Consider the following 120724-nt stretch of genomic DNA (forward strand, 5'->3'; position numbering starts at 1 on the left):
TAAAATCGATTGTCAAATCAAAAATATCGATACTTCAGTCATTTGAGGTAATGAGATTGGAAAGTGTGTAAACTATTGAGATTTGGCAACACAACAAAACTTGGGAAACACCTCAGATTAAACCACAACACAGAATACGAGGCATTTATGATGAGAAAGTTGACAGGGGAGGAGAGCACAGTGTCAGAACTAGGATGTAAGTTTTCATTTTATAGTAGTTCTTGATATTTAAACAATTTATTTTAATGTTTTATTATTTTACATATGGTTTTCCTTTTGTTGTATTTGCTCGGCTATATAGAAAATGAGGCGACTACATCAATATACTTCAGAGTTTAAGGGAAACAAATTACTCTGATGTCTTGTACTCTTTATGAAGTTATGATTTTTTTTTTTTTTTAATGTTTACTAGACGCATTAGGTATTGTATTTACGCAATACCAGCCTGAATTTTACTTGTACCAAAAGATGGTATTGAACATCACATACACAAAAGTGGAGCAAAAAGTGTGCATTCTGAGAATGAGCCCCGTTCTGTTAAGGCGTTTCAAGCTGCTTACTTGCATTACTATGAACGCTGACAAAGTCGACGAGTGATATCACCGAGCTCTGTTCGGGTGAACGTCTTGGCTCATGACGGTGGAGCACGGGTCGACACTGGATTCAGCCAGGGCACTTTCTGCCACGGGTCCGGGGACTTTCCCCTGGACGGATTGGGGAGAAACCAGGTTCTCTGTTGGTAGCCCAGAGTGCAAGCCTTCTGAATGCGCCGGATGTGCACAGGCGGAAGCGTAGAATAAGTAGGGGGTTACTTTATAGGGATTCAAGATCATGGTTTTCATACATACATACAACTAACAAACAAAAACATCGGCTTTGGTTCAGCAGTTTTACGTTAACACAATTTAACAGCGCAGCTTTACGAAGATCGTCTATGCCTCGCCTTGATTTAAAACGTTAAAGCCGCAAAGGATCATGGGAAGATTTAAACCCACGGCAGCTAATAAGCACGACCTGCAATACTCACATTTTATAAAAATTCTTGCTGTACCTCCAACAAATATTACGCCAGGAAGGACTACTTCAAGACAAAATGTTTATTAGAATTGCCCCTAGGCGACGATGTCAGGTTTTTCGACCTGGTTATCGCTAGCTTATATTTATTTATAAGACGATTACGAGGGAAGTAACGAGCGGTTTCTCTCTTTCGTGCAAATATTAATTTGATGCTTAATGCAATATTTGTATTATATTCGGTATATAGCAATGCGCTCCTTAAATAATAAAACTGATAGGTTTTCCACCTGTTTTCATTGGTTTATTTCCCAGCATGCCATGTTTCACTGAATAACCACAGCTCCCGCATCATTTGCAATGTTTTGCGTAGAATCTGGAGTAAAATGTGACATTTGTGGCGGTGAATTCTACCATATCGCACAATAAAGTAGCACAGCAACACACATTTTTTCTTCTGCAGCCTCAGTTTAAAGCAATACCTCGCACCGTAACAGAGTCGGCTCACCAGTCACAGCTGGGTTAAAACTGATCCGAGTCGCTAGTTTCCTCCCAGTGGGCGGAAGCTCATTGTAGAGGTCACATGCTGAGTGCTCGTCACTCCACCAATCACCTCGGGGAAGGTCTGAGACAAGAGCCAATCGTTACCCTCACAGGGTATCACCTGACAAGGGTGAGCGAGTGAACAGAGATGTTGGGCCAATGCGGGTTGTCGTCGCAGGAGAAACCGGAAGGAGCCGCTCTCAGCTCCCCCGGTGGATGTGGACCTCGCTGGCTTGGAATCACTCGCGGCTTGCGAATGAGTGCGATGTATGAGGTGGGGCACAGCTCCAGAACCCAATTCAGACTACTCTCCACCCACTTTTTGTCTTTTATAATAAGATTCAAGATGTATAGTAGTAATAATAATAATGGATTAAATTAAGCAGTAATTCTAAAGTTAGTGTAACCCCTTTAGAGTTCAGGAGGAGAATAGTGAGAACAGAAATTCCAATTAAGGTGGTTAATTTTACATAATTGCTCCATACTAATACCATTGTGGCAGAGAGACTTATTTGCCATTTAGATTTCCACCAAAATGAAATGTCGGTGCAATGGCTCAGAGCACGGTAGGAATACTAAATAGAAGCACTATAAACGGGCATATGGATATAAATTTGAAAACTTTGTATAAAAAAATAGAATCCACTTACTTACTTCCAATACGTGTATATTCTTTATTGTATTCTACTTTTCTTTTCCTTTTTTTTAAAATCTTATTATTTATCTTTTACACAGTCCACTCTTTATTCTTGTTACTTTTCTGCACTATGTGCGCTCTTGCAAACTGCAATTTCCCCACTGTGGACAAATAAACGTTTTCTATTCTATTCTATTCTTATAGCTGAACGACAAATTTGTTGTGGACCATCGACTGGTCGATGTCGTCACAGAAAGTAATGCTTTGCAGCAATGAAATCCAAGTTCTTAACCTGAATATACACTCACCGGCCACTTTATTAGGTACACCTTGCTATTTGAAGGTTGGACCCCCTTTTGCCTTCAGAACTGCCTTGATTCTTCGTGGCATGGTTTTTCCAATCGTCTATTGTCCAATTTTGGTGAGACTGTGTGAACTGTAGTCTCAGTTTCCTGTTCTTCGCTGACAGGAGTGGCACGTGGTTTGGTCTTCTGCTGCTGTAGCCCATCTTCTTCAAGGTTCAACGCGTTCAAAGATGGTATTCTTGGTTGTAACGAGTGGTTATTTGAGTCACTGTTGCCTTTCTATCATCTTCAACCATTTTCGTCCACACAACTGTCGCTCACTGGACATTTTCTCTGTTTCGGACCATTCTCTGTAAACCCTAGAGATGGTTGTGCATGAAAATCCCAGTAGATCAGCAGTTTCTGAAATAAGTTGTCTTGGTAACCTCTACATGCCTAAATGCTTAGGACTGCAGCCATGTGATTGGCTGATTAGCTATTTGGGTTAACAAGCAATTGAACAGGTGTACCTAATAAAGTGGCAAGTGAGTGTCTACAATATAGCGTCTCACACAAAGGAAGCTACAGGGGATTTTCTACAAGTTTACTAAAGCTCGAAAATGAATGAGTTGTAGTACTTTTGTTACAATTGCTGCCAGTATTGACTGCTTTATATTCTCATGGCCATTTCAGACTATGATGTATATTGTGTCATATTTTATTGCACATATCGAATAAATGCAGTTAAGTTAATGCGCAATAGTTTACTCACAAATTATTTCAAGGTTGGAGGCTAACAGAGACCATCTTTGTGAGAGCTAGTCAACAGCCTCTCGTATTTTATGAAATCAATTTTACACCGCATAACCAATTCTAATCTAATTTTCCTTCCTTCTCTGAAGTGCAGATGGAGGAGCATGCATGGCTGTTGCGATTTTATCCACAATTCACATCACTGTTTTACCCACCCCGTAGAAATCATTATTACTATCATTAATTTATTGCTTGCATGAGTAGATAGTGTGAAAATAAACACGCTGAACCAAGTGGAAAACAATGACAGGTGGTGCTGCAACCCACACTGTAGGAAGTGACTGTCAGCAGCAGCAGGGCTTACTGGATCAACATGCTGGAGTTAAAAATACATGATTTCATATTTAAGCTGGTGACACGTATGCATGCATCAATGGTGTATTTTTAGTGCAGACTTTTAAAAATAGAGTAACACCACTGGAAAAACTGGAGGAATGGTTCATATGTGAAATGAAAGGATGGGCTCCTCCAGTGTGTTACACTATTAATGAGTTAGCAATTAACGTTGTGGTTGAAGGGGCTGAGCTTTATTATCTGTGCCACTATATAGAACATTATATATGTCTATGAAAAAATGCCATTATCTACATATTGTTAAATATATTGGCTACTATATGAGCCAAAATGTTTTAGTTTAGTTTAGTTAGTTTTAGTGTTGATCTGCTCTGCGTTAATGCTGATTTAGCAAGTAAGCTACTGTTCCAGGATGTTATTTCAAACCTCATAACGTACTGATACTATCAACACGGGTCCTGGCTGAGCTGAATCATCAGCAAAATGAAAGTCACCAGACACAATCGAGAAAATGTTTATTTGATGTAAATGTACAATACTTTAGTAATCTCTGCACGTATATCCTCACTTTGCATAACTTTCCGTTTTCTCTTGGATTGCCGTCCTTATTATTTTTGGCTTTTCTATTTTCACTGCTCTACATTCTGCGTTGTTCTCTTGTTACTCTTCCCCTCTGGCTTTCTTCACACTTACCGTCACCTCGCATGTGTAATCTTATTTCACAGGCTGCCTCAATCTCCTCCGATGACTCCATTTAATCCCCCCCTCATTTTTTTTTTTTTTCCATTTAATCAATTTTATTGCCAGCGAAATTCTCTCTCTTGCCTGTCGTTTCAATTCTCTCCACACATCCCCGCTTCTGCCTGGACTCCATCCTACACTTCCTACACCTCTCTTTACTAATGCTGTTGTATAAATGAGGAGAGGAGGAACGATGCTGTTGCTTCGGGATGAATATTTTATCACTGCAGCGCCAGATTTAAATTCCCTGAAGTGCAGCTGAACATCAGAGCTGTTGGTTTAAACATGCTTCCCAAATATATACATATATATATATATGTATGCTAACACAAACAGGGGTGTCCACATACTTTTGGCCAGATACTGCACATGCATTATTAATACTACATGCTTTTCCCTCAAGGCTGCCCCTCACCGTTTCTACCTATATAGATGCTACACTGTTCACATACTTTTTTTTTTTTTTTTTCATTTCTCCTCTTCTCTCCTCTCACCCACTCTTCTTGCCCTGACAGTTTCTCACATTCTTCAGAGACCACCTCCTGTTTCCATCACCCTCCGGTATCCTTCCCCGCTTCACATTTCTTCTCATCATTTTTTTTTTCTTTTTCCCATTAAGCTACTCTTCACACCAAAACATCTCACATTTGCCTCTGCTAACCCCACGCTGCCTCTGCAAGACAAGAAAAAAATAGATTTATTTTACTGCTTCTTCGTTAACTGTGCCTTTCCCTCTGTTTTCAAGCGGCGTGTTAAGCTTGTTAAGCAGGGACGTAATTATAAAGTTCAGGGTTCGTCTCCATTGGTGACGAGGCCCTCCACTGCTGCAAGACTTGAAGCAGTCTTGCTCAGAGTGAAACGAAATCACAAAATCAGGACGGCTTATCACTTCTTCTGTTTTATTCAAATGTATGTGATGCTCTGCGGTTATTCGGTCTGCGAGCTGTAGCACTCCCCCGCTCGTGTTTGTGTCATCCGCTGCTGATGCGGCAGCACCGAATGCGCGGCCAGTGAAAGTAGGCAGCAGGGCCCATCTGATAAGACGGATCAAACGCCCTCTAACTCCAGAAATATATCCTGGGCCGTCAGCGATCCCTCCTCGATCGGCTGTCGCTAAACTGGCCGTGGAAGAAGCAAAAAAAGGGTTGCGCGCTGCATTCTCCTCTCTTTCTGTTACACTGCAGCTCGCCGCAAATCTGCAAAAAGAAATCAGACCCCGGGCTTTTCTGCTCGAGTTTCCTTTCGTTCGACGTCAATGCGCGCTGACAGTTGACCCTGATTTCCCTCCGCCGGTGCATTTTCGCCCCTTCGTGCACCACTTCTCCTTTCTGTTTTTCTCAAGCCTTTTTGTATTCCTTCTCCATTTTCTGTCACCTTAATTTTAATCAAGCGTAAATATAAGCGCCCACTTAACCTGTGTAGTGACACTGGTGCATTAACATAACAGACAGAAAGGGCTAATAGCAGGCAAACAGCTTCCATTAACAGGTAATTAATCTGCCTACACTTTAAATGTCAGCTCAGTCTGCTGCAGAAACATGCTACTCTTTGAAGTTGCACACAAATGCATTCGGCATTAATGTACCGCAGTACGTGGGGATTTTAAACCTGCCTTTTTAACTGCAGGGGAATCGGCTTCATGTTTGAAGCTCACACATAACAAAGTAGCTAAGGTTTTTGTTTTTTCTTTTTCATTTTGTAGCCCACATACTGTAGCTGGTGGCGCCGGCATCCCTGAAGAAGCCCCACTGTCACCAAGGAGAAAATAGCAGCAGGAAAGGATTATGGTTTGAGATCTGAAGTGCAAAAAAGAAATTTCTCTCCGCGAGAAGCTGCAGCTGTGAAAGGGCTCCTGCGTTCATCCCGTTCACTTCCTACAGTTTCTATCACAGAGGAACATTTCAGATTCTTGGCTGGATTTCTTTTTGGTGCGATAATAGATACCGTCTTCAAGCGTCTTAGGCTTTTTTTTGAATAATGTGAAACAATAACAGAAATACGGACTTCTGCTCATCACGCTGCTTTAGTGTGTGGCAGTGTATCAACACTCAACTCCTTTTCAGTGTCTGAATATCCACTTATCCATAATAAGAGCAGTGCACAACAATACAGCGTTGCTATCTTTGAAAGAAAATCCTCATGTGCGAGTTATATTGTGCAAAGCTTAAACATAAGAAGGATTTTCTTACAGGAAAAAGTATTAAAAAAGAAGAAGAAGAAAATCCACAACTTAATCAGCTTATTTGTGGTAGCTATGCTCTCTGGAATAAATCCAACATAACCCGCTGTATTATTATTAAAGCTGAAAATATATAGTGAATGTGAGTTGTCAGCTGCATCTGAGGGGGGCTGTTTGGGCTTAGACCTTCAAGGTTAGAGCTGCTTCGAGTTCTGTCTGTGGATCATAGCCTGTATATAAATATGGACACTGCATCTGCACTTCCTTGCATTAGCCAAAATTTTCTAGGGATGTGCATATCGATCCATGAATACTGATACTTCTGATCTAGATGTGTGTTTTTTAGAATCAATCTTCACATCTAAATATTGATACCAAGTCGGCTTTCATAAGAAATAATAATACTTTTATGATGCTGTAATAAATTCTAAAAAAAAAAGTAAAAAGACTGAGATGTCCAGGTATATAGTGAAAATTCATGACAGTGCCCATCACAGGCATGTACGTGTAGATCATGTCAATATGCTTTCGTTTCGTAATAAAAACATATAAATCGGAAATGATAGAGAATGTACAATGCTTGCTGTCAAAGGTTCAAGTTCTGCCGAGTCTAATATTGCACACCTTATTTAATTCATAATTACATTCACAAAAAAAGTCATAATTTTCATCTGTAGCAGACATCTAAAATGATCAATATCGGTATCAGGATATTAGCCTTGGTATTACTATTGGTATCGGATTGAAGGGAATAAGAGTGGTGTCGCACATCCCTACTATTTTCTCGGGGACGTTAACTTAATAAGTAACTAAAACTAAACTCACTGGCACTTGAACATTCATCAACATTATATTAAGTACGTGAAATGACAGAAATCATCCATGAAAAAAATGTATTTAACGCGTAGTTTGGCGTTTTAGTTTGGCCCCACCCACTAACATGGAGGGGGTGGAGCTTATGACCTATACTGCAGCCAGACACCAGGGGGAGCTCTACTCAGTCCCATGACATGGGCTTCAGAAGTTGCCTTTTGATGCTTTGAAAAAAGGTTCTAATTAACTGACTTCTAACTGAAAAAAAAGTGTTTACTCAAAAGTAATGAACGCCTCTTAATAAACTGCAGACAAGCAACGTTTCTTTCTCGTTATCAACATGTCAAACTTTAATTCATGCCGAAAAACAAACATAGCATCACGTAACAACTGTATATTTTACACTGAAAGAAATGAGAAATACTCAACCAAAGTGTGAACACATTCATTCTTCACATTATCCGAGCAAATCCAATAATGTACATTTACCACAATAATTATTCTACAACTTTTATCGACTACTGTACACCAGAGTCTCAATCACACGGAACAGATCCAGCTTGTACTCAAAATATAAACTTCTATTTGTGTGTGCTGCACCGTTAAACTCTCGATTAAACACTGCAAATGCAAAATAATGGCTTTTGAGTTATTTATTTATTTTTTTAAATTATATTTATATATATCTAACAGTACGAGGAAACTGCACAATTATTTGGTAAATTATTACCATTCACTAACATCTCACTGCTCCCCGGAGCAGCTCTCTGCTTTTTAATAGGAGCAGTTAACTCTACATTTTGAATAGACGATCTACGATAAATGTCCGTTCTTCACGATAAGGTCCACGTTTCATATTTTCTAAAGTGCAGGAGTGACACGGACGATAGAAGTATAGGTTGTAACTCTTCGTTAACTATCGAATGGCTGTCTAACCCGTCGGCAAGTTGGTAACAAAGCTTTGAAAGAGACAACAAAGCACAATACCACAGAGAGAACAAGAGGAAAGGTAAACCCTGTCACTATTTTCATCTGAGAGGAAGGATAAGTGATGGATAAACAGGTTTATTGTTACTTTGTGTTTTTCTGTTGTTGTGGAACATTATACCTACTCTAAGATGTAGCTCTAAGTGAAACAAACTAGCACTGAGAAATAAGAAATCATGCAAATGTGTTTTTTTTTTCTTTTTCTAAAATCATTTCCGGCGTTTCTGTTAAATCAGACACAAGAATCGTGCCCGTGAGTCAGTGAAATGAGCACAGATCTTGATCACACACAATAAAACACTGCATTACCTCAGTTCGTTCCATCCAAGGTTTAAGTTTGCTCCGCTGTTGACTGAGCTATCTGAACAGTCTTCTTCTTTTTTTTTTTTTTTTCTAAAACCCTGGAGCATAGCGTTGCAAAAAGCAATCCTGGTCATGCCACAAGGGGAAAAAAACAGTTAATATCAAAGAAACAAAATAGAAGAAGAAGCGATTACATGGTCGCCTCTCTCTTCTTGAAGGCAGCAACTTTGCCCTGTCAGTTGTTGTTCATAATCCACCAAGAGGCTGTAAAGAGAAAGAAAGAATTAAGCATCAGTGCTCCGTGGCCTCTACTTGAGCCAAACAAATGAGCTACTTCAACTAGAGGAGTCTAAAATTTATGATGCAATATGGCGTCCACAATCTCACACATAAAACTATTATTGTATTAAAAGGTGATTTGTCCTCGTGAGGGCAGAGGAAACGAGCTGCAACGCGTTAATGACCCGTCCTAATGTTTATACGGTTAGCATGTTAGCAGACAATTGCCTATTAGCACATCCAGCTGATATAAATCAACACTCACAAACATTTGGAGACACATTTTCCAATATTAACTCTCGCTCTGCAGCAGCGATGCGTGGTGAGGGTTTGTGGGCGGTGAGGCGCCGACTCGTTCAGAGTCAGATTCACAAATGTGAAGCCAGTGGAATAGTTTAAATTCCCCGTTTGATCGGCTGCTTCCAAACTGGTTTTTATTTCTATTGCTCTCTTTACACACATACAGGCCAGCTGCATAGCGGTTCAGAGAGAGAGCACACACATTACTGATTCAACACAAGTGAGTGTGCAAAAAACAGAGAAAAGAAAAAAAATGTATTTCAAGTTTTAACAAAGGAAGAATGAGACTACACAAATACAAATATTTGAATTTTAATGGATCTTGAGCTTAATCAGATATCTCTTTTAAAGCTGATGTTTTGGTCCATTTTTTTAATACAGGCTGTTTAACAAAACATTATCTACTTCCATTATTTTAAAACTTTCTGTTTTGACTTAAAGCTGCATATCTAAGCTTAAACAAATAGATTGTATTAGTCTGTATTACTGCTGCTCAGTGGACTTTTTGCTCCGTTTCGGTTTCCACCGACTACTTATTGAGATCTTTAGTCACTACTTAGTAACTTTGTCTACCACTGGGCTTTGAGCAGGCTGTGTGAAGTGGAGATCATTAGAGATTTTTTAGATGGAAAACAAAATCGCTAACGCATCTGCAAATTAAAATCACGAGAGCAGCAAGACAGTACAAGAATAACAAAATGAACAGCTGATTTTATTTATTTTTTTTGTTACAACTGTTCATATATCCAACTGTACACAGTTCACAGTGTGAACAAATAGATGGGTCAAACAGCAGGACATAATTTCCCCTCGGGGATCAATATAGTATATCAAAATCAAAATCAAATTCCGGGAATCGAACTGCTAACCACTCCACTTACTGAGCCACAGTCAACCCAATCGCCATCCACAAGCACCAAATCATCGTCACAGTCATGTTCTGCAGCTTTTCATGCATTTCATACAGAACATCAACCAACGCTGCAAATACATCTGTAATTATTTTAATGAATAACTAAAGAACACTTATTTTTACACTAACATAACCTAAATTATAAGTGTTACTCAAAAGAAAAAATGGATTTTTACACCTATTTTGAATTTTAACAAATACAAATACTGGATGCTTTGCACACCCCTAGTTGTGAGTCTAACTTTGTGACTCATTTTAAATACATGAAAAGGGTTTATAGCAGGATTTCTTTTAAAGGTAAAGATCAATTCAGAAAGAAGTTTTTTAATTCATTTAATCATTATTATTATCTAGCAAAAGATGAAAAAAACCATGTTAATAAAGTCACACTGCTGTTGTTTATTCTTACTATTTAACTGAGAATATTATTGCGTCTTAAAAACTAAATCAAACTAAAATGATTAAATATATGGTTCCTGAGTATTAAAGCGCTCAACGCGGTGAGCTCGTACCTGGGAGGAGCATGGTGGAGACCATTTCCGGCTCTTCCAGCGAGTCTATAATGCAGCGCTGGAAGGTCTTGCTGATGGACGACTGCAGGTAGCTGAGAGAGAAAGAGCAGGTCAGCGAGGCTTCGGAACGAGCTGGTGAGAGAATTTGGGTTTGGCAGCGAAACTCTCATGACATGTTTTCTATCTCAACACGCCACACAGAGCCCTCATGACCCCCACCTCATCCAGGAGAGACGGTCCTGCCAAAACTCGTACATGATGAAGCATGATCTATCTGGCAGGTTCTGGACTGAGACGCTAAAAATAAAGACAGAGAGAAAGACAGAGAGGCAGAGGGGAGGGGTGGGTTATCTCACATGTCAGGGAAAATTGAGGCAATATGAAGTGGCTGCATCAGATCCCAGAGAGCCTCTTGAGGCAAACAATGGCAGCGAGGGCGGATAAAGGGACGTACTGCAGGTTGTTGAGCTGGCTGGTGGTCGCATCTGTGTAGATCTTGAGAGCTTGTTGAAACGGCTCCACGTCTTTCTCCTTCACAGACATTTGTCTCTGGACCAGAAGTATGTTCTGGACAAAATGATAAAGTCAGAGTTACGTATGCATGAAGGGGATGTGCGCGCACAATTTTTCCATTCAACACACGGCGTGCTCACCGATTTGTAAGTCCCCGCCAGTGTGTCTTCGTTGAGAGGCTCAAGATGTGGACTCTGAAAATAGGGGCATAAATGCACCAGTCAGCCATGTGGAACAACAATTAGCGGCACAAGCGACTCGGTTGAGTACAGAGTTTACGGTCTGTCACAAAGAATCACATTAGGCCTCCAGCGAGTTACGCAAAATCTTGCCTACATGACCAAGTGCGTGAGCAGGGCTTCTGGATCATCAATATGAATACTTGAAATATCAGGCCTAACTGGCAGCGTTTTGCTAATTTTACTTATTTTAAATAATTCATAAGTGTACAGCACATTATGCATTGACAGGTGATGCCTTATCATTACATTTAGTGTGTGTGTACTACTGTTCTGCAAATAATCCTCTCTGGAAACATGCAGGACGTTTCATACCACCGGGCAAACTCTGTGTTATCTGCGGACACACAGCAGGGTTCATAAGGTTTGTTTGACATTTCTACCGGTAACAGCAGAGCACGGCGAACCCTGAATTCTCCCTTGTGTTAGAGACCTTCCGGCTCCAAATTACAGTCATCGGAGCAAATTTAACTTGAATATATTTGTAGGGTATAACCTCGCCAGAACAGGATGTGCAGTTCTTTGTGTCTCAGACTTTAATCATTGATGAGATTCCTGTTTTTTTTTTTTTTTCATTTTCTCTATTAAAAGAATAGATTTTAGAGAAATATTTGAGTTAGATGAAAGATTGATGTCTGTGGTTATATTTACATGGACGACATTTCTTCAGGCCGATTGAAATCATTCTTATAAGGCCTTCCAACGTTTTTCAGGCCAAGGACCCCAAAACTGATGGAGAGATTAAGTAGGGACCCCCTACCCATTATATGTGCTCTATATTAAACTCGACCTGGTGCTATTTATAAATATACATTATTATTATCATCATTTTGCATACAATATTAAGCTATCCCTTATCTCTTTACTGAAATATGTTGGATTCCTGTTGAAGACTTATGCTATAAGAGATTCAGTGTTAACTGATTACATGGATGCTAAGTAAAATTTTCTGAACAGATATATGCGTTTACACATACAGTATATCTAATCAGAACAGAATACTGACAACGCTGAAATCATCCTACAGAAAAAGATGACCCAATTCTTTTTTTATCCATTTATCTTTTCAAACATTTGTTATGTTGCTACCTGCACAGAGAGAGGCTATTTATTCCAATCAGAGAGACACGATAAGATCAAGCGTTTACATGGTTATCGGGTGCTAATAATTATCAAATATTTAACAACACTCCCCTCAATCCTTGTGGAAATTACATGCAAATATCCACTGTGCTTCTCACCTGCTGTTGTGTTAGAGAAGCCTCTTTTAAAAGCTCCTCTTATAAGAGTGAAAATGTACGGTCAGTGAGGAACGGCAAAGATACAAACTACTGCACAAACCTCATACTCCAGTTTGTCTATGAGATGCTCCAGCTGGTTGATCTGGGAGCCCCAGTGGTTGTCTGGCTCCACACTGACCCCTGACCCCAGAAACATAACATCAGCACAGCACAGGATGTCGGACCAGTTGACCGAAGAGATGCAGTCGCTGCTACGCGTCCTTCTAATCGTCAGCCTCGACCTCAGCGACTTAACGCTACTCAAACGTACCTGTGGTGAGCATGCCAGAGTAGGGGTCAGTCGGGGAGAGACACATGTTCTTCTGGATGCGTCGGCCGGGCCTTTTGGTCGCCCTCTGGATGGGCAGGTCCTCGGGCGTCTTCACTATCCTCTTCCCCGTGCAGCCATGGTCATAAACGGCCTCCATGGCACAGTCCAGTGACGACTGGAGGGACTGCAGCTGGGCGGAGGTTTCCCTCAGCAGGAAGCGAGTCACGAACTGGCCGAGCACCGATGAACCCTGATACTCCTGAACAAGGACGAGGGCGACAGGTAAAAATGAACAAGAATTAGCTGTGATGTTGAGAAATGTCTCTGTCTTCCAGAGATATCCAGTTCTTTGAACGGTTCAATCTTTCATTCAGTTTCTTCGTGAAAAATTGCTGGTTCTCAGACAATCAACCATCTTCTAAGTTTGTCCTTTAAGTGTTTTAAAATGATGCTAAAACCAAATCAGATCAGACCTTGTGTTAAAGTGATGCATTATTTCCCACCAACTAAAACCAAACAAGAACACAAGAATCAAGTGGCACCAACTCTGTGAATATTAATCTTCTGCAGTTTACACTGAATTAATGAATGCAAAGCACATAAGGTGCTACTGATTAAGCTCATGTAAGGAAAAGTGTTATTTTAGCATATAAATTGCTCAATGCCAGTTTCCCTTTGAGCACATGTATTTTACCTTTGTTCCTCCAGGTGGACACAACTTTTCCAGCTCAGTTTTTGTAAGAAAATGAACCCTGTCAACCTCACAACCTCCTGCGGTGCAAAAAAAATACACCTCTCTTTCTGTTTCATTACTGCAGAGCTTTCTGTTCCGTTCTGTTGTCTCGGCGGCACTACAGTACATGAGTAATGAAACTCCTGCAAATTCTGTTTTCAAGACAGACGAGCCGGAGCGCCACAGCGAATTTATTCTTTTTTATCTCACAGCGCAGCAACTAATAAGAAAAATACATTTCAGCGCGTTGATCTCATACTCAGAATTCTCTTTCCCTTCATTATAAAAGAATTAGAAACACGAGTAAATAATGGATGTTTTGCCTGAATTTAAACTCGGTGGAAAAACATGAACCAGTATGAGGTTGGTTATGTTTTTGCTGTAGCGATTTAATCACTAAAACTGGTCTCAGGTTGGCTAGAAATAAAAAAATGAAATAAGCCTCTTCTTAAGGAGGCAAAGGAAGCTTTTCGACCAGCTGATAGCAACATGAAAAATGCATGAGCACCAGGAAGGCATGTGTGATACGGACAAAGAGCGAAGGATAAAGATGGCTGCACGGAGAAAGAAGAGAATAGCAGGACAGGATTACAAAGGAATAAAAGGAACAAAAGCAGGAAAAAGGATTGTAGAGATTTCAGGAGTTGGTTACTATCATTCGCTACTACTCTACTGTTTCTGTGATCTCTATCTTAAAACCTGGGCAAACAAAGACTGATTGTAGCATCGGCTCAAGTTGATTATACTTTGGCCAAAAAGCTGCACTTGAACACACTGCAAACACTACAGCCAGTGGTAGACTAGTAATTATGCTTTGTGCCTATGAGAGAGGCAGTAACTCTCCACCACAGCAGGCGATTCAAAGACCAAAACTGGAAGGGCTGCAAAAACTAGGACGACCGGCACCCTTTTATGTCGGTTTGATGTGTCTGGGCCTTTGTAATCATGTTGCATGTGTTATATAAGTTGCTGCAATACACAGAAACTCCGTATTAACTCTAATCTATTCACAGAACACACCCGTCTCTCTTCCCCGGGAGAACAGGAAGTAATATCTACCAGTTGGCTTAACATGGAGAGCTAGATGAAATCAATGAAGACTGAGCTGAGCTATTGATTAAGTCTTAGTGGAAGTTCTCTGATGCTGATCTCTACTGGGTGAGGCTAAAATAACACGATTACAGCCCCACTTGTCAAGGGCAGTCACTTAAATCCCCTCTACATCTCCTGGAATATGAAGCATACGGTTCGGCTCATAACGAGATTTTATAAGGCTCTAATTAGGATGTTTCACCATCCAAGGCTGGTGATTTTTATCAAATACCGTCTCATTATCTGAAAATACAGATAAAAGAAAGTGTATCAAAGTTTCATGCTTTTCACCGGAGCACACACATACACACACGCAGTCCTCAGAAGATGAAAGATACAGCAGAGTTGACTGCAGTGAAGGCATGAGATGTGAAGTCTATATCACTCATGAAGGTGATTTACACTAAACTGAGAATATTGTACTGAGGGGTCTCTGCACATTAGAGAATCTGTGGTGGCTGAACAAACCCCAAACTAAATTGAACGCCATAAGCACAAGCAGAGAAGCTGTGAGGACACAACTGGACCGTGGTTGCTCTGCTACTACTTGCTGCTACTATGCATTTTTCATACAGTATTATATATTTATCTTATTTATCTTACATTTACACATCTCCCTATATACTGTATATATAATATATGCTTATATCTAATTTTGTATAATTTATACTGTATATAGACCTCTTCACGGTTTGTAAACAATGTGATGTTTTTTTTGAGGGGCGGGGCTTAACTGGATGCAAAACATCTCAGACACTATAGCCTGTAAACGGCGGTTAACATATTTCAATGGACTGTTATGGCAAGAATGGATGAGGAAAACACATATTTTAGAGAATATACTAATACACTCCCTCCCCAAGACCGTGAGTGTTATTTTAAAAAGTCGACTCTGACTGATGGGACTATATTCATCGACTACTACACTGTCACTGGATGGATGATGTGACCAAAAGGACACAGAGAGGACGAAGTCTGGTCTCTCTTTATCAAGTGAAGCCTCTCCAACCAAGATATTACAAGAACTAAGTGTAGAGGGTAACGTAGTAAATGCAACTTCTGCTGGGACATCCCTGAAACATACAACTAATGTTGCATTAGCTCGCAGTTAGCATTAGCATTAGCATTGACGTGTAACAAGAACTTAACAGCCTTTCAGTCACAATTTAATCTAACCCATAATGTTTTCCACGCTGAAACTAATGATGCATTACTTACTAATCTGACCTGATATGAAGTGTGCGTATTGTTGTTGATTTTCTCACTCCAATCCTTTCTTTTAATCGCCAAACCAAAGCTGTCAACAACTGGCAGTGGTTGGTATGTGATAAAACTTAAATTTTTGATTTCTTCATTTCTTTGATTTCAAAAAATACATAAAGAAAACATTTTCATGGTTGAAAGTGAAAGTGTTTCCCTCTGTTTTGCCTCCAGTTAACATTGTGACGTCACAGTGACATAGGCCATGAAGGGGTCTATACTTTTTATGCAATCTAACAGACTGTGATTCCTCCTGTCTTTGTCTACTCAGTTAATAACATAAAAACTTTATCCATAGTCAGAGAAACAATCCTGCTGACTTTGTGGTTTCTTGAATTTTTTTCACCTCACCTTTACATAATACATTCATGGTTCCCAAAGGGGAGATTTCGCCCCACTTTTACGGCTTTCCTCTAAAGGGAAGTTTACATATATAACTCTGCGTGAACTATCTTGACAACCATTAAGTGGATTGTCATGAGAACCGGCTCAGGCGTTCACGATACCTTTGGTGATGAATTCATTTTTGCATCTAACACCATATGTGGCACCGCTACGTCCCACGTTTCTGTCCAAATAAGTTCAAAGCTAACATTCCCGCCGTCATCCTTTCACTTCAGAGCTCATGTCGCGTGTTTCAGTCGTCTATGCCGAGAACATCTGACAGAACAGATACGTTTCTATTTTAATCAGCCTAGTTGCTCACACATACTGACTCAGTAATACTCCCAGACCTCCACTTCATGCTCATTATGGGATACAGTAATCAGGATTACTCACTTCATCTGAGTGCAGGCATAATGTTGAGGCTCATTACTGTAAATATGCTTAAATAGTATATACATATATATATGGTCCCATCCACTGCTTTATTCCATTTATTCCATCTTTACTGCTCCTGCTGATGTACAAACAGCTGCCATGTTTCCCCGTTTCCCACCTGCTGTCTTGATAGAGAAGCCATTTTTCAAAAGCAAGGCTCCATTTGTAAGGAGTCTTTGAGGTGATGTTTGAAAATGTATTGTCAGCGAGGAGAGGCAGGAGAGCAGACAGCAGGCAGAGTCTGACATGCCGGGCAGTTTTCTTTTTCTTCTGTAACGCCGCAACGGCAGACTGACCTCAAAGAGCCCTCTGACGAGGTTCCAAACTGACAGCCGAACAACTGACAGAAAAAGTCTGAATGCTTCGAGGTATGGCGGATGCTCACAGATCTTTTGAAGGCCTTTGCGCTCCGTTTATATTACGTTTTTCAGAGGTGAAAGCCATTAGCACCCACCTCTTTAGTTTTGTCCATGGCCTTCAAAATGGCCACGTTCAGCTTCTCCAGGGCAGACAGGACGTTGACGTATTCTCCCAGATGTGGAGAGAAGTGCTCTGGAGGAGGACAGGATCTGTTAGCCACTGGTCGCCAGGGGGCCATAAATCAAGGCTGACAGGGTTGACATTAATTGGAATTCAAGTAGTGAGTCACGGAGGAAAAAAATGCAACGCAATATCAGGAGAGGCAGTAAGAAAGACACATATTTACCTGAGAGTTTGTCTATGTCCATGTTGCTGTGAGGGAGAAAGAAGATGACAAATACAGACATCTTAATTAAAAAGATGTCAGTGGGAACTCTAACAGGACAACAAGTCTTGTGCATTTATCACTCACTGTATGGCTGTCTCTTAGTCAGTTCAACATGTCGGTCTGACCCACATACATACATATTCATCTGGAGCGCTTTTTGTATTTCTTATTTTGCTGAGGGTTTCCAGATGTGATGTGTGAGACTGTGGTTTTTAAATTCAGTTTGACTTATATTATCATATTATTACATTGCATTTAACACAAATGTATTGCTGATTGTGAATAAATAAACTCCCCAATAAGCCAGACTGACTTTCTCCTCTCAGAAAGTTTTTTTTTTTTCCGTTTTCTGGGGTTGCTCTGTTAGGAAATACATGTCATCATGAGCTTGATTGTTTGTAGGACTATCCAGCTCCACTCAGTATTAAAGCAACCTGTTGACAGTACACTGATGACAGAAGCTGCTTATTAAATCTGCTTTTAAGGCTGTTCATTTTGTAGGTTTGAACAGAACAGAAATAAGCTGAGCTCCATCTCTAAGAGCATAGTTAATGCTAAAACACCTCAAGACTCATTCTTCACTCTGATCCGTTTAATATTTCAGCGACGCCAACAGCACCCAGTGATATTTGATTTCTTTTTCATCACTATTGTTCCATCAGCCTGAAGCTCAGACAAATATATATTTCCATATTTCAGTCTTATCTGCGCTCATCAGTTTCCCGGCACACGGCCGCAAACTCCGGGGCTTTCGCACAGGCATTAAGGAATAATCTTAGCTGAAGAGAGGACTTGACATTTCTCTGCCAGGCAGCGGGACGGGGGGGCTGGAGATGGCAGCAGATTTGGAGGGCGTCCAAGAGCAAGATGAGCTTACTCTGTCTGCTTCCTGTCGATGGAGTGATACAGCTCCTGCATCTGCTCATCAGTGAGGATACCGTCGGTGAAGTACGACTGGAACTCCTCCAAGGACAGCTTCCCGTCGTCTGAAAGGAGAAAAAAAAAAAACGTGTGAATGTTGCACCACAGTCAAGCCTGAAATTTTTTATTACTTTAATACATTGTTTCTCCATAATTCAATGTAACTGCACAAGGCAGCTCTGGCTCCAAGGCGTTGGGATAACTCTAGCAATGAGCTCAGAGGTGCTGCAGAAAATAAAGTAATTCATAAATTCTGTCTTTATTTAGCTCCTAAAAGCCTAACTCCATTACTGCAATAAATAATCATCGATTTCGGCTCTCAGGAGGAACAATTGTCTAACCGAGCACCAGATTTGCTTTTTAAATGAGATCATTAGCCGATTCTAACTTTGAATTATTTCATCTTCTGCAGCAATTTATTTGATATTATAACAAATTTGAAACAAACACATTAACACGGTTTGCACAACAATCTGTCAAACACATCGTGCTGCATGTGCACTGTAAAGCGTAGGCCTTTAATAGGAGGTCCGCGACCCCTAGGGGGTCTGTGGGGGTATTGCAAAATCTTTGGTTGATTAACCATTTTTTATTTTTTCGAAACTTAACCTTCACGTAATCCATCGACTTGACTCCTTGAGAGTTTTGTCTGTGTTGTCATGGTTCATTTTACTCGAGTTTTAAGTTGAAAAATGCAGGAGGAGGAATGGTGATATGATATAAATGGGAAATGTAGAAGCTGTTGACATTTTTGCATTTTTTAAATTAGTATAGTAGTATAGTAATACTTTTAAATAATAATTTAAAAACTATTACTTTAAAATGCTGATACTTTTAAAACAAGGCTCTACAAAAGAGGATTACACCGCGATCTTACAACATCAGCGAAAAAATATATGGATGGGTGGATTTTAGAAGCTGTTTCCCAGCCAGGAATCTGATTTGGACGACCCATGGCCTCAATAAAATCCGAACTTTAAGGCAGCAGGTGGGCTCTTGTTAAATGCAGCAGAGCCTAAATTGGGAACAATGACTAGTTTGAGAAGAAACGTTAACTTTAGATGATAATAATGATGATAATGTGTCTGAAACCATTTAAGACCCATCCTTTATATCTCTGCAGAGTCCTGGCTGATAGGCCTGATCATCACATCATCTTACCAGCTCACACTCGGCGGCCGTGGACACGATTCATTTACAGGAGAGGAGCGTCAGCAAAAGAAATCTTTGCTAAAGATGACCGAGGTGTGACTAAGATAAAACTCCAGCAGGGTGATGGATCTATTCGAGGAATCATAACTCGCTCCTCAAACTAAACTGCAAAAACCTTGTCCCACATGATGTAGGAGTAAACACAATCTGTTGCACCTCATTGCTGACTCACTGTCCTCCGTCAGAGGGTGGTTTGGATTCACGGCCGACTTAGAGGCCCGGACGCAGCGCAGCTCGGATCAGATGGCACGTTATGCAAGTGTTTCTCATAGATCAAAGCTGCGCTGAGCTGCCGGCTACAGACAGTTTTTTATCCGACATGTACTTCATCTACAGCATTTTTACTTAGGTCACTTCTAAATGGCCGTGGCTGAAGCAAAAACCAGCATTTTAGTGGCTTAAAATTAACAAAATATTAAAGGAACTATGTCCAGAAATATGTTGTTGTTTAAGTGTAGGCTGATCATTAGTAATTGCAGTTTATCATACGAATAATTTAGCAAAAATTGTGAAGATTTGTTAATTCCATGTTCTGAAATGTGATGATTTGTTTCGTTTTTTAAACTTTTGGGGGGAAAAAAGTCTGGTCACTTGATATGCACGGATCCTGCACATCCATTACACAGTATTTTAGATAAAATAAAACTTATTTATTTATGCGTTAATATACATGGGTACAATTAATGCAAACTTGAAGTTGTACTCAGTGAATTTTGTTTATTATCTGCCATCTACTAATAGGTTTTTCTTTAGCAAAAACCTATTCATTCATCCTTTAACAATGGTTACAGTGTCATCATGACAAAATAATGGGTTGTGTTGCACTTATACTGTCATGCAATTGTCCTGATGCTCGTACAAAAACACTGAATTCAAGTATGGATGCAGCCGAAATCACTTTTAAGCTACACAGTGTGAAGGTAGTCAGCGGTAGCCACAAGTTAGCTGGTGGTTAATGAGGCCATTTTGGCTCCGAGTGGTGCAGCCGCTGCACAGGCATGGGACATTAAATATTTAAACGTTGTGCCTTAAGCCTGTTCCCGCCTGGAAGACATTCGGCTGCAGCTCAACCAACCTGCGACTCCAGCAAAACATGTCACCGAGCCAGAACGGCTCCTGCTACACGCTGGTACTACACAGAGTTCGTCTCTCATTAAACCGAAAGGGGCTCTGGGAATGTACAGGTCACAGACTATGAGGTCCGCGACGGTCTGCTCATCTGTGGACGGACCCCGGAAGAGACGCTAATTAAGGAGTTCACTGAAAAAAGCGAGATGCCGCGATGCTTCGGCATCAGATGTGGTTTCAGCTGTGGCTGCGCTTCAGAGGAGGACCGTATCAAAAGAGACAGAGACATGAAAACCGAACTTGTCATTAGGACGAAACCAGAAGTTTGGGAGTTTTTAAACTTTTCTGCACTGCATGCCCTTCATTACACGTCTAGGGGGTGGTACGCTGACATTCGTCTGGAGAATCTCAAACAATTCAAATATTCTATCAGATGTAGGTTTTTTCTTTTCTAATACACCACTACAGAAGTGGTGTGGATGCAATTTGGCCATCTGACATGAAAATAAAACTACATAGAGGTGTAAATGACAACAAAGTTTATTTATCTATCTAATTTAAAGAAGTATGCAGGTTACAACGCAGTTTATTCTCTAGACTTAGACTGTGCAGGGAAATTAAGAGCGTTGTTTAGATGTATAAACCAGCAGCTCGCCACAGAAGCGCGGCGGCTTACAGGGTTTAATTATCTCACTTCACGCTGAATAAAACTTCAGCCCTAACATGAAGACCTACCCCGCTGCTACCCCCCGCTCAACTGAGGCTTGTGTCATTTCCAGGAACGCTCTCCTTCCTCGAGAGCATCCCCAAGCTGGGAGGGCTCAAATGGAAACGGTGCTAATAATTCATAAACCGCGTCAGCACTGCCTCCCGAGAACGTGAGAGGTGAGACTGAGGAGGAGATAAAGACAATAAATAACTAGAGAAGCATGCTAACCCGAGAAGGAGCCTCCTGAACGTGACCCGAAAAAGGTGCACGTTTGAAAAATGTCTCGAGCTGCAACAAATAAAGCCAAATGTACTCTGGTTTGGAGCTCTCAAATGTAAACAGTGGCTGCTTTTCTTTGTCATGTATGAAAGTAATTTGAATATCTTTAGATTTGGACAAATCAGAAATGACTATTTTTTAACATTTTATAGATTAAAATGACTAATAGAGAAAGTAATCTGCAGATTAAGCGATTCATTATTAGCCCCAGCCATCGCTTGGAATAATTAATTGATTAATTTAACATATTACTCGACAGCTGAATGCATTTCGCACTGTAAAACCCCAGACTCCCATGTAGAGCAGCACCGCCTCTGTAAGTCATCGCGTCCTGTGAGAATTCTGCTCTCGCCATGAAAAACCTTTCACTGCTTCTGCACCGAATTCAGCATTAATTACAAAAACAGCAAGAGAATCAGTAAGTGCGACTGAAACTAATTATTACTGCCAAGAGAGGGAGACTAGATCCGTCTTTAGCACCTAGATATCACATCTGAAAAGCATGTTTTAGACCAGGTTAACAACTTGTGCTTTTGTAGGAACAATTCAACACTCTGAATGATGAAAATAGCACAATTATACGTCCATATTGGGAAAGTGAAGCAATCTGTGGCACCACACACCATTTTCCAGCTCTCTGCTTGTGGTACGAATAGAGTTTAGATGATTTAATTTGATTAGTTCTTTGATTTCAAAAGGAAATTGCAGATTTTTGTGTTCCTCATGCCTGTTATTGTTTGTTTCCCTGATGGCAATATCACACTTTCTACACCCTCTCTCCGCGTGCAGCAGCTCAAACGTGTCGGTGACGAGTCGACTCTCTGCACGGCTCTGTCGAGTGCAGGCTTTCAGTATCTGCTTCATAAGCATACAATAGTTTTGAGCCTTTTTTTTTTTTTTGTTAAATGCAATTCCTCATTACAATAGCACGGATGAGTGCAGAGAGTTGGTGGGCAGCCCTCATTACGTGCTAAATCCGCAGTTCTCAAGGCGTATCATAACAGCCCACTCAGAGCTGATTGGAAGAAGGCGCCTTCCTCTCGGGTGCGCGAGTTCAAGGAGACGAGGGCCGAGCGGAGACGGGCTGCAAATTAAAGATAACTGACACGGGCATGCGGGAAAAAAAGTTGCCTCTGCCATCGTCCTTCTGTCTACAAAGACTGAAAAATAAAAGCTTTGAGTGAGTGCTGGAGGTCGGGGCGGGGAGGGGGAGAGGAGGCTGGTGGTGGAAGAAAAAGCACAAGTGCGAGACTTAACGGAAAACGTACGAAAGACAAACACGATGCTCAGTGAAACCGAGTCAACCTTTACTTCTGCTAAAATGTCACACCTCTGCAGTGTTTGTTATTATACACTCGGTTTATTTCTACTAATTAACACGGTAATAACCTGAGAACTGGTCGGAAGAAAGAAAATTTGATTCTCTCTTGCACAGTTTCTTCATAACAGCCCCAGAGAAAGAAAGAAAAAATATATATAAAGAAAGCATATTTTTAAGGGCCTATTCATAATTCAGCTGAAGAATTTTCTCATTGTCTCCACGCGGGCCGCGGGGCACCCCAGACAACCCCAGCTCATGGCGGCGCATGTTGCACCATTAATCCCACCCTTACGTAACACCTTCACCCCCGAGGCGAGCCGCAGACACTCAACAGCATTAATCACTCGGCCCTGTTACATTTTACGTTCCATTAAATGGAGATGCAGCGCATGAATAAGAAATTAAGAGCAGCAACATTTCCCTATTTGTCAGCACTGTTGCTTTTTCAGATTTATTTTTTTTATCGAACTGAGCCGAATGCTCCGCGTTTTCCAGGGAGACATTTGGAGGGGAAACTTCCTTTGAAGCACAGAGGTAACTCTGTAGCACATTAATCACTTGAAACATTGACGGGTATGCAGAGGAAGGGATGCATTAAATTCACATTTAGTGCAAGCAAGCAAGCAGCAGCTGAGGCCTGTTTTATAGGAAGATTATTCATGCATCATAAGCGTGCATGCACACACTGCCATACAGTACGTGCTATATATAGTGTGCACTAAATAGTGTATATATTTCCTCGTCTATCACTGAGATGCTGCTGGCATTGCACTGAGATGGGCAGTGGCTGCAGGGTAAACACGAGGAGTTCATCCTGTCGAATTGTGTTACGAAACCGAAAGATGCAGCTGCACCTGACCTTGCTAATTCATGTCTCATCTGCCTCAAAGAAACGGAGAGATAAGTTCCACCAAGGTCACATGAATCCTCTCGGAGCCAATGAACCGTCAAAAACTTTTTGCACATGGAAATGTGTGCAAACCATCAAAGAGGTTTTAATTGAGTTTTAATTAGCCGTATACCATAATCCAATTAGCTGTGTGTTTAGCTCACTCACCATTTTTGTCTGCCCGGCGGAAAATCTGCAACGGAAGAGGGAGAACGTGGTTAGGTTTTTCAGGTGCAGAGTTCATTTATAAATAACAGATGAAGCACGGTATCTGCATGTGGGCAGTTGAGATGTTTTTATTCTCTTGGGGAAGCAGAGATCCGGGGAGGCAATCTAAAAACATTTGAGGCCCATTGCTCTCTTTTTATGCACAGACTAACGTTCAGCAGGAACTGTAATTTCCTCCTTTCAATAACAAAACCGACAGGAGGCACATCAGGAAATGAAATGAAGACGTCTGTGTGCACCAAAGAGCAGCTTTTGAAATGACAGCATTTTTTCCCCCCTCTCTCTCTCTGCAGGATTTAAGAACGATCACGCTGCGTTAGGATGTTTTGTGAAAAATCGGCACAAGCGGGACGAGGCTCTGTTTTCTTTGTTCGTTAATTTCTGCTGAGAGCACGGTGTAATAAAATCAGCCTCAACATCTTTGACCTCGTCGCCGCGTTGACGCACATCCTGTGGGATGTGGGACGAGGAGATCCGTTTGTGGAGCGTGAGGAGTGACATCAGAGTGGTGCATCTTTTTTTTTTTTTTTTTTAATTTTCCAGCTCCTCGACTGTTTCGGTGAGCCCGAGCGGATTAATAGTGTCCATTGGCTGGTTGAATGTCCGCGACCATCGGAGTGGAGCAGCGAAGTCACATCCAGATGCCACCATTTTTCAAGCTCATCGGAGTGTGAAGGCCTCAGCACCCTTCTCGCACCCTGTTCATTAACGGCGTCCCTCCACCATTCGATATGTTGAATCTGACCCTGTTCCATTACTAAGGAACTCGCTGGTGGACACAATTCAGTCCACACTCAAACCTACCGCAAATACAACAGTGTTGCCAAGACAATAAGTGATGGAGAACTGGTGTTTGAATTGTGTTGATTAAACTAGACAGATTCAAGAGCATCCGGTTCTTATTTCACTCCACAACATCACATCACCAAGTATCTCCAGCCTCCGCTGACTGACAGAAGCAGTCGACTGTCTTACCAGCTGCTGCACATGTACACCAATCAGACATAACATTATGACCACCTTCCTAATACCGTGTACGTCTCTTTTGTGACTCTTAAACCGTTGTGACTCGTCAGAGAACGGACATGGGTCTTCTGAGGGTTTCCTGAGGTGTCTGGAGACAGGATGTTGTTAGTGGGGGGGCCTTTGGGCCCTATGAGGTTGAGGGGAGGGGCCTCTGTGGATCATCCCGCAGATATTTACTCAGTTTGGGATCTAGTGAATTTGGAGGCCAGGTCAAAACCTTGTGCCGTTTTTCGTGTTTTTTTAGTCGTTCGTAAATCGTGTTTGTGCTGCATCTCGCTGGGGGAGTGTCATTGTTATGGGGTGGTGCCGTCTGGTCTGGTCTAGGTGGGCGGTACGTGTCTAAGCAACATCCACACAAATGCCAGATCCAAAAGTTTCCCAGAAGAACATTGAATTGTCACAAGATACCAATGTTATTTTCTTTTTCATAGTGTAATGCCTGATCAATGTGTGTGCAGTATATACATATCCCAGGTGTACATGCTCAAACGACAAACGTACACATCGTCTTAACATATCAAGGTTTATAGTGTGCTGGATTTTCTTAGCTTAGAGCTAAACTCTACATCACTGCAAACTCAGGCAGTGACTCTGAACTGCAATCTGTCACTAGAAATTAAATTAGCACCAGCCTCCCCTCAACCCATAACTATAAACAACTGTAAACCGTGGTTTGAAAAAAAAAAAAAAAATGGTTCAAAAGGAAAACACTTGATGAAAATTTAATGAACGTGTCACCAGTGACTAAACAATCTAAGTGTTAATTATTCATATTTACCTAGAACATTTCATTGTTGTCATTCTGAAGTAAGCTGCACAAAACCTTTAGAAGTTGTTTCTTTTTTTAGAAAAAAACAGAAACACCCAGACAGAGATTTATATTTGCTGCCACTGAAAGGTTGGCAAAAGGAGAAGCTGCAGTAAATCCGCATACAAATTCATGGTGAATGGACCGTTTAGAGGGGCGGCCCTTTAACGTCCGTGGACTGACAGCAGGCATGATGACATTTGCATGCAGAGGTCGTTCAGGACCACCACAGTCAGGCTGCCATAAACTGTGGAAGCGAGGTAAGCACATCTGAGAGGAAGCCAGCACAGAGGTGCTCCATAACAGCTGAGAGCAATAAGAGGCAGCTCTGGAGAAAGCACGGGATGAGATTTACTGCCCTTTATTCCTGCTTTATGCTCTTACGTGGGGTCGATGGCTGCGCTGTCATCCCGCCGAGCTGATAAAGATCTTCTGAAAGCAACGTTAGAAGCATGGACGCCGCCAGGCTGACATTTATGCATCTCACTCAGCCCCTGGGGCCTGTTTATATGTGACACCGGGTCCCAGGGAACACAATAAAACTACAGGAGGAGAAATGACACTCTCACAACATCGATGGCGTTTCATCCAGGCATGAAGGGCCCGAAGCAAATACCAAAAGGAGTGTGTTTAACTAAGCAAACAGTCGCGCAGCTTGTCCCGTTAAATACACAAACAGCCCCTTTTCACTTGCAGAGAGGGAGACAAAGAGACACTCTCGGAACGAAACCACAAGCAACTCAGCACCTGCATGATTTAGCTGTCAGAAACAAACAAAACTAAAAAAAATCAGCGGAAGAAAATGACAACATGATGTTTGGGATTCAGAAATGTTGCATGAGATGCCACTTAATCTATTAAAAAGAGAGAGAGAGAGAGCAACCATTAGCTTATCTAACAGCAGATAAATGTCCTGTTTGGAGGTTATGCAGTGTCGGCTCTAACTGCATTTGAAGCAAATGCGCACTCGCTGCAGTCTGATTTCCCTCTCGCTGGCCAGTAATCTGCCTTGGGGAAACTGAACTGAATTTACAGCCAGCTGTCAGGAAGTCTAATGCTGGGAAATGATGCTGCTAATACACTGTCCACTGCATTCTCTGCAAAACAGATTGGGAAAGGCCAAATACAAAGCATTATTTCGAAAATAGAGTGTGCATATTAGTGAACTGAATGAAGGCGTTTTTATTTTCATTATTTGGAAAAATAAAGGGAAAATAAAGATGCAGGTAGCAGAGTTGGAGGATGCAGTTAATCTGTAGTGGTGATGTCCTTAGTAAATAACTGAAAACATTTCTTTAATATTTGTTCGAGCTCTGTGAAGGAAACGCTCCTCATAAAAAAAAAAAAAAAACTCGTTTTATATTACATATACAGTAGATACATCGGTGGCAAATACAACCACTGACCATAATGAAATAAGTGTCTCTGCAGGTGAATTTCGTCAAATATGTATGTCAGCTCACTCTGTTGAAACATCTGGGTTTTTTTTTTCATCTTTTTGTTATTGATGCAATAATAGGCATGCACTCACCTTTCTTACATAACAGCGCAGCTGCACACCAGGCTTGCATGAAAGGTATATAGGCTGGCATGCATTACCTCAATATGGCCCATTCATAAAGAGGAGAATGAAGGACAGTAAAACGACTGAGCCTTGGTGTGGACGCATTTTCATAGTCATTCACAAGATGAAATGAAAATGATTCTAAAATTTGTAGACACTGATAAGAAACGACAGTAGGTTCGCTTTTTATGTATTTATCTTTCTTAATAATGCTGTAATAGGGTGTACTTACATCCTGGAAGAGAGAGACGCCTTGATTCTGGTTGTGGTCAAGCTCCTGCTGCTTTCTCAAGTGTTCGTGCTTGGCAGACTGAAGACACATGGTGATCATCTCTGTACAGGCCAGCATCTTGCTGCTTTCGATGCGATCTGGTGCCCTTTTATTTTAGAATACCAAATATATATATTTATATATATGGAAATATCTTAATGGTCCCGTCCTCTTGCGCGCGTCTGGAGAGGTCGTCCTTGTCCTTGCCCGTGTGTTGGACGGTGATGCTGCTGATCCGGTGAGGATGAGATGATGAGCCCAGCCTGCTGCCCTCTGCCTGCTACCCGCCGCCTGCACGTCGACATCAGCAAAAAAAGAAAAAAAGAAAAAAAAAAATACAAAAAAGAAAATACTGAACTCCGCCTCTACACGACCAGCAGCGATTCACAAAAAAAAAAGAAAAACCGAGAAATGCACCATCTGCTGGCGAGAACACACACAGTCAGTCACACAGTTAATTACAGGCTGCACGGCGAGGAGAGAGACTCACTCTGAACATGCGAACAAAGGATAGAAAACTAGAAGCTCACAAGCTGGCAGGCTGTATTTATATCCAAGGATACTAGGATAAAATAAAAAACTCAAAGTAAGACATTAAATGTGGTAAAAGTGAGTGGTACCATGTCATTCATGTATATTTATTAATTATAATATTCATATACAGGCTAATTATGCCAGTGATGCCACATGTCTTGTACATTAGTAATTACAAGTTTGTTTATCTCTTGCACCAGATAATACTGTTTCATCAGAATAAAAGTCCCAGTACCCTCTCTTTCAACATTTATCAGCAGTTATTTCCTGTCCCTAATAAGCTACAGTATGTCTTTGTGTAGTAATTATTGTCTTCATATTTATGAATATGATATTAATATACAGGCTAGTTATGTTGTTAAAAGTCCCAACGCCCTTTTTTTTCATACAGGGAAAACACAAGTTTGAAATGATTCAGACTTCTTAGCCTAAGGAGACAGATGGTTCCAAAGAAGAGTAAAGGAAGCAATTTATGTCAGGTAGGAACTCTAAACAGAGGAGGTGGACTGAGTTATCATCTGCCATCAATTTACAATACAGTAATAACCTCTGTCCACAAGAAGTTTCAACCCCATTCACACCTTGAGGCTGGAGTTTCTGACTGATAATGGGTGATGAGAGCATCATTCGTAGAGAAAGAGGACGGGGACAAACAACTAGCACCAACACCAGGGAGGTATCTAGTGTTTAATGAACAGTAACTGTGCCAGTTTCTGCTCACTAACAGAAATAAGTCAAGAAAGGTTCTGATGAGTTAGAAATGAAATGAAATTAAGTAGCTACACGCTTCAAAACGTCATGAACATACACAGCCACAACATTAAAACCACTGACAGGAGAAGTAAATAACATTCTCTGATGGGTCACAACTGTGAACAATGAAGGTGGTCATAATGCTATGCTTGATCGGTGTAAGTCATTCTAATAATCTAGTCTCATAATAAAATTCATGTTCAAACTATAAAATAAAGTGTTACTGTGTGACTATTATATTATATTATATGTTATATTATATATCTTAGGAATATTTTTATTTCCCACAGTATCTACAGATGGTGAAATGAAACAGTATAACACTCGTTTTACACCCCACAGTGAGTCACAACTGTCACGGAGCCCTATCAGCCTCTTTTGCCCCTCCCACTCACACAAAAAACTACTCCCTTGTGGCCCCCAAAAGACGACACCCACACGGGACCAGAGCTGATTACATAATACTCTACAGCATCTGGCCACTAAGTGTTGACACTCTCTGACGTTCTGCCCAGTCGCTGTTTTGAAGTTCGTCCTCAGTGCAGGTCAACAGGTGAGCATCCCGACTTCCTGGCTTTAATTCACTGATTCATTATTGACACGGTTTAGATATTATAGTGGTGCTATTCTGACATTTAGTCATAGTGGATGTATTTACCTATTTATTTATCCAGCTGTGTTTGTTGTTTTTTTTGCTAAGAGTCATGGAGAGGAAAGATACTTGACTTAATTTACTTACAGGCGCTAATAGATGCTTTTTGAGGATGGATTTGTGCACGTTTCAGTGTCATAAATTAAATGTAATATAATTTAATTGACAGTGATTAAGGCAACAGAAACACACGTATGAACCTACCAAGTGGTGTTTAAATGGCTCGTAATAAACCAACACAAAGATGACATCTAACCACAAGAAAAGCCCACAGATCCCAAGAACTGCCTTATCTGCTGACCGCAGTAGATAGCGACGCAAAATATGCATCTGCCCTATGTTGCTTAACAGATTCTCATAATTTTGTAGATCACGAAGTAGCAGAACACTGCGTCCCATGCTCTCTCTCTCTCTTTTTTTTCTCTGGGGCTGGAAAACTTTTAAGGGCATGAAATACCTATTAATCGAGAGAGTTGATGTGTTGCATCAGGGATTATTTGGCGGCTCGTGAAGTGATCGGCCTCAGCTGGTGGTGTCTTTCAGGGCCGCTCTCGAGTGCCTGCAGAGTGTAGATAAGCAGCAGCAACGTGCCGCACCCAGAAGGAGGCACCTAATGCTCTCTGGTGCCAAACTGAACCATTTCAAGTTGCGTCACCCGGCCTTCAGTTTACATTCTGCCCATCCGAAAATACGTGGTTTACTATTTTAGTTCCGACAAAGAACATCAAACAGTCTTTTCCCGTAGTCTGAATGCAAATAAATGTTAAGTTGAATGATTTCCCTGTGTTTGCTTTAGAGTAGAAACAGCTGTAGTACCATGGCGGCCTTCCTCCATCACTGCCCCTTCCTGAAGTCCGCTCCAAAGCCAGCTTTAAGGAGAACCGGAGCCTCCCTCCTGTCTCTGGCGGACCAGTGCCCCATCATCGCCCGGCAGATCGCTGTGGTCGGCCCGGGATCTCTGGAGGCCAAGCTGAGCCTCTCGCCCAGCAAACCCAAGAGTCCCCAACGTCTCCTGGTGGAACAGAGGAGGCTGTTCGCTCAAACCGCCGTTCAGGTGGCCGTGGCCGCATCGAAGGAATGCCCGTTCGTCACCTCGCAGATCGGGATGGTCCGAGCCAGCCCTGAAGTCCAGGAGGACGTTAAAGATGGTGGGAGGAATTAACCAGCTGTAGTTGGCACAAACACACAACACAGAAGTAACATAACTTTCAATGTATATCTCCCACAGGTTTGATGACGTCTCTGTTGAAGGGTTTAAAGGATTCAGTGTTGCCAACATCAGCTCAGTCCAACACTGTCACCCATCTCCTTAAAGACAACATGGGTACGATGAAAGCCAGTATTAGTCATTTAATATGCCATTTTGTGTAACATCTGCCGTGACTAAGTTCAGGAGTTCTGACTCAAAGCTTTCTTTTCACTGCAGTCGGACCCTGCTACGACTACGATCTCTTCTTCACTGAGAAGATTGCTGAGAAAAAGAAGGACCACACTTACAGGGTCTTCAAGACGGTGAACAGGAGAGCCAAGGAGTTCCCTTTCGCCGAGGATTACTCCGTCTCTGGGCGGGAGGGCTCCCAGGTGTCCGTCTGGTGCAGCAACGACTATCTGGGAATGAGCAGGCACCCACGGGTCCTCAGTGCCATAAGGTAAAATAAGACGGCGTAAAATAATTTAGGGAGAAAGAGGGTAAATAATGAAACACAGCAGTCAAGTAAAGCCAGTAGTTAGGTCATGGCCTTTAGAAATGGCCGTGTTTGTAGGTCGGTCCTCCGCCATGAACACTTACACACCACACTTATATATAACAACTACTCAGTCTTGCCTCAACATGCTGCACAGGCGGTTCCCAGAGGATGAAATTGGTGATTTAACGAATAATGAAAGTAAGGATAGACATCTTAAGGTTAGGTAGTTCAGTTAACAAGTGAAAGTTAACTGAGACCCTGCGTCCTCATATGGGGACATGAACTTCTTCATTCTGCAGCCAGTCATGGGACAAATGGGGACAAGCTACAAAACTTGAACAAATTCTATCAGCTGAAACTTGCTTATTTATGCTTATTTACTTTTCTAATATGACGTACAAACTTAACTAGTTCTGTCAATGGTAATGAGCCACACCATATTGCGATTTCATAATTTCTGTCCTTGCACAGCAATATTCAGTATTAAAATAAAGAGTTTTATATTTTATTACACATTGGTGACATTTTTGTAATATACAGTGAAATAATCCCTGTGTCCACATAAGAGGACATGATTTTTTTTTTCAAAAACTACTTCCTGTTAAAAAATGATGCTTAGTTTTTATACTTACTAATATCAAATACCTTGGAGAAATTAAAAATGCATCGCAAACAAAAGCTGGGGTCTCAGGAGGTTAATGAGATGATGGTATTACACCTGTGAGAAGATGAAGACCATTGATCTTGTTTTAACTTTAGTAAAATGTACTGTCTTAGGAAAAGACAAACCACGTGTAGCCATTATTTTGATCAAATTTTATTTCTTACTTTTTATATAAATACCAAACAGCCACAACATTATAACCACTGACAGGAGAAGTAAATAACATCAACCACCTTATGACAATTGAATGTTCTGCTGGGAAACTTTTGGACCTGGTATTAATGTGACAACTGTTTTGGAGGCACAAGGGATACCTACACAGTATTAGGCAATTGGCCATAATGTTATGGACGATCTGTATATACATTTCTGCTTTTCTGTGTGTCTTCAGTGAGACCCTGGAGAGGCACGGTGCAGGAGCAGGTGGGACCAGGAACATCTCAGGAACCAGTAATTTCCACGTGTCTCTGGAGAGGGAACTCGCCCAGCTGCACAGGAAAGATGCAGCTCTGGTTTTCTCCTCCTGCTTCGTGGCAAATGACTCCACCCTCTTCACTCTGGCTAAGATGCTACCAGGTAAATGCTGACCCCTGAGCCATGAGTCTCATCAACAGAGCCAGGTATTTCAGGGCTTTTAGATGGAAGTCATCTCACCTGTTCACTGTGACAAACAGGGTGCGAGTTCTACTCCGATGCCGGGAACCACGCATCCATGATTCAGGGCATCAGGAATAGCGGAGTCAAACGCTTCATCTTCCGCCACAATGACAGTCGCCACCTGGAGGAACTGCTCCAACGCTCGGACCCCAAGACACCAAAAATAGTGGCGTTTGAGACGGTGCACTCAATGGACGGTGAGGCATTATTACTTTGTGTACTACTGATGTTTGAACTTAATCAGAATGCACAGTGTGTCCACATACTCGTTCAAGGGTTTAGTGTAGAGCCAAGACAGATTTATACCTATGCAGTATGATAAAAAAAACAAGGGTTTATAATGTTTTATAATCCTTACTTTCAGTAGCTCAGATGACTGTAGACGCTAAGTAATGTTATTTTGTCATTGTGCTTTTGAACACAAAACTAACCACACACTAGACTATCCATTCACATTCCCTGTATTGCACAAATGCATAAACTAAATTCAGATTTGCACCAGGTTTAAGTCCATTCTTTCTTGGTCCAGTCTTTTGTCTTCTTCTTCTTTGCAAAATTTAATATGAATGTCTATTTAAATTGGTCTCTTAATAATGGCGAGGTGCCAATTTTAAATTAAAGCCCTTATAATGAGAAGGGCTTAAGTTTAAACGACTCTTAGTTGTGATTTTTTAGGCTTTTACTGTAAATCTAGTGAACATTTCCTAGAGGGAACTCGTTTTCGTTGGGCAGTTCTATCCATAACAATGTTGACTACAGCAGCTGAATAGATCACGCTACCTTGATACAATACAACAGACAGACACATTAAGAAAGCAAGAAATCCCAGCTGTCCATGTTTGTCTGTGTCAACTGAAAACCTTATGAAGCTGGTTGAGATACTGCAGCGTGTGCAAAGCTGTCACTGAGTCACACAGTGGCTGCCCCGAGGAATATAAAAAATAGGAATCTTATTTTTACCTTTGTTTACTCTCCTCACCACATATTCCTTTCGGTGTTATTTTATAGTTTTTGTGCACTGTTTTCCCATATAAATAAGACTGGCTTTTTAAAATAACTTATTGCTCAAAGCAAATCATTCATATTTCCTTCAACGCACCTGGAAGGCAAGTAAGATACATGGGGGAAATTATTTCTGTTCAATGTTATTTACAGAGTGTGATCCAATCATAATATCATTAGTCAATGCGTGTTTTCATTAATGTGAAATTATTGTCGTTGGGGACTGATCATTACATCGTCATTCATAGCTCATGAAGCGTGTTTATATTTTTTCTTATTCAGTCATTTATCACCCTCTCCTATTTTCTTTTTCTATGACATTACACCTGTGACTGCTCCATAAAGCACAGACTTAAGCAGACTGAATGGATGGCTGAGGCACTAACACCAAAAAGGCGTGACACACATATTTAGATCTTACGTAGCGATGACCTTTGCTGCTCCAATTCGCTGCCCTTCACCTATGCACTGTTCTAATTTTACCACCTTCTTCTCTGGGGGCTGTCAGGTGCCATATGTCCTCTGGAAGAGCTCTGTGATGTATCTCATCGTTACGGAGCCCTGACGTTTGTCGATGAAGTTCACGCTGTGGGCCTCTACGGAGCCCACGGAGCTGGAGTGGGCGAGAGAGACAACGTTATGCACAAGATCGACATTGTTTCCGGGACCTTAGGTGAGTTTGATTAGAAGAACATCAGTCATCCACTAACGAGTCCTTTCACCATAACACCGACAAGGGCATGTCAAACATCTTCAAACAGTCTCTGATTAATGGGCTCCCTCGTCTTAACTGACGTTGTCATATTGCCAGCATAACAGCAATGACTCTCAACAAGCGTAGATGTTGCTCTCCTGTTGGTTAAATGAGGACAGGAGAGGACTGAGTCCTCATCAGAGGAAGCAGAGGTTTTATCAGCTGGGTGTCGGCTCTACTCCCTCTCTGGCTGCCCTGATAAAACTGTCCTCAGGCAGTCTGTGTGTAACTTCATGACGATGGTAAAGTTTTAGGTAGAAATCCCTGGAAAACTAATCCAGGATTACAACCATGGAGTTTTCAGGGATGCAAGTGTTAATTTGGGACTTAATGAAAGGAGCTCAAATTCCATTAACAAATAAATAATGCTGTGTGGTCACACTAAATACAGCATTCATTTTAAGTATTTTGGCAAACGGTTTGCTTCCATAACATGTCTTCTTTAAAAGCAATGGAAAGACATCATCCCAAATTAATTTCCTACTGGAAGTTATGCAAATGAGCGTAATTATTATCTAATTTTCATCATAAAAATGGAAGTTTTTAATATTCTTAAAAACATAGCAAAGGCACTTCTTATTCTGATTTAATTCTGCCTCTCTATAAACCCTATATGTCAATACAATTTAACAAGAATTGTGAGCCTGGCTTTATCCTATGTTCAGATTGGTGGAAATGTTGATAATTAGCTTATGTTCAATCAGATAGGACTCGATTTCTGTGTGTAAACATGCGATTTTAGAAGACTTAATGTGAAAAATCCACTGGACAATCAATGATTTATCAATGATATGTTAAAGGCGTTTCTATCCTATTCACCCATCGTTTCTTGCTTTGATTATACTCTCTGAATTCAAAATATAACTCTATCTCATTACCTGGTGCTTGTGTAAGATAAACAGTAACAGTACATTGTGGGCAGAAATTCAGCTGGGCTCAGCTCACTTCATAGTAAAAACATGCAGTGAGTGAGAGTCTTACCTTGTATTGAAGAAATAACAAAACATTTTAATCAGGCACTAAAATCCAAGCATATATTCTGAATCATTTCAGTTTTAGAAAATGTTTCATTTTCAAGTCTCATTAATAATCTATTATCCAAGTATATAACTGGGGGGATTTCTACCTAAAACTATGTCTCTTCTAGTGTAAATTCACCATTTTAATCTCCTCAGCTCACATACAGTCTGTCATGATGCTCTTCCAGGTAAGGCCTTTGGGTGTGTGGGAGGCTACATTGCCAGCAGCGCCGCCCTGGTGGACACGGTGCGCTCCTACGCAGCCGGCTTCATCTTCACCACCGCCCTGCCCCCAATGGTCCTCGCCGGAGCCCTGGAGTCTGTCCGGGTCCTTAGGAGCCGCGAGGGGCAGGTGCTCCGCAGAAACCACCAGAGGAATGTCAAACAAATGAGGCAGCTGCTGATGGATAAAGGCCTGCCTGTTGTCAACTGCCCCAGCCACATCATCCCTATAAGGGTAAGAAGACTGAGCACCGCTACTGGGTCCTCCGCTATCTGATTACTGCTTGACAATTATAATTATAATTGTCAACATGTCAACCCTCAAAATTAAAGTCAATAATTAGAGTGTAGGAAATTTTGCCTGATTTCTTGACAGGTATTTCTCATGGAAAGAAATGTTTTCACATGTCACATCGAGACATAGTTATGAGTCAAAATGTCCGCACTCTCTGAGCTCTTAAAGCACTAATCAGACGGAATAATGATGGACGTTTATATTTACGCATTTCAGAAAACATTGAAATTTGCATTTAAATTGAGTAACATGTCAATCTCTTTCAGATACCATTTATTTTATGATTTCATTTGAAAAAGACTGATTAGTTTCTTTTTTTTTAATTCATCCTTTGCGTGGTAATTTAATTAAAAAGTTCCATTTAAATTTCACAAATAATTAATTGGTTAGGCATATTAAAGTGTACGTGGCCTGATTGTGCTAAATGAAATCATGCCCTTATGTTGTGGTCCGTTTTTGTTTAGGTGGGTAATGCTGAACTGAACAGCAAGGTGTGCGACATCCTGCTGGAGAGACACAACATCTACGTCCAGGCCATCAACTACCCCACGGTGCCTCGTGGTGAGGAGCTCCTGCGTCTGGCCCCGTCCCCTCACCACAACCCTGACATGATGGACTACTTTGCGGGTGAGTGTGGGTTTTCTTAGGATCAGAGTTGATCCAGCAGACTCCCACTCAAGTGAAGTGGGGACAGTGGCAGAGACAAATGATTTATGTTTATCTTTAGTGGAGCGTCTTTGCTTTGTAAGCGTTTCTGGGTGTCTGGGCATCCAGCTCATCCAGTAAAATGACATTTCTCCACAGGTTATCAGTCAAAAGCATTTGCTGACTAGGCACAAAAAAAAACAAAAAAAAAAACAGTTCTTTCTCACAAATGTCGTTTCTTATTCACAGAGAAACTGGTGGAGGTCTGGCAGGAAGTGGGTCTCCCGCTCAACAGCCCAGCCACGGCTTCCTGCACCTTCTGTGACCGTCCACTGCACTTTGACCTCATGAGTGAGTGGGAGAAATCCTACTTCGGCACTATGGAACCCCAATACATTACTGTGTCTGTGTAATAAGGAAGTACACGTTGCACAGACATGCATTAAGTGCGCATAAATTGATTGCTATATGACGCTACTTCAGGCGCACAGACAGGATTGAGAATGTACTGACATTAGGTTTTAATATTAATATATTAATATCACTATCATGAAGTAATTACAGTAAATTATTTAAGTTTTCCTGTAATCAAGCTTACTAAATTTGTGTTTGATACCCTGAATATGATTAAAGAAATGCTTTCTCTATTTTAAAAGCATCAAACCTGCACATTTGACACTTTTTGAAATCTCTTATCTAGGTGTGATGGTTTGAATTTAAATATGCAGTAAGATTTCATACAGCATAACATGTAATCATATCACAATAATAATTGATGTTATTGCCTTTTTCTCAATTTCTGCTGATGTTTGAGTCACAAATGTATGAATTATATATGCAAACATATCTGATTGTGGTGTTAAATATCTACTGCCCCCCTCATATTAAATATATTTAATGCTAACAAACATTGTTAGTCTTGTAGATGTAAAATGAACCTGGAAGACATGATATGAACTGTCCTATGAAACATGAAATAAAAGTTAGATGGTTCCTCTGGTAAAGGCACAGACATGGTTACACTTCATAAGCTCAGCTTGAAATCCTGAGTCCAGGTTGATTCTGTAAACATTAATGCTAGTTGACGTTACAAGGGCTGGCCACTTCTCGTTTGACCCTCGCCCTCAGCCTGCGCAGCTCCGTGTTCTCACTGTCCACGAGGAGGCCGCATTCAATCAGCGTCCAGGCTTTGCTCAGCTGCTGCTCCCCGTACTGCTGCAGCGCCCCCCGCAGGAAGCACTCACCTAGGCGCAGCCTCCCAAGTCCGGCCTCCGCGCACTGAATGGCGTGCTCCCTGTGGAGCTCCAGGGCCTGGGCGAAGTCCTCCAGGGCCGCTCCCTCCCTGGAACACAGCACCAGGCTGCGACCTCGCCGACACAGATCCTCCGCCCGGACGCGAGGGTCGTCGCAGCAGCTAGATTCGGGTCTGCCGTGTTTCTGGATCACTCTGTCCAGGTCAGCTACGGCCCGCTCGTGCAAGCCGAGCTGCCCCAGACAGGCTGCCCGCTGGCGCAGGTACTGCAGCCTGTGATTGCCCACAGCTTGTACTGCCACAGTCAGGAGATTGAGCGCCTGGTCCCACTGACCAGCTGACGACACACTGCTGGCCTCCTGTGCTGCTGCCTGCCACAGTGTAAATGCCAAACAATTAATACGCAGTTTACATGTACTCTTCATTCACAATAGGTGCTTCTACCTAATTGCTAGATCAATAAACAATGTTGTATTGTAGTGCTGTTTATCTGCCACCATTTCTTAGTCCTCTTCCTGAAATTACTGCTGATAAAACTAATTTGCAGATTGTGGTACAAAAAAAAAAAAAAATGCAGATTTAGTAATTTAGTACTGAATGTGGGATATCTGCACAGAGGCGTACCTGAGCCATGCATTTTCTCTGATTAAATGGGATCAGGGCCAGCAAGAAGTCCAGACCGGAGGAATCTTTCTCGGCCACTTTGCTGAGCCTGTGAGCTGCGCTGCGGTAGTTCTGCTGCCAGGCCTCCACCACACCCACCCTAGCCTGGGCCGCTGCATCCCTTGGCTCCTGGCCAAATATCTGGCACAGATGAGCGCCCGCTGCCTTAACGTCGCCTGCAGCAGATGGACCGTAACAGAAGGCGTCAGGGCCGCTGTAAACAAGGCTTGGCAGGCGCAATTCATTTTAATTAATGATGAAACACCACACAGACTAGACCACGACCTCCTAACCAGATCATGTCCACCGACAGCAATGATGCCAATTAAAAAACTAGCAGCAAAGTTTGGCAAAGTTACCCTCCCACCTTTAGCCAAGAGTATGTCCACATAGAGAAGATGCCATCTGGGGTCTCTACAGTCGGTCCTGATCAGAGCTCCACCAATTATAAAAGCCTCTCTGAGCTGCTCCTCGTGGCAGGGAACAGCACTGGCGACCACAGAGTCTGACAGGCTGGTACGACAGAACTGATGCAGCCAGTCACAGACCAGCTTCTGGGCCTTGTCCTTGAGTGACAGGATGTCTTTGATGACTATGTCTGTGTTTATCTGAAGTGCTGCGAGTATATCATGAGTGCATTTCTGCAGGAGAAAGAAAAAAACACAGATTAGATTTAAAGCGGGCATGACATTTAAATACCATGTATTTTTACTCAGAAAGAAAAATTAGATGACTGTCTCTGATAGGGAAAAATTATGTGGTTGTCAGCATTTTCTTTAAACTTCTGCTTGTCTTGTTGTCAACCACAACAGTTTCACAACATTTGGTGAAGCTTTTAATTTTCATGCACTGACCTACTATATGTTTCTTGTGCTGTTTTAGTGTTTTATTTAATTCTCCATTTTACCGCCTTCATTTAAACTCATATCATATCCAAACCACTTGGAATGCCCTGATCTAAACAAAAGGTGCTATACAGACTGAGCAGGCCAGTCAAAACAACAGAAATGCACCGAAGGATATGAAATAAGTGTTTTAGCTCAAGCGTACCTTCTGTTGATTCAGCGTGAGATACACGAAGCCTCTTCCACAGAGGGCCTGCACGTGCTTCGGCTGCTCCTTCAGGATGGCGCTGAAATCAAATATGGCTGTCTTTCGTTGGCCCAGCAGGGCATAGCACCTCGCTCTCTCCAGCAAGGAGTCAGCTGCCTCGCCAGCTTAAAAAAAAACAAAACACAAACATTCGATCGATTTAACTACACATGCACTATTATCAACTCTCATTTTTGTTCTTTGTTAAGTCTATATACAGAGGATACACTCACTTGCCAGTTCATTAGGGACAGGGCTGTTATATTAGGATGCATTTTTCACCAGTGTAACTAATGAAACTTCTACTGAGTGTAAATGTGTGTGGAAATAGCCGGCTGCTTTGTGTTAAAAGGCATACGTCTGCAAGGAAAACTATCATGAATAAAATCAAAAATATATATATATTTTTTTTAACTACCTTTCTCTTTATTCCTCTATTCTCTTTATTTCAGTCCTCTTGGATCAATGCATGACTCGGTATTTATGTGAACATATTGCAACAGATAAACAAATATCAATAACGGAGCAATCAGATTCTCACCAGAGGCCATGATAGCAATGGAGAGGTAGGCCACAGCCTCCCTGACGGCGCCCTCGTCCTTCGTGACGTCCAGGATGCGTTTTGCAGCTGAGTGGCAGTGTCTCTGTAGCAATGCTCGGTCCTTGTGTTGTGCCACTGCCAACAGGGGGCGCAAGCAGCTGGTGTCTCCACACAGAAGGAGCTTTTTGAGCAGCTGAAGGGAACATTTATTTCAGAATAAAAGCTGTATAATTAAGGAACAAAAATTAAAAAAAAAAAACAAAAGTGACCAACCCTAGATAATTCACAGGTAGTACACGGCCCTGTAGTTATTTTTGATTGATGCTGAACTTAAAAACAACATATGTCATTTGAGAAATAATCTTTATCTTGATTTTCAAATTCAGTATATTTTTATTTGTTAGGCTGCGGTTGGTGAAGTGAGGCAGGGTTAGATTTGCTGTATTGAATTGTGGTAGCACCAGATTTGACAACGGCTACATCAGCTCATCTATAAATTAAGAAATCTCATTAGCTGTGGTGAAAATGAGTCCCTGTGGTTCCTTATTTAATGAACAGACGTCCTTTGAAGCTGTGTCCAGAAAGCAGTTTAGGTGAATGAGAAGAGCATGGGGCCTTTTTCGCCCTAAGGCAACTGAACAAGCAGTTTGTTTTGTTTTTAATCAGTCCCCGTTCCATTTTTAATTAACATGTGACCGTATTAGCACAAGTTACTGAAAACAACTACACTGCAACTCTGCATTAAAACACGAAACCACTGCAAGAGGTGCTGCAAAACAGATCTATGCTGATGTAGCAGCTTTAACGACTGCTGCTATATGTGCAGAAATGACGAATAGAATCGTGAAATCCCAGATCAAGGCTTTTAGCTCATGTTGAGTAAATCGTGAACCATTTCAGATTTCCTAAATACACTTTGTTAAAACTTGTTGATGCCTCCTATCTATGTACCTGATTGGTGTCATATAAAAAGCCTCTGTGCAGCTGCAGGAGAGCAAGGCGGGCCAGGACAGGAGCCCGGGGATTTGTGGGCCCGATGGAGAGCAGTAAGCGGTAGGCCTCCTCCACCCGGCCGAGCTGGTACAAGGCGTCTGCTGCCAGCGTCTGAGGCCCATCAGCACTGGGCTGGAGCTCCATCAGCAACGCAGCCAGGGACTGGACACCAGCGGGAGTCCTAGTGTACAAAACAATCAAAGGTCCAGCACCAGGGAGGAAACAGAAATTAGAGCTGACAGTATAATCAGAGAAGTCACATTGGGGTATGTAGAATAATAAGTACAGAATTCAAGCAGAATGCTGGGTGGGTGGGGGACACCCCGCAGGTCTTTTCAATTTTAGTAAGAAGGAAAGCAAGGGTGTTATTTTCGACTGTATCAGTGGCTCAGAAACAGTAAGCTGTAACAGGATGGATCTCCATTAGCTGCTGCCTTGGCGACCACTAATGATCCTGGGATCCACAGTAATTATCGGGACCTCTTCTGTGAGACAAACATCATACCCTGATCTGTGGTTATCTCTCTTGGACGGGGCCTGTAGCTGGGTCTCCCGCTGGGGCTGTTGAGAGTCTTCACCAGTGCCAGCCTTGGATTCATGTTCTCCAGTCCCCTCCAGCATGACGCGCCCCTGTTCCAGCAGGACAGTAAACAGGAGCCCTCTGTAGTTCCATGGCACCAAGCAGCGAACAGTCAGCGCTGTCTCCTGAGGATGCAACCTGCTCGCTGTCACATAGTCCAGAGCTGTGAGATAGTTTAAACCACCCATCATGCGCAGGAGCCCCCTGCCGCAAAGCGCCCGCACACAGCTGGACGGGTGGGGGGTGTCGTGTTCAATGACAGCTTGGAAGTCTTCTAACGCCCCCTTGTGGTCATCGGAGAGGAGTCTTGCATATCCACGAAGGACCTGGACTGTGTTTTGATAGCTCTGCTGGCCTTGAGCAGCGACTAGCTGGCTGCAGATAGAGAGAGCCTCTTTGTGCTCCCCTCTGAGGAGGAGGCAGTCAGCCAGTCGGACCCGCAACTCTCTGCCTCCCCCGTCAGGCTCCAAATGGCACAGAGTCCGCAACTGAGTGATCACAGGGTCCAGAAGTTCAACTCCTTCAGTGGATCGCAGGTCTGCACGGACAAGGACCTTCTCTCTGTAAGCGGACAAGCCTCTCTCCGCCTGCTGGCGGAGGTGGTTACGAGCGGCCGCTCCATTACCGTGACCCGTGAAGAGCTTTTGGAAGTAAATCCTTGCAGTGGCGGGATGGACCTCAAATGCCTCTCCCAGATCTCTGCACTCCTCTGCTGTCCTTCCACCCGCCGAGAAGCAGGCCGCCGCTCGACTCGTTAAGAGTCTGGCCGTCCTCTCAGGGGTGCCTTGGAGTAATTTGTCCGTGGTGCTATCTGACAAGAGCGCAGAGTACACTTCTGCGCTGTCCCCGAACCTGCCTGTCATGAGCAAATACGCTGCTTGAAGCTCCTGTACCTCTCTATTAACTGGTGAGATAGCCAACAAAAACTCAATAGTTGTAGAAACCTCTACATCTAGCTCATCATTCTCTTTTGACGGTGCCCATTTGATGTCAAATGGCAGAGAGGGAAGCTTGTGTGTTATTTTGTCTGTAAAGGCCTTCACTATTTTGGGCATGTGCAAAGCTTGTCGGCTCTTCACCAGTGTGATAGTTTCACATTTGCTACTCTGGTAAGCTTTGAGGTAAAGTTTCAGTCCCTTGCATCTGTGCTGCTCTGAGAGCAAACAAGCCAGGGCCCGAGTGATTTCCAGCAAAACACGAGTCGAACCTTCTGGACGAGGGTTTCGTTTCCCCTCCAGCAGAGCGGTGCAGCGTGAGAAGATCTCCTCACAGCTTTGCCCTCCACTCTGAAGAAGTGACTCCATCTTGAAAATGGTCGCAGACAGATTGTTGGGGCTGAGCGTGGACAGGAACACCGCCGCGAGACCTTTGTTAAGGCCCTCAGCAGACTGGTTCTCCCCATGACTGTCAAGCCAGCTTTCCAGAGTAGAGATCACCCAGCCTAGCCTGGACTTCTCCAGTTTTCTCATGTGGGACACAGCGGAGGTGGCGTGAGTCCTGAAGGCGGACATGTAGAGGGAGGTGGCCCTCTCCACCTCGCCAGCCTCAAGGAACTTGTCTCCGTCCGAACATAGCTCTGAAACATTCACCACAGGTCGAACCAAAGCAGTCATGATCAGCAAGCCGTCTCTGATTCTCTCTCTGCAGCAAGAAAAACAAGAAAAAAATCTAATTTAAAAATTAAATACTTCTCATATTTCATTTATCAGTTCTTGTCATAGCTGACATTAATAACGCCCCACGAAGCTATGACAGTATGATGAGGAGTTAGCGTGCTTGAAATGGAAATTAAAGCAGCTGAATTAATCATTTGCATATTATTATTATTATGAATCATTATTTACATCTGAAAAAGGCCTACTGTGACATGTGAAATGGTTTTCAGTAGGAAAAAAAAACACTAAAAACACGTTGGCATTAAAATATCAGCTTCACTGACACGGGAAAAAATACTTTCCATTTGACTTATTATATAAACTTTCTGAGATATGGAGACATATTGAGACAAAAGATATTGAATTTTATAATATCTGGAATTGAGCTAAATCAAATTATCTGCCTCGAAACAAGGAATTGTGAAATTTTAAGAGGAGGCAAGTCAGAAACTTGTGAATGACGTGTAAAATATGACAGAATATTAGCATAAAGGAAACATTTAGCTCACAACTGGGAAACAACGTGAGCAAAACTTAAAGCTGCGTTCAGAGTTACTAAAACATAATGCCCCGTTGTGAATATGATGTTTTATTGCAAATCATTGGCTGCAGACGGAGACTTCTGCAGAAGTGATGGAGAGGAGGACGGTGAACACTATTATCAGTCATGGATAACCCTGACCACCCTCTCCACCATTCGATAGGCAGACAACGGTGCAAGGTTCAGGCAAGCAACGCTACAGGAAGTCTTTCCTGCCTCAAGTCATCTCCTCATCTGTGTGCATGAGAGACAGATGACACTCAGGTCTATTGTTTTTGCACATTTCCACGCTGTGACCTTCATAAAATAATGGCCTAAGTCATATTTTGACAAAATTATTGAATAATAATGAATGTCATATAATCTACGGTGGCCAGGAGGTGCAAACCTTGCAACACCTTGTAAATGGGTTATGGTAATGCAATTTTTGTTTTATAATATGTAAAAATATTTTCTAAAATGTAAATTTGGGCCGTTATTTTAAAAGTGTGTCGACGTGGTTGTTAGGTTAGGTTATTTCATTTCATTGCAATTTCATTTTTTTCTTATTCACGCTTTTTATAATTCTTGTGGATCTAGATTCTCTTTTTTCTGTTTTTTTTTTTAAATTTTTTATTTATTGTTTATTTTAGGTTATATATTATGTACGTTGTGGACTGCCTCTGTACATTGTACATTTTCACTTATTGTTTTTCCAGAGCAAGAGAACCAGACCAGTCCATCTACTGAATTAGGCCCTCTTGTGTGGCTTTCTCTAACCTACCTTTTAACTTTTTGCCGCCAACAAAATGATACAAAAATTAGTTTAGACTCGAGTCTGTTTGTTTGTTTCTTTTGTTGTTGTTGTTGTTTTCTCTTTTTTTTTATCTGAGCGTCCCGACAACACAGAAACCTGGGCCCCCATGTTTGCAATTCAATAGCGGTATGCTCAGAGTTGCCACGGCAACGCAAGCTGCAGCGGAGTTTCTTAGTGTGTGAGTAAGTGAGTAATAGACGGAAAGACACAAAGTGAAAAATACAATCAAAGATACTGACCGCGATATCGTTCATGTCTTAGTGAAATCCTCCCCACTCGCCACTCGTGTTGTCAAGTCGGCGCGGTTAGTCCACGGGAGACGTTGTTCTCGTGAACACGGGACCGGTTGCCAATGGAAACCAAGAAACCCCCCCGAGAAAGGGGGAGAACCGGGCAGTCTGGCCCATAACCACGTAAACGTACACGTTTGCGATAAAAATCTGTTCCTTTACGTTAAGACTGAGATTCTAGGAATATCGAAGGGGAGAAACGGGGTAAAAGTGAAAGCCGTCATTAAAAAGAAAGAAAAAAAAGAAAAGAAAATGATTGAACAAATTTTCCCAGAGACCTTTTACAAAGGAAAAAAAAAGACCGACTCAGTTTTATCTACACATTATCAGCTTAATCTGTAAATAAATGAATACTTTTGGGAAAGTCTGCAATTTCTGAAGTGTGTTCAAGGAAAAATACTTGAAATTGCCGACTGATTAAAAAGCATACGCAAATGCTGCGTTCACGTGCAGTTAAAAACAAAGAAACTTGGCAGCAGGTCAATATTTCTTTGCTCTGTGCAAATAAATGTATAATTACATCTTCTGATATCTTCATAAAATAAATATGTACAAACATATATATTAAAAAAAAAATACTACTTTTTAATTTTTCTATCCAGAGGACAGGGACAATGTAGGACAGCTGTTCTTCGTCCTGAAGCAGTATTTGCAATTCATGAGTTTGGTCTTATCCAAGTCAAGAATAAAAGGTCTTCAAACACCCCCTGCCTACGTTTTCTTTGAAAGGGCTGAATCTGCACACCAGCTGCCGCTACTGTTCAAACACTCAGTCACACTCCCACCTTGTGGCCAACCATTTTATTCATGACATAATGTATGATGACATTTTGACTTGGGCTTTTTACACGGCCACATTACCATATCGTGTATCACGGGTGACACCACGGAGGATTAAACAGTTTCAGTATGACACTTCACACATTGAACTTTGTAATAAAACAGACAAATATCCATGAGAAGTTTGAGAAAACAATAATAATTAAAAAAATAACAGCAATTAAAATATATACACAACAATGACCTCAATTCATATTAAAACATTCATTAATAAATTACTTTAATTGGAAAGTCCATGTCCTTTACTGTCGGGGAACTGAACTGACATATAAGCTCTCAAAGTGAGATACCAAAACACCACAAGAGAAAACCATCCGTTCGAATGGAATATGTGTGGTGAGGAAAAACCCAGACTACTACACACTGACACCATTAGGTTTCAGGAAACCGAAAATCTGACGTCCTTTGGGGATTTCGGTCTTCTTGCTTTCCGAAGGTGCCCAGTAAGAATCAGTGGCAGCGCTGTTATACCAGACTTTCATGTCAGACGAGATGAAGGACACGTCAGACACGCTGAGACGATCGGCAGCGGCGCTGCTCAGACATCATAGACGTACACATATAACCTTCACACAGTTCAAATACTCAAACTGCACTTTGACTTGCCAAGCGCTTGAAAAAAAAAAGAAAAAAAAAGAGAAATGTCCAGCACTGAGGTAAAACGATGTTGTACAGTTCTTAAAAGGAAGTGTAACTTCCTTGCCCTACTCTTTGAGCACATACAGAAATTAGTTACAGACATTGGCATTTTAGCATTGTGCTGTAAAACCACAGCCTCACTGTTTAAACACAACACAAGAATGCAGAGGTTAAGCGGTGTACTAAAAGGTGTTTTGATAGTAAACTACATTTACTGGAAGGGACTTTCCCTCGATTACCTTTTAATTTAATTCTCTGAACTAACTTTACATACTAGAGCATTGCAAGTACATTAAGAGGTGAAAATACCATTGCTTGATAAACACCCGATAATCCAAGCTCATCTCTGCAGCTCACCCATCAGTGCATAAAAACACATTTTCTTTGTATCTAGTTATAAAAAAAATGATAATAATAAGGTTCAACTCTTTACCAAGTCGAGCTTTATTCTATTTAATGTAGAAAAGACACTGTATTTGCGTTCCCGGAGTGTATTTGGTAATGTTAAACGATTCAAACTATTACCTGTTCTCCACAATGCCTTTGTTAGATTGTGATGTCAATTGGCATGACTTGGTGTGGGGTCACTTATGGCATTGCAGTTCTCTGTGGTTGGACCCTGTAGCAATTACAATTAGTAATATCCTTTCCAGGAACTTGAACTAGTTTCATGCACCAGTGTCTACGGTTGAACCGCAGATATCTCCGTCTCTATCTCTCAGCCTCAGGTGTCCTGCGCTGCCCCGTTCCAGCTGTGATCCGTGTGACTCCTGCAAGCGGTGAAACCTTGCTTCGGCCCGGGCCTCCACTGCATCTTCTCCAGGCTCTCCTGCAGCAGCTGGGCGCAACCGGATAAATCCATATAGTGTAAGGCCGAGAAGACGTCGTTCATGCTGGCGGAGGAGCGCTGGCTCCACAGCCTCAGCATCTGGTACTGCCGCTCTATGGAGCCCAGGCCCAAGCCGGCCTCCAGCTCCACTCGCTCCAGCTCCTGGTCGGCCACCGAGAGCAGGCGCAAGAACTCCTTCCACCTACGCAGGGGAACCTCCTTGATGATCGCGTAGAGGACGACGGCCGGCCAGCGGTCTGACTGCTCGTTCCGTGTGGCAACTGGAAAGAGAGGATCACCAACAATCAGAGGAAGACAAAGAAAAAACGAGGTCTGCCTTCTATACAGTGTGCTACTGTTTAACCACACTAAGATAAAGCTGAGTTGAGCTTTGGAAGGTGTCAGGTTTTTCCTTTGTGATTCAAAGTACTGCTGCAAAATGTCAAGATCAAGAACATCAGTGGGCTGCTTGAGTGCAGAATTTGTACTGTAAATCAGTCATAAGAGGATACTGAAGCCAGTGCAAAGGTAAAAATAGTAACAGTTGACTGGAATGCAAGGTTTGTTATGATGCATCAGCCTAATAAAAAGCCCCATCATAAAGGATACACTACAAGGGGGTTTTCAGCTCGGCTGTAGGTGTCACACACAATATCACGGCAGCATCATCAAGGACGTCCTAATGACATCAGACGTTTTCCACAACACAGAGCTGATGGAATTGCTTTTCAGTGTACGACTTCAACCCCTTTTCTGAAAGCTGCAGTGGAAGTGAAGCCGACCGGAGTCGCGCACTTTGAGGATTTCAAACCAGCCGCGGTGTGCAGCCATTGGCGATTATCAGACCCCGTGCTTTCACTATCTGATTTGCCATTTACCCTTAATGTCGAATTGCTGACTGATGCGAAAGAGTGAGGGCGTTTGTTTCCCAGTTTCCACCTCCACATGCATTGGCCCCGACGGGTGATAAATAGCACGTCGAACGAGCAGAGATGGAAAGGTGAAAATGCTGCAGCTCCAGATAGTAGACCACACCGCGCCAGTAATCAGATAACAATGCAGAGCTGACTGAATTGTTTCTTCGGTGTATGAAATTAATTGAGTGCTCTGCGGAAAGTGCTGCTGTGACAATTTGTTTAATTGAACTCAAATCAAATGATTTAATCAACTGATCAAATTCGTTTAGGATATATGGCACGCGTACGTACGAGTCATAGAAGTTAAAACCACTGAATCATTTCAACCGGCTAGAGCTCCCACTTCATTTTATTCCTCAGTGTAATTATGTAAAATATTGCCACGGGGTGAAGGAATTGTCTTTTTTGCATTAATAACGTGTGTTGTGTAGCTCATTCTGGACATATTAGTTAATTAGTTATTGATGATAAACGCATTTAGTTTCGCACACTTATCTTTTGTGAGAAGAAAAAAAATATATCATTTTAAGCATCCGCTCCTGAACTAAACCCTTCCGCAGGACTAATCTCTCCGCATCTGACTCGAGCCTCTCACATCCTGTAGCTGTTTTTGTTTCTTTGTGTATTTCGGTATTTATTGTCTGCGTTTATGAGCTGATGACAGCACTTCAGCTTCAGCTTCTCGAAAAAGCACTCCAGTTTTACGCTTCTCTGTTTTGATTCTTGTGTGGCCTTTTGTATTTATAGGTGAATGAAAATTTCTATGTAAAACTTCTTGCGTAACCGCAACACACATGTTCAAATAACCCTGGCCAAGCTGAAAACACGCTCACCTGCCCCTTGGATTATTTCACGCATTCATCATTTGCGTAGGGAAGGCTCTAGGCGGCAGTTAATTGAAAACAGCGTGTAAACACATCACGTATGATAACTTTTGACACACTTGACTTTTGGAGCAACATGGACGCCGCACTCAGTTGAAAAAGTGTCGTTCTGCTATGTTCCTCCAGGTATCAGACGAGGCACGTGTGTGCGCCTGATTCTACATTAATCGAGTTCTCCCTCAGGAATCCCCTGCGATGACTTGGCGCCCCGTTTTTCCAATTTCCCGTGATCTTCGTGGATCACTGGGTGAACTTAATCGCTAGTTTCTAATCTGACTAAACAGACTTGCTGACGTATTTGAGCTGTCACCCTTCCTGCTACTTGGCAAGTGGGCGTTTAAGGTAGACTGTCCTTTGCCTTTAACCCTTGGAACAGTTTCATAAATACTGCTAAATAATAATAATATTTAAAAAATGCACCTTTCCTTTTCTTTTTTCTTTTTTTCTTTTTTTAGAAGTTTCTCGCTTTCACGAGACAAGATGTCACTGAGCGCAGAAACGAGGGTGACGATTTCATGAAGGACACATAAGAGCAACGCAGTTTCCATGACTCTACTAATCTATGTTAGGCTTCATGAGAGGGACGTCTGATGAATGACACTAGCATGAACATTTTAAATTGTTAGTGAGCAATAAAAGGTCTCACTCACTGACTAACACTATATTTTTGTAGTACAAGCCTCTGCTGATGGGGCTAAAAGGAAGGTATGGTGTTGTTTGGGAGGTTAAAGGTGAGTTGCCATCTATTAGCAATCTAACATGTCACCAAACACCAAACTAATGGCAAAGTTGAGCACATTAAATTCTGAATCTTACCGCTGTGGTCACCGTTTCGCAGCAGAGGACTGATGTGGGTTGGACTTTCTTGCACAGCTTGATTCGAGCTGAGAGCCATCATGGGAGTTTCCTCTGCTATGTTGAGTGTCTTGAAAGAACACACGAGAAAGAAGAAGTAAAGATCTTTTTTCTCTTTATCAGCCAACCACCGAGGTGTCGGGGAGTGGCGGGAAATGTTCTCAAATACCAGGAATTTATAAAAGTTCAGCGGGGCTACCATATCTTAGCCTGTGCTCTTAGTGACATTTGAGGATTTGCTGTTTTACAAGACCCTCTGACTGTCCACCTACAGTACCTCTCTTCAGTCTAGATCACTATCGTAAAAAGTGCATGAAAGTGAGCACATACCAGCGTGGTCGGGCTGCCTTGATGATTTGGTTCTGTTAAGAGGAAAGCAGATAACATCAGTGAGTTTCCTGCTTGTTGGTTGAGAAGCAGACAGTCGAGAAAAGAAAAATCGTATCATTTCGTTGTGTGAAAAATAGTGCATGGGGGGGGGGGGGGGGGGGTGATTTTTTTTTGTTGTGCAACAAGGATGACTAATTTTGACAAAGGCAAAGCAACAACGTTACAAGGTAAATTTTCACAGGAGGGATCGTACAGGTGGAGAGTATAATTGAATATGTCAAAATATAGGTTATTAGAGCTTTCGGATGCACGTTCTGCTTAAAACTTGCAGCGCATTAACACATCAGCGGATACGTTTTTATGCTCCTCTCAGCTACGTTAAACCGGGGAGTTTAAAGGACTGGTGCCGTCACTCGGTCTGGAGAAGCAAACAATAGGCTCGGCACACGTCACACCGTCACATATCATCTAAAAGAAGGACGACCTTGTTTTAGATGTACCGGAACTAAAATCTGTGTCAGTTCAGGGTGTAGTTACAATATTGTCATATCTTGACCTTAAACAGCCTTTTGCAATGGGGGCTCAGTCTTATGTCAGTCTATGTTGTTTAGTGGAGTCTCTTCAAAGCTGCCAGACTCCATTGCTGTGTGACTTTGGTCAATAGCTGGGTTCAGGATGGACATGCATCAACAGCAAAGTCATACAGCAGAAGATAGACGGTTTGTGATCCATTGGTCCATTGGCCTTGAGGAGATTCAAGTTCGGCGACTGTAAAAGGCTTTTTAATATTCTAAATACAGCATTTTTTTTCTTCTTTTTTAAAGCTGTAGTTGCTTCTTCTTGACCTTTGCCTGCTTCTCCAAAATGGGTGTGCCATACGTCATACTGCCTCAGTTTAAAGAAACCAAGCAGTCCCCTTTAATATTATGCAAACTCATGCAGATTAGTCACACATCAGTACTCCAAATTTGCTCTTTAGCCCAGGTATTAACTCTACTGGTTACCGTTGAAGTTGGCTTCCCCGTCAGGCGACCCGATATCTTTGTTTGTATTCCAGCAGGGACTACAGTACAAATATCTGTGCAGGCTACCGAGGATCAGCAGGAACCAAAAGAGCATCAGAAGCGTAATCAGAACGACCATAATCCAGAACATCTGATGGTTATCTGCTGGAGACAGAGAAGAGACGGTTTCAAAACCCCACCAGTCATCGGCTCCGACTTGCAGCAGTTCAGTCTGAAGAAACAGGAATGATCTTACGCATAATTAAGGTTACAAAAAAGAATAACGCAGTGTTAAACTCAATAAAATGTCTTGACTGAGGTGAAAGTAGTGTCATAATATGAGTCATTAAACGAACACAGAAGCAAACGGTGAGTTATTCTATGAAGTTTCCCGTCAAAAAAACCAAAAAAAAAACACAAAACAAAACAAGAAAGAACTAACAGGTTATTGGAACTTTAACCGGAGTTGATGTGTTCCTTGAAGCCGTCGTTCTTGTAGGTGAAGTTGTGAGTGGATCTGGAGACAGAGCCGGGGTTGCAGCTGAAGATAAACATGATAAGAGAAAGAATATAGTTTTCATGCATTTCATGAACAAGTCTCTATGCTTTCAGTCATTTTGTACGCGAGCTGCCATGACATTTCTCCAACTTTGTTCCCACCTACACTGTTGCTACATTGATGCATTCAGTCTGAGCAAGAACAACACAGGGATTTATTCGCTATTAGCTAAAACACAAGATCCGAAGACATTCCAACATGTAATTATGCGCGGATACACATCTTCGCAGAGGATTCACTTACTTTCTGTTGCCTGTTTAGTTGTAGATGCAGATGTAGATGTGGATGGAAGTGGAGTTGTAGGGGATGCGCATTTGCTCCTGCACTTTGAGTCCCTCTTACAACTGAAGCAAATGAGACAACGGTTAAATCGAACAACATATCAACCCTTACACGGACAGATAATCAATGGTCATTATCCACCTTCCATACGGGCAAATGGACATCTTCATGTCTGATTTCTATTTAGGATAACATTCACTCTTTTCTTGACAGTATCTGAACTGAAACCAAGAATCGATCCTTTACTATGTGTTATTTTCTGCAGTTCTGTTTTTTTTTTTTTTTTAAATTTCTTTGAAAAGCCAAAAAAAAAAAAACGTCTGCACATTGAGATCTAGAACATCTGCAGCCACGCTGTTCCGCACAGGTAGCGCAGGGCCACAGTAAAACCACAGGAACTGAGTGTCTAAAAAAGATGTGAACAAAATATATCTGGATATTTGCAGCAGAACGTTCGCAGAGGACAGACGGCGGCGTGGCTTTTTGCATCAGCCGCGGATTCTCCGCATGCTGCATGTAAGTTTGGGAAAATGTCTTGTCCGTCCAAAAAAAGCAATGCAAAACACGCAGAGAGGAAGCGCACCGTGAGATTTGGGAAGTTCGGGAAGTTTTTCTCGATTTGATGACTGTTGCAATTGCTGCAAATTCCTTTTTCTCCCCCAGTGCTAGTTTGAATCTCACAGACACGTTGCACTCATTAGAGCAGGAACGCTACAAATCTAATTGTGTCTATTTATATATAACGTGCATGTAGTATTAAGTCAGTGTGTCACAAAATCAGTGGTTGATGTGTCACCTTCGACAGGACTGGCAGCTCCTGTTATCGTCGTCTGAAAAACACACAACAGCGAGAAAGTTTGAACGGCAGCGTTTTCATATTCACATACAAGTCATGAGGTGAATCGATATGACTGCGATGAAATCCAAGGTAGTGCTCATTTACCTCCTGCATTGTAGTATCCCTCTTTGCACTCACATTGCGTATTACTGGTTCTGTTGCAGGGCTTTATTCGTTTCTCATGGGCTGTGGAAAATAATAATAATAATAATAACATGAAGTGTTTTGGTACTAACCTACGGCATTCAACGTGTCCTGATGAAGCACTTTCACTTTCTTATCTCTGTTTATGTGCTGAGAGACCATTCGGGTCAGCACCGGCCTCTCAAACAACATCAGTGACAGTTAAAGAGTTAAAATGGAAATGCATTTGCATGAAGCAAAGCCTCTGATATCACTGTGCAGCAGCCTCGCACCATGACGTAAGCTGCGAGTACAGTCGATGGTATATGGGCAGGATACTTACAGCCGCATGATTCACACCTCTGACAGTGGTCTATGGTGCTCGGCACTGCGGTGTACGAGCCTTCTCCGCAGATTTCGCATTTCACAAGCTGACCAGTGCAGGTGCCAACCTTATAATGTCCTGCGCAAATGGGGACAAAAAAAGGGGAGGGGAGGGGGGCATGAGTTGGCGTGAGGGCTCCATGGCCACTGTTCACAAAGGAACAGCGTCCCAAGGTCGGTCAGCGACGCGTCTTCGTTTAAAGCTCACCTGCCGGGCATTTCTCGAAGCAGTGCTCGTTGGTTTCCCCAACGGTCTTTTCAACGGAAATGAGGGCAAGCATCAGCAGGAAAACCTGGAATAAGCGAGAAAAAAAACAAACAAAAAAAAAAAAAACAGAAAAAGTCTGGCATTCAGAGGAAGACATCAAAGGGACAGCTCTCTAAACTCCTCTTCAAATCACAACTTAGTGTCATTATCGGTGTGAGGCTGAGTGAGGCTTCAGTCAGTTTTTACACGTTGGTCAACGTGTGGGGCCTCGTGTGGGGTGATTGAGAAAACCAACTACAAAACGTGTCTATGATAATGCCACTTGATCTGAGGGCCGAAGTCCCTTTGCAGAAGAGGCAGGTTAGAGAAAGTGGTGGTTTACAATTTAAATATATTCTAAACAATCCAGAAAGACAACAGTGCTGTGCAAAAAAGGCAAGAGATCGCAGTGGTATCAGGCCGTAGGAGAGTTCATTCACCTCCTCCTGAACCCCAGCGTACCAGTTTATGAAAGTTGTCTGCCCAGTAATAAATTACATACATACACAGCAGGAAGCAGCACTCCAGGACTACCTTCCTGTTACTGTGAAACTACATTTTTTCCCCCACACACTTAAATTTGAGTCCATCGGTTCGAATAACCGATCAGTGGAATATTATTAATGAACATGACTAAGTATTATTTGGGTGAGACGTTCACTTTTAGCTGCTGCCATTCCACAGGTGAAGCGGCTTCGTCGAGACGTGACGGGTGGATTTCAGCCTTAAATAAATCAACTTTTAAATGTATTAAACTTTTAGATCGGAGCTACGAGACATGACAGAGCATCTATTAGTGCAGATCATCTCCACATACACGTCTCCTATCATCACACACACACACACACGTCAACACCACGGCCCTGATGTTTTCACTACAACACACAATGTGGCACAATCTGACCCTATTTTACAGACATGGAAACACGGGTGCTGTATGTCTGTTAGGTCGGTTTCACGGCAACAGAAATCCTGAGTAACAGTTCTACACCATGATTTGTGAAACCGTGAAATTCAATCAGAAAGGCAACGAAAGTCACGCTTCCTTAACACTAAAACACAACAATAAAACATGTGAATTGGATTACTTACCAAGACATAGTCCATGTTAGAAGAGGAGACAGGAATTTAAACTTTTGTTTTTTTTTTGTTTGTTTTTTTAAATCTATGATAGTTTCACTCAAGTGATATCTAACTGTCACCAGGAGCGCACCAACTACATTCAACAGGATGAGGCATTTCGACTACAGCTCATCTGTAGATTTCCCTTAAAGCTGACTCAAATACATTCTTCAAGGAAGGCTATATTTGTGTGAGCGTGCGTTCGCATTGCGCGTGTTTATGGGTCAGGGCTGTCAGTTCTTTGGAGTCTTCAGAGAAGTGGCAAGAGAAACAGGAAACGCGCTGAGATCACATAACCCTCCCCACACACGCACACAACACAACACAACACAACACAACACAACACAAACTCAGGGGACAACTGTTGGTGGCAGCGTCATAGCACGGGTTCCTGCGCCTGATTGCTTCGTCGGATTCCACTGAACCTCCGTGATTACACCACGCTTCGGCAGAAAAAGACGGGCGACATATATGGGAGTAGCTCATGATACGGAACACAACGGTTGGACTCGGGTTGTGGTGGGAGGGCCGGGACAATGAGGTTACGTTTCTCTTCAAAAACAGAGAACTTGAGAGAAGAAGACTGATTGAAACTGTGTTTCTGTGGCCGTGGTTTGCGTTGTGTTGTTATCCGCCCACAGTTCGGTTATTTTAACAACCCCATTTTGGCTCGAGTACCTTTTGGAAGCTGTTTTAATGTGAACTATAAATTTGGGGCAGTCATGAAGGGGGATTTGGTGCAGGACTGTTACAACACAACGCGTTTGTTTCCATTGGTGTACCTAATGAACTGGCAAGTGGGAGTATGTGCACTGTATGCTCAGTCCGCTTTTCAGGTCTGAAATGTTTGAATTTGATCTATTTTAATTGTTAAAAAAAAAAAAGTCAATGGGATCAACAACTTGATCAACAATATGAGAATTTAGGATTTAAGGTGAACGTCTGACGCAAAGCGACACAATCACATACGTTAACCGGTCTGATTAAATCTTTAGGATGTACTACTCAGAAGAGAACTACATTTTTAAGTGTGTTCCAGCACATTCTGTACTTTCCTAAGTATTTTAACTTAATTCTAACCATGTGCTGATCCTGACGGTAACACATTTAGTCAGGATTGAAGAAATTCGTCTTTATTGTCTTTGCATGCATGAGACAACGAAATTGAAAGATACTCATCACACTACTACATGCACTCACTAACCATGCTCTTGACAGTCAGTGGGAGACAACAATAAATATTGAATGTATTGCACGGGAATTTTAAAAAGTGTTTTTCACGCCGCTTGACAATTCTTAATCTTCGGCTAATAAATTACACTGTGCAGTGGAACGCAGAAATAGGAAAAGGCCCCCTTTTGTGACGCAACACGGCTAGTCAGTGTCCTCTTCCGTCTGAGACACTCGCGTCCAGTAAATCATCACGGAGGGGATAAGAATAACCTGAGCAGAAACACTTTTTTTGTGCTTGAAAATGAGACAATAAGCAGGACAAAATGCAAAGCATTCACTACTAACTACTTACTACTACTAACTTCACTTCCACAGCTGCTGTAACACATTCATAATCTCAACTGAAAGTGAAAATCACTTTCACGAACTGTTTTTTCTTTTTCACAGTGGCCGTTTGTGCACATTATATTATACCATCTATCAGTGTAAACTCACCTGCCATTTCATTAGGTACACATGTGAAACTGAATCTGTTCTGTCCTGCACTTAACCTTCAAAAACTTTCTGGAATCCAGCGTTCGTTTCAAATACCTGAGGGAGCTGTTGATTCAACTGTGCTTTCACTTTGGGGTCTGTGGTTTTGGAGCACTATTGAATTGTGCTGTGTTATATAAACACCTGCTCTATTATTTCAGTCAGCCGGCCAGGCTAAATAACAGAATCACTTTTAATTTAATTCGGTTTCACGGCACCACAAACCACATCCTCCAAAGTGATCATCCAGCTGAATCACCACCTTTCTGACGTTGTTTCGGTATGAACAATATGAAGGAGGATCTTACTAATACACATCTTGTTTTGGCAAGGGAATCTCTGACTACCTTATCCCTTTGTCTGCTTTACAGTGAGAAGATCCCATTGAAACGCGCCTTTCACCGAATAGTTTATCCCAATTGTGCAGTCGCATCGGGTTGAATAAGTTTGCTCTTCAGCCGCATCCTTGCTTTAATCCCTCAGACTTCGCCTTAGATCCACAAAGGAAATTGCTTGGTCACAGTGGCTTAGTTGCACAGAAAAAACACTGTTAAGAAAATTAAACAAATAAAAAAGAAAGATCAAATATAAGTAAAATCTAGAAAAATAAAATGTGTAATAAAAAGGTACAATTTTGGACCAGCTTGTTGTCCTTGTCCACACTGAGGAGTAGGTGGTTTGCGTGGAACCACTCCACAAAGTGTCCTATCACTGTCCTATACGCCACCTCCTGTCCGTCTCTAACACACCCAACTTCTGCAGAGTCATCAGAGAACTTCTGCAGGTGGCAGGACCCAGGGCTGTAATGGAAAACCAGAAGGGTTGCGAAGGAGTGAACAGAAATGGAGACAGGACAGTCCCCTGTGGTGACCCCACATTACTGACAGGGCGTCCCCAACCCCCCCAGAGGGGCACAAAGTAATCAACAATCCAGGAGACAGTGGAGAAGCTGAAGGGCTGAATGAAAACACTGCAGAAATAATAATAATTAAAAAAAACACAGGTTTTGGAGGAAACACTTTCTTTGCGAATGTGTTCTTTTGACTTTTAATTTCATCTTTCATTTCTTAAATGCACACTTAAAGCATTTAACATGCTTTATAATTGTATAATTTTGTTGTAATGTTTTTTTTATTATTATTATTATTGTTAATGAGGCTTTGTATCGTTTGATTAGGGTCTCAGTTTTGGGGACAATTTACTCCTTTTATTTCATAATTTTTTTTAAAAAAATATGGTCATCTACGCTCATAAAATGTGATGCACGCGGCAGATAAAAACACCAAAAAGCTCTTTGAATATATTTTTTTCGCTTAAAGTGAAATTTCGATCGCAGCACATGCTGTGTTTCAGCATCCGAGTGTTTCCTCCACCCCTGCCGATCTGCTGGCTAAATGCACCCAAACGGGAGCAGCAAATATCGGGATTCGCCAGAAAATGCGTTTTAAACGCGAATAAATCGTCGTGCACAAGCTCAAAGCGACATTAGCAGAACATTTCCCTCTGTCTGTATTGTACTGTACTGAGCCTGCAGCAGCACCCAGAAGTGAACAAAGCGACCCGGAAGCGGTGGTCCGACTGGAGGCAGAAAGAACATCAACCTTTTATATTATAGCTGTACTCGCAAGACAATATCTGCAATCGGGACACAAGGTATTTGTGCATGTCTTTTGGTCTTTTCTCTGCTGTGCATATCTCCGACGAGCGATAGCCTCCCGGCTGCGTGCATTGTGCACACAAAAAAAATGCTATTTCTGTCCTTAGATTCGTCCCAAAAGTTACAGAATGTGGAAAAAGCAGCCCTAAAAGTGAAATTTGCTCAAGATGGCACGGCGCCTTTCGGGAGGCGAGGCATTGTGCGCCGGTTGTATTTTGACCTCAACGCATCGCTTCGGTTATATTTTTTTAATCGGGTGTAGAGAGCCGAGCTTGTCCGTTTCCGTGCTGTGTTTTTTTTTTTTTTTTTTTTTTTTTTTTTTTTTTTTGCAGGGCATGGTTGTTGTAGGAAGTGTCAGTTTTTTTAAGAGGTGGGGAGGCCGGGCTATTCAAACCTGCATTTCGCCGTAAACAATCATTCATGCCTTTGACATGATAAACACTTTTGTGTGCGCCTCGTCCCCCGCTCCCTCGTCCCCGGCACCTTCCTCGCCACAAGATGTTCATTGCTCCTACAAAAAAAATTGGGGTCTGCAGAATATGGCGTCCCGCCTTATAAAAATAAGGCTGCCATTTTTGTTTCTCTTTTGTCTGGAAATGTTTTAAGAAAACTGTCTGAGAATGTCTGGGGCGCACCGAGAGGCTCGATCCGCGCAAATCCTCCCGTCCGTCCGAGTCCAGAGGTGCTCTCAGACAGCAGACATGTCCGAAAAGTCAAAGAAGGGGAAAGTTTTTTTTTTTTCTTTTCTCTCCCCCTTCTGCGCTCATGTGAACATTTAAAGCGACGTCCACTTATTTTCAGGAATTCAGACAAAAGGAGCAGGGGAGCTCAGTGCACAAGCTAAATGGCTAAGGCTCTGCTAGACTAGTGCGTTTGGATGCAATTTAAATGTGAACCTGTAGGCCTAATTCACACATACACACACACACTGAGTTATAACTATTTAATATAGCAAATTCTATGATCTTCAGTCTTCTTAAAATATAAATAACTTATTTTCCATCTTTCTCCTGGGTGGATTTTGCTTTTAACTTTGCATTTTGAGGAGCAAAGAAAGATAAACTCCAAACGCGAGGAACCTTGAAATTAAGATTATCTACAGTACACGGTGCAAGTGTTGCACACTTACAAATAAAGAAGCGACTTCTTGTTAAGGTGCAGTTTTCCGTCAGAATTAGTCAGGTCCTTTGATGTGATGACACATTTTAGAAGCTAATAAAAACCACAAGAAACTTCACATTTATCTCTAATCGACGTGTAGCACACACGTCTGCGGTGACAATGGCCCACTCTAAATGCACCCAACCTGTACCTATAGGCCCGAAGAAAATCAAAAGTAACGCGTAATAACTTTCTGATAAGCTGTGGTTGTGGTTTTTTGCCACACGGCGCAGATCACAGATCAGCTCGCAGGTTGGGAAAATGTAGCCAGTTGAAAGGTGACAGACGGGGCAGAAAATCTCCAGTGCACCCCTGTTTGAAAGGGGGTCGTGCAAGACCTGCTAAGTAAACGTCATTGCCATGCAATGCGCTGGATTTCCTTTTCCTTTCAGTGTGCGGGCGTCCTTTTGAAAAAGATTCCATAATTAATGGAGCAATAATAATTATCGGGCCTGAGACGGAGGTGTTTTCAAAACAGTAGCCCACGAAGCTTTTCACAATCAAAATCAATCTTACAGAGTTTGCACAAGTCGCAGCCACAGTCCTGGAGATAAGCAGTTAGTTCAGTCCAACTCTGCTTAAATTTGTATTTAGTTAAGTTAGTTGGTTTACTTATTCATTCTGCATTGTGCTGAGAGTAGCTGCGTATGTGCCACACTTGAATCAGGTCGTGGGTTGAAATTGTATGCACCGTGTGGGATGTGTTTTGCAGAAGATCTGGCGACCTCGGTAACATCAGACACCTATGGAAATGTGTATAACAGTTATTCGTGATGAAGGTTGCACGGGTTTTTTGGGGGAGCGTCGGAAGGTGGCTTTAAAATATTGTCATAAAAGTGTCGACAGGTACAACACAAAAACAGAGGTTTTATTCAGGTCATTCGGGATGAAACAGAGAAATATCCACCCAGTCGCGATTTTCATTGCTAACATTTCGGTCCACATAAATATTTTGTAAATATAATTTCAAATGCGAAATAGGCACGCTCCTCCCCGTCCAGATCCGATCCGTCCGGTTATTTACTGTTTACTGCAGTCTCAGACTAACTATACCAGTGCAGGGAGTTTTTTGTTGATTTAATCTGAGTGTTGAAATGGTGTGAAAATGCAGGAAATCAATTTAAAATTAAGCCGGACATCCTTATCTGCAGACACCCTAAATCTGTTTCGTGATGAAATCAGTCCATACTGGACAAGCTGGAGCACTTCTACACATTGTTGTGACCACTTTATCATGACACGATAAAGCGTAAAAGTTCACAAGTCATTTAAATGTGTACGCCGAGCTAAAAGAAATGCTACAGGACCTTTTCTACATGAAACCTGAAACTAGACACTAGAAACTAGTCTTTGACAGCGGTTATGGTGGCAGGTGCAGTTTTCATCTTCAGTCTAAGTGAGTCAGCCTGTCGGCATTACTTGTGTCTGCCTACTGGTTTTGTTCAGAACGCGGTAACACTTACACTTGTTTAGAATGTGTTAACATAAATGTCATTCGCTTCAGGATGGCAGAGCCTCGATTTAACAACCCGTATTTCTGGCCCCCGCCGCCCACCATGCCAGGCCAGGTAAGTCCACTTTTACCACATAACTACTGAGAAACTTTCTACTTTGTTTCCATGTGTGAATGTCTTTTCAGCCATTACACTCCAGTCTGAGAAATTGTTCATTCTCGCAGATTTAAAAACAATTTTACAATGATAAATTAAACCTGTATTACGTGTCTGGTCAATGTTTTCCCTCTGGCGACTTGTTTTTCGGGGGCGTGAACGACATTCACACACGGTGGCTGTTTTCTGTTGAGCATGACCCGTTAACCCTTTCAGCTGGATAACCTGGTCCTCATTAACAAGATCAAGGAGCAGCTGATGGCTGAGAAGATTCGACCCCTGCACCTGCCGCCTACCTCCGCCCCTTCTCAGCAGCCTTTACTGGTGCCCACCTCCACCCCGGACGGCAGCGCTCAGCACGGCATGTCGGTGCAGAAGCCTCAGCCCCAGCAGGTGCCGGGGCACCACCCGCAGCCACAGGGCTCCGGACAGCCGGACATTGCTCTGCACGCGCGTCCCGCCTCCAGCTCTGGACCAGGTAGACTAGATGGAGTTTTTCACGGACACAAGTGATTATAGACATTGCACAGATGCAGGAGAATTGAAAACCCACAATGGAGCATGAACACTGCTTGCATAAAGGTTTATTAAAACGGCGTAATCTCTGGTATAAGCAAAATCAATCCCAAAGCATGCCAAGCTTTACAGTCGTGTGTAGGCTGCTAAATCTCCAGGGCGAAGTTAATGAGCTACAGTCTGGCTGTTTTTCGTTCTTTAATTTAACAGCCTTAGCTCGATTCAGAAATACGTCCTGTTTCACGACAGTATGATGTACTGTTAACTAATTAAAACGCCATCACCTCGTTTTCCAGATGGAAACATGGACGACAAGTCGGCGGTCAAGGCCAAAGGATTATGGGAAGACTGGCACATGAGGCAGCTCGGTGAGCAAACTGGACGGGTCAACCATCGCTCAGGTACCGCAGTCACTCAGTCTGTTGGTATGGTAACAAGTCAGCAAAACATTAAAGCGAGGGAAGCTGGTAAATAAGGCGCTTACTGTACTGTAATGTACATGTAGTGTGCTGCTAAGTCACTTAAGGGGCCGGCGCGCTTCCACAAATGGGGAAAAACTCCTGTCAAACACTGACCGTAGTTGGGCCAAGTTTGCTGTGGTGAGAAAGCAAGCAGCGTTCCCTCTCTCTCTGCTCCCCATTTAATTCTCTCTGTCACTTTCATGTGCACCACTGTGAATGGCTTCCAGGAAAAATTTAACGACCATCATAGTCCCAAAGCCCCGTACTAAGACACCCGGATAGTTGAACTTAGACCAAGTTCCACAAGTCTAATTATAAAAGATGGACATTGATGGAAGCTGGTTGCTGCCTGGAGGAGTAGAAAATGTATAGTGAATAAGCTACGACTATAATATATAGTATAATTTAAGCATGTATAATGTACCTAAGTAGCGTTGCAGGAGTCTTTATTGTATGTGCTAATGTTAATGTTCTGCTTCCCACCTCCACAGGTCTGGCTCCTTCATCTCGACCTGACAGCCACAGCACCTCAGAGGCCCTGACCCCCACGACTCCAACCTCCAGCAGCCAGAACCGCCTGGGCGGCGCTCCCTCTGTGAACATCATCTCCGGGCTGGCCAGCGGCCCCGGCATGGACCACATGAAGGCCGGAGGCCTGGCCGGACTGCTGGGCCCCCCACCAAAGGCGCCGCGGGGAAGGAAGAAGATCAAAGCCGAAAACACATCTGGTCCTCTTCTGGTGGTGCCGTACCCCATCCTGGCCGACCAAGGCTGTGTCACTATTGCACCCAAAGAAGGCAAAACCTACAGGTTGGACACAGGAAGCTTTCCATGCGAAGCCAGTTTACAGATTTAATTGTGGTTTCGGTTAAACTGGATGTCACTGACTTAATGATAATATGAACCCATATTTTAATCCGTGTGGACAGCAGTTATAATTGCCAAATTACATCTTTAGCACGATGCAGGTTTCACCTTCTGGATATTAAACCACTAATCCCTTAATTTTAATGTAATGTAGAAAATAGTGTTGTTTTGCTCTGTAAATCTAGATTAATAGGAGCCTGACATGTTCATATCTCTGTCTCTTTCTCTTCACCAAGGTGCAAAGTCTGCCCACTCACCTTCTTAACCAAGTCAGAGATGCAGATTCACTCCAAGTCGCACACAGAGGCCAAACCGCACAAGTGTCCCCACTGCTCCAAGACGTTCGCCAATGCCTCCTACCTGTCCCAGCACCTGCGCATCCACCTGGGGATCAAACCCTACCACTGCTCCTACTGCGAGAACTCGTTCCGTCAGCTGTCACACCTGCAACAGCATACCAGGTCCGTCAGGCTGTGAACACAAATCTCTAATTTCTATTTCATCTCTATTTATACTTCTACTTAATAAATATAAAGCGTGTTGGCTCAATTGTAGCCGTCACCTCCGTTGTGATCACTTTTTTTTTTTTTTTTTACTGGTTTCTTTTCCCACAGAATCCACACTGGCGATAGGCCTTATAAATGTGCTCACCCCGGATGTGAAAAGGCTTTTACCCAGCTGTCCAATCTCCAGGTCAGTAAGAACCATTCAATTCAGAACGGTAAAAAATAAATAAAATAAAATAACTGCGCTGTTCTCATGATGCCTGTCTGTGCTTCTTCCCCAACAGTCTCATCAGAGGCAGCACAATAAAGACAAGCCGTACAAATGTCCTAACTGCTACCGTGCCTACTCAGACTCTGCGTCATTGCAGATCCATTTGTCAGCGCACGCCATCAAAAACGCTAAAGCCTACTGCTGTAGCATGTGTGGCCGGGCATACACCTCAGTGAGTAAAAACGCAGAATGTCTGTTGTCCCAGTGTGACTCCACAGACCTTTGTTATTGTCCTATGTCTCAGACTAGGAGAAGTCATGTTTCCTGTTTGTGATATTTCACTTCTCTTCAAATAAGTGTTTTTACGTCTCAGAGCTGGTAACATTTTGTTTTTCGGGGTCGCCCATCCACCTTTACGTTCTTTTCGACGCGATTCTCGAGGAACGCCTCAATGGACTTTGCCACTTTGACTCAAATTTGGCTTGTTTTGTGGAGTCACGGTGACGCACAGATTCTTTGCTGAGATGTCTAAGAGGAAAGAGCGATGACATCACATGTAAAAGGTCATAGATCTGTATCACATAATGTTGACTCCCTGTGGTGTTTAACTATGTAGACAAATGGAGACAAACAGAAGAAAAAAAAAGATGAGCATCACCCCTACATTTATACTGTTGCTAGGTTACACAAACAATAGCCATGCAGGGGGTCTACTCCCTCGTCTTATTGAAAAATGCTAAAAACCTGACTAGATGTAGCAAGATGGCTAATGTTAGCAACCACGCTAACAGTCCTTAAACCAGTTTTCAGTTTTGTACCATCACTTATTTACAAGTATACAGCTATAACTGCTTTAGCATTTAGCATTTTTCAGTAAGAATGGGCCCCTAAATTGCTATTAGGTGTCCAAACTAGCATCAGTGACATTGGAAGTTTTGTTATCCTTCATGGATTACTAAAGGAAATAAATGTCTGCATTTAATCCATCCGTTTGTACAATGAAGTGAGGAACACTGAGTTAACGTGCTCGCTGAAGGCACAGGATGTTGAACAGATTTTAACCTCAAAGTCCTCAAATCTGCTTCTCTAACCACTAGTTCCTCATATTCACTACGTAAATGATCTAGATGTTAAATGCAGCTTGACTTATTAGTGGAGGCACACAATCAGGAGGACTGAGTTCTATTAGCACGTGACTCAATATGTTTGAAATGATTTTTTAATTTCTGTGTGTTTCAATGTGTTTGTAGGAGACCTACCTTATGAAGCACATGTCCAAACACACGGTGGTGGAGCACCTAGTGGGCCACCAGTCGCCCCAGAGGACTGAGTCCCCCAGCATCCCCATACGCATCTCCCTCATCTGAGCTCCCTGGACGTTCAGCAGCAAGATCCGGAAGCGGGCGTTCGGCTGGAGCTTATGAGGCCCTGCACCCACGGCCATCTACATAAGGCTTACATTAGCGTTATGACAGCTGACACGAGCATTCGGTGTTAGATTCAGTAAACGGACCGCCTCCATCCGCCTCGACACGGGCCGTCTGTCGGAAAACGAGCACAGCGTTATTTTGTGAATGTAACAGTACAGCCAGAGGTTGTCCAGACAGGGGTCGAGCAGAAAAAGAATGTCTTGAGTCAGATTAAATAAGCACTTTCGTAAGCGTCATGTAAACCGCCGGATGCATTGGCCATTAGAAATGTTGTCGTTGCGTTCTTAAGTTTCCTCTTCCATCAAATGGGTTTCCAAAATGTGCCAGATGTTGTTTGCCCTTATGAATTGAGAAGTAACAAAAACAAAAAAAAAAAAAAAAAAAAAAAAATAGTAAAATAAAATCTTTGCTGGGTGTATTTTGGAGACATCCAAAGATAATCTTAAAGCACTTTTAGGCCTCGTGGTTTTGGCTCAAATTCTTTCAATCTTGCCGGATAAAACTAAATGCCAAAGGGCATTACTTGTGGCAGCTAAGAGTACTGACTGTGTGCAAATGACAGTCGTTTCTGTTACCTTCTTCATTTTACATCACGTTTTTTGTACAGATTTACAGGGTCCTCTAAATTTGGAGAAAGGCAATCGGTAGAAGACAATTTAAAACATCTAATGATTGTATTAGGAAGTTGCATTATTGACTTCGAGGAGGCAAAAAAACAAAACAAAGCAACATGGATGGGAAAGAAAGATGAATGTTTTTGTTTGTTCTTTTTTATATATATTTCCTGAATCTTTCACTCCATATTTGACGGCACCTTTACGATCATGAACTATGATCAAAGAAACACTGCTTTTATTTTCTCCCAGTAGTTAGTGCCATATATGAACCTTGTCGAGGTTTTAGGAGAAAGCTAATCTCGGTGATAGTGTTTGTCTGCCTTCCCTTTTCAGTTAAGCTTTGACTATTATTTCCTAACAATTTAGAAGCATACGCTTTTAGAGTTTGTTGCACACGTCTCAGTGCCAGCTCTGTTCTCTACATCAGCTGAAATTAAATTTAAACATTGGACCAAAATGTGAAGTAATTGTACAGCTACTTTAACCCACCAATTAATGATTATTATTTTTTATTTTTTAAGTCTTTAATAAGCTTTACCCATTTGGAATAAACTGCAGTATACTGTAAGTCATATTCAGTAGGCCTATGTTATGAGTTCACGCAGAGGTGAATCTTATTTTTCTCTTTAGTATTCTTTTTATTGTACGCAGTATTGTTTGTTGGACTTTTACTGTAACCATAACCTCTGAATGGTACTAATAGGGTACCCTGTATTCTTCAGGGCACTTCGGAAAAAAAAAAAAAGGTGCTACGGCTAGGCGTTGCATTTGAGATGGAACTGAGAATAATGTAAAATACATATACAGTATATAGTATGTTTTCAAAAGAATAAAAGCTTATTACTCGAGCCACTGGCCTGAAAACAGACATTTACGCCAACAACAGACCCTGCCTCTTCAACTTTACTCTCTCTTAAGAGATAATGGGGAAAATGTACATGTTGCTGTACTGTAAAACATGTTACTCATTTATAGTACCTATTTTTAAGTTTTCATAAACACGTTCTGTTTAGTTTTGTAAAAGTTTATGTATGAGCTTACTGTAATTATTTTAGTCTACCTGTATGTTATTAATATTCACGTTTTATATCAGTTATTTACATGTAAGCCTTAACTGTTTTATCATCCCATTTCCATTACTCTGTATTGTGTTCGGCAGTATTCAGTCGTGTAAACATTTTATTTTATTTTTTTTTTTTTAATTCATTTTTCTTCCGCATGGAGTTCCTGAGCTGTAATCTGTATAACTGTTTAACCCATGTTCTCTATGAAAAGATAATGCGTAGATTTATTACACTTTTTTCCTGTCTTGCATTGTGGTTTCATATACAGTTTCTAGACGACTAAATATGCACAGCCAAGACTGAGGAATTAAACTAAGGTTATCAATGTTTAAAAGAGAAAAGGAAAAAAAAGCTTTGTATCTTTACCTTGTTTAATAAACAGACTGTTATAAATTAATCTGATTTTCCTGCTTTTACGCTAACAGCCGTTTTGGCAAAATGACACGTTCAGAAAGAAACAAGCTTTATCATTTTTATTTATGAAAATAAGTTTTATATTTAGAAAAAAAAAATGTTTTCTTACAAATACAGCAAACAAGTTTTCAGGGTCACTTTTCAAAAGGGGTTCTGTTATTGGACGTATTTACGCAGCAGGATAAAGTCAAACCCTTCATCATTTCAGGCACGTTGAAGACACAACTGAAGACAATCTGTTTCCACTCTGTTGGTACAAAATAATAGAAGGCATATATGTATTTAATACCATGTATAAACACACACATCTCTCTGCTGATGGTATTTGTGGCTGAAGTACTGACTCAGTGTCCCTGGAGGAAACCTCTAGTGTTGACCAACATAAAAAAAAAAAAAAAAAAAAGACAAGGAAAAGCTTGTGAAATTCAAAATATTCTGTGGCTTCTCCTGACTACATTTCTTTTTTTTTTTTCCCCCTCAAAGCAAAACTTGCACATTGTAAATCCGGGACCAAACAGGGACCTGTAAGAGAATGGATCCCGACATGTACCATCCATGTACCACAACATTATCATGTATTGATACCGTTTGATAGTTTTGACACAGTAAAATTATAAATATATATATTTCTATAGGCATTTTAAAACACTGCCAAGATTCAGTCAAATTTGGGAATAATTACTCTCCCACTATTCCGTTCCACTGCTACATTTTCCCAAATGTAAACACAAGTAATACTTGTTATAAAGTGCTCAGTTTAAACCTCACTCAAATATCCCCCCCGGGGTTTTGTGAAGTTCATCGTCTCATCCTGTAACTTTACATATATATATGAAAAAAAAAAAAAAAATGAAATAAAACACAAACAATTGTTACACCGTGAGCAAACACATCAGTCATTCTGATTTGCTTTGGTGTGCAGGTGCAAACAACTGACCGTCTCCCCAGGCGTGTACAAACAAGATCCCGCCACGTGTTTGGCTTCAAAAATCTCCCATTCCCTCTGGCTTCCTTTAGAATATGTAATCAAAATATCTGATTGACACTTGCACAGGCTTTTTGTTACACAAATCCCTCAGTTTTCACTCACACTTTCAACCTGGATTGAAACACGATCCAAAAAAAAAAAAAAAAGAATCTTCTTTCAAATATGACCAAGGAATCACCCTGAGCGCAACTACAGTGGAAGCTCCCTTTCATTATTACTGTCTTTTAATATGGATTATTTGCATTCTACGTATTTTTAATGACTTTGATTGGGGGTGTTTTTCGCAGTGGGAGCGGTGGATGCTACTGTATGATACCTGTCAGCAGTCATCTTCTGTGGTAGCTCACTGTCGCACACAAAGGCAACACCAGCACCACACACAGTCCTGCCTCTCATACCTGGTCGCTGTTATTAGAGATCTCCTCTGTGGCTTTGGTGGAGGTCGGAGGAAGCAACGGGGAAGTGAGATTTAGGTATCCCTGCTCTGATGGCTGCTGTGCAGAGAAAGGCGTCCGAGTGCCGTCGACCGCCGCGCGCTCGCCCACCTTTGTGCGACAGATGGCGTCCAGGATGTCCAGCGGGTCGCCGCAACCTGATGTAAGACTGATGATATGACAGACAACTGATGATAAACTAACCGCAGCCCTGCAAATATCACATGACAGCCATCACATCAATACGCCTGTCAGTCCCCTCAAAGCTGTCTTACCTTAGTGCAGATGTGTGTAGGAAGCTTTCCGAGAGACTTTCAGCAGGGAGCACTTTTTTGGCATTCTGTTGAGCATTTGAACCGTCATTATCAAGCACACCAGAGGATTTTAATACAATGAAGGGACGTGCAAACCATTTGTACGCTTCATCACACAATACTAAACAAACACGGTGAAACAGTAAAGAGCTTTTAGGTGGCATAAATGGCACGTATGGTGCTACCTCCAGGCTGTAAAACGACTGGACGTTCCTCAGGGCACGTTCCAAGGACCTCACTTGACTGGACAGCTTCAGTGTTTGGTCCTGTAGTTGTCTGTTTTCCACTTCCAATACGTTGACTCTTAAAGAAGAAATGTCATGATTCAACACTGGCTCAGAATCTACTGTCAGTTCAGGGAGGCTTAAACTTAAAGTTCTTTTAGAGTTCCGCTTAAGCATTGGCATCCTACAAATCGGTCTTTTGTATTGTAATGTCTGTACAGTGTTTTATATTGGTCTTTTGTACTGTAATGTCTGTACATTGTTTTCATATTGGTCTTTTGTACTGTAATGTCTGTACATTGTTTTCATATTGGTCTTTTGTACTGTAATGTCTGTACATTGTTTTCATATTGGTCTTTTGTACTGTAATGTCTGGACATTGTTTTCATATTGGTCTTTTGTATTGTAATGTCGGGACTTGTCTCTTGTCTTTTGTCTTTTGTACTGCACTGCATTGACTCTTTTTTTAATGTTTGCCGTTTCGGGAATGCATATGAAATTTAGCTTGCAATGCTAATTCCAGCATATTTACAATGCATCATGTTCATACTGTCCATTAATATGCACTCTCTCGACAAAATAAACGAACAAAATGAAATTCACCTCTATGCACTTGATAACATAATGTCATGTTCAGGCTAACAATTCAAATATTTCTCAACGGGAAAACTGACATTTTGTTTCTTGCCATGTGCAAATTTCATATCGTTCATCCAGCAGGTACATGCATGTATGCAAACAGGGATTCATAAAGGTACCTGTGTTGTACTGTCGAGGCGGTCCTCATGCCATTGCTTCCCATTTCCTCTGCCTCGCTTATTTTCCGCAACAAGTCCCTCTTCTCTTCCAAAAGCTTCTCATTTTCCTCCATCACTGTATGAATCCGTTCTTTCTCCTAAAAGCCAGCAGGGCATGAAAGAAGAACAAATAAAGAAGGGAGATTTTAGCATGAGCATAAATACCATGAGGAATGTTAAAAAACAAACAGCATCCTGCATCCTATATGTGACCTTGTGTGAAAGGCTAGAGGCCAGCGCCAGGTCGTTCTCCAGTTTTTGGATGGTGCAGTCTCTTTGCGCTGTGGCTTTAAGAAACACCTGCTTGGCCTGACGCAGCTTGATCTTGTGCTGACTCTGCTTTTCGTCGTACTTCCTGGATCGGTCGAGAAGAAGGACGTTAGCCGCAGACAGAGCTACAACTTCAGGTGGCTTAATGTCTGATTATACCTAATGTCTGCTTCTAAGCTGATCTTGAGTGTCGTACCTGACATGTGCGTCAAGTTGGAGGAGAACCTGCTGTAGCTCCACTTGTAGCCTGTCACACTCCTGCTGACTGACCACCAGCGTCTCCTGCAGTCTTTGGCTTGACTTCTGGCCGTCTTTCGCCTGTACGTGCAGGACATTTCAAAATTAATTGTCATATGTATTTGTGCATTTCAGAAAATTGTCTGAAGACAGTAAAGGTTTTTGAAATAAAGACCAGTAGAATACGTTTATAAAAGTGTGGCATGTTATATGTAAGTCCTGTGAAAAGAACCATGATATGTAAGGATTGCAAAACCATTTGATGTTTTATATATAAGTTGAGAATCACATTTTAGCATTTTAAAAACTAATGTTTCAGGTGAGGGGTCTAAAACCATATAAGCAGAAAAGACATTTGAACTACTACATTTTGGTCTACATTGTTCCTCACCTCCTCTTTAGCCTTGCAGAGCTCAGCCTCCAGGACCGACAGACGAGTATCCAGCTGCTGCACACGGTGGTGGAGCTCTGTGTTCGTCCTGGTCAGGGAGGCCTCCTTCAGCCTCAAGGAGCGCACCTGCTGCTGCAGCTCATCCTCACGCTGCTCCAACAGCTTCCTGAGGAAGAAATGATGGATGGAGGGTAAAAAAAAATAGCAGGTGATGGCTTATACAGAACAGCGAAGAAAAATTGTGGATTACTGCTGCACTACTTGAGGGATCGAGTCAAACTGGGTAGTGTTGGCGTGTGTGTGTGTGTGACCTGGTAATGTGCTCTTCCTGCTGCTGGGCTCTCAGGGCTGACAGAGTGTCAGACAGATCCCTACTGTCCCTCTCCAGGCGGCTGCTCTCACCGGCCCGGGCTTCCTCCACACGCAGCTGGTGTTGGGCGCTCTTTAGCTGTTGCTGAAGCTCCAACACCTGCCAACACAAAGTGCCGAAGGTTTCACTCAGTGAGACAGACAGACAAGTGCTTCCAACCTCCCGTGGATTTCCAAAGCATGCCAGGAGTTCCTGAAGGTGCCCGATAGAAACTGATAATGCTGAAAAAGTCTGCCAAGTCACACAGAACAAGTTTTCCCACACAAGTTGCCTCCTTCTTCTAGGTTTCTATATAAGCTAGAGGGAAAGTGCTTCTTCTCTATACTGAATTAATGTTAAGACATTAAGGTCTCAGTGAGTAGGTTTCACTGGTTATTTCACAGAAACCAAATAAGAGGAGGACCGTTGAGTTAAAGCACCTGAAGCACAAGTTCATTTAAGTCTAACTCTCTCTTTGTGTGAACAAGCTTTGCGAAACCTAACCAGAGATAAACAACATGATAAAGCTGGTCACCAAGTCAATCACTTCCATCTTTGGTTGCTACCCTAATCATGTGGTAAAACATGCTTCTTGTCAAAACAGCAGATTGAGGTATATCATCAGATTAGACAGAGTTGAGGTCTCTACAGCACCAGAAAACAACCTGTGAAACTATAACACAGAAACAACACTGACCTTCTTGTCGGCGGCAATGAGCCTTGCCCTCTCGGCCTGCAGGTCATCCTGCAGATTACTGTTGGCACTGCGGTTTGTGCTGTTGCGCGCCAGTTCCAGCTCCAATTCTCTGATTTTCTGCTGAAGACGTTCACACTCGGCCGTCTGACTTTGGAGTTTCTGCTCCGTCTGAACCAGCTTGGTTTGGACCTGCTTCAGTTCAGCACAGAGCTGAAAAAAAAAAAAAAACACAGTAGAGAACTGAGCCACCAATATAATCACTATATATCAACTACATAGCAACTATATGCATGTTCTCTGTTGGAGTTTACATACAGTTTCACAATTATTCAGGATGTGAAACTTCAATTTTACACTGTCAGTGTAAATTTACTGAGCAAGTAAGAGAATGAGTAAGACGACGATGAAGTGATAAATGACAGAGGCAGTCAGGAAACTCCAGTGTGTTGCAATTAAATGCCGACCTTGAGTTTTTCCTGATCTAGCAGAGCGTTGTGTCTCTTCAGGTCCATGTTTTTCTCCTTCTCATAGCGCAACTCTCTCTCTGCAGAGGCAAACAGGCTCTGGGCCCTCTGCAGGTCTTGCTTCATCTGTTTTGCTTCCTCTGACTTTTGCCCCAGTACTGAGTCTTGCGACTAGAAATGATCATTAAGAATCACATAATCAGTGTCGGGGTGTCTATGAATCATATGTCATGTTCCGTCCATAAATGTCTATACAAAGTGTAATGTACCAGTGAAACCGGAAGTTTTTGTGTCAATCATCAGCAAACGTTTTTATGAATATAAAAAGAGAGAAAGTCTACCAGAAAGCTACAGGCTAGCTTAAAGTGCGATCAATCAAAGGATTATCTTATCTTGTTTTGTAGATATGCCTGTTAAAAATATTTGACTTTCTAGTATTCTCACTGCATTCTGGTTAATGAGGTTAGCCCTTAAAATTATATTTCTGATTATCTGTTGACTAAAGACCTATTACAGAACAAAAAAAAAAAAAAACATTATTTTATAAACTGAAACTCAAAAATACAGAACCTAATTTTGAGGTGAAGCTAAGGCTGTTAAGGCTAAGGATATGTTACCATCGCTCATACCTTGATACGTGCCTGGGCTTCATCGACCTGAGCCTGAAGGGCCATTTTGTGCTGAGAGGCCAGCTGCCGCTCCTCCCCAAGCTTATTTTGCAGATGATTCAGCTCCTGCTTCAAACATGAAAGCTATGAACGCAACACACACACACACATGTATAGATATATATGAATCATATATGATTCTCGCAGAGGAAAATCTCTTTCTGATTGCCTTCACTTTCACACATTAAAAACTCAGTTGAAGAAAGGATTTCTTGAGCTCCAGAGTCTAGTGCTTTACTAAAAAGCCTCAAATCTGGACAGCTGAGGAAGAGGAGATTATCTCTCTTCGATGTTGTTGCCCCACTTTCTCAACATCTAAACAATCAGTTTTACAAAGCACAGCTTACTCAAAGGAACCAGAGCGGTTACCTGATCCAAACACTCATCCTTGGTCTTCTCCTCCGGTCTGAGCCTAGATTCTATATGAGCTGTGTGCAACTCTGGTTTCTGGCTACTGCTACTGAGGGCTTCCTTTGTAGAAGACAGCTGCTCTTGAAGCCGCTGGAGCTGCTTATTGAGTCGCTGTATCTCCAGCTCCAGTCTCTCTCTTTCCCCCTCGGCTGCCAGTTTCTCCTGAACACTGGAGCTTAGCTGTGCCTGGAGCTTCGCAGTCTGCAGCCGCTCAGAGGCCATCTCGTCCCTGGAAAATATGCACATGTATGCAAACTGGGTAAGCTCCAGTCTTCTTGTCTTATCATGTAACTAGCCATGAAAAAAAAAGAGATACCATAAACACACAATGTGACAGTGTTATAACTCTCTCTACACTGATCTATTTCAAACCAACAGAGAATGGTACACTGAAAACAACCTGAGGCTGCTGTGTGCTGTCTGCAGACTGTTGAGTTCGACAGTCAGTCGGTCAGCCTGTTCCTGCAGCTGGTCCACCTGAAGCCTGTTTTCCCTCAGGTGCTCCTGGGTCTGGTTACTTTCTTTGTAGCCTTCCAGCTCCTTCTGGAGCCTGCTGTGGGCACGCTCCATCTGGGCCACCTGACGGAGAGATCACATGAAGACAGAAATATGGTGGGAAACTCACATTGGAGGGATAAATGTCAAAATGATGCACGCTGTAAATTTATAATTATGTTGTCACAGGGGCAGGTTTATTGAGATATGCAGACAATTTCTATGTTATATTCATCTGTGTTCATGCACAAATGCATTCAAGATTTCTAATGCAACACAGTGTATATTTTCTTTACCATATTTTTACACATAGTTTTCACTTTTATTTAAATGTTTCAGTTCACAGACAATGATTTAAACCTTTCATCACATTTAAAAAGAATGATAAAGGTGTGCAACAAACATACCTTTTCCTCCAGAACCGCTTTTTCCCCTTTGACTTGGGTGAGACTCTTGATAAGTGTTTTCCCCTGTTGGCATTCTGTCTGAAGGCTGTTAACTTCAAGTCTCAGCTTCTTTAGCTCCCGCTCGCCTATCTGCAAAGCCTTTGGTGCAGAGAATAAAAACAAAAATAACTCTGAATCAGGACTAAACACCTAAAAGGAATTTCAGATGCTTGTGTAGCTGTGATGTTGGGGTTAGAGTTTACCTCCTTATCTTTTTTGAGAGCAGCCTGAGCAGCACTGAGGTCCAACTCCAGCTGTTTCCTCCAGTCCTTCTCCTCAGTCAGACGAGCCTCTAGCAGAGCCAGTCTTTCCTGGCTGCTGTCCCTTAGGTGCTTTGTGAAAGGCGAAAGCATTTATAAATATACTGAGCTGTAAATGTTTACACTCTTGTGTAATGCAACACCATTTAATCTCCACAACCCGATAGTTATTGAAAATCATGGTCAAACATCCAAATAAAACTTATATTTCGAGGTAATTTCAGTCCAAATTAAATATTTTGTCAGTATTACACCTGTTTGTGCTTCAATAGGGGTTTTCCAATAGTTATCACAAGCAATTAGTTTCTTAATATGTTGGCACAGTGGAACCATTCCTAATACTGAGAAATAAGTCATTCTCACCAACTGTAAGTAAGACTCAGTGGTTTTGACCTCTTCACCGTTCTTCAGCTTTTTCTCTTGGACATCCTGCTTCTTCAGCTCTGCCTCCAGGCTTTTGATCTGCAAGATCGATTAAGATTATTACTCACCCATTAGATACACAACAGTCTGTCTGTCTATCATGTTCTGGTTAAGGACTACCATCGATATATGTGATTTTTAACGTGTCATATCAGTGAACAACCTCTACCTCGTTTATGCATTTTAAAATTATGAAGCAATGCTGTAAAGCGAGAAATCTGTGCTGTTCATTACCCTCCTGTGCAGTCCTTCCAGTTCTCCCTCATGGCGATGCCTCTCCTCCTTGCTGGTGTTCTGGGTCTCCCCAAGCAGGGCCTCCAGCTCCTCGTTCCTCTCCTCCAGCTCTTCCTGTTCCTTGCGCAGCTTCTGGAGTTGACGCTGCAGCTCTCTCACCTGCACAAGTCCGTCTTCCACTTCCTCATGACACCTGACAGAGAATAACAATGATTAATGGACGCAGACAGGACATTTAGACAGTTCTTGAGGAATTTCTGCATTTACCGTTTGTGAATGTGATCCCTTTCTTGAGCTGACGAGGCAGGCACATTGTTTGGTGGGTCACTGTTCTCTTTGGCTGCATCATTTGTCGCCATCTGAGCAAATGTAAATCGAAAAATATTAAGCTGCTGCAACACTAAATTTGTGAGCATTTATTTTAATAATTGAATTCAGTCAGTGCAAACTTGGTCCAGTAGATTTTTCTTCTCAGACTCTATAATGCGCATTCTCTCCCTCAGAAATCTGTTCTCAGCGTCGAGTCTCTCGTTTTGCTCTTTGGTTCGCTGCAGACTCATCATATCTGTGTTTTACACAAGACACAAGTTTTATACACATATTATAGCGAGTAATTATGAATATTTGTAGTAGCAGTAGTGGTAACACGACAGGGCAAGAAGGGAATGTGTGAATTTTAACAGCAAATTTCATGTAAAACTTGAGCTTGAAAATCAATCACATTAACCACAACTAACAGGACCTTTTATATTGGGACTAGTTTTATATTAGTAAGTTTGTATATTCGTACAGTTCAGTTAAATCAACTTCTTAGTCATGTGTAGTATCTCTATCCTTAACTTTTATCTAAACCAATTAAAAAATGAATAACAGTATAACATGTATGCACAATGAATCAAAATATGGGGGTTTTACATTTTCCTCAATACTTTCCTACAAAACTCTCCAAATCCAATCTCAGTCGCTTGTTGAAATAAACTATCAGAAAACGTGCCAGTTAAATAAAGTTTCACACTGACGGGCAGCTCACATCCCTCACCACAGTGTTTCAGTTTGTCTACTTCTTTCCTCAGGTTTTCCATTTCTTGGACAGTATCCTGAAGCTCAGCCCCTGAGATCAGAAGCACATTTGGAATACTGTAAGTAAATGCTTTCTGCTAACAAACCTCCTCTTAACATTTACAATCAGTGTGAGTGTATGTTCTAATGCTGTTAAAGTGCTAGCACAGTTCCACATCTATTGACATTAAAAAAAACAAAACAAAAAAAACACAGAGGGGTATTTACTCTTAAGACTTTACCACATACCACTTGGATCTAGGTTGTTGTTTTTGGCAGCATCCAGCTCACTGGTGAGTCTACGGATATCCTGATGTGCCATCGCCAGCCTCCTAGACGCCTCCTCCAGGTCCCGCTCCAGCCGCTGCCGCTCGTTTCTCTCTCGGGAAATCTCCTCGCTGTGGGCCTGATGTCAGAGAAGGAGGTGAAAGGTGAGTGGTGAAAGTGTGAAGAGAGCAGGAGGAAAATATAATTGGTAGTTAGCTTGGAGGTGCAAGCGTCCCAACATGCAGTTGTAAGAGGCATGCAGTTTTGAGGCCGAGATTCCTCATCACGGCAGGCCTGGAAAGGAGCGGGGGGGAATGAGTTACAGCGTTCACATCTCCTGGATAGAGGAACCAGTTGGACCAAATATACTCATGCAGTTACCTGTCACAATAAATTACAGTCTTCAAATATGTATTTGTTAGGAAAAGACAAGTAATGACTGAGAAGAACGGTTACATGCAGTGAAGGTCAAACTGTGGACGCTGTGATGTGGTATGCACCTTCAGTATTAAGATACTCACTGTCCCCAAGATAATTCTATTCTCAGATGTGTTTCTGAAACAAGCACTGCTGTTTGCATCGTCACGCTCATGCGGATATCAAGGCACATAGTCAGTGGGTGGCAAACATTAAAAAAAAACAAAAAAAAAAAACAGTCACAGTCACCGAAAGTCAGTGACAACCATGTGTGGTTCTTTGTCACGGTGTCAGTGTTAGTTATTCAGTTAGTGTGAGCTGTGAATGGGAAACCTACAGGGGTAATATTGTGTTTGTTCTGACCAGACCTGCGCAGGCCAAACAGCTTCTTCCATGGACTCTGGGTTGAGCAAGGCTGAAAGGGAGAACCAGTGTGTGCAGAATCACAAAATAGACTATTCAGCAAGAGTCAGGACTTCGGTTGCTTACATCAGGACTTCATGTAACATGGAAAGTTACTCAGATCCGTGACTCAGCCAGGGCTGCGGGTAAAATTAGTATTGAACACATCACAGTTATTCATAGTAAACACATTTCTACACGTGGTATTGGCATGAAATGTTCACCAGGTGTTGGTAACAACCAAAGTAACCCATACATAGAAAGACACCAGATAAGTTCAGAAATTAAGCTATATGTAATAATGTGGAAAAAGACATGGAAAACCAAGGCACCAGCTGTATCTATCAGTGATCAGAAAGCCATCCTGCCCCTTGTCAGTGCAAATGAATATCAGCTGGTTCAGTCCAAGCTGATGGCCTATAAAAAGGTGTGTCATTACCAAGGTGACACACAAGGAACATCTCATGATGGGTAAAAGCAAAGAACTGTGTTGAGATCTTGCAACCTTATTGTTGCAAAACATTCTGTTGGTATTGCTTACAGAAGGATTTCTAAAAGAACATCATTAGACCAAAAACCGGCCATGGCCAGGTGCTCCTCGCAAGATTTCTGACAGAGGTGTGAAAAGAATTATCAGAAGAGTTGTCCAAGGGCCAAGGACCACTTGTGGAGAGCTTCAGAAAGATCTGGAATTAAAGTACAATTGTTTCAAAGAAAACAATAAGCAATGCACTCAACAATTTCTGAAGAAACAGCATGTTGAAGCTCGTTTAAAGTTTGCTGCACAACATTTGGACAAGCCTGTAAAATACTGGGAGAATACAGTCTGGTCAGATGAGAGTAAAATAGATATAACACACACCATGTTTGGAAGACATGCACTGCATATCACCCCAAAAACACCATAGTGACAGTGAAGTTTGGCAGTGGGAACATCATGTTGTGGGGCTATTTTTCTGCATGTGGCAAACTTCATATAATTGAAGGAAGGATGAATGGAAAAATGTACCGAGACATTCTTGAGAAAAATCTGCTGACATGTACCAGAGTGATGAAGATGAAACAAGAGTGGACATTTCAGCAAGACAACGATCCCAAACACAGAGTCAAGGAAACTGTCAACTGGCTTCAGAGAATAAAAAAATAAAGCTGGTAGAATGGCCCAGTCAATCACCTGACTTGAATCCAATTGAAATCTATGGAAAGAACAAAAAATCAGACTTCATAGAAAAGGCCCATAGAACCTTCAAGAGTAGTTTCTCCATACAGGAGGCATCCTGAAGCTGTCATTACCAACAAAGGCTTTTGTACGAAGTACAAAGTATTGAAGTAAGTATGAAATATCAGTAAGCTTGTTCAATACTTTTTCCGTCAGTTATTTTACATTATTACACATAACTTTATTGTTGTTGAACTCGTTTGGTTTCTTTCTATGCATGGATTACTTGATTTTTTACCAACACCTGGTGAAAATTCCATGTCAATAGGAAAAATGTGATGTTTTCAGTACTTATTTTACCCGTAAGTGTCACTTACTTTTGACAGGCTATCTATGGTAGTCTGCATGTCCTCCCTCTGTTGCCTTAGCGCCTCCCCCATCATGTGGCCTATATGCTCCTGTCCAGGTGTCACAAAGAGATAGTCACACTTAACTACATTTATATGAGCTCTGCCTTAGCGTTGGGTGGTTAACCATTACATACATTATCTGTAACTATAAAGCACTTGAAAAGGTTCATTTGAAAATTGAATATGGATAAGACTGTACATTCATTGCAGCGTGAATTGTTAAGATTACCAATTATTAAATAAACTGACAAATTATAAATGTGCTGTGTGAGGTTAGATGTCAAAACATTTTACATTAGACTTTACCTGGTGGTCAACCTCCTTCAAGCTGCCAGTGAAACTCTGACTCTCCAGTCTCCTCTCAGCGGCCTCCAGCCTTTCCAGCAGTGTGGCCCTCTCCACCAGCAAATATGCCACCTGCTCGCTGGGGCTACTCAAGCCCATCTCGCCGAGGTCCACTTGAGTCAACATCTCTTCCAGCTCCTTGCTCTGTATCTCTGGTACAAAGAGGGATTTGCCTGACATGATTAAGACATGGTGATGCAGACTCAGCATAATCAAACTCTAGACTCTAGAAATGATGCTTGTTCCCCAAGATGTCGAAATATCCTGCTTAGGTAAGCCAGACAGTCAACTACAGGTACACTATATTCACCTTGTTGGTGTCTGATTTGGTGAAGCTCGTGACGCAAATGTTCATTGTCTCTCTCATAGTCTGCAGTCAGACACTCACGTTCTTCCAAGAGGCCACGAATATGTGCAACATAACTCTCCACCTGACAAAAAAAACAACAGAAACCCTAACATATTTCATGCATGACTGACATATAATTTTAAGAAACTCAGATTGTCCCGTGCCAATTTTTGAAAAAAGCATTCCTTAACATACATTTGTTACTGACTAAACCAGATATTAGGAGAAACTATGATACTGTTGCAACAGTTGGTGAACTGAAAGAAGTGTCTCACCTCTTTCATCTCATTGGCTTGCTGCGTACGCAACGTCTGCAGCTCCTGTGTGGCAACCTGGAGCTTTGTCTCACTGCTGAGCAGCTGCTGCCACAGGTGGCGCTGCCTCTCCTCTGCGCTGGCTTCTGGAGGCAGGCCATCCTCCTGAAGACGCATGGCGATCTTGTCCAGCTCTGTCCACACCTGAAGAATCCAGAGCAGAAAGTGATGTTTCGGTACCAGAAAAATCAGTAAAAAGCAGATCTGGTCTTGTCTGTCAATGAGAAGCACTGTCCATATTTGTCTTAAATAATGTACATCCATCGTTGGACTCATTTATCTAAATGCTGGTAAGGTATCATATTTAGACAGGCTGAATATTTGTTTCAAAAACATTCATTCATTCAGGCATTGTCTGTAACTACTTGTCCTCCGGAGGGTCGCAGGGGGTTGTAGTCTATCCCAGCTGTCATTGGGCGAGAGGCAGACAGGCAGACAGGCAGATAAGCATTCACACTCAGACATACGGCCAATTTAGAATAACTGATTAACCTAACAAGCATGTTTTTGGAAGGTGGGAGGAAGCCCACCTAAGCCCACCTAAGAACCAACACAGGCTCCGGGAGAACATGCAAACTCCACACAGAAAGACCCCAGTCAGCCAAAAACAATTAAATCAAATGCTGTGACAACAAAGTATTGTTCTAACTTACTACAATATGAAAAACAACAGTCAGCATCAAGGCTGATAGTCCATTTACAGAGACACAGCATCAGAGTGAGAAGCCAGCGATAAACACCTGTTGCAGAATTCAATACTGTACTTTGTATGGCCTGTAACCTGAGCAGGACCCATGCGGACTACTCCAGGAGCTGTCACTGCTCCGACAACATGCGGCACATTGTCACAGGCCGGGTATCAGCTGTCATGTGCCTGTTGTACTTAAACATCACACCAACTGATCTATGCCCTTGTGGATTAAATGCTTAAAGGTTAGACATTAACAGAAACCATCCTCCCATGTAAGCCTGGTGATTGCTGCATACATATATTTGCTCCTACACCTTTCAAATCCTCAACTTTTACAATAAAGCCATTCAGCTGACGATGAATGACAGGATGTGTGTGAGAACTGAATCTTACCTCTTCATGATCCATTGTCGTACATTAAGTTCGCCAACGCTGCATCTGTGAGCGACGGACTTTTAACTTTTAGTAGTTATAATCACAGGCAAGACGTTTTTTTTCTTTCGTCTTACATGTCAGCCTACAGAAAACAACTCGGCTTGCAGTGATGTGCCAAACGTCAGCAGGATCTCAAACTTCATCGCTCCCATTGTTGCTGCAATCCATCCGTGACGACGTCTCCCGTCGTTGAGTTCAACTGTTGAAAGGATAAGAAGATTATTTAAAACAATGCAGTCATGTCATGGCTACCTGAGCCGTGACAGGCGGTTTAACGGCTGGGGTTATATTGCATCACTCGTGGCTATGCAAAAAAATTTGCAAAAAAAAGTTGTTTTATCTGCTGCTTTGTTATCAAGACATTTTTAACATAGAGTTGGGAGAGCAGCTGCAGCTCTTAAACATCCCCTGTGTACTAGACAACGTTGCATTTAGCAACAAATTGTCTTATTATTATTGTTTTCAGTGTGCACAGTGCCACTCGTTTTTTTTTATACTAAGTTAACTTCTTACACTCAATTAGAAATCTTCATGCTGCGGCTAACCTTTCTATCCAAAATGTCTGACAAGGAGGAGCAAATGAGGATTTTTTTTTTCTTTGGAGAACTAGAACCACTTGCATTCCGTTTTCCCAATCAACCATGACATAAAGCCATATCAACAACTGTTAACCACGTCGTCTTAATGTGCTCGTAACTAACCCCAAGGAACAAATGCGAACAGCAAGTTAGCAAAGTTAGCTCCAAAGTTACCGTTACAAAGCTAGCTCGCTAACGGTAGCCGTGGCGTTTTTTTTTTCAGTGACCGTTAGGCTGCAAAATAATGAACTCCGCAAGGAGTTCGTCATTTAGCACCCAAGCCTCTTCGGCGCGTTGAAGCCGACTATGCAGTGTGCAGTTAAAGTTTAACTCACCATTTTTGGTGGTAACAGCGACAAGGAAAGCTAAGTGCTGAGCACAGGCGTGGCGGAGTCAATTGGCTTCTATTGGAACCTAGGCAACGGACCGTACCATTCAAGACATGTGGGGGGGACAATCCATCAGGAGGAGAATCGATGTAGGGGACACACACATATATGATTTTGTCAAATAATAAGGCAAATAATTAAATAGATATTTGTATGAATAAATAAAAATATCTATCAAATGTTTATTCACAGTTCTATGTAGTGGTCTGTATTGCTTTTTACTAAGCTTTTGTCCTTCATTCATTATGTGCTAATGCACCAGGGGGCGACAAAGCGACTAACTTATTTACTTCTAATGATAATAATAATAATAACGACAACAACAATAATAATTTTTATAATAATAATAATAATAACCATCATCATCATCATCATCATCATGAGGAGAAGCCAAGAATAAAAAAGAAATAAAATACCAGTATATTTCTTTATTTCTCATCTGTAATGGTACATTAAAAACAAAAATAACACTAGAAAGGATTTAGGAGCTATATTTAACTTGAAGCTCTGCATGCAGGGAACCTGGTTCAATGACAGGATGCTGTCTCTGTCCTCGGTTGATAAGCCTCACAACTATACAACACCTCCAACAGGAACCAACTGGACCGTCTTTGCGGATACTACTGTTTATTTTACCGTTTATTTATATATCTTTTGATAGATATATATTGATATATAGATATATATTTGATTATTTCCCTCAGGATTAATGAAGTATGCTTTCTATCTATATATCTATCTAGCAGACCAAAAAAAGGGGCAAAGCAAGTTTTAAAGGTGTTTTTTTTTTTTTTTGTTCAAATATTTTCTGTGTGACCAGTGCCCTCCTAATAATCATTGTGTTCTGGTGCAGAAATGTGAGCTATGTTGCAAGCGTATGTTTATTTTTCATGTCGGCCCTAAAGGAGTGCATGATGCCATGTGCTGCGCTCATTATAAGGGAGAGCACTTCATGTAGACTGTTTACAGAAGAAATCTTTTCATGTGGTTTTATGCGCCTGCACTGCCTATGGGTGGGTCTCATTTGAGACGTTTTTGGACGCTGGTGATGTGCTGAAGGAGCACAAGGCAGAGCTAAAGGGAGCTCTGTTCGGCTCAGAGGAAATGGGCGTTCTCCTTGGAAACTTTGCAGTGACTGAAAAAAAATAAAAAAATTAGGGGGTGTGGCGAGGCTAGAAAAGAGTGGACCACCAAGTGGGGCATGAAGTTGTAGAGAAGAGTGGTGAAGCTGCGGCTGAGATCGGATTCACGGGATCAAGCAATACCAGGGGTGAGTGACTATTTTCTTTGACTTTTCATGCAGCCTCAGTAAATCTCCTGCTAAATCACGACTTGCAAGATTAAAAAGTAACAAAACTCTGCCATTAAAACAAATTTTTCCTATCACGATCATCTCTAACAACTTGTTTAGCTTCTAAAAAAGGTTTATGCTGACTTTTGTGTCTTTCTAAGTCTTCTAATTTTTACCCTTCACATACATGCGACAGATTAAATTGACATCATTTGTCATGTAATGGCATAATCTGACAGTAATTATGACTCCACCGCCCACGCAAATGGACCTCTCCCACAGATAGAGATCTTCACGGACAATTTCATCCTGTTTCCCATCTTCCTGTACGTCTTCCTTTAATTCTGTCTCTTTATTGTTAACTGGAATTACACTCTACTACTGACAATGCTGTTACATCCTCTGTAGAGGTATACTCCATAACTACAATGTGGGGTGTTTTTTACTTTAATAAAATACAAGGACAAGTTGAACTGCAGACTGTTAACCCCTTTTCTATGAGAAAAACAACCCTTCAGAAGGGCGGAGAGGTAAACTGAGTAAATATTTTTGCTATTTAAATCTCGGCGGGTCCACCCAGGTTCTTCAGGGTCAACGTACAATGGTAACACACACAGGCCAGTCAGAGGGGCGCTTTAGAAGTAACTCTTTGTTTTAAAACGTGGTCTTGAGTAATACAGAGTGTACTCTGTTCAGCTCCTCAGACTTTCCATGCTGTGTTTCAGGGCAAAACAGGAAAGTTCCAACACATATTTTTTTTTTTTCACTGTGGTGCCACATTAAGTTGGTCACACGCCGTTTCCTTGCACACTGTGATGTTGAGCATCCTAAATTTAAGCTGCTGTTTTTGTTGTCTGTTTTGGAAAGGAATTAAGAATGCCGTACCTACTTTTTTTCGTCACCCTCCTGCATCTCATCACACTGGCTATACTGTTCATTGCGACCATGGAGAAGGTAAAATTCATAATTCTGAGCGCGATATTTGTTTGGCTGTACATGTTTTATCCGAACGCGATCATCACGTCTGATCTTCCTTTAAAGCCCTGGTGGGTGTGGGATGACATGGAAAGCTCGGACCTGTGGTACAACTGTAGGCTCGACAACCTCACCAGTACCTGGTTGTGCACATCCGCCAAAGAAACCGGTGAGTAGTTTTCAACAGGTGCACCTAAACTACTCACTCTCTCAAAAGTAGAGACCTTTCTTTAAAATTATGAGTGTTTTTTCTTTTTCAGAGTGGCTTCAGGCCGTGCAGGTCCTGATGATCCTCTCAGTGGTCTTCTCCTCAGTCTCCTTCTTGGTGTTCCTGGGTCAGCTGTTCACCATGTCTAAGGGCGGACTCTTCTACTTCACTGGGCTGTGTCAAATCTTCGCAGGTAACAGTGAGGTGAAACAATGTGCCACTGGCATGCCTCGCCGTGATTAGACCAAATGAAAAGGGTCGCACTAAACCGAGAAGGGTTGGCAAATAAGCTGCATGTTTGCAGACAAGACCCTCCACAGTTTTAGGTACGGGGAGTGTGAAGAAGTGACTACATTTACTGAAGTTGTGCTACTTCATACTTTCACTCTTGTAATAGGGTAGAGCACTCACGGCTCGCTGCAAGAAGATTCCCTGGCTTAAAATTTCTCTGGGTGCTCACACCCAGCAAACTGATGACTCAAATTTGGCCTCAGGTGTGCATGTGAGTGTGAATGGTTGTGTTAACAGACATGTGATATAGACTGGCCACATCACCAGGGTGTATCCCACCTCTTGCCCAACAGCTGCTGTTATAGACTCCAGCCCCTCCTAATACTTATGTACTTTTATGTACTTAACCTCCTGAGACCCAAGCATTTGGTTGGAATGCATCTTAATTTCTTTAAGATAAGATTAAGATCTTTAGGTATTTAGGAATAGTAGGACCTAAGACTAAGAAGTAGAAAAAAAATAAGCAATTTTTGAATAAATTATGTATTATCTGTTTATTTTAATGCAAAAGCAGAATTGGAAATGATGAAATCCTGATGTCCTCAAACGTGTACTTTTGAATTTGTTAAATTTGCATGACATATCAAACTAGAAAAGTTAATAAGAATAAATAAACAAGTGTATTGACCCTTCGCTAACAGTACATGGCAGACAGAAGAGTCTCTTTATGAGGACAACATGTCTAAATGAAGCAGAATAAGCTGCCTCAATCCTAAAACATAATGTCCCCATATGAGGACACCAGGCCTTCTTACACATGACTTTTCTAGTATTTCTACATTGCCATATTGGTATTTTTATTTTAGTAAAAGGTATAACTATGGCTACCACCACTGGATGCCCCAGAACTTTTAATACAAGCACCATGTCTTGACGGACTATTTTTGTACTCATGTGATTTCTGCTACTAAAAACAGAAGAAGTAATAGAAACATGCTTTCGGGCATGAACTTTGTACAGTAGCTGTAGCTGTAGTTGCTTTTAGTTGGCACACACTTTTGTAATTTAATTGAGGTCCTTTATAAAGTTAATGTACTTTTACTGTAATGGCAAATCTTTAATCAAAGTGACACACAATTTTTTTTTCAAGTGTCTTGATTAAATAAGTAACACAAACACTGCCATAGAGTTAACAGGCTTTTCTGTTGTCGACTGAATATTGCCTTTACTGTTGCAATCACTGTATTTTATGTGAAGTCGGTTACTGTGGTGGAAATTGTCTGTAAGATAGCACTCTGGACACATAATAATCACACAATACTGAAAGAGTGTTAGAGTATATTGAAATTACAATAGGAGACCACTGTACCTCAACACAAAGTGGTAAGGAGGATTGGTTGGCTTCCTGAAGTTAAGAATATACATGTCCACTTGACATAAATGCTCATGAGGATGACATTAACTGTACATCCACAACTAAACCACATTCCTGTAACAACTTGTCACACAAAAATAGAAAAAGGTCCCCTCCTACGACATCAACCACCTACACAGTGTCTCCTCTTACCCCTAAGGAACTTTTCTCCAGTAAATCATCAGAAGGAGATAGTAATTACCTCATCAGAAACAATAGAAAAACACTAACAAAAAAACAAAAAAAACAAAAAACAAAGAACAACCTTCAAACTCTGTATGTGTTTCTTTCTTTAGGTCTGACAGCCTTTACTGCAGCTCTCATCTACACATTACACAATAAGGCCATCTTTCCGGACTACAAAGAACTGACTCCAGGACACTTCGGTTACTGCTACATCCTGGCCTGGGTGTGTGTCCCTTTGTTGATGTTCAGTGGCGCCATATACATCCACCTGCGCAAGAAAGAGTGACCAGAGGAAAAAAAACAAAAAACAAAAAGGAACGCAGCGAAATTGGAAAGAGTACTATGAATTTTGTATGTGTTATTGTTTAGGCTTCAGCTAATATGATGTTTAATAGGATACAACAGGGTATATCTCAGTCCAATGTATGATGCCCACCTTGTGTAAGGTTAAAATAATAGATTTGAATACCTATTTTTTACTGTCTCTGTAGAACAAACTGGAAATATATATTTTTGTACTTAAAACTGAAACTATATAGTAGCTGTCTCTACACGCAAACACAGAAAAAAATCATACAAAACTATAATCCGTCTTTTGTGAAGAGATTTTTTATATATATATATATATATTATAACTGTACACTGTCAATATAATTTCTTAAGCTTCGATCGCTGTGAACGTCTGTTCCCTTAGTCTAAAACTTCACTTTTTGACAGGGGGAAACACATTTTGATGGCTGTCAGAATCTGTTCCCTCAGTCATTATTTAAATGTGATTGTTGGATCATATTCATTATAATAGGGGCAACATGAATGGATTTCAGCTATCCATTTATTTTAAAAAAAACTACTGTAATACACAGCTGAAAGCTAATAAATGCTTAATTAATAAATTTGCTTTTTGCCCTCCCCCTTTTTTGAACTGATAGATAGATAGATAGATAGATAGATAGATAGATAGATAGATAGATAGATAGATAGATAGATAGATAGATAGATAGATAGATAGATAGATAGATAGATAGAAACTTTGTTTATCTGTATAAAGATGAACACATTTTAAACTACAGTATATACATGCACTAATGTATAACCGATGAAACAAACAAAAAAAAAACACTTTCTTGATATTTGTGGTTTAAAATGGACCACAAAATGCATTCTGCACTGATTTATATTATATATCAGCCTTTATTTATATCACCAACAGTAACTATGGTCAGGAAACCACTTCATTAAAATTGTGTGCACTTCACTTCCCTTATTTTCTGCTGGTCTAATGTGGCTAAATGAGTAATTAAATAAAATTTCACAGTTAGCTTGATATTATGCAGCATAAGCTAATGTTGCTCTAATCAGATTAGAGTCATTGTTGCACAAAAACTCTTTCGGTTACATTTTATCCTATGCTACTATCCTACTCCTTTTATCCTACTTGTAAATAAAAAGCCAGCTTCCAGTGGCTGCAAACTATATCTTTTACTATTCAAGTGGGAGAATACAGACAATGATGCCAGATGCTAACAGAATTATGAAGCAAACTGTGATATTGCAGTATGTCATGCAGATACAATGAATACAGGAGCTGTATTAGACATGGTTATCGAGGCCTCTGGTGACTTGGAACAGTAGAGGGTGTTTTTGGTTTTTGGTTCCACTGAGCAACCACAGTGTGTGCTGCACAACATTTTGTCGTGAAGGTGTCCCAGAAGAGTGGCGTTTCTCTGATCACACCAAAGTCTGGACGGCCTGCTTTCAAAGTTGAGTGAGTTGTTGCTGTGGTTACTCATTAAGTAGGTATGTGTAAATAACACGTAGACTATTTCCTCGTAAATCTAATTCAAAGGCTCACACTATGTTCACAGCTGCTCAGAAAAGAAACAATAAAGAAAACGGGCTTACTAAAAGTGGGTGAGTGATGACACTCACGCTTCACGCTTCATGAGAACATCATTGTTCATTATTTCAGAGAAAAGAAGACAGACAGAAAAAAGGGAACTGAGACTAAAATTAATATAAATATCTGACTATCTGGGAAAAGAGGAAGCAAATATTTGCACAAGAGCCCTTAGTGTGATTTAAGCCAGTGAACTTTGCTAAAAAGCTCATAGCGCCATCATCTGGCCACATAATGCAATCCCAGGCTGATCCTCGATCTGCATTTGCTGTGCCTTGTCTCAGACACACAGATCTGGACTGGAATTGCACCAAGCTCCCGACAGAGACAGATAATCAAACTGAACAAATTCTATCGCCAACCTAAAAAAAAAAACACGTCCAGATGTGGAGGGACACCTCCAGCCTGGAAGCCTGGACAGCTGCTCTGGCAGAATTAATATGGAATTACTGTCACGTATCTACTTCCTTGCATGGCTGATTTAATCGCAGTGACCACATAATATGACCAGGCATAACCTGCTAAAGACCACCTTCTAAATATTGTGTAGGTCTCCCTTGGGCCTCCAAAACAGTTGTGATTCATGAGAGAAGGGACATGGGCCTTCTGAGGAGAGGGGCCTCTGTGGTTCAGATACTTGATCAGATTGGGATCTAGTGAATTTGGAGTCCAGGTGGACACCTTCTGCTATTCATCTTGTTTTCTGAGTTGTTCCTAAACCTTTTTTTTTTTTTTTTTTTGTGAGTCAGACTGCATTGTGCTGTGTCATTGCTACGGGGCGGTACAAGTCTAAGTAACATCCACATGAATTCCAGGTCCAAATGTTTCCCATCAGAACAATGAACTGTCACAAGATGATCGATGATGATTTACTTTTATTGTCAGTGGTTTTAATGTTGTGGCTGATGGGTAATTAAAGTGTAATGATCTAAATTAAAAAGGCATTTATTTATTTTTTGGTCACGTGTTTCTTTCCAAACCTCGAAAACTCGGTGACATAGAGGCCGTAGTAACGTCGTCAATCCAGGGAGGACACACTTTTTGTGGTGGAGACCTACTTTGTCTCAACACCTGCTTTTTTTTTTTTTTTTTTTTTACAAACAAAGGGGAATCCGCTCAAGTTGTTACCATAGCAACAGCCAATGCACAACTACCGACCAACACACAGCTGTGTACGTTAACTCCGTCTTGTCGTGTGCTTCTCCCCCCAAACAAGAGAGTCTTCGTGGGATAATGGAACCTGAATTTTCGGAAACAACATCCGAAATAATTCCTCTGTCATTACCCAAAGGAAAAGAAAAGTTGTGCGAACTGTGTCAAAGAGAAGCGCGCCTCCAATGCCGCAAATGCGGCGTCACTTATTACTGGTAAGACCCCTGTATTTTGGGGGGGGTTGCTGTTTAACATGCCAATAATTTTCTTTTCTTTTTCTTTTTTTTTCTTTTTTGTGTGGGAGTGTTATTTCCAAAAATGCCACGAGTCATGTTTATTGTGTGGGAATTTAGTCGTGTCAGTGTTTGGACGGTAGGTGGCAGTGTTCGCCATGTTTTCCGATTACTGTGAAGGGCGTATAGTGTGTGTGTGTGTGTGTGTGTGTGACTATGTGTCCTCAGGAGGAAGAGGAACAGCTGGAAATTACATTTCCACTGCGGTTATTTTTGTTCGGGGAACTCTTCCTTGCGTCTTTAAGCTGATATTATTGTCAACATCAGCCTTTTTATTAATATATATATATGTAAGCCAGCATCTCCCTTTGTCGTGGGAGGATTTGCGTGTGCAGTTAGAGAGATGGTGCTGCTGGGTGAATTCCTCATTGGCACTGTGTGGGGAGAGAAAAGGACCATGTGGTGACATCCCTTCCTGCAGGGATTTGTGGGAGGGGATGAGCCACTAAAGCCTGTCTGAGGGAGCTTACTTACAGCCACTTATTGTGCTGCCTTTCCACTCAACCTTTGAATTGAATGAACAAAGCACACGATTTTAATTTAAGGAAAATGTCTTATATCTCGTGTTGTAGTGTATGTATGTGTGTCGAAACAATGCACGGGAGGGAACCGAGGTTTAGTTCAGCGAGCCATAAGATTTTTTTTTAGTTGATAGCCAGCTGGGTATTGCGCAGACTAATGCTTGTTGTAAACGTTTATTATAAGGCCGATTAATGCTCAGACTTGATAGATAGATGGATAGATCGATAGATACTGGTATGCCTGACATTCATTTAGGCCAGTTCATTAGGTACGCCAGAGAAAACAAATGCACTCTAATGTTACAGTCCTGCACTAAATCATATCTCCGTGAAGGTTATGGAATTCAACATTTGTTTGTCAAATAACTGAGAGAGCTGTTTATTCAAGTGTAAACTCTTCATTGCGCAGGCTGTGGTTCGTAGCGCATTTCAGTTGCATTGTGTTGTACTGACACCTGTTTTTTTATTATTTATGACAGCCCATTGTACTCAGTGGGCTAGACTAAATAACAGAAACACTTCAGCGCTGAATGGCATTCGCTTGAACAACGCCACGAACTGCATCCTGCGAAACGATCTCCCAGTTAAACCGAAACGTTGCGACGGTCGTGAAGGGATTTGGTGTAAATGTGCGTGTGCCAAAGCTATTCCACTTAGGCTTTTGGGGTCAAAATAGAAGAAGCTATCACATTAATAAGGACGAATGTTCAGCGCAGGTCAAACGAGGTGGCGGCTAGCTGATTATTTTAGACGCTCATGTTTGTAGTTCCCAAACTGTGCAGTACATTCGCACAGCATAGGCCCACGACTGTCACGTCTGCGCGGGGCGTGATTAATACCCACTGTACACTGCTGCCGTTGAATTGTTTTTCTGATCCGTGCAGCGGAGAAAAAAAAAAAGAGTGTGCGTCTGCACACACTCGCGCGGACAGAGCTATGTCAGTGCTACTGGTGATGTGACGTGGCCAGATTTCTGCCTGCTCACTGCTTCTGCTCCTGAAGTCCATAAACACACATGTGCCTCGGTAAGACGAGCACATGGAAAAGCAAGACAGTTTCCACAGGAGTGTGCAGAGGAGGTGCGCCAGATGAGCAAAATTACAGACCAGTTATGTAATGGCATACAATTTAGCATGTGAAGTCTGATGGTACGCTCTAAATGGGATGGAGAGGCTGCTTCACCAGTGTCAGCAGAAATCTGTTTAAACTGTATAAAAATAACAGTGCGCCGTTAACACGTTATTGTATCCGCCTGGTTATGTAAAGTCTGATTCATGCTAATTCTTAACCGGGTTTCTGTTCCACGGAATGAGTTTCAGCTGTGCTGATCTTCTGTATTGTTTGTCAAAGAAGGCACAAGGGGGCACCCGGGGGCACACGGGGGCACGTGGGGTCATGGAGACTCCTGGGATGTGGGAATGTAAAAAATTACACCGATCAGCCACAACAGTAAAACCCACTGAAAACCCACAGGAAAAGTAAATAACGCCAACCATCTTGCTCAATCGTGTGGATGTTACCATTACATGCACCATCCACTTAGATCTGCCCAGGCACCCCCCCCACCCCACCCCACCCCACAGCAATGAGACTCATTGAAGGCAGCAGCCGTCCCCTGCAGGACGCAGCCTGACGCAGAAACACACACCCAACCTCTGAAGAGTCACAACTGTCCTGGAGGCACGAGGGGAGACTTACACAACACCAGGAGGATGGTCATAATGTTGTGGCTAATCGCCGTACGTTGTTTCCAATTGTTCCTCAGTGACGCAGAGCACCAGCACGATGACTGGGTGGGAATCCATGAGAAAATCTGCCAGCTGCTTGTCCCTATCCGCACCGAGACGCCCCTCAGCCTCCAGAAGGCCGGTCGCGGTGAAATACAGCAAATGAAGGTGAGGAGGCGTGTGAGGCGTTGGGACCACGTATGGCTCACGTTTCACAAAATACCGAGAGGTGTTTTCTCCAAAAATCGATTCCAAGTAGCCTGGTGGCCATTTTCGTGCAACGAATATAGAGTTGAATCTATATCCTAATCTATAATTTCCTCCCATTGTTTCTGTTTTCCACGTCGAGTGGGCGCGTTAGTGTACGTGGAGGTAGAGGGACTCCTGTGTTAACGTGTCAATTGACCTTTCTATTTTGTGACGTGCTGCGTAAACGTTGTGTACTCAGAAACGTGACTCATTTTGTTCTGCGATGTTCCTAGAAGTCAGATTAGGTGTAGAGTAACCTTGGTTTTTTGGGTTTGCTGCTCAGGCAGAACTGATAGACGTTTGCAGGGAGGCGGCTCAAAGCAAGCTTTACGAGGGGAAACCCCGCGAGGCTCTCCCCGCCGCTCGGTTCTGCATGCGCTGCTCCGTCGAGGTCCACGGCGCCAACACCATCCAGCTGGTCCCTGCCTACCTGCTGCTGGCCGAGGCCAACATGGGTGAGGAGAGAGCTCCCCCCGCTCGCCCCTTTTCTTCCCATATGTGACGTTCACTCTTTGAGAGGACAAACGTGTTTGCGGTGTTTTGCTCGTGCTTTTCAGGTTTGGGCAAGCTGGCCCTGGTGGCGGAGCTTTTGTCCCAGGCGGAGTGGGTGGTGTCGAAGAGCCCGGAAAGCAGTCATGCCATTCGCTCGCAGCTGCACAGGAGCATGGGCAACCTCCACGTGGCCACTGGAAACCTGGAGGCGGCTCTGTTTCACTTCGCAAATGATGTCTGAATGTTTCTTTTTTTTTTAACTCTTTCGTTTGTTCACAAAATTGGTTCACTGCTAGAAAATCCTACTTGAGCACTTGTTATGTCCGCCAATCGCATATTTGTAGTATTTATATAAGTGTACTGTATAAAAAAGACCATTTGTCTGCTGTTTTCAGATTTACTTTGCCACTGAGGCGTACGGTCTGGACAGCATCGTCACCTGTACCGGCTACTTTTTAATCGCCGACGTGTTCGCCAAACAGGGGAGGATGCCCGTCGTCCGTTCCCTGTATTCTGAGGCACGCCGGTTACGACGCCACGATCGATTCTTCTTCACGTGTTTCATGATTTGACCTTGTCGTTCACAGTGTTTCGCTCACGTTACAGGTCGCGCAAGTGTGGCACCGCCATCTGACCAAACTCTTCGAGGCCCACGTTGAAAACGCGAAGAACCCCGGCATGCTGCTGGAGTCCTGCTACGGTGCGTTGTGCCACATCCGTATAAACGTCACGCAAGAGCAAACATTTAGGTTTCCCCAGTCTGTTCAGTTTCTACTGTACTATTGCTGCGGAATCTCGCTCTTAACTCCAAAGAGCTCAGTTGACGTATCGGTGAAAAAAGAAGGTCAGCGGGGCTATATTTATCTGAGCTGTCTTGCTGTGCCGTCCGAAAGCTAAAGCCCAGATTTACACTAGTATGCTTAAGGCTGACTAGAGACCACTGCTGACACATCCATGGCTGTGCCGCATCCGCACCACTGCCCTCTGTCACAGCTGCTGCCCTACATACTGTGTAATGCTAAGCTTGTTAGCGGCAGCGCAATTTCCCAGGCTTTGCGGGGGGTTCACGGAAGAGGAAGGAAATGATGCTAATGCAAATTAAACACGAGATACAATAAGACCTAGATTTAACTGGCCAGAGACGCCATGTGAGTTGAATGCATAAGCACCAGCGTTTGTTCAGTGTCGAATTCTAAGACTGTGGTAATGTACCGTAAAAGCTAAAAGGCAGCTGCATCCTTCTTTCTCTCCGTGACTTCCGACCAGACGAAGCCCACCGAGTCGAGGTGGATAAGATGCTGAGAGCCGTGTTGGAGTTCGAGCAGAGCGACTCCAGAAAAAACCCGGCAAAGATCGCAACGGTGGCACATTGCCTGGCCATGCTGTGGTTCCTGGGAGGAGACCCGCCAAAGGTGAGCAAGGCCGACAAGGCGACAAGGTTAAGCATTAAAGGTTCACTTTGACTCCGTGACACAGTTTCTCATTTGCTCCTCGGCCTGTCTCGGCATGGGATTATCTGTAATTGGCGGTGCCGTAAAGATAAAGTGGGATTTAGTGGCGGTTGGTGGGGACCGTCTCAACACTTCCGCCTCGGTTTCTGTGTAAAGACGCCGCTCTTTGGGGGGGGAAATGCTATTTATGTGCGTCAGCTCCTAGTCTTTAGATGTGAGATGAATCGGCGCGTCTCTATCGGTGGAATAAAGCTGCTCCGGTGGATCTGCAGAGGAAGTCATGGACCAGACAGGTCCTAATTGACTCCTCAAGCTCAAGCTGGGTGTTGGGAAAGAGGGCGGATAAAAGCTGAATGGGATCTTATGGCTAAGCTCAGGGACAAAAACACGAACAGAACAACAGACTACACAAACACGCAATCAGCCACATCATTATGACCACCTTCCTAATATTGTGTAGGTCTCCCTTGTGCCTCCAAAACAGTTGTGACTCATCAGAGAGTGGACATTGATCTTCTGGGGGGTTGTCCTGAGGTGTTTGGTAACAGGATGTTGCTAATCTTTGGGTCCTACAGTGTGGGTTGAGGGGAGGGGCCTCTGTGGATCATCCCACAGACACTTGATCAGTTTGGGATCTAGTGAATTTGGAGGCCAGGTCAACACCTTGTCTTGTTTTTTTTAGGGTTGTTTCTAAACCTGTATTACATTTTTTCTCTTTTCTGTCTGGTGGGTTGGTTTCATAAAATGTTTTACTTAACCTGCAGCTACACCGAGCGCCAAAACTGCAGCTGCAGCGATGAGGGCTGCGGCTCGTCATGCCCGAAGCTCATTCCTCCTCATTTTTTTCATCCGACCGAATTATTTTTGAGCTTCTCCGTGAAACCCAGTTTATTACAAACCTTCCCCCACAGGGAAACAGGACACTATGACATCTCACAGACACTCCTGCTGGGTAGACGCTTCTCTAGGTGGGAGTCTGCATGTCGCTCTCGAAAGATGAGGAGTCTAGATTGTGCAAGATCCCGATCTATTGTTCACTCTCCTTTTCCTCGTATTCTCCAAGCTACGCTGTAAAAGCAAAGGTACGTCAAGGTGCGGCAGTGACGTGCTGTGCTGTAGTAACTTCTTCTTGTAAACGTCTTACTTGGAAAAGCGCGTTAACGCTCAGAACACGCGGTTATTGTGATTAGGCCGCCTTGTCATTTCGAGGAAGCCACGAAGAAATTCTTTCACTCCCTTATCACGTTAGTGTTGCAAGTTTGGACAAGGCTTAAAGTCTCGGTTCAAGATCCGCGTGTGAGAACCGGGGAGGGAAGTAACACTTGGCTCACACATGCGATGCATATCCCCAGCTGTTTGTAAATCCTAAGGAGCTGCAGGGAACTCCACCAACGCGACCTAAAACCACATTCCTCGTTCCGGGTCGGCACGTTCCCGTCCAAGCACACGTGGCTCCGTCAGCGGTATCCGTCGGTACACCTCTCCACCTAGAGTTACAAACTACAAAAACGGGTGCAACAGCAGCAACAATCCGGTCGTCAGAAGGTTGCAATTTCAGCGACACCGTTACATAAGTCGGCTTCAGTCTCCCCAGAGAGTCCAGCAGCTGCATTGGCCATGTTTTTTTTCTGTCTGTGTGCCAGGCGCTGGGATTTGGCAGCACAGCCCTGCAGGCCGGCCAGCTGATACCAAACCAGGACCTGACGGAGCCCATCCAGAGACTGCTGCAGCTGGTGCAGAGCCAGCAGACAGAGCCACATCCTGGGTCTGACTAGTCACTGTACCCGCACCCGGCCGTCCCTCCGCTTGGAGATCCGAGAGCAGCTGTCCAGACAGACCCACGCGGCCTCTCCCCGCGGAGCCTACCACGTTAACTCGACTCTTTGGTCATATTTTGTGAGGCGCTATTATTACAGGTGCAATAAAAGAAATAAACACATGTTCACTGGCTTTGAATAATGACTCATCTTTATTTTAATCTAAAAAAACAAAAAAAAAAAAAAAAAAAAAGAGGGATTTATATTTACATCATTTTGCACATTTCTGAAATACATGATTTTGGGATTCATTTTGTAACACTGTCAGAATGATACAGAACAGAATAATGATTTAGGGCATTGGCTAAAAACCTTTTTCTTTTTTTTATTTATGCAACAATTTCGTACCAAGCAACCCAGAACCCCTTAATCTATTCACCATTTTATGCACATGTAACCAAGTGATGAATTTGCATCTTTCGTCCACGCATCCTCAACAGAGAGCTGAATCACTTCAATAGAACAAAAACATTACATCTTCCTCCAGCAAACAAAAGAACGTCGTAAACCTTTAAGCGATCCTCGGGTTCGTTTCAAAACGCGTAAAACAAGCCCCGCGGATTCCTCACACAATATGTACACTTCTGAAACATTTATTCCTTATATCAAAACAATCATTTTTTTTTTTTTTTTAAATCCCCTCGTGTTATTTGGACTTCAATACACACTGTGATGTTGTTTGTTTTGGCATTCAGATTTCAGATTTGTTGAGATAATTCTCATATTCCCTTTTGTTTGTTTTTTTTTTTTAAATCGGCGAACCAAATATACATTAGCAGCAGTTTGGAATTAAATAGTAACCTTGTGCTCTGTCGTTGTACACAGTGACTCGTCCAACGGGTTCCCTACATGTTTGTTCCAGGCCGGCCACACCGAGAGCCACAGAGGCCCGGGAAACCTACGATTTGGGACTAAAGCATGTGGCGCGTCTCTTTCTTTCAGTAGCTCTGTAATGGCCGCTGATTTACGTAAACCAAACAGAGAGAAGTTGGGACCTCTTGCTCCGGAGGGGCAAAGGAAAAAGGCGCTTTGAAATGTGGTAGGGGGTGAACCTTAAGCGATTAGATATGGATGCTGTGTGAAGAGATTTAAATAAACGGGGGGCTAGTGAGGAGTAGAAGTGAACATTTTCCTATGGCTGGCCGTGTCTTAAAAAGATATGTGGCCATTCTTTTACACGCAAGTACACCGAGTGGAATGGGGGGAGGTGGGGGTTCAATACAAAGACTTCAAAACAGGGGGGGCAACAACTGGAGACAGTTCACTCAGAAAAGTAGGGTTTGCGACTCGATGACTCGAGCCCACCGGCCCCTTTTGCATGTCAGGAGAGTCCGCGGTTTCACAGTTTTGCTCGTCAGATCATTTGATTATATAGGTACTGGACAACATCACAGTAGTAGTGTAACTGGTGTTCTTCTCTCAGTGGAGCCACTGTGATCACTTGACAGCAGCAGCCTTGAAATAAAAACGCTGCATTTTCTTGTCGTCTGGCAGGCTTAAGATACGGCCCCCTAACAAAAAAAAAAAAAAAAAAAAAGCAGGGGGCTCTGTTACGGTTCCAGACACTTAGCAAATCAGGCCCACAAGAAAAGGCAAATAAAAATCAAGCTTCACAGCGGTTTCACTTTATTGAGACAATATTAGTGCACGCAAATCACTTTGTTTTCCTTAAAAAAAAAAAATAAAAATAAGAGAGAGAGAGAACAAAAGAAAAGAAATACCATAAATTATGAAGAAAACATGGAACAATATAAAACAAGCAAGGAAAAAAAAGTGCATGTTAACCATGGTATACGCCACATTGTCTTAGAATGTAGTTTACAACCTTTTTTTTCTTTGTTGTTTGTGTGTTATATTTGTCTGCTTATGGGTGGGTGTGTGTTGTGTTTCTGACATGTCTCCTCCAGCTCGTATGGATATGTCATGCATGCCTTTGGGGGGTCGGGGGCTGAGATCCAGGCTGCTTCCCTGAGTTGTGTTCAACAGAAAGGGTTACAAGCCTAAATAAAAAAAAAAAAATAAATAAAAATAAAATAAAAAACAATTACGTCGCTACATGGAACAATTTAGGGTTTATCTTTGTGCTTGTGTGAATTATTCTTAATGAATGGCAGTTACTCCAGTGTGCCCCCCCGCCCCACCCCCTCCCTCGCCTCCCCTCTCTCACACACACACACACACACACACACACACACACACACACACACACAATGTTATTACTCACTTCAGGAAGTTAATCCAAAGGAACACAAACTGTAAACAGTAAAGGCCCTGGCAGCTGAGATCCCTGGATTTATTTCCTTTCTTCTCTAAGGAAAGACAAAGTAACATTCTATTGAAAAAGATTGCAAAAATATAGTTTCCATTGTTTGTACATGCCAACATATTATTTAGCGGGATTGGGTAGTTAATTTTTAAATCCACAGGAAAAAAAAAAAGAAAGAAAGAAATCTACAAAAAAAATATGACTGGGATATCCCATTTAACCGAATCCAGACATGTTAGCACCAAATGTCAATTTTTTTTTTTACTATTCTGTACAAAACAAGTGTGTCCAGAATGGCTCATGACAATGTCAGCGTTGGCAGTTACTTCAGCTCTTCCAGTTTCATCAGCCGCGTACTAGTATTGTGTGAAGCTAACTCACTCACTACATATATACATAAAAGGTAAAAAAAAAGAAAAAAAAGAATAATAATACATGTAACTAGCCTTTCAGCTACTAAGACATAAAGGGAAAGGACGCCTGGCGTGTCAGGGGCCAATAGGAAACCACGAGAACCCAGGCTGATATGTACTGTATGTCGTCCTATGGCAGTGAGAAGTCACTGTACTGAGGTATATTTCGCTTGCAGGAGTAGACGCAGCTTTCACACTTTTACGAGATATGTCCTCCGAGTGAGAAAAAAATGCATCTGTTTAGTATAAAGTGCTAGGCATTGAATGAATTTTTAAAAAGCAGCAGAGTGATGCTGCTGCTGCTGCTGCTGCTGGTAAGGCTAATCAAACAAACAGGAATGTAAAATTCAAAAAATCGAGCAATGAATTCATGTTTTTTCTTTTTTTTCCTTTTTTTTTTTCCGACTCTTAAAACAAATCTGCTACTTTTCACGTCTATTTCTTTGCATGGGTGAATGGAGTTGCTTAGCTTTACATTACATCATGCACAGAATGAATTTATGGACACTGTCAGCACCAGATGGATGTTGTCTTATTAGCGTTATTGTAGCGTAGCGTTCTCAGCTACGTGTGAAACGTATCGATTCAAAACTGGGATTTTTCTGGATTTTGAGACTTTAGTTGCTGGTATGTTGAACTAACAACATATGACACATGCCACATAGCGAGGAATGATTTCATTTCTCATTTATTATGAATCCAGTTGCTACAGGGTGGCTCCTTAACAGGGGCTCTACATTGCTACATTGGAACTGACAGTATGATGTGCCTAGCATGAGGATGTATTCCTCTCACCAACAACTTGACCAAAAAAAAAAAAGAAAGGTTTGTTTTGTCTCCAATCTGCCAAAATGGACTAAAACCTCTGCAAAAAAAAAATAATAATAATAAAAAAAAAAACCTATGTAGATTCTACTTGATTAATGGTACTGTACTGTGAAGATAAAAATATGGCAGGTGTGTGTATTTATGGGAATCCTTCACTGCAAATATAAACTAGAAGAGGTAAATTTGTCTCATGTACTATATCCCACCCTATGTTTAGACAGTGGGACGTTCAGTTTGGGAATAGAGGTGCAAAGAGAGGAGAGTCAGGGGAGCAGCCTCAGATCTTTTCCTTTTTTAAAGTAGGAGTAGGCTCTAGTTTTTGTGTCTGTATGTGTTTTTTTCTCTGCTCTTCATGTTTAATAATTTTTTTTTTTTTTGGACTGATGCGTGTTCTTAAAAAGGAATGTTTGTTGCCATTCGTACAGGCGTGTGTTTTAAATATGGATGTGTGTGTCGTGTGTGCACGAAGCTGCTTGAATCTCACTCAGTCTATAGCTTGATCTCATTGGCGAGGAGAGCGTTGAAGTTGTAGGCTTGGTCGGGGAGGTCGGGGAGGTCGGGCAGGGCCGGGGCGGCGGACTGCCGGGGCGAGGACTGGGAGGGCTCGGCCAACTCCGGGTCGCTCTCGCTGGAAGTGGAACCCACGCTCATGTTGCAGACGGCCTCGGGCAGCGAGCCGTTGCCGGCGGGCACGGTGCACACCTCGGGCTCGCTGCTGGTCTCGCTGGTGCTCGACACGACGGACAGCAGGGACATCTTGCGGGTGAGGCGGCTGGGGAGCATCGACAGGGCGTAGTCGGCGACGATGCCCGCCACGTCCATGCCGCAGGCCTGGTCGAAGGCGATGAAGCCGACGTTGGCGTTGGCCTCGCACACCACGAACGAACCGTCGTTCATCTGCAGGAGGTCTATGCCGCACACGTCCATGCCGAGGATGTTGGACACCTCTATGGCCAGCTGCTTGCCCTGCTCGCTCAGGGGGCACATCATACCGACACCACCTGACAATGCACAGGGACATCCAGCTGGTTAACGCCACACAAAAACAATCTTTAAGTAAGATTATATATATATATATATATATATAAAAAAAAAAAACATGTAGATTTAGAAGAATTATAATCAAAATCATGGAAATAACCCCTTATCATTCCAGCTTTTTTTGCAATATACCCAAAGTAAATTGAATGCTGTCCGACAACATTTTGGAGCATGGTCTTGGTGTCTTTTGAAAGCCAAGACTCTGAAGTTTCTATCACAAATCACTCTAAGTGGTTCTAAGTGTTCTTGAGTAATCACTTGGCGCACAGTTAAAAAATAAGAAGCTGTTGGGTTCGTCTGAATTTTTTTGTTTGGAAAAAATATGTGTTGGCTGCGTTGCCTGTGTTGGTTGAATCCTATAATTACTTATTTTCCATCAGTGAAATCGGAAGAAAATTAGCTTTCCAGTGACATATTGCGTGAAGCATTTACTGAAACACAACTCGTGTACGGAGCTGTGATTGGTTCAAAAAGCTCCTGCTGTCCCACATGCGACCCACCAGAATGTTAAAGTGTTAAACACCACGTCAGGCCTGCTTAAAGTCAGTGTCAACATGAACTGTTACATAAATACATAATAATCCGGTGACTGCTGTCCCAAATATGTCACAGTGTGTTACAGCCTCAGCTACACTCCAAGTGCTCATGCTCTGACAGTGAAAATCAGTCCCATCAGCTGGTCTGCTGTCTCACTTCAGGGTACGTTCAGGACAAACGTGTTGAGTTTGCAGCACTTCCTGAAACTAGTTTATTAAGCTGTCACGCGTTCTAAGCTTTATTTCTAAAACAGACTGTTTAACCACATGACTAGAAATATTAACGTTAACACAGTTATTCTACTTGCAGTTGAAGTTGTTACAAAATTATCAGAACGTGTAGCGATACGACATTAAAAGTAAAATTAATATTGCAAATGTGTGAAGCTGTAAGGAGAGAGTTCACTAATGAAACGTGTGGGATCATTCACTACTGTTACATGCACGTGAAATGAAAAGAATTACTGCCTTAATCCGACTTTAACTAGACAATTTATGTGCATGTAAAGACCTTAATCCGACTAAAATCCGAGTTCTCTTTATCCGATTAAGACACCCAGATTGGAAATCATTTTTCTCCAATGTATACGCCTTAATCGGACTTTAACAAGACAACATGTGTACGCATGCTCCACAAGCGCTGCGCTGGCATATCAACAAATACATCCAAGAAAGTTGGTCGCAGAAGAAGAAGGTAAAAGAAGAACCACCTGAAGGATAGCGTGCATCTTATCTGCACTAAAAGTAGCACGAACATTAAGCACAAGATTAAAAAGCTATACTATTGTACATCTTGGTATATGAAATGCCGGTCCGCCACATTAGGCTTCAGGTGTTTATTATATAACATAACCAGAAAGGAGGCCATATTAACCCGCTAAAAAGACACATATCGCCACCTAGTGTGGAGGAGGAGGACATGTTCCCATCAGTTATTTCTAGCATAGCTGGATTAAACTGTGCGTTGAACTGGCTCATCGCTCATCTCAGACATCCACATACCCAGGGAGCAGTTGCTCTGCATGCGACCATCAGTGGAGCAGCGCAGCATGGAGCCGATGACACGGCCGCCCACCAGCACCACCCGCACGTCGCGGCCATGCGACTCCTTGACATACTCTTGGAACAGGTAAGGGGTGTCATGGCGGATCAGGTGGCACAGGTCCGTCAGATGGTGCTTGTCTCGTGCCAGGAACACAGCTTTACCTAAGAGAAGGACGAGAGATGACGGGAGAAATATAACGATGACTCTTGAGAACACAGAGGCGTGTTTGAATCGAGACTAAAAAAAAGACGTTTTGAGGAAGTGGTTAAAAGTACAACCACCCACCACTGTTGAATGGATTGAAATCGTCTATGACAGTTATGTTACAGAGAAGATATCATTTCCCCTCAAAGTTGAAAAGGGAATATTTTGCAAGATCTGGACCAAATGGACTGAGTATGTAAAACCAATCAGATCTGATTTTCACTTTGTCTGTTATGTTTTTATTTCTACTGGAATAATTAGTGGAAAATCCTGGAAGGGAAGTATCAACATAATCACTTCCATCCTTTTTTATGTTCTGGAATCACTAAGTTATAATTAATGTATGTGATGGACATTTGCCTTTACAAATAAACCGATAAAAAATAAATAAATAAATAAATAAAATAAGATGTTCACAGGGCCTGTCATTTGAATTTGACGTTGGAGAAAGTTCCTTGAAGTTTTTCGTGGCGTGACTGTTTCTGCTGACCAAGTCTCATGTCAGTTCTCGTTTCTCCTATCATGGACAAGATAGTTCCCTTTGCAGCAACAGAACTGCTTCTCACAGAGGTTAGAAGATGCCTGTTTTAATTAGCACCACTTGGCCCTTGTCTCCTTATAGCCACGACCTCTGAACCCCGTTCCAGGGAGAAATCACATTAGCGTCTGTGTGCACGTCATGCGAATGCATTGACAAGAAACACTGCGAACATGTGAAAATGGACAGCAGCCGGGGCATGATGTAACACTTAACAAGTCAAAAACAACACGGGGATTAATTGTGAACATTCCTCGTCGCTGTTGATAATGCAACAGCACTGTTTGGAGAATACGCGTTTAAAAGAATACACAGTATATCTGTCCCAAACGATTGGCCAAGCAGAACAGATGCAATTTAAATTTAGAAATCTACTGTTTACTTATTCATTCATAACATTTTGAAGCAGTGCTTTGTTCGCAGGCCTTTCTCTGTGCTCACAAGAGGGAATGCAAGTTGGACGTCAGCCAGTGTCAATGGCTGAGCAACCCTAAAGACACTGAACTCCATAAAAAAAGAGGGACAAGTTAGTGTCTGACCAACGGCAGAGTTTCATCCAAAACTGGTGCAACTACATCGATCTCAGTTTTCACAGAGTCGATCCAGAGTTAGCTCAGTTTTTTTCCCCAAACAGTTCCAATGAGAAATAAATGTACTACTTAATCTTAATAAAATGTATTGTCTGAAGGCCAACTCATACCTTGAACGTCGTACTGGATCTCTTCAAAACATGCACAGAAAGCAGTAAAATAGACCTTTTTGTGTGGCCGTATTATGTGGCCGTAAAACTACATCACATCATTTACATGTTGCCCATACAGATTGCTAAATCTTAATTTAAACAAGTATTAAAATAAGCTGTGAAATAAAAACTAAATGTGACTATATAAACATGTAGCAAAACAATATTTTAAATACATCTTCAGTGCTTTACATGTGCTCATAAGTTGTACATCGGCACGTCAAGGGTCAACCACAAAGAGACTGAAAAAACTGAGACATCAAACTCGATAAAAAGGGTCAAGTTAGTGGCTGACCAACTGACCAACGGCTGCTTCCCCTAAAAATCTGCTGTGCTGGCAGCCGGGTCTGGTCAACACCATTGTTATTCCTTCACACAATGGTAGAACCAGTCAAGTGTCGATAACTGTGAATAGGAAAGGGCTAATGGGTCAGCAGACACTCTGGGGCCGAACATTAATGGAAAGACTGGAAACTTCTCACGCCTTCTAAACCGCCTCTAAAAAAAAAAAATCAAGACGATGATTCGCTGTTAAATGCTCAACCTAGCAACCACACAGCGGAGGCACGGCAAGCCTCTGTTTTGTGTTTGTTGCCGCACCACAGTTCTAATCATTTAACACCCCGACAATGAATTTCATATTAGGGTGGACCGAGCTTCCATTAGGCGTGTTTTTTGGGGTGTGGCGTACGTGTGGTGTCGAACGACGGCGGAAAAGCGATGGTCTTACCTCTGTGGCCACGTGCGTTCTTCACCACCACGGGGTAGCCCAGGGGCTCGGCCTCGTCAATCATCTTTCGGAAGTTGTCGTGCCCTCCTGAGGGACACCCATGCACATGAGCACAAAGGAGGAGAAACACACACCAGCATGCACCCACACAGTAAAAAAAAAACAAAAAAACAAAACAACAAAACAAAAAAAAAAAAAACATTACAAATCGGCCTTGTTTTGATCGCATTGGTTCACACATTACGGTACGGACGTGGTGGTGGAGTCGGGAGAGGGAAAGAAGTGGCATGTTGCTATGGAAACAGAAGTGACTCAAAACAGCCCCGGCTGGTGGAGTGTTGTCCTGAGTTTAGACTTGCTGCTTGATTCATGGGAGTGGAACAGAGGAGTCACTGAACGCTGCATTAATGTGAAGCAGCTGACCATATCTGACACTGATTTATAACAGCAGCTTGTGGCTAACACATGCGCTGGGGCTTCTCATGAGTTTGGACGGAGAGCCGATCAAAAAAAAAAAAATAAAAAAAATAAAGTTAAAATATATTGATTAGGTGTTAATAATTAATTTCCGCATGCTCTTTCCAACCTCCCCGTCTTTGTTACTGTCTCTTTGTCTTCCTGTCGGCCCTTGTCTGGCGTTCAATCAAGGCAGCAGATGTGAGCGGCCGGGTCAGATGGCTTTTCCAGATGTGCTAATTCACATGATGTGTTTGACAGAGGAGGAGAGAGTGGACACCGCATTGTAATTTCTAAACAACGTCATAAGCTGCTAAGCTTAGAGCGGGGAATGAGGCCTTGGCATCTTTTATTTTGAAAAATCAAGAAAGGGGCATGGGTTGGAGTGTGTGTCCGTGTATGTGTATGTGTGTGTGTGTGTGTGTGTTGTGGGGGGGTGTTACATAAGCTGTCCAGCTGCTCTGCATGCATCACAAGGCCTACTGTGCAGAGACGGATGGAATGTAGGCCAAACACCCCAACCCCCCTCCCTCCCTCCCTCCCTCCCTCCTCCTCCTCCTTCCTTTCTTTCCCCCTGCCTGTATCCTTCTCTTTCTGTTCTCCGAAACACCACGGCACTGTGGATTTCAGGAGAACAGAAAGAAATGTGTGTTGTCGGTTGTCAGCCTTTGTTTTGTCTCAAGGAATAAACCAATTACAAAACACATGAAAACAGCAGCCTGGCTCTGCTGCTACGGCTGTACATCCTGCCATTCTCAAAACCCGGCGGTGTTAGAGAAACTGCGAATATCGTAACCGTTAGAGCGGTTGCGGAGGAGTGGCGAATTCCTGACCGAAAGCTTATTAATCTGCGTTATACACACACACATGTGGACTAAAGCCTGTGACGTAACTAATGATATGAAAACATAGCTGATGCAGCGACACTGCTGCTGACGCCGATAGTCATTTTCATGTAGACAATGGGGTTACTTTCCCTTATAACGTGTTAACATACTTGGACAATATTTACATTTTCCATTACTTATAGCTTACAGCAATCAGGCATAACATTATGACCACCTTCTTTATGTTGTGTAGGTCTCTAAAACGGTTGTGAATCATCAGAGAATGCACATGGGCCTTCTGACGTTGTCTTTTGGTGTCTGGCAAAACAAAAATATTGCGGAGGCGGCGGTTGTGGTGGGTGGGGGCTCCCACAGATACTTGATACAGTACAGATACAGTTTGAGATCTAGTGAATTTGGAGGCCAGGTCAACACCTTGTGCTTGTTCTTGTTCATGTTTTTTTTAGTTGTTATTAAAACATTTGTGTGTGTCCGTGACAGGCTGCACACAGCTGGGGATGGCTGCTGCCATCAAGGAGTGTCATTGTTATAGGGTGGGGGTGCCTGGTCTGGTCTAGGTGAGTGGTACATCCACATGAATGAATGCCAGGTCCAGACGTTTCCCAGCAGAACATTGAGTTGTCACAAGATGATCAATGATAGTCTCTTCTCCTGATAGTGGTTTTAATGTTATGGCTGATAGGTGTACTTTTCACTTAATTTTAATGAAATACTGAAATATTACTGACCTAAAATGCAGTTTCTAATGAACACTACCCCTTTCTTTGACTGATGCAATGATAAATAAATAAATAAACGAATGAAACTGCTTTGTATGTCTTTGTTATAACACTACAGTATTACTAGAATACATTAGAGCCGTAAGAAAGACAAACGTATAATTTACCGTAGGAGAAGGTGTCGGGAAGAGGCACCCCGTGTCCGGCTAGTTCCTGAAAGGTCCAAAACTTGTTGACGCAGTTGAGTATGGCCTGGGGCCGGTTGATGAGCCGGCAGCCCATTTTCTCCAGGTGGCGCAGCACGGTGATGTCGCTGTCCGACTGAACCCAAGGCGTGGGCACCCGCACCACCACCACCTGCGGATAAGACGTCACCAGCTCCTGCTCCACCCGCAGACCTGGACCGGTGAAATGTTGAGGAAAACAGGAGAGGGGGAGAGTGTTTGGAAACGAGACAGTAGGGGGAGAAATTAACACGACTATATTATTAGTTTGTCAGTTTATGAGCAGACAAATTATTTACAAAATCGTGGAACCAGCAACCAGCGGAGCCATTAGTCAGCATCTGGCTTGGCTTTTCTTCTGCAAGATTAGGAAGTAATGTGTCATTGTTTACGACTGTTATTACATCCTAAATGACATATTTAAAGCCTGGAAACATTGCGAAAGCGCTCAGTGAGATTTGGAATCAATCATCCGCTGGTGGAAAAGTTTACTCCTCTTATGGAGCCTGTTTGACTCCAGACGGCACCACACAGCTCTGGCTTGCATTTGGCCAGGTTACAGGATCAGGCAGATGCAGACAGATCCAAGGCTGGTTGGTGTTTAGTCGAGACTGTGGAACCTGCGGCGCTTGTTTATTACATAAAGATATATGTTTATTTTTATTGCCAACCCACCATATGCTGCAATACTATTGTTTTGATCTTTGACTGAGGAAGAGCTATTGTTGCTTAAGGCCTGCCGTTCTCCTCCCAGGTCACAACAATCAAGCTGCTTTTCTCAGTTGACGTCAGTGCTGCCAGACTCTCGCAAGGCCAGCCTTGAGATGAAACAGGTACAGTGCGGCTTTGAGGTATATTATGGCTCAATACACACACTTTTGATTTGTACATGTCAAAAAATTTACATGATATTTGACTGAACCTGCTTAAATTTAAGTGGTGCAAATCTGCGAAATGCAACAAAACTAGGATCTGCAATTTACTGTGTTTTGTTTTTACTGAAAGTCAAATTGACACTGGACAAGTTCTCAGCCCGAAAGCGCTTTTATTATGCAAATGAAAGCTAAGTAACTAAAACAGGCTAACTGAGCACATCTGAATAGGTCAGTGATCAGCCATTTCAATTCAGCACAGCATGTATAAGCCATGGAAAACAGGGGACAGTTGACAAAGGAAGCTTGTATGGTATGATGGTGAGACGAGAGCCAGTGGGACATAGAATACACTGACTTTTCCACAAAGGCTGCAAAAATCGGACAGATCTCAACATTCATTAGCTTTCCCCAGTCTCAATCAGCGTCTATTTGAATCTGCAGAACAGAATAAGATTTTGCCAATGCAGATGGCAAATTCACAAGCCATGATTTGGCTGGTGGTGCTTTTCTCCCTGGACGAGAAGAAGAAAAAGAGACAGCCTGTGAGATTTTTTTTTTTTTTTTTTTTTTTTTTTTTTGAAACTGTGATACGACACGACAGCTCATCGGGACGAACAGATTAAGTGACAACAAAAACCTGTGTGTGCGAGATTATGCTCGGGTGTTCACATGTACTATTCTACGTATGGGGAAGAGGGGAGGGGATTGTTTTTTTTCACCAGCACAGCACTTCACCTCTACCGTGACATGAATTTCAGCCATCTTAGAATCTGCAGGCTCACCATAGTGATAGCAGCACAAGCCGAGACCATGTGAGATGAAGTGAAGCTTGATGGTTGCTGCATACATAATAACAGACATTTAGCCGGTGAAGTGCTGGCAGATGCTTCGACTGCATTCAGCCTGTGCCGTGCATATCTTGCATGTACGGCTTGTGGGGTTATTAAGTGCACACACAGGTGAAGGAGAGCAAGAGAAAGGCAGCAGGGAGAAAAGGTCAGGGATGTCTTGTAGCTAAAATAGGAGAAGGAACTAAGGGGAGGGGCGCACGAAAACGGGAGCCATGAAAAATACCCCACCCCTCCCCTTTTTTTTTTTTTTTTTCCTCCTCCGTTTCCTCCTCACGATCTCGGCACAGAAGCAGGAGGATTCACTGTCTCTGCTACCCTATTCAGCACTGTCGCACACTGCTCTGATTGTGCAGCCACCGACGGCACTGCGAGTGGTGCTACAGTGGGAAGTGTCAGGGGGACGTGGTCTCATGGTTTTTGACAGACAGTGTTCACAGCGTTCGTCTCCATCTCCAGGGGGACCAAACGAGGCAGCCGCATGAATCAGTCCTATTCATCCGGGCAAGTGTCTGTCATGTGATCACGGCAAAGAAAATATCGCGATCTCAATTTTCTTGTTATTTTTTGTTTTTCTTTTGGGGATTAAAGCCCATGTCATGTAACTAGCATGTTTTCACTGTTCAATACATTGTATAGGTATGTCCCATTTTCAATCACTCTTCAAAAACACAGCGTCTGCCCTGATTGTATTCTCACCCTATGTCTGGATGTACAGTACCTGTCAAAACAATTTGGACACACCCTATGAGGGGGAGAGTGGACTTGACAGTGGGGTTTCTTGCCTTCTTGATGTGTTTGTTCTGCAGCGACACAGGGAATATCCCTATTCCACTGCTGTTTTTAAATCCCTATCATAGCATTAACAACTCAACCAGACAATGGTACACCATTACTTTAAGACATGTACAAACCCCAAATAACTACCTCCTAAGATTTACGCCCACATAAAGGCTTCACAGAGTTCATGTGGCAGACACATCTCAACGTCAACTGATGGGAGCAAATGTCTTGGAACAAAAAATGTTGTTACATGCTCCGGTGTTTTTCCTCGGTTGGTCAGGAGTGGTAAAGACTCATCTGTGGTAATCAGGCACATCCCAAAAATACACGCAGAAACCTTGGTCTTCTCCCAACTGGAGCAACAGGAGCTGTTATTTATCTAGCATTTGTTTTACTTATTTCTTCTGGTTGATGGGTTCGGTAGTCTCCCTTTTTGGTCTTATTTCTGATTAGGGCTCAGTTTGGTGCGTTTAGAGTCAGAAATAAATCACCAGGTCCTACGTCCCTTTGTGAACTAGTGTCTCCTGTTTGACCCATGTTGGTTGATTGAGTGTTTTTGAGTGCTTAAGTTGTTTTATTCATGATAAATTACAGTTTAAAGCTACTTCGCCGTTCAAGGTGGCTGTAACAATGAATCATTAGACCAGACAAAATCCATACTTGGGTTTGGTTTCAATTTATCACGTCCTTATGAGACACAGAAAAGGTGAGCGGACGGTTTCTATGTGTGAGGAGGAGGAGGAGGAGCGACAGTGTTTTGCTAGTGACATTGTCGTGATTTATTCAAAATGCAAGGCGCACAGCATTATGCAGTGACACACCATCATCCCATCTGGTATGAGATTAGTGGAACCACAGGATACTTTCTGCATTTCCATTATGTTTCCATTACCCGTAGAAATGCGCAATCATACTTTATTGAAATTTCAGAAATATCGCTTTTATTTTGCAAAAAATGTAATGGAAACGCAGCTAACGACTCCAAACTCATTTCCATTTGACCAATAGGAGTAAAATGGAGTTTCTGCGTGAGACAACCTGGCCTCCACAATCACCCAGTCTGAACCCAATTGAGACAGTTTGGGGTGAGTTGGACCTCAGGGTAAAGCACTCAACGCCTCTGGGAACTCCTTCAAGCCAGTTGTAAAGCCATTCCAGAAATCTGACAATGAATGTGAAAAAAATGTTATCAAAAGAAAAAGGTGTGGCTACTCTGATGCAACTAACAATTAAAAAAAAATAGTTTGCTATATAATTCTTTAGCATTGATCTACCAGATAATAGTAAAAAAAAAAATAAATAAAATAAAGATATGTCATTGAACTGGCAGAGTGTGGCCACTTTTTTTTGGCAGATACTGTACATCCAGACATGGTGTGAGAATGCAGTCAGGGTGGACGCTGTGTTTGTCCTCCTGCTTTGTGACGTTGCAGCAGCATGCACAGAATGCCTGTTATGCTTGCTAGCTTTGTCAGGCTGATTGAAAATGGGACACACCTAAACAATGTATTGAACAATGCAAACATTACAGTGAAAACATGCTAGTCACTTCCCATGGGCCATCCACAAACCCATGTCCGAACACAGGAGGCGGCCACAGCAGTCCACTTGAAGGACAAAGGACACTCCTCTGAAGACAACAACGTCCACATTTTAGCCAGAGAAGACAAAAGCTTTGAAAAAAAGGAGTAAAGGAAGCCATTTATGTCAAATTGGAAAACCTTTTATAAAGAGGGGAGGCGGGTTGAGATATAATGACCAAGAGACATATGTAGTGTATCATGCAGGCTAGTATGTCAGTTTTACTGTCTGTCTCAGTTAGTGGCATGCTAGCGTCTTAAACTAACAGACAATAATAATTTGCGTCAAAGAAATGACGGAGCAGCGTGTAACCACGGTTCATCAAACAAATTAAACTGACACTGAGGTATTCTCACATTTAATAGCCTGAATCCATACCACATTAACCACAATTAGTAATAACCTTTAATGTATTCTATTTAGGGCTGGGAGGTATTTATATTTTTATGGTGTGCTACATTTCAGATGAGGCTTGGTATTGGTCATATAAGAATCCTTTTACATCCTATTTGCAACATGTATTCTTAAATAATGTACATCAGATGGCTTATTTATCCAGTCATTTGACATCAATGAATGCTATATAATCCAACTTATTGTATATTTTGTTGCAGGGAATGGAAGAGAAAGTACATTTGTATAGGAAGGGTCAATATACTGTGTTCTTGAGTATTACTCATTGGTTATTTTTATATGTTTGACGTAATGCTGTGTAGGAAATATTTAGTGTCCACCAGACTCTGCAGCTGGTACAAACAAACGCACTGCTGCTAACTTAACTGAATACTGACAAATCAAAAGGCTTTATTGCTTTCTAAACCAATAAAACCTTGCTTCTCTCGGGAGGTGTGCTATTTCTGTGGCATGATAATTCAGAAAACCAGAGTGGAAGACCCATTATCGTTCTTCAAGTAGTATTTGTGGGTTTGTGGTTATTGACAGCTGATGAATTTAGAGGGTTTAGAGTCCAGTAATCAAAGAGCAGACACTGTTCTCTTTGGCTACTTCGACTATGCAAACTACAAGCCCTTATTTGCATGAGGACCATACATGGAGAGAAAATTTAAACATTCAGAACAGATAGTTAAATTTTATAGAGAAAGGTACGTCAACAGCTCACATCTTAATAAAGCAATTCTTTACATGAGGTTTCCTTGTACAGCACCAGGTGGGAAAGAATAAATAAATACTCAGTATGTGTAAAACAAAAGTATAAATACAGTACATGTGTCTTCTGTGCAGGCTACTTTTCTATCTAGAGAATAATGCTGGTTCTGTGCAACTCTTTGGCAAACCAGAAAAATGCAAACAGACCTATTCCAGGCTGCATGTGAGAATCGGCAAATGAGATCCTGCTGGCTAATTGACAAACAAGCTATTTTCCTGGAGCACAACATGTGCAATCAAGAGCCCTAAGAATACTGGACACGGTCTTTATTGGGTTAAATGAAACATATATTTGGTAATACTTGAAAAGAACCCTAAATTTTGCAGTAAGCAACAGCAACAGTGTGATATACCAGAATTACAAATCGCCCTGATTTAAAACGTAATTCGGCTTTAAACCTATAAAACTTGTGAAATACACAGCAACCGTTTGTAGATGTGAATAAAATAAACAGCAGCGATATACAACAAAACCAGCCAGCCTGATGTCTGTTGATGCTAATCAGAGAATAATTTAATATACTGAGTCTTCCTTAATGTTCCATCTTCACTGACATGGATGTGTTGCATTTATCGTGTTTGGGGTTCACTGGCTTGCAGAAGGATCATAAAAGTTTGTGGCATCAATTCATATCCGGTGCCTGTTTAAATCCACTCAATCGTGGGATGCGAAATGCCTCTAGCTAGCTGAATGCTAGGTTTAGCTGTCCTACGTGAGGGGCCGTCATCGGCCATTAAAACGCAACGATGTGCAATGGTTGCACGTATTGACCTCTCTTGCCAGGACATACTGAACCCATTAACTTCAGCGTGAAATGTGGACCTCAACCCTATCTCGAGAACACACACATGAAAAGGCAATGTTGTAAAGTTGTTATCAGTTTTTAGGCTTGTGACCACATTTTGACCTACCCTAAAACAATACTAACAAACTTTTTTGGTACAGCTCATTAATGTACTACTAGTCAAAAACCGATTGTTGAGCAAGTTCTGGTCTCTGGTGCCCATTTATATCTGTTATCCATATGTGTTTTTTTGCCATGTGTTCCCTGTTACGGCTCAGACCAAAATTATAGCCCTATAGCTCGAAGAACATAAATTTACACAGAAGCAGAGTCTTGATTCAATTTGTTTGATTATGTTTTGTTATATGTAAATGAATAAACAAACCTCTTACACCTCTAAGCATTGTAAATCACTTTATTAAATTTTATTTAATATAAATCGATTTGTCCGTGGTGTATATGAACTTATCACTTTATATTGGTCTACATTTTATTGACCCAAATCAAACAGCAATGATAGCAATGTTGACCAAGAAAAGTAGTGACCATCAACCAGGGCATGATGGTGAAATAGCACTTATGTTTCCAATAAAGAAATAGTGAGGACTCTATGCTGATCTTATCTTTCATAAAGTAAGGATGTGCCTACTGCAAAATATAAACAAATGTATTTACTATAAAGATGATGGGCTAGGATACTAATTCCTGTTCGAATTTTGCATCGGCAACTGCCTTTACAAGGCCAACGTGCACCTCAAGACCCCAGGCACCGCGCATGTAAGTGTTCCCGTGTAGTAAACCCACAGCGTGGCCAATCTGTCCACTGGCTGTTAATCTGTGATGTCAAGCCAAGATTTAGAAGACACTTACTGTGACCAGCATGGACTAGAGCTCATGTTAAGTGACCTGCTTATGGGCATCATGAGCATCAAGGTACAGGTCTAGACAGCCGTCTACCTACATGTTACGTGTTGGCTAGTATGATCATCTTTTCAGGATGTAACCTAGATGATGTTAGCATATTGTGCTATCCGGAGATTAACTTGTTCTTAGGATCAGATTACCTCGTCATTATAGTGTAATCTTCATGCCGTACGCATTCTTTCGCAAATCCAGCCACAACTTTCGGGTTCGTTCATGCTGGCGTGTATTATTTTGACTGTACCACACAATGTAAAACGTAAATCAGTTCTTAAAGGCCACTTCAGTTGCCATCTGTTGGAATGTGCAGTGTAATGCTTTGCCATGACGGGGCCGTGCAGTACAACGTGGCAGGATGAAGCAACAGTGTGGTCAGCAAAGGGCATGCAGGACAGCCCCCCCCCAACCCCATTCATCCCCACATTCTCTCCCATCTATTCAGCCTCTGGTAACATCAGCCTGCACTATTTATGTGTTAATTAAGGCTAAAGTCTCAAGGTGTGAATGGAGGAGGGGGTGGTAAAATGTCTTGGGGACACAAGTATAGACTGAAATGTAAATTGAGGGCTTCTCTCTCAAACCAGTTCTGTTCACCGGCTAAAATGTGCACGTTGGTGGTCATAAAGGTGTAGGTGGATTGCTTAAAGGGCTCCTGAGCCTGAAGTTCTCCTGTGCTGAGTCATGCATTCGTGGAGGAGTTGTTTTGTTTCCCCAATATGCAAGACGGTGCATTCCTCGCTACTACTCGCTCCTTGGATGAGCAGCAAAACATCCTTCTTGAAGACGATTCCCTTTCTTATACGTTTTTTTTTTTTTTTTTGATGTATCACAACCTGGGTGACTGAAAACCTTCACAGGCTTGTTAATTGAGACTTTCACACTTCTCGTCTGGTGACACGGCCCCACTTCGCGGCACCCCGACAAATTCCATGTGTGTACGTTGGTGGAGCGTTCCTACTGTTACCATCGCTTTATTAAGGCCTTAATTAAGGCCTCCTGACTCATTACTGTGAAATGTTGCCATTTTGCGACAACCATATTTAACCTGTATAAAATGACAACAATAGACCGACTGAAGATGTGCGATTGTGACAAGGTGTTGGTTGAGTGGGTGAGGTGGCAGTCAATATGCTATTTTTTCTTTTGAGTCATTTGTCAAGTAAGAAGAAATGCAATGTTTTCGTCTTATTTCCCCTCTCTTAACCTTTTATAATTAGACAATGGAATGATTTTTTCCCTTTTAATTCACCATGTCTAATGATAAGTACTATCTTTTACATCAGAAAGATGTTTAACCAGCTACTTTAAGTTTGAAGTTGATGCTCTTTCAACACAATAAAAACATGTTTACGTTTTCTGAGCCAAGCAGAAGAGGAAATCTTGTCACGTTTGGGATCAACATGTGAGAGAACCTCGTACGCTGCAGCCTTGTTTGCACCACTTGATTCCAACTAATATGGGGGAAAAGTGATTAAAAAAACGACTTGAGCAAATCTAATCAAGCACCACAACAGTGCAGGGATTGTATCGCATTCAGCGAAATTAAATCAAGCGTCATCGCTCCTCTAGTCTGGAGGCAGTCTAGCAAGAAAGTGGGTTAGGCGGTCACGGCTGTGCGTACACTTCGCTTCATTGCTAGCAGGCAGACCGGGTTAGCCCTCTCCTCGCTTTACGGCAGTGTCACCCCCACCCCACCCCCTCCAAACAATGCCCATCTGCGGTTAACTTTGTGGAGCACATGAAGCACCATTGATCTCGATCAATCAATCAAAAAAAAAAAAAAATAATAATAATAAACAATAAATATGATCTATCACCACGCACTGTTGATTAGGGGGTTTACTCACCTAATTGCCCCTCGCTAATCGTGAGCACGATTTGATCCATGAGGAGAGAGCGGAATTCAACATCCTCGTCGGCGCAGCGCTCCTTCAGAGCCCGGAGGATCTGAACCTGGGGGTACTCCTGGCTGATGCGCCGGTCGGTCACGAACCAAACCCGAGAACACATTTTCGATTCAAGATATATAAAAAAAAAGTTCAACTGAAAAGAAAAATAATAATAATAATAATAATAAAAATAAAAGCCGGCGTGTGTTGGTGGCAGCGCGGGATTTTTAGGGGAGGGGGGGGGAGGTCGGTGGAATAGCACAGAGATGCTCACACAATGGAGACCTCGGCGGTATGAGCAGGCGGTGCTGTGGCTAAAAACACGACCACTGCTCAACCTCACGTCTGGGATGAGTAGGTAATCTTCTGTATCACCTTTGTTTCCTTTCGCTTCGAGCCATTTAGTCCTCCCGGTGCGCAGTTGTATCGACCGAGCACAGACGACGCAGGAAGGACGCACAGCAAAACAAAAACGATGTTTTACCCGCAAAAAAACTTCTCTCAGCCGAGATGCAGCTCTCGCCGCCGGGCCAGACAAAGCTCAAATCGTGCCCCCTTCGTGTGTCTTCTTTCCGAGTGAGTAAAAGTTTCCCCGTGAATGCGTTTCAAACCGCTAAGTCGTCGGTTTAATCGCGCTAAAGTGAAGCTTTGAGCTCGCGCGACTCTCTCTAAACTCCGCTGCGTTTGGCCGCTATCCACGAGGCATTGGTGCTGAAAAGCGCACGCGCCTCGTTTACAACTCCACTCCGGCGCGTGCACGTGCACGGGCATAAAACGGGGGGCCTGCCCCAAAACAAAGGTTTGGAGGGGCATCAGCCAATAACAGCGCGTGGACCGCCCCGCTGCCCAAACGGCACGCGGAAGATGTGGGCGAGCCGCAACGGTGCCAGCCAATAAGGGAGAGAGGAGTGCACGGATGAGGAGTGTGTGTGTGTGTGGGGGTAAGGGTAAGGGAGGGAGGGAGGAGGGGAGAGGAGAGGGGAGGGGGGAGTCTGGTGAGGGCGCGCGGGAGTGCTCCGTGAATCAGTGCGACAAGTCTGCAGCGTGCACGAGGCCGTGCACTTTTCCGAACCGGTTCAGACCAGACGGAGGTTTGGCGGATACCGACAACGTTGTCTTCGTGTTCCGAAGTGGCAGGAAATGAAACAAGGTCGTAGCAAGTCAGCCAACGAACGCCCCTGCGTCGAATTTTTTAAATGGCTGCGCGACGTTTATTCATTAAAAAAAAAAAAAAAAAAAATCGCAAATAAGTCGTTTTTTAAACGGTGGCCACAAAATTGCCATCCGGGGAGCAGCTGTGTCGGCTGAGCAGAAGAAGGAAACACCTCACGGAGGGGAAATTATGCGAGTGACCCACTTCTCGCTCTCCCCTTCTACTCTGTGTCGTTGCGCTTGTGCATAAAATACCACAGGGTGGTGGGGGCAAATGAGAACACACATTTTATACGCATTTTGTTTATTTTAGATTCTGTGGGAATTTCTTCCATAAAAAAAAAGGCCGTAGAAAAAAAATAAAAATAAAACAAAAGATGTGAATTTACCCCTGAACTTTTGTTATCAAGATTTTGTTTTTCTGAAGCGTGATACTTATTCATTTATACTCACGAGTACATCCGTGGCTTTATTATAAACAGAGACATCTAATAGCTAATTAGGCAGAATTTTAAGAGTGATTATTCATCAAAATTGTAATGTTTATAGGCTTTAAAGCGCGCACGTAATGCTTCGTTCCATTTCCTGTTTGTGTGCCACAAAGCAGTATGGGAAATATAGTTTTTAAACCGTTAATCATAGCCATCATGTGACCATCTCCCAGATACAGTTCTACATCAAGCTCCAGGACTTGGATTCAGTTTGTCTCGGTTGCTTTTATTTCCTCACGCAACTTCACACGGATGTTAAGGTCCTCAATTCAGTAAATTACATTAACCCATTTAGTGTGGCTCTATAAAACACAGAGACATCTATAAAGATCTTGAAGTACTGGACCTATGCTTTTTTTCTTCTTTTTTTTCAGAAACACTGATTCAACATAAAATCACCAATGTGCCACTATTATTATTAATATATATCATAAACGTCACAATACAACTATTTTTTATGCTCTGATGTTTCTTATCAACAAGAAAGTTAAATAACACAAACATAAAAGCACATCCTTAAAGCAAGACTCCAAAACAGCACAGAGTCTGTCCTATTTCAAATTTTCAGCAGATGCAACAGCAGCTCTTATCTGTTGAGTGAGTCAGGCATATTCTCACAGGGGTAGCTGTAACCCTTGCACTCTCACTGAGATAAAACGCTTTGGTCCAAAAATAAAACTTTTTGCATATTTTTACTAAGCCGGGAAGTTGTTCCATCAACTCAGTGTAATAAGATAACTTTGCAATACTCCAAACAGTCCCAATAACGCTGCCGGATTATACATTTGTTTTAATTTATTATTATTTGTCACTATTTTTGAAATTGATTGCAGATTTTGTTTCTTCCCCTGAACATGTGAAAGTTTAATATTACTATTAAAAAAACAAAACAAAACAAAAAAAAACACTTAATTCACGATGCATTCCAGGTTTCAAATGTTTGAAACTCATCATGTGATTAAATAAATGAGTAAACAGCTATGTTGCACACCCAATAAACCACAGGCCTTCACATGTAGAACCTCGGTGTCTTAGACTCGGGAGCCCTCTGGTGGTGGACTAACAGATTACAACAGAAGGCCCACAAGAAGTTTTTTTGTTTTTTTGAAAATATGCAACCAGTGCAAGCAGCTCCACCATCCAGAGGAGTGCAGCACTGAGTTGTTTTGAGCCTAAAGCATCACATGACCAGGCTCACGTTGAAAAAACACCTAATTTATGTCTGTGTCTTACTAAATGCTGAGCTGTACACTAAAGAAATACACTCTTAAGCTGTACTGAATCGTGCACAAAAGCATTTTCTGTGAAACAGTGACTATTGGGGTTGTCACAGTAATAGCAACATGTGTCGGTGCAACACCATGCTATGCAACAGCACTACAAACAAGAACCTACAAAATGAAAATATATTTGAACCAACAACCCTATTTTTGTTTGATTTAAATGGTGAATAACATAACATTCAGGAAGTGAAAGTGAAATTTAATTCAGGACCGGTGGATATACACGATCAGCCACAACATTAAAACCAGCGACAGCAGAAGTAAATAATATCCCTCCTATTATCTTCATTTTACCCTCAAGAAAATGATTATTTGTTGACTAAATAACCCTTTGCTACCAGTGAGTTGACCTTCCCTCTATTGTTATTTCTTGAATGATGAATGATGAACATTGATTGGGGTCAAATTGACCCCAAGGATAACAGGAGGGATATGAACCATCTTGTGACAATTCAGTATTCTGCAGGGAAATGTTTGGACCTGGCATTCGTGAGACATACCTACATACTGACAAAGTTAGAAACGAATTTGGAGGCACAAGGGAGGCCTACACAATATTAGGAAGGTGGCCATAATGTATATCACTGATGTTGCGGTACGGTTTACTGATCTAAACTGTACTTATAGGTGTTACATCTGTAGGTTACACCTAACAGCACTTTCTCATTTTCTGCAAATCTATAATGTAAAACGCACATTTTTTATTTCAGACATTGAGTTGTCGAACACAAGTCGTTGGTTCTTCGCCCCTGAAGTTTTCAGGTTTCCGAATAGGAAGACGCAGCAAAGTGAGTGAGGTCTGAGTTGTGTGAAAACCGCGCTGAAAAAGATCCATCAGACGAATGCGAAACCAGCTGTCTAGTGTCAAACACTGCACATAATGTATATCTTTCATAAGCATCGTCAGGCTTAAGTGTAAACTCATGGACACATCCACCCAAACAGTGGCCCTCTCTCCTCCTCTGTACAATATTAGAACGATCTTGAGCAGTTTTTCAGTTCAAGTTTATTTGAATAGGGCTGTTGAACACCAGTAAAGCAATAGACTGTAATACTTTACAGGCCTTATTCTGATTTATTTAATTGAGTGAATTGGTTACCTCACCTCCTCTGGATACAAATGTTTGCATTCGGGTGAAGCTTCAGCAAAGCTATGGGGCAAGTGTTATGAGGGACTTGTACACTTACACAAATTTAAACCTGGATTATACCACCACCATGTGTTTCTTCTCTCTTGCTTGTATTTAATTTAGTGTACATGGCACACTTTCCAGTGAGAAAACAACCGTGAAGTGCAGTTTACAGATGAAGCTGCTGTTCACAGTGACGCAAAAAGCAGCTCCTGTTTACAAGAGACGCCTTTGTCGGCTTCAACTTTAATTCACAGAATTGAGTTGAACATTTTTGTACTGTGCGCGTCTCTTATAGGTTCAAACGCCAATTCAAATGTGCATTTACAAGAAATGGACTGTACGTGGTAACATCATGAGCACTGACAGATGACGTGAATAACATTGATTATGTTATTATCCTGGAACCTGTCAGCGTGTGGGATATATTAGGCTGCACGGCAATGTTTTTTAGCCTCAAAGTTGATGTTAGACGGAGGAAAAATGGAGAAGTGAATGGATTTATGCAACTTTGATGGCTGGGTCAGAGTTCTTCTCAAGAAGAAAAGGTGGCCTGCTGATGCTTTGAGTCCTGCCATTCATGTGGATGTGCTACTTTGACATGTACGACCTGCCTAAGCATTGCTGCAGACCACGTACGACCTTTCCTGGAAACGATGCATTCCTTAAGGAGTGATTTCAGGAGCGAATCAATGAGTTAAACAAGGACACCTGTCCTCCGAAAGTCCCCAAATCAAGCGTCTGTGTGATGTGGGATGGAGGCCCCACCACGCAATTTGCAGGGCCTCGAATTCCTGCTGCAGATACCTCATGTCTCGGTGGCAAAAGAAGGACCCACACAATATTAGCCGGGTGGCCATGATGTTACATCTCTGCGACTGAATGTCCACGAGTTTAAAATGCGAAACAAATCTTCAAGAAGCTTCAGCGAGGCTGCTGCCGCTGACGTCCTCTCCAGGTGGGTGTGCTGTGCCTCCGCATCCGGCTCCTTCCTGTGTTCAATCAACAAATTATAGGCATGCAGCTTAACGGGAATATCTCTCAGCGATAAGGGGGGGAAAAAGCATCCACAACCAAAGCACACATCTGTTGGTGTAGCATAATCGTATGATGGTCCTGTCACATACTGATGCATACATACATTCCCTTATTCACAGTAATTCAGTGTTTTGTGTCGTCT

General features: G+C 42.2%; 9 protein-coding genes across 17 annotated transcripts; 4 read left to right on the forward strand and 5 right to left on the reverse strand.

Annotated features, from left to right (window-relative positions):
- Positions 1–7639: 7639 nt before the first annotated feature.
- Positions 7640–28253, reverse strand: LOC125023810 (N-terminal EF-hand calcium-binding protein 1-like). Its single transcript, XM_047611325.1, has 12 exons — positions 27828–28253; positions 24138–24162; positions 18448–18556; positions 17529–17554; positions 17277–17374; positions 12916–13174; positions 12706–12785; positions 11266–11319; positions 11067–11179; positions 10832–10909; positions 10613–10704; positions 7640–8872 (listed from the first exon to the last, which is right to left on the reverse strand). The coding sequence occupies exons 1-12, from the start codon at positions 27942–27944 to the stop codon at positions 8844–8846; spliced, it is 1080 nt and encodes a 359-aa protein (XP_047467281.1). The 5' UTR covers positions 27945–28253; the 3' UTR covers positions 7640–8843.
- A 1303-nt stretch (positions 28254–29556) lies between these two features.
- On the forward strand, positions 29557–37755 carry alas2 (aminolevulinate, delta-, synthase 2). 2 transcript variants are annotated; one of them, XM_047600992.1, is made up of 10 exons: positions 29557–29706; positions 30602–30953; positions 31034–31129; positions 31232–31454; positions 32549–32733; positions 32832–33011; positions 34325–34489; positions 35778–36046; positions 36571–36733; positions 37001–37755. In XM_047600992.1, the coding sequence occupies exons 2-10, from the start codon at positions 30623–30625 to the stop codon at positions 37162–37164; spliced, it is 1776 nt and encodes a 591-aa protein (XP_047456948.1). In that variant the 5' UTR covers positions 29557–29706; positions 30602–30622; the 3' UTR covers positions 37165–37755. The 2 variants fall into 2 exon arrangements, with proteins under 2 accessions (XP_047456948.1, XP_047456957.1); XM_047601001.1 differs by having other exon boundaries at positions 29572–29706; positions 30607–30953.
- ttc34 (tetratricopeptide repeat domain 34) lies at positions 37349–45372 on the reverse strand. The gene is made up of 8 exons (XM_047600978.1): positions 45104–45372; positions 41798–43513; positions 41251–41473; positions 40300–40492; positions 39717–39883; positions 39034–39307; positions 38628–38842; positions 37349–38374 (listed from the first exon to the last, which is right to left on the reverse strand). Exons 2-8 carry the CDS (start codon positions 43483–43485, stop codon positions 37829–37831), a joined length of 3306 nt encoding a protein of 1101 aa, XP_047456934.1. The 5' UTR covers positions 43486–43513; positions 45104–45372; the 3' UTR covers positions 37349–37828.
- A 568-nt stretch (positions 45373–45940) lies between these two features.
- On the reverse strand, positions 45941–55440 carry si:ch211-112c15.8 (tumor necrosis factor receptor superfamily member 1A). Of its 3 annotated transcripts, XM_047581108.1 has the most exons (11): positions 54978–55440; positions 53847–53931; positions 53598–53717; positions 53237–53317; positions 53090–53123; positions 52255–52355; positions 51895–51993; positions 51453–51617; positions 50449–50480; positions 50080–50188; positions 45941–47743 (listed from the first exon to the last, which is right to left on the reverse strand). In XM_047581108.1, exons 1-11 carry the CDS (start codon positions 54990–54992, stop codon positions 47358–47360), a joined length of 1227 nt encoding a protein of 408 aa, XP_047437064.1. In that variant the 5' UTR covers positions 54993–55440; the 3' UTR covers positions 45941–47357. The 3 variants fall into 3 exon arrangements, with proteins under 3 accessions (XP_047437064.1, XP_047437056.1, XP_047437046.1); XM_047581100.1 differs by lacking the exon at positions 54978–55440 and having other exon boundaries at positions 51453–51614; positions 53847–54970; XM_047581090.1 differs by lacking the exon at positions 54978–55440 and having other exon boundaries at positions 53847–54970.
- Positions 55441–57871: 2431 nt separating this feature from the next.
- Positions 57872–67211, forward strand: znf362b (zinc finger protein 362b). Its single transcript, XM_047581079.1, has 9 exons — positions 57872–58367; positions 61037–61100; positions 61359–61620; positions 61955–62059; positions 62611–62929; positions 63223–63447; positions 63601–63679; positions 63777–63935; positions 64954–67211. Exons 2-9 carry the CDS (start codon positions 61038–61040, stop codon positions 65068–65070), a joined length of 1329 nt encoding a protein of 442 aa, XP_047437035.1. The 5' UTR covers positions 57872–58367; position 61037; the 3' UTR covers positions 65071–67211.
- A 61-nt stretch (positions 67212–67272) lies between these two features.
- Positions 67273–82161, reverse strand: ccdc30 (coiled-coil domain containing 30). 6 transcript variants are annotated; one of them, XM_047581039.1, is made up of 29 exons: positions 82092–82161; positions 81137–81377; positions 80014–80196; positions 79700–79820; positions 79351–79541; positions 79012–79092; positions 77411–77488; positions 76639–76795; positions 76370–76441; positions 75780–75895; positions 75598–75689; positions 75331–75523; positions 75037–75135; positions 74617–74745; positions 74375–74512; positions 73873–74051; positions 73431–73701; positions 73023–73127; positions 72394–72564; positions 71930–72139; positions 71195–71352; positions 70884–71049; positions 70452–70573; positions 70199–70340; positions 69947–70083; positions 69150–69267; positions 68926–68990; positions 68615–68819; positions 67273–67475 (listed from the first exon to the last, which is right to left on the reverse strand). In XM_047581039.1, the coding sequence occupies exons 2-29, from the start codon at positions 81149–81151 to the stop codon at positions 67428–67430; spliced, it is 3762 nt and encodes a 1253-aa protein (XP_047436995.1). In that variant the 5' UTR covers positions 81152–81377; positions 82092–82161; the 3' UTR covers positions 67273–67427. The 6 variants fall into 6 exon arrangements, with proteins under 6 accessions (XP_047436995.1, XP_047436989.1, XP_047437009.1 ...); XM_047581033.1 differs by having other exon boundaries at positions 73023–73145; XM_047581053.1 differs by lacking the exon at positions 77411–77488 and having other exon boundaries at positions 73023–73145.
- Positions 82162–83291: 1130 nt separating this feature from the next.
- Positions 83292–87347, forward strand: emp3b (epithelial membrane protein 3b). Its single transcript, XM_047581119.1, has 5 exons — positions 83292–83415; positions 84304–84390; positions 84478–84580; positions 84672–84812; positions 86561–87347. The coding sequence occupies exons 2-5, from the start codon at positions 84313–84315 to the stop codon at positions 86734–86736; spliced, it is 498 nt and encodes a 165-aa protein (XP_047437075.1). The 5' UTR covers positions 83292–83415; positions 84304–84312; the 3' UTR covers positions 86737–87347.
- Positions 87348–89465: 2118 nt separating this feature from the next.
- Positions 89466–96182, forward strand: zmynd12 (zinc finger, MYND-type containing 12). The gene is made up of 8 exons (XM_047571059.1): positions 89466–89714; positions 92079–92208; positions 92573–92744; positions 92847–93016; positions 93177–93299; positions 93388–93481; positions 94048–94193; positions 95876–96182. The coding sequence occupies exons 1-8, from the start codon at positions 89581–89583 to the stop codon at positions 96005–96007; spliced, it is 1101 nt and encodes a 366-aa protein (XP_047427015.1). The 5' UTR covers positions 89466–89580; the 3' UTR covers positions 96008–96182.
- A 2948-nt stretch (positions 96183–99130) lies between these two features.
- On the reverse strand, positions 99131–116023 carry rimkla (ribosomal modification protein rimK-like family member A). Its single transcript, XM_047571872.1, has 5 exons — positions 115447–116023; positions 106583–106813; positions 104393–104479; positions 102136–102339; positions 99131–100557 (listed from the first exon to the last, which is right to left on the reverse strand). The coding sequence occupies exons 1-5, from the start codon at positions 115607–115609 to the stop codon at positions 100046–100048; spliced, it is 1197 nt and encodes a 398-aa protein (XP_047427828.1). The 5' UTR covers positions 115610–116023; the 3' UTR covers positions 99131–100045.
- Positions 116024–120724: the final 4701 nt, after the last annotated feature.

This window comes from Mugil cephalus, chromosome 1 (assembly GCF_022458985.1).
Source record: "Mugil cephalus isolate CIBA_MC_2020 chromosome 1, CIBA_Mcephalus_1.1, whole genome shotgun sequence".
NCBI lineage: Eukaryota > Metazoa > Chordata > Actinopteri > Mugiliformes > Mugilidae > Mugil > Mugil cephalus.

Bases quoted from the DNA above. Each gene is read 5' to 3' on its own strand.
- LOC125023810 (XM_047611325.1), bottom strand. From the start codon at position 27,944: ATGCTGGCCTGTACAGAGATGATCACCATGTGTCTTCAGTCTGCCAAG. The intron at 13,175-17,276 runs GTGGGTGCTAAT...GTCCTTGTTCAG, and splicing joins CCATGGACAAAACTAAAGAG to GAGTATCAGGGTTCATCGGT. The intron at 11,320-12,705 runs GTTTGTGCAGTA...CCCTATTTTCAG, and splicing joins TAGACAAACTGGAGTATGAG to AGTCCACATCTTGAGCCTCT.
- alas2 (XM_047600992.1), top strand. From the start codon at position 30,623: ATGGCGGCCTTCCTCCATCACTGCCCCTTCCTGAAGTCCGCTCCAAAG. The intron at 32,734-32,831 runs GTAAATGCTGAC...TGTGACAAACAG, and splicing joins TCTGGCTAAGATGCTACCAG to GGTGCGAGTTCTACTCCGAT. The intron at 36,047-36,570 runs GTAAGAAGACTG...GTTTTTGTTTAG, and splicing joins GCCACATCATCCCTATAAGG to GTGGGTAATGCTGAACTGAA.
- ttc34 (XM_047600978.1), bottom strand. From the start codon at position 43,485: ATGACTGCTTTGGTTCGACCTGTGGTGAATGTTTCAGAGCTATGTTCG. The intron at 39,308-39,716 runs GTACGCTTGAGC...TTTCTCCTGCAG, and splicing joins TCACGCTGAATCAACAGAAG to AAATGCACTCATGATATACT. The intron at 38,843-39,033 runs GTGGGAGGGTAA...CATCTGCTGCAG, and splicing joins GGACATACTCTTGGCTAAAG to GCGACGTTAAGGCAGCGGGC.
- si:ch211-112c15.8 (XM_047581090.1), bottom strand. From the start codon at position 54,003: ATGTCTTCCTCTGAATGCCAGACTTTTTCTGTTTTTTTTTTTTTTGTT. The intron at 52,356-53,089 runs GTGACACATCAA...CATTTGCTTCAG, and splicing joins AGCTGCCAGTCCTGTCGAAG to TTGTAAGAGGGACTCAAAGT. The intron at 50,189-50,448 runs GTATGTGCTCAC...TGTTCTTTCAAG, and splicing joins AAGGCAGCCCGACCACGCTG to ACACTCAACATAGCAGAGGA.
- znf362b (XM_047581079.1), top strand. From the start codon at position 61,038: ATGGCAGAGCCTCGATTTAACAACCCGTATTTCTGGCCCCCGCCGCCC. The intron at 61,101-61,358 runs GTAAGTCCACTT...TAACCCTTTCAG, and splicing joins CGCCCACCATGCCAGGCCAG to CTGGATAACCTGGTCCTCAT. The intron at 63,680-63,776 runs GTCAGTAAGAAC...CTTCCCCAACAG, and splicing joins CCCAGCTGTCCAATCTCCAG to TCTCATCAGAGGCAGCACAA.
- ccdc30 (XM_047581033.1), bottom strand. The intron at 76,442-76,638 runs GTATGTGGTAAA...TTCTGATCTCAG, and splicing joins CAACAACCTAGATCCAAGTG to GGGCTGAGCTTCAGGATACT. The intron at 68,991-69,149 runs GTAGCACCATAC...AATGCTCAACAG, and splicing joins AGTCGTTTTACAGCCTGGAG to AATGCCAAAAAAGTGCTCCC.
- emp3b (XM_047581119.1), top strand. From the start codon at position 84,313: ATGCCGTACCTACTTTTTTTCGTCACCCTCCTGCATCTCATCACACTG. The intron at 84,391-84,477 runs GTAAAATTCATA...CTTCCTTTAAAG, and splicing joins TCATTGCGACCATGGAGAAG to CCCTGGTGGGTGTGGGATGA. The intron at 84,581-84,671 runs GTGAGTAGTTTT...TTTCTTTTTCAG, and splicing joins CACATCCGCCAAAGAAACCG to AGTGGCTTCAGGCCGTGCAG.
- zmynd12 (XM_047571059.1), top strand. From the start codon at position 89,581: ATGGAACCTGAATTTTCGGAAACAACATCCGAAATAATTCCTCTGTCA. The intron at 89,715-92,078 runs GTAAGACCCCTG...ATTGTTCCTCAG, and splicing joins TGCGGCGTCACTTATTACTG to TGACGCAGAGCACCAGCACG. The intron at 92,745-92,846 runs GTGAGGAGAGAG...CGTGCTTTTCAG, and splicing joins GCTGGCCGAGGCCAACATGG to GTTTGGGCAAGCTGGCCCTG.
- rimkla (XM_047571872.1), bottom strand. From the start codon at position 115,609: ATGTGTTCTCGGGTTTGGTTCGTGACCGACCGGCGCATCAGCCAGGAG. The intron at 102,340-104,392 runs GTAAGACCATCG...TCCTTCTCTTAG, and splicing joins GAACGCACGTGGCCACAGAG to GTAAAGCTGTGTTCCTGGCA. The intron at 100,558-102,135 runs GTATGTGGATGT...GTGCATTGTCAG, and splicing joins GCAGAGCAACTGCTCCCTGG to GTGGTGTCGGTATGATGTGC.